This window comes from Sminthopsis crassicaudata, chromosome 4 (assembly GCF_048593235.1).
Source record: "Sminthopsis crassicaudata isolate SCR6 chromosome 4, ASM4859323v1, whole genome shotgun sequence".
NCBI classification, from domain to species: domain Eukaryota; kingdom Metazoa; phylum Chordata; class Mammalia; order Dasyuromorphia; family Dasyuridae; genus Sminthopsis; species Sminthopsis crassicaudata.
In genome coordinates, this window is record NC_133620.1 from 45,327,128 (window position 1) to 45,471,306 (window position 144,179).

The following is a 144,179-nucleotide window of genomic DNA, read 5'->3' on the forward strand; positions in this document are numbered from 1 at the left end:
GTATAAAGTCAACTATAGCACTTATAGTGAGAACAAGTAAGTGGTGCAGTGGGAGAACACTGAATTATGTATAAACCAGAAAGATTCATCTTCCTTAATTCAAGTTTGACCTCAGACACTTACTAGCTGTATGATCCTGAAAAAGTCATTTAATCCAATTCGCTTCAGTTTTCTTATCTATAGAATGGACTGGAGAAATAAATGGCAAATATTCCACCATTTCTGCCCAATAGCAACATTTTTAATGACTCAATGAAGTGGAAGGATCATTGGACCTATCCAGATAAATAATAAAATGCAGAAAGATTAATTGCCATTTTTGAAAAATCAATTGTGTCTGGTACTAATCCAGTGCTTGAGATCATGGTCAATGATTTGACTTAAAGATAGTGTATTTATAGTAACTTCTATTATATTCTTAATTTAAACACTCCAGATTATTTTGGAAGTTATTTCTACTTTCAAATCCGTTGGATCTATTTGTAAAGAATGGCAATCAAAGCCATTTGATTGGCACATAAATGAAGTAAAAAAAAGAAAAAAAAAAAGAATACAAGAACTAAATCCTTAGCTTTTTTCTATATCTGTCAGCAAACAAACCCCAGGCTTTTACCTTGCAGTTTGGACCATTCTGTCTATCTCCAAGAATTTTCTTAAATAAATAATCTAGATTGCTTACATTTTATAAAAAAAAAAAACAAAACAAAACAAACAAACAAAAAACCACAATGATTATGTCGGTTGAGTTGAAATAACATTCAAAAGTTAGTACACATTTCAAGTACTTCTCCAAATGAATTGTCTTTATTTAGGTTTCTCCATAATCAAAAAGATGAAATAGATAATACACTGTGATCAAGTAGGATTTATACCAGGAATGCAGGGCTGGTTTAATATTAGGAAAACTATTAGTATAATTGACCATATAAATAATCAAATTAATAAAAACCTTATGATCATCTCAATAGATGCAGAAAAAGCATTTGAATAAATCCAACATCCATTCCTACTAAAAACGTTTGAGAGTATAGGAATAAATGGACTATTCCTTAGAATAATCAGGAGTATATATTTAAGACCTTCAGTAAGCATAATATGCAAGAGAAATAAACTACAACCTTTCCCAGTAAGATCAGGAGTGAAACAAGGTTGCTCACTATCACCATTACTATTCAATATAGTACTAGAAACACTAGCCACGGCAATAAGAGCCGAGAAAGAGATTCAAGGAAATGAAGAAATCAAACTATCACTCTTTGCAGATGACATGATGGTATACTTAGAGAACCCCAAAGACTCTGCTAAAAAGCTATTAGAAATAATTCAGAATTTTAGCAAAGTGGCAGGATACAAAATAAATCCACATAAATCCTCAGCATTTTTATATATCACCAACAAAATGCAACAGCAAGAGATACAAAGAGAAATTCCATTCCAAACAAATGTTGAGAGTATAAAGTATTTGGGAATTCATCTACCAAAGAATAGTCAGGAATTATATGAGAAAAATTACAAGACACTTGCCACAAAAATAAAGTCAGATTTAAATAATTGGAAAGACATTCAGTGCTCTTGGATAGGCCAAGCGAATATAATAAAGATGACAATACTCACCAAACTAATCTAATTATTTAGTGCTATACCAATCAGACTCCCAAGAAACTATTTTAATGACCTAGAAAAAATAACAACAAAATTCATATGGAAGAATAAAAGGTTGAGAATTGCAAGGGAACTAATTAAAAAAAAAGTCAGATGAAGGTGGTCTAAGTGTACCTGATCTAAAGCTATATTATTTGGTATTGCCTAAGAAATAGACAGGTCGATCAGTGGAACAGATTAGATACAAAGGACAAAAAAGGGTACATCTATAGCAATCTAATGTTTGACAAACCCAAAGATACCAACATTAGGGATAAAAATTCATTATTCGGAAAAAACTGTTGGGAAAACTGGAAATTAGTATGGCAGAAATTAGATATGGATCCACACTTAACACCATATACCAAGATAAGATCAAAATGGGTCCATGACTTAGGCATAAAGATTGAGATAATAAATAGATTAGAGGAACAGAGAATAGTCTACCTCTTAGACCTGTGGAAGAGGAAGGAATTTATGACCAGAGGAGAACTAGAGATCATTATTGATCACAAAATAGAAGATTTTGATTACATCAAACTAAAAAGTTTCTGTACAAACAATATTAATGCAAACAAGATTAGAAGGGAAGTAACAAATTGGGAAAATATTTTTAAAGTTAAAGATTCTGACAAAGGCCTCATTTCCAAAATGTATAGAGAACTGACCCTAATTTATAAGAAATCAAACCATTCTCCAATTGAAAAATGGTCAAAGGATATGAACAGACAATTCTCAGATGATGAAATTGAAATTATATCCACTCATATGAAAGAGTGTTCCAAATCACTACTGATCAGAGAAATGCAAATTAAGACAACTCTGAGATACCATTACACACCTGTCAGATTGGCTAAGATGACAGGAACAAATAATGATGAATGTTGGAGGGGATGTGGGAAAACTGGGACACTAATACATTGTTGGTGGAGTTGTGAAAGAATCCAACCATTCTGGAGAGCAATTTGGAACTATGCCCAAAAAGTTATAAAACTGTGCATACCCTTTGATCCAGCATTGCTGCTATTGGGCTTATATCCCCAAGAAATACTGAGGAGGGGAAAGGGACCTGTATGTACCAAAATGTTTGTGCCAGCTCTTTTTGTTGTAGCTAGAAACTGGAAGATGAATGGATGTCCATCAATTGGAGAATGGTTGGGTAAATTATGGTATATGAAGATTATGGAATATTATTGCTCTGTAAGAAATGATCAGCAGGAGTAATACAGAGAGGCTTGGAGAGACTTACATGAACTGATGCTGAGTGAAAAGAGCAGAACCAGAAGATCACTATACACTTCAACAACAATACTGTATGAAGATATATTCTGATGGAAGTGGAAATCTTCAACATAAAGAAGATCCAACTCACTTCCAGTTGATCAATGATGGACAGAAACAACTACACCCAGAGAAGGAACACTGGGAAGTGAATGTAAATTGTTAGCACTACTGTCTATCTACCCAGGTTACTTATACCTTCGGAATCTAATACTTAACGTGCAACAAGAAAATGGTATTTACACACATATATTGTATCTAGGTTATATTGTAACATATGTAAAATGTATGGGATTGCCTGTCATCAATGGGAGGGAGTAGAAGGAGGGAGGGGATAATTTGGAAAAATGAATACAAGGGATAATATTATAAAAAAAAATTACTCATGCATATATACTGTGAAAAAATTATAAATAAAAAAGAGAAAAAAAGATGAAATATGCCTTAGGTGACTAATCAGTTGTTAATAAGCACTTATTATGTATTAACTATGTATCAGACATGGAGTGAAGTGTTAATTATACAAACTGACAAAAAAAATCCCTTGTCATCAAAGAGTTTATTTTCTTTCGGAAGAGATGTATGCATATTAGCAAATAATAAATAAATAAAAAAACAAGCAATCAAAAAAAATATGTGTGTGTGAAAATAAATATTGCATTGTGTGGAAGTGTGTGTGTGTGTGTGTGTGTGTGTGTGTGTGTGTGTGTGTGTGTGTGAAAATAAATATTGCCTTGTGTGGAAGTGATGACATACAACTTTGCTTCATTTAATCAATGAGGGTATCAGGAAGAACATGTTAATTGCCCATTTTGTGTTAAATAGAGGGATGAGTTGTCAGGAACAAGGGACATAGTACTCATTCTCTAGGAACTTATATTAAAAGAATGATACATGCATATAAAGTATATACAGTTGGGAGATTCTCTCAACCAAACAGGAAATGTATAAAATTCATCTGAGTGTGGGAAGGAGATAGAAACCAAACAGAAAGCCAAGAAATTTATCATGCTAAAAGTTGTACTCCAGAAACCCTGTTTCCCTTAAAGCCTAACAGTAGGGTCCCATGCCTTTGAGACAAACAAGCAAGGTCCCTCTTTTAGGGCAAACCACCAGACTATAACCATAGCAACACAGCAACAAGAATCCATTCTTGGGCAGACCAATAGTTAAATTCCATTTCTAGGGAGGTCAAAAGAGAGAGTCCATGTTCCAGTACAAGACAGAAGGAAGCCTACTGTTCACTGAATTTCTTGTTCACAAATCAAGCAGTAAGAACAACAACCAACCAAAAAGAAACAATTCAAGTATTGTGCATCTATAATAAGAATTACACAGGTTTTGGCTGCTTTCACAATAAAGATATCAGAAGACAAAAGAGTTAATACAACTAAGAATCACACTACCCAACAAAATTGACTATAATCTTTCTCAGAAAAAAAGGAAATTTAATGAAATAGAGATCTTTTAAATGTAATTAATTTTTTAAGTTTATTTTTTATTAATTTTTATAATTATAACATTTTTGACAGTACATATGCATAGGTAATTTTTTTTTTAACAACATTATCCCTTGTACTCCCTTCTGTTCCAAATTTTTCCCCTACTTTCCTCCACCCCCTCCCCTAGATGGCAGGCATTCCCATACATATTAAATATCTTATAGTATATCCTAGGTACAATATATATGTGCAGAACCGAATTTTGTTGTTGTTATTATTGCAAAGGAAGAATTGTATTCAGAAGGTAAAAATAATCTGGGAAGGAAATAATAATAATAATAATACTCACAGTTTACACTCATTTCCCAGTGTTCCTTTTCTGGATGTAGCTAATTCTGTCCATCACTGATCAATTGGAATTGGATTAGCTCTTCCCTATGTTGAAGATATGCACTTCCATCAGAATATATCCTCATACAGTATCATTGTTGAAGTGTATAATGATCTCCTAGTTCTGCTCGTTTCACTCAGCATCAGTTCATGTAAGTCTTTCCAAGCCTCTCTGTATTCCTCCTGTTGGTCATTTCTTACAGAACAATAATATTCCGTAACATTCATATACCATAATTTACCCAACCATTCTCCAATTGTTGGGCATCCATTCATTTTCCAGTTTCTAGCTACTACAAAAAGGGCTGCCACAAACATTTTGGCACATACAGGTCCCTTTCCCTTCTTTAGTATTTCCTTGGCATATAAGCCCAGTAGTAGCACTGCTGGGTCAAAGGGTATGCACATTTTGATAACTTTTGGGGCATAATTCCAGATCACTCTCCAGAATGGTTGGATTCTTTCACAACTCCACCAACAATGCATCAGTGTCCCAGTTTTCCCACATCCCCTCCAACATTCATCACTATTTGTTCCTGTCATCTTAGCCAATCTGACAGGTGTGTAGTGGTATCTCAGGGTTGTCTTAATTTGCATTTCTCTGATCAGTACTGATTTGGAACACTCTTTCATATGAGCGGAAATAGTTTTAATTTCATCATCTGAAAATTGTTCATATCCTTTGACCATTTTTCAATTGGAGAATGGCTTGATTTCTTATAAATTAAAGTAAATTCTCTGTATATTTTGGAGATAAGACCTTTATCAGAATCTTTAACTTTAAAAATGTTTTCCCAATCTTCCCTTCTAATCTTGTTTGCATTAGTTTTGTTTGTGCAGAAACTTTTTAATTTGGTGTAATCAAAATTTTCTATTTTGTGATCAATAATGTTCTCTAGTTCTCCTTTGGACACACATTCTTTCCTCCTCCACAAGTCTGAGAGGTAAACTATCCTGTGTTCCTCTAATTTATTTATGATTTCCTTCTTTATGCCTAAATCTTGGACTCATTTTGATCTTATCTTAGTATGTGGTGTTAAATGTGGGTCCATGACTAGTTTGTGTCATACTAATTTCCAGTTTTCCCAGCAGTTTTTGTCAAATAATGAATTCTTATCCCAAAAGTTGGGATCTTTGGGTTTGTCAAACACTAGATTGCTATTTTTATTTACTATCTTGCCCTGTCAATGTAACCTATTCCACTGATCAACTAGTTTATTTCTTAGCCAATACCAAATGGTTTTGGTGACTGTTGCTTTATAATATAGTTCTAGATCAGGTACAGCTAGACCACCTTCATTTAATTTTTTTTTTCATTACTTCCCTTGCAATTCTCTACTTTGTGTTGTTCCATATGAATTCTGTTATATTTTTTCTAGGTCATTAAAATAGTTTCTTGGGAGTCTGATTGGTATAGCACTGAATAAATAGATTAGTTTAGGGAGTATTGTCATCTTAATTATATTCACTCGGACTATCCAAGAGCACTCAATGTCTTTCCAATTATTTAAATCTGACTTTATTTTTGTGGCAAGTGTTTCGTAATTTTGCTCATATAATTCCTGACTCTCCTTATATTCCCAAATAGTTTATACTATTGACAGCTATTTTGAATGGAATTTCTTTTTGTATCTCTTGCTTTTGGATTGTGTTGGTAATGTATAAAAATGCTGAGGATTTATGTGGATTTATTTTGTATCCTGCAACTTTGCTAAAATTCTGAATTATTTCTAATAGCTTTTTAGCAGAGTCTTTGGGGTTCTCTAAGTATACCGTCATGTCATCTGCAAAGAGTGATAGTTTGATTTCATCATTAACTACTCTCCTTCTCAGCTCTTATTGCCGAGGCTAGTGTTTCTAGTATTATATTGAACAGTAATGGTGATAGTGAGCAACTTTGTTTCACTCCTGATCTTACAGGGAAAGGTTCCAGTTTATCACCATTACATATGATGTTTACTGACGGTTTTAAATATATGATCCTTATTATTTTATAGAATAGTCCATTTATTCCTATACTCTTGTTTTTAGTAGGAATGGATGTTGGATTTTATCTAATGCTTTTTCTGCATCTATTGAGATGATCATATGGCTTTTATTAATTTGATTATTAATATGGTTTTCCTAATATTAAACCAGCCCTGCATTCCTGGTATAAATCCTACTTGATCATAGTGGGGATGATTTTCTGAAGTCTTTTTGCTAATATCTTATTTAAGATTTTAGCATCAATATTCATTAAGGAGATTGGTCTATATTTTTCTTTCTTAGTTTTCAATCTACCTGGTTTAGGTATCAGTACCATGTCTGGGTCATAAAAGGAATTTGGTTAGACTCCTTCAATCCCTATTTTTTCAAATAGTTTATATAGCATTGGAGTTAGTGTTCTTTAAAAGTTTGGTAGAATTCACCTGTAAATCCATCTGGTCCTAGGGATGTTTTCTTAAGGACTTGGTTAATAGCTTGTTCTATTTATTTTTCTGAGATGGAACTATTTAGACTACTTACTTCTTCCTCTGTTAATTTGGGCAAGCTATATTTTTGAAGGTATTCTTCCATTTCATTTAAGTTATCGAATTTATTGGCATAAAGTTGAGCAAAGTAGCTCCTAACTATTGTTGTTATTTCCTCTTCATTAGTGGTGAGTTCTCCCTTTTCATTTTCAAGACTAACAATTTGCTTTTTCTCTTTCCTTTTTTTTATTTTTTTAAAATAATATTATCCCTTGTATTCATTTTTCCAAATTATCCCCCCCCCCTCTCTCTACTCTCTCCCCTTGATGACAGGCATTCCCATACATTTTACATATGTTACAATATAACCTAGATACAATATATGTGTGTAAATACCATTTTCTTGTTGCACATTAAGTATTAGCTTCCGAAGGTATAAGTAACCTGGGTATATAGACAGTAGTGCTAACAATTTACATTCACTTCCCAGTGTTCCTTCTCTGGGTGTAGTTGTTTCTGTCCATCATTGATAAACTGGAAGTGAGTTGGAATCCTTTTTATGTTGACTCTTTCCTTTTTTTAATCAGGTTTGCTAAGGGTTTGTCTATTTTGTTGTTTTTTTTCATAGAACCATTTCTTAGTTTTATTAATTAATTCAACAGTTTTTTACTTTCAATTTTATTAATATCACCTTTTATTTTTAGAATTTCAAGTTTCCTGTTTGTCTGGGTGTTTTTAATTTGTTCCTTTTCTAGCAATTTTAGTTGTAAGCCCAATTCGTTGATCCTCTCTTTCTCTATTTTATGCAAGTAGGCCTCTAGAGATATAAAACTTCCCCTTATTACTGCTTTTTCTGTATCCCACACATTTCGGTATAATGTCTCATTATTGTCATTTTCCCCCTTGGGTGAAGTTATCAATTATGTCTATGATTTGCTGTTTTACCCAATCATTCTTTAGTATAAGATTTTTTAGTTTCCAATTATTTTTCGGTCTATTTCCCCCTGGCTTTTTATTAAATGTAATTTTAATTGCATTGTGGCCTGAAGAGGATGCATTTACTATTTCTGCCTTACTGCATTTGATTTTGAGGTTTTTATGCCCCAGTATATGATCAATTTTTGTATAGGTTCCATGAACTGCTGAGAAGAAAGTATACTCCTTTCTGTCTCCATTTAGCTTTCTCCAAAGAGCTATCATATAAAACTTTTCTAGTCTTCTATTTACCTCTTTGACTTCTTTCTTATTTATTCTGAGATTTGATTTATCTAATTCTGAGAGTGCAAGGTTGAGATCTCCCACTATTATAGTTTTGCTGTCTGTTTCATCTTGCAGCTCTCTTAATTTCTCTTTTAAGAATTTAGATGCTGCACCACTTGGTGTGTATATGTTTAATATTGATACTGCTTCATTATTGATGCTGCCCTTTAGCAGGATATAATGCCCTTCCTTATCTCTTTTAATTAGATCAATTTTTGTTTTTGCTTGATCTGAGATAAGGATGGCTATCCCTGTTTTTTTGGCTTTACCTGAAGCATAGTAGGTTCTGCTCCACCCTTTTACTTTTAGTTTGAATGTATCACCCTGTTTCAGTCGTATTTCCTGTTAACAACATATAGTAGGATTCTGACTTTTAATCCAGGCTGCTAACTGCTTCCTCTTTAGGAGGGAGTTTACCCCATTGACATTTATAGTTAGAATGACTAATTCTATATTGCTTCCCATCCTGTTAACCCCTGCATATGCTTTTCTCCTTTCCTTACCTCTTACCCCCCTACCCAGTATTAAACTTGTGAACACCACTTGCTTTTCACAGCCATCCCTTTTTACTATCCCTCCCCCACCTTAAAATTCCTCCCCTTATTTTACCCCTTTTCCTCAAAATTTCTGTTTTCCCTTCCCCTTAGCTTACTCCTTCCCTCTCACTTTTCAATGAAGTGGAAGAAGTTTCACCATAAGTCGAATATGTTGATTGATATACACTATGTTCATCTCCCTCCTTTCTTTCTCTCAGATATAACAGGTTACCTTTGCCTCTTCATGAGATGTAGTACCACCACTTTACACTTTTTTATGATATAATTTCCTTTCCACTTCTAGTTTCTAGGACAAATTATACATGTGTTCTTTACATATTTTTATGGCAGAAGTATACTTCTCAAGATTTCTTTTTACCTTTTTAGAAATCTCTTGAGTTCTGTATTTGAAGATCAAACATTTTGTTTGGTCTGTTTTTTTTTTCATCAAGAATAGATGGAATTCATTTATTTCGTTAAATGTCCATCTTCTTCCCTGGAAAACAATGCTCATTCTTGCTGGGTAAGTTATTCTTGGCTGCATACCAAGTTCCTTACCCTTTCGGAATATCATGTTCTTTTAATGTGGATGCTGCTAGATCCTGGGTTATCCTTATTGTTGATCCTGCATATCTGAATTGCTTTTTTCTAGCAGCTTCCAATATCTTTTCCTTTGTCTGATGGTTCTTGAACTTGGCCACTATATTTCTTGGTGTTTTGATTTTAGGGTCCCTTTCAGTAGGTGATCGATGAATTTTTTCAATGTCTATTTTACCCTCTGTTTCTAAAATGTCTGGGCAGTTCTCTTTGATAATTTCCTTGAAAATGGTGTCCAAGCTCTTTTTTTTCCTCACATTTTTCAGGGAATCCAATTATTCTAAAATTGTCTCTCCTGGATCTGTTTTCCAGGTCTGTTGTCTTTCTTATAAGGTACTTGATATTCTTTTCAATTGTTTCATTTCTCTGGTTTTGCTTGACTACCTCTTGGTTTCTCCTTGAGTCATTCATTTCTACTTGTTCGAGTCTAATTTTCAATGATGTGTCTTCTTCACTCACTTTTTAAATATCTTTTTGTAATTGTCCAATTGAGTTTTTATTTTCTATGGAATTTTTTTCCACTTTGTCCTTTTTATCTTTTAAAGAGCTGTTTTATTTTTCCAGCTCACTAATCCTGTTTTCCTTGGAGTTATTTACCTTTTCTAATTCACTAATTTTATTTCTCAATGATTTGATCTCTTTATTCACTCTGGATAACTTCTCTAGGCTCTCTTGCCAAGCTTCCCTTTCCTTTTCCCATTTCTTTTCTAGCTCTCTTGTGAGAGCCTTTTTGATTTCCTCTATGAGAGTCTTATGTATTGAGGAGCAGCTCATATCCCCATTAGGGGATTCCTCTGGGGACAATCTGCTTTTAGTGTCCTCAGTATTTGAAGTCTGCTCTCTCTCCATTTGCAATGCCAGCAGCAAAAGAGATAGCCCGAGTGGTCACTGAATTCCTTATACAAGCTTTTGCAATTATGGGTGTGCCACAAGCAATAAAATCAGACAATGGACCTGCATATACGTCCAAACATTTTACACACTTTTGTCACAGTATAAGATTTTACATCCACGGGCATACCCTTTAATCCTCAAGGGCAGGCAATAGTAGAGAGAAGAAACAGAGATATTAAGACACTCCTCCAAAAACAAAAGAAAGGGGGAGCCACAGGTAGCCCTAGGGAACTTCTAAATTTAGTTCTCTATACCATTAATTTTCTAATTTTTGACAAAGATGCACTGGCTCCGGCAGACAGGTTTTATAACCCACCAGAAGGGCAGTGTCCAGTGCGAGCATCTCCACTGTCCTTAGATAATCGCCAGGTGATGTGGAGAGATCCAGAAAGTGGTGAATGGAAGGGACCAGATAGGTTAACTGCCTGGGGGAGAGGGTTTGCTTGTATTTCTTCAGCAGGAGAAGGAATCAGATGGGTGCCAACGAGTCATATTCGCCTTGTCCATCAGAGAGAGACAGAAAAAGAGAAAGACCTCAAAATAAAGGAGAAGATATAAGAAACATCTGACAATGAAAGAGCATGGATAATAAGAAGACTGTTAAAGAACTTTAAAAACCAGCAGGAATCATTGGACTTCCTCACACAAGATGAGACTAATGGACAATGGACTTATGGACATTTATAAATTTTCAATTTATGATTATTTGATTATGTTATTTGTCATATACTTCTAGCATGTATTATGTTACTATGTGCTTATGTAATTTATGTAATTATGTGTAATACTTCCCATATTGATGGATTTATGTTTCAAGATCATGACTGTCCTATGTTCTAAATCAAAAGAAAGGGGGAGATGTTAGGATTACTGGTGAGAACTCAGGTTGTCTGGATAGGACAAGGTGAGAATTCAGGTTGGACAATTACAAGGTGAGAACTCAGGTTGACTTGATAGAAGGAGCAAGCTCATTGGCTGAAGTGGTTCTTCCCAGAAGCCCTTGCATTATCCCACGCCCATTCTCTGGGAGAATAAAAGAGAGGACACCCAGAGATAGAAGAAGACTCTGCATTGCATCAGGCTTACGGGGCTCTCTGCAGGAAGGGAAGTCACTTCTCTGGACAAGAGTTAACAGCAAGTGCCTGGAGACAACGGTTCACTACAGGAAGAAGAATCTGTCCAAGAGATTTGAGTTGACACAGCAGATCTCTTCCCAGAGAGCGATCCAGCAGCTTCTGGAGACGACAGCTCGCTACAGCTGTCAATGGTTAGAGCTCTTTTAAATTTTTTGTTCATTTTGTCAGAGTGGGAATCGAAGAAACAAATTGACAAGAGAAACAATTGGTCTGTTTCTGGGGGGAAGGATGGGTCTGGGTGGTGTTACCAGGCTTCCTCTACAGATTGAAGGAGACAGAGGAGAGGTACTAACAGCACTGGGATGGCTTTGCTGCATCTGTGCTCTGAGGCTCTGGGAACATGTTGAGTCACTCTGGTTGGGGGTGGGGGTGGCCAGGTTCTGAGAGAGAAGCTAGCTTTCCGGGGTTTTATTCTTCTCCTCTGGTGTTTACACCCTCTCCACTGCTCCTGGCTTTTTTCTCTGGCAAATTTCAAGGATGTCTTCTGTTGGTGATTATTTGTGGGTTTCTTTTCTGGTCAAGCATTAACTCCAAGGCTTGTCATGAAGTAAGTCCTGAGAGAAAACACAGAGCTCCATACAGCCATGTTGGCCAGAAGTCCTTAAACATTCTTAATTAATAGGCCAGAGCTCAATGGGAAATTCAATGTCCAAATACAAGACACATAGGAAACATAAAATGATAAAAATGAAGCAAGAAAGAGAAAATGAAAAAAAATAAATAAGTTTAACTTTATATTTTTCTATGGCAAAATAATATTTCTAACTCCTAAGACTTTATTACTATAAAATTAATTAGAAGGAACATATGTAAATAAATAGTGTGAATATAAAGTGATTTTGATGGAATGATACCTGAAAAAAGAAAACAAAACAAAATAAAACAAAGGGGTGAAAAAGAAGATTGCACAGAAAGATTAATGGGGAAAATTAAATGGTGGTAAACTATTCCACATAAAAGAGGCAAGAAAACCTATTATAACAGAAGGGGCAGATGTAGAAGTGGGGTATCAGGCAAAGCTTATTTACTTTTATCCATATTTGCTCAAAGATGAAATAACACATTCAGTTGTACAAAGAAATATATCTTACACTATTAAGGAAGTAAAAAAGGATAGGAATGATGGAAGGGGGAGTGGCACTGGTAAAAGGGATGATGAATTAGGGGAGGCAAACACTTGTGAAGAGGAGGAAAGTTGGGATAAAAGAAAGGATGGGATATAAAAGGTGAAAATGGCATGAAAGGGAATATAAAGTTAGCTATACACAACATGTAAATGTGATGAACTTATTCAAAGACTGGAGGCAGTAATATAATATATTAAAAACAGAATCTTGCAAAGTGTTTTTTTTTTTATACAAGAATCACCTTTTTTCTGAAGAAAATTGAATAGAGACAGAAAGGAATATATATCTTTATATATATATATATATATATATATATATATATATATATATATATATATATATTTTTTTTTTTTTTTTTTCAGCAGCATATGGAACCTACACACAAACTGATCATGTATTAGGACATAAAAAGCTCATAATCAAATGCAGAAAGGCAGAAATAGTAACTGCTCCCTTTTCAGACCACAATACAATAAAAATTATATTCAATAGAGGGCCAGGGAAAGATAGACTAAAAACCAATTGGAAATAAAATAATCTATTTTTAAATAATGAGTAGGTCAACCAACTAGAAACAGTTCATAATTTCATCCAGGAGAATTATAATAATTAGAAAATACATAACAATTTATGGGATGTAACTAAAGCAGTTCTTAGTGGAAATATTATATTTCTAAAAAAGAAGATCAATTAGTTGGGCATGCAACTAAAAAAAAAAAAGCTAAAAATAATTATGTCCCCCCCAACAAAATATCAAGTTAGAAATTCTGAAACTCAAAGGGGTGGTTAACAGAATTGAGACTAAGAAAATCATTGAATTAATTAATAAAATGAAGAGTTTTATGAAAAAACCATCAAAATAGATAATCCTTTGGTTAATTTGATTGGAAAAAGGAAAAAAAAATTCTAGCATAAAAATGAAAAGCATGAACCACTAATAAAGAATTTATATTTAGGAGCTCTTTTGCCCAACTGTATACTAGCAAGTCTGACAATCTAACTGAAATGGATAAATATTTATAAAAATATAAATTGGCCAGATTAACAGAAGAGGATAGTGCTATTTTAGAAAAATAAATGGACCAAGCCATCAATGAACTCCCTAAAAAACAAAACAAAACAAAACAAAACAAAAAAAAAACAACAACAACAACAAAAACAAATTTCATAACCAGATGGATTTACAAGTGAATTCTATCAAACATTTAAAAACAATTAATTCCAATATTATGCAAACTATTTGAAAAAATAGGTAAAAAAGAAGTCCTGCCAAATTCTTTGTATGCCATAATTAAGGTACTTATGCCTAAAATATAATCAAAGAGATTAAACTTATCATCAGGATAATATATTATGGCTAAATGGAATTTATACCAGGAAGGCAGGGCAGGTCCAAGATGAAAAAAAACTATTGCGATAATTGACCATATAAATAACAAAACAACAGAACTCACATGATAATCTCAATAAATATAGATATAAATAATCAATAGAGATATAGAAAACTCTTTTGAGAAAATATAATACACATTCAATAGTAGAGATCATAGGGATAAAGGGAATTTTACTTAAAATTTCATGACCAAAGAAGAGCTAAATAACATTATGAAAGCCATAATGGACAACTTTGATTACATTAAATTAGAAAGTTTTTGCACCAAAAAACCCACACAAACAAGATTAAAAAAAGGAAGTATAAAGCTGGAAAAAAAATATAGCCAATGTTTCTTACAAAGGTCTCACTTATAAAAATATATAAAGAATCATGTCAAATTTATAAAAATACAAGTCATTCCCCAAATAATAAATGGTTAAAGGGTATGAATAGAAAATTTTCAGATGATGAAATTAAAGGTATCTCTAATCAAATTTAAAAATGCTCCAAATCACTATTGATCAGAGAAATGCAAATAGAAACAATTTTGAGGTACCACCTCACACTTCTCAGATTGCAAAAAGATAATGATAAACTTTGGAGGGCATGTGGAGTAATTGGGACACTAAAGCATTGTTGGCACAATTGTGAAATGATCCAATCATTCTGGAGAGGAATTTGGAACTGTACACAGAGGGTTATCAAATTATACATAATCCTTTGACTCAGCAGCGCCACTACTGAGTCAGTATCCCAAGGAAATCATAAAAAAAAAAAAAAAAAAAAAAAAAAACGACAAGACCATATATACAATAATGTTTGTGTTTGCAAAGAATTGGAAAATAAGTAGACGTCCATCAATTAGGGAATGGAGTAACAAATTGTGATATATAAAGGTAATCAGCTTCTTCATAATTTTAATAGAACAATAAATTTTCATTATATTGTTCTATTAAAATTATGAAGAAGCTGATTTTAGAAAGGTGTGGAAAACTTACTTGAACTGATGCTGAGTGTAATAAGCAGTACTAGAAATACATTATAAACAATTATGACAAGAATATGCAATGATCAACTATGAAAGACTTGGTTCTTCTCTGTTTCAATGATCAAAAGCAATCCCAATAGACTTTGGATAGAAATAATATCTGCATCCATAAAAAGAACTATGGATGTCGAATGGACATAAACACATGCTTTGTGCATTTCTTCTTTTTTTATTTAGAATTTTTTTTCACAGTATATATGCATGAGCAATTTTTCTCCACAACATTATCCCTTGTATGCATCCCTCCAAATTATCCCTCCCTCCCTCCACTCCCTCCCCCCGATGACAGGCAATCCCATACCTTCTACATGTGTTACAATAAAACCTAGATACAATATATGTGTGCAAATACCATTTTCTTGTTGTGCATTTCTTTTTTGTGTTCTTTTTCTCTCCCATAGTTTTTCTCTTTTGTTCTGATTTTTCCTTACAACATGATTCCTTAAATAATATTTTAAAAAATTAAATTAATTAATTTTTTAAAAAGTTAGATATTGTAGATCTCTGGAGAAAACTGAATAGAAAAAAAAAAAAACAATATATATATATATATATATATATATATATATATATATATATATATTGTTTTTTTTTTTTTCCCCCCCCCTCAGGGGTACATGATACCTACACAAAAATTGACCATGTATTAGTACATAAAAATACTTCACAATGAAATGTAGGAAAACGGAAATAGTAAAAACATTATTTTCAAGTCATAATGCATTTAAAATTACATTCAATCATGGACAATGAGATCAAAATTAAGTTTAACTTAATCAAATATTAAAAAAAAAATAATAAGTGGCTCAAAGAAGAAATCAGAGAAATAATTAGGATTTTCATTGAAGAAAATGGCAATGAGACAACAAACCAAAATTTATGGGGAACATCCAAAGTAATACTTAAGAGAAAATTTATATCATACTAGTTTACATCAATAAAATAGAGAAGAGAAAAACAGATTAATGAGTTGAGCAAGTAATTATTAAAAAAAACTAGAAAAATAACAATGAAAAATCCCTTATTAAATATCAAAATTAAACACCATAAAATCAAAAAAACAAGAAGTTAATAATTTTGAAAGTCAGAAAATTATTGTACTAATTAAAAAAAACCTAGAAGTTGGTTAATGTGAAAAGTTAAAATTAAAATAAAACAAGTGGGTAATTTGATTTAAAAAATGAAAGAGATAAACCAAATTACTAGAATCAAAAGTAAGAGACGAATTCACCACCAAGAAGAAGAAATTAAGTCAATTGTTTGGAGTTATTTTGCCCAATTACATGCCAAGAAACTTTTCAATCAAACTGCAATGGATGAATATCTATACAACAATATAAAATATCCAGATTAACAGAAGAAAAATTAAATACTTAAGTCAATTGTAGGGGAAATAAAGTTGATTAAGTCATCACTCAACTTCCCCCCCAAAAATCCTAGGATCATCAAATGGATTTATAAATACATTCTACCAAATATTTTAATATATTTTTTATTCTTCCAGGTACATGTAAAATATTTCTACCTATATTAATCTATTTATTCAGTGCTATGTAAATATTAAATATTTCCAAATATTTTGCCTACTTTGTGCTACAAATTTTTCTCCCTTTCTACTCACTCAACCTTACCCCAAGACATAAAGCAATCCAATATTGTTTAAATATGTGCAATTCTTTTAACATATTTACATATTTCCATATTCATGTTTCTCAAGAAAAATCAGCTTACTTGTCTTTTATTATGGAACAATAATATTCTATTACATTCATATACCATAATTTATTCAGTGATAGTCCAACTGATGGACATCCAGTCAGTTTCCAGTTCCTTGCCACTACAAAAAGGGCTACTACAAACATTTTTGCATGTGTTGGTCCTTTTCCCTTTTTTATGATCTCTCTGGGGTACAGATCCAATAGGGCTCTATAGGGTGGATTTTGTAGGGCTCCTCCTATTTTCCCAAATAATTTATGTAGTATTGATATTTATTGTTCTTTAACTATTTTTTATTTGTACAAACAAAACCAAAGCAGCCAAGATTAAAAGGAAAGCAGAAAACTGGAGGAACTGGGGAATTACACCTGATTTTGCTGATAAAATCCTCATTTCTAAAATGTATAGATAATTAACTTGAATTTATAGGAATACATGCCATTCCTCAATTGATAAATGGCCAATGGATATGAACAGGCAATTTTTAGATAATGAAATTAAAGTCAATTTTAGTCATATGAAAAAAAATGCTCTAAATCACTATTGATTAGGGAGATGCAAATTAAGACAACTCTGAGTTACCACTTCAAACCTCTCAGATTTACTAAAATGACAGGATAAATATAATGATAAATGTTGGAGAGGACGGAGAAAAACTGGGACACTAATACCATCCAAATTAAACTATTAAAATTGTTTTATAGAACTAGAAAATTAGGAACAAATTAATCTGAAAGAAGAAAAGTTCAGTGATATCAAGAGAATCTCTTTCTCTCTCTCTCTCTCTCTGTATATATATATATATATATATATATATATATATATATATATATGTATATATATATAATGTATATATATATATATATATATATATAAAAGCAATGGTGATTTGTCATAACAAATTTCAAAATATATTTTAAACCAATAATATCAAACTAAACTATTAATGGCTAAGAAATAGTGTGATGGAGCAGTGGAACAGTAGAAACTCGGTATAAGTGACACTATCTCACCAAGATAAGGTCAAAATAAGCACATGATTTATACCTAAAGGATGAAGCCATACGCAAATTATGATAACATGGAAAATAGTTTGTCAGATTTATGGATAAGGGAAGAATTTAGGCCCCAACAAAATATAAAGAGCACTACAAAATATAAAATAGATCACTTTTATTATATAATAAATGTGTTTTATTTCTCTTTATTTTCTATAGGTAAGCCTCTAGGTGGTTAGTGGATTTTTCTAAGACATCATGAAATTTTTGTAGTTCTTATTTTTCTTATTATCTAAAACACATTCAAGGTGTTCTTAGAGAGGATCGTACTTGTAACTGGAGCTGCTCAGAAAGACTAAGTAAAAAAAAAAAAAAAGTGGCGATTAAGGTGGTTCTTGAAGAAAACTAAGAATTCAAAGAAATGGAAGTGAAGAGAAAATGTATTCCATATTTTTTGATTCTTCATACCTGTTCATTTGGAAGCAGCCTTAAAGTGCTTCAAAATAGTTTATTTCTCAAAAATACCAGGTTGTCCATGTACCAACTGAGTAGAGCTGTCAAGCAAATTTTAGTTCAGAACTCAAAAAAAGAACAACTACATTTTAAAAGACGAATTAGATGCAGCTCATGTTGGTGTATTTTCCCAATCAAACCTACTTAGTTCATGCCTAAAACAATTTTTTAAAGTTGGCATTTATATATTAAATGAATGTTATAAAGATATTTTAAGATTACACTTGTTCTTTTTTTTTGAAGCCTTAGTTCCAAGACTACCTGTCTTATAACCACGTGCAAGCTAAGTAGGGTTGGCTTCTTTTGCTGCCAAGTACAGCATATAATGTCATAAAGATAAGACATGACACCCCCATTCATCTTTATAAATGGTTCATGAATGCCTGAAAAAAAGTCTTGCTTTCCACACAGCAAAGTACTGCTTTAAGATCACAGCACTTAATTTTCAATATCTCTACTGAAATTATGAGCAGGCATTTACTTTGTCGACTTTCAAAAATCAAATATATTTGCATTAGGGGACATCCATCACCTTGTGACATGACATAATGTCTTCATTTATATTTTTTCACAAAATGTTTATTTAAAAACACATTGTGCATCATTCTGAATTAGATTATGATGGTTACAGCATCATTTTTCATCTTGCAGAGAAAAGGAAATGTATTTTTCCCCTTCACATTTTAGACTAGACTCAATAGAAACTTGATCAGTCTGTTTGACAGTGTGTCCAGGAGACGGCCTTCAAACCTGGGAAAACCAAAGAAGCAGAGATAGAGAACAGGCACTCTCACATGCATGTGGACAAAAGAACACACAGGGATGAATAGATTCTATTTGGATTGATGTGCTATATAAATACATAGAGATTGCCAGCTTAAAAGTTGGATTCCAGTCTCAAAGCATCTGCCAGAAAAATATGGAACATAAAGTCTCTGTTTGCTGATCATTTTCTCCATCAGGTATGGTATTTCAGATTTGACTTCACTGTGGGTCCAGTTTGTCTATTCTGTCTAAAATCATTGGCTCCAATTGAAGAACTTGAGAGGAGGGTTGATCCAGAAGCCTGACATATTTCAAACCAAGTTAAGTCCATGAGGACATTAAAATCGGGAAACTTCAAGAAATGTTGCATTTGTGGACATATTGTCTCCTAAGAGTATTTGGCACTCCAGTATTTGGATGGCTTTTTGACCCCACCAGCTATGCAAGTTACAATACACTGATGCTGTCTCATTCATTCTACATGATTCTTGTTTAAATTCTTTCTTAACATTTCCACAGAGGATTCACCCAATCTTCTTGGGATCCTTCCTATGGAATAAGAGATTCTTAAACTTTTTTTTTTGTACATGTGAAACATTTTGTCAGTCTGTAAATGCCTATTGACCCCTGCAAATATTTTTAAGTTTATGAAATAAAATGTATTTAAAAGAGTATCGACTATGTTAAAATATAATTCTCAGAGTATTGAAAAAATGTTCCCAGACTGTAGATTATGAACTTGTGACATGATACAGGTACCAATAATATGCCCTCGCTATCCTCATTACCTGTTTTCATTGCCAAATGGTAAAATTCTGTATTTATTGTTTCGTAAATAAATGCAAACTATATACAACAAACAAAACTAAACCTAAATGCCCTCAAGTGTGTATATACATTTCTAAAATGCAAATGATCAAAATAAAGTGTTTGCCTGGTAAAAAGACCAAGATAAGTTGTGACATGTTAGGAATGCAAAAAGGATTTGGAAGACCTTTTTTATTCATTCCTACATTCACAGGGGAAAAATAAAATCTGGAACATATCTTCTCTTTAGAGACAAAGAAAAGAATGATTCAGTTGCTATTTTCATTTACCTACTTTAATCTGTAATCTCATCTTCTCTTTTTTGAAATCAATAATCTTTTTCATTCATTCTGCAACCCACCTTACGAATGATCATGATTTGTAAATTTTTCTATGGCTTTGGGAGAAAAGATGGCACAATAAAATGATCTTTGGATCAGTACCTGATTCTAAATCTCCTTTCTGCCTTTACTATCAGACTGTTCATCTGTCTTTGGTCTTTTCCCATTGTAAGCATACTGCATTTTTTGTTTTCTCTTCCTCTAATTGCTCAGTTCCTCCCTATGTAATAAAGTATGTATGTCTTTCTTTCTCTCTGAATTCCACTCTCTTAACAATTTATCCATTGACACCCAATGATACTTTCTCTTTCCCTTCTAAATTTTCTCAATTTTCTTTTATATATTTTATTTTGAGAAATAGATAATTGCAATTAGCAGTATTTATGTATATACATATATGTATTTGCTTATGATTATCAAATCATATGATATCAAATGCTATCATATGATAATCAAATTATAATAAACATTTGCATCACCATACATCACATTTACAGAACATATTAGTATTTACAAAACAAGTTAATGTATTATTCCACTATAGTGTTTTTAATCTAGATAAAAAAACTAAACCATAGAGATTAAGGGACCTTAGTTCATACAACTAGTAAGTATTTTAGGTGTCATTGTATCCATTTCTTCCTGCAACCAAATATGATACATATTTATAAGGATTGTAAACATGATATGTACACATCTAGGTAAAGAAGAGTTTTGTTAAAAAGTTGACAATTGTGGGGGCAGAGTCAAGATGGAGGAGAAGATACACACAAATTTGTAAGCTCCCTTCTTCCCTCATTACCAATTAGTTAAGTCAGCCTCAAAAATAATGCTGGACTGATAAAAAACACAAGGATTAGAAGCACAACTTACCAATTGAAGAGAATCTGGAATTTTAACAGAAAAGGTTGGTTTCAAGGGGAGGAAAAAAATAAAAAAGACCAGCACAGACAAGATTAGGTGCTAACACACTGTGCCCATCGGGCTGGGGAGAACTCTGGGATCAGAGCCACTGAGATAGAGGAATCTGACACAGGCTGTTAGATCTTCTCTGCTTACAAAACAACAGTTCAGAAGATAAATCAACTCTACTCCAATCCCCAATCCAGAAGTGACCTAATAGATCTCTTCATTGCTGTGCAGCCTCCTTCTGCTGCCTGGGGCTTCTCCTTCAGGTAGTTAAGACCCTGAACAGAGGAGACACAGCCCAAGGCAGCCTCTAATCCATATACTGCTGGGCTCACTCTGAGGCAGTAGAATTCTAGCAGCAGCAAAATTCCCAGAGAAGTGGAACTCCCAGAGAAGCAGACCCTCTGAAGTAGGGACCTCGGTTTCTGGGCAAACACTTCTGGTTTGAGGGCAGGGGATTTTTAATGTCAGCTGCTGATATCCATGGCCCCATGGGAGGCATTGGCTGGGTTTGTGACTTTCAGCCTTAAATCTCAGGGCAGTTGCTAGACCACACAGTGGGGTCCTTCAATGGGCAATCCTCACAGTGCAGCTGTACTAATCACCTCTGAGGCACTTCTGGGAAGTGGGGAGGGGAACTCTCTCCCAGAGCTCTCTTTTAGTCCAGTCACAGGGTTATTGCATTCGACCTCAGGTCTGGGAGGAAGCTGGTAAATAAATAAACTTCTTACCCCAAGGGCAAACCCCAACAGATTTTTAACAATGAGTAAGAAGCTGAAGAGAACAATTGGCACCTTCTAAACAGAGAATGAGCCGGTATCCAACCCCAAGGAAGCTAACACCAGACAGTCTGCAGATAGCACCCTAAAGAGGAATGATACCTGCCCCACATCACATAACTCTCTCCTAGAAGAGACTATTAAAAAGCTAAGAGAGTTTGAAGAAAAATGGGGAAAGGAAAGAGAAGCTATGATAGAGAATAACAATGTCCTGAAATTTGAGTTGTAAAAAATAAAGAATTCACAGAAGATGCAGGAAAACAAAATTTGTGAATTAGAAAAGGTTAAAAAGTCACAGGAAAGTAGGATTTCTAAATTGGAAAAGATAAGAAAATTTTCAAGAAATTAGGATTTCTGAATTGTAAAAGATAAAAAATTCTCAAGAAAGTAGGATTTCTAAATTGGAAAAGATAAGAAAATTTTCAAGAAATTAGGATTTCTGAATTGTAAAAGATAAAAAATTCTCAAGAAAGTAGGCTTTCTGAATTGGAAAAAGAAAATAACTCTCTAAAAAATTAGTGAAATGGGAAAAAATTCAACAGAGCAAAATAATTCATTTAAAAACTCAATTGGGCATATACAAAAAGAAGTGAAAAATGCAAATGAAGAAAATAACACATTAAAAATCAGGATGGAATAAATAGAAATGAATGGTTCATTGAGAAACCAAGAATCAGTCAAACAAACAAACAAAAAAAAAAAAAGCTGGAGAATAATGTCAAATACTTACTGGGAAAATCTATAGACCTGGAAAATACATCTAGGAGAGATAATCTGAGGATCATTGGACTTCCCGAAAACTATGACCAAAAAAAGAGCCTAAATTCTATTTTACAGTAAATCATCAAAGCTAACTGTCCAGAGATAATAGAAACAGAAGGGAAAATAGGCGTGGAAAGAATTCATCTAACACCTTCTGAAAAAGACCCTAAAAAAAGAACTCCATGGAACATTGTGGCTAAGCTGCAGAACTACCAAACAAAGGGAAAAAATATTGCAAGCAGTGAGGAAAAAACAATTCAAATGTGAAGGTGCCACAATAAAGATCAAGCAAGATCTAGCTGCCTCCACATTAAAGGATCAAAGGGCCTAGAACCAATATTCCGAGAACCCAAAAGAACAAGGATTGCAACCAAGAATGAGCTACCCAGCTAAGTTTAGCATTTTCTTCCATGGAAGAAGATTGTCATTTAATGAAACAGAGGAATTCCATTCGTATCTAAGAAAAAACTGGACTTAAACAAAAAAATTGATCTACATCCATAAGACTGAAGAGAAGCAGAGAAAGGTAAAATGAACTCTTGAGAACTGTATCTCTGTTGTGGATATACAGAAAGTCCACATGGATAATTTGATTTTACTGATATAATATTTTTTAAAAAGGGAAGTATAAAGAGCAGGGGATATTATCAGAAAAAGGGGAAGGAGGGTTAAAAGAGGGAAACTACATCCCAGGAAAAGGCATAGAAAATCTACCACATCTGAGGGAATTTAGAGAGGGGGAGAATCATTGTGTGAATCTTACTCTCATCAGAGTAAGCTCAAAGAGTAAATAATTGACATATTTATTTTTTAGAGAATTCTGTCTCACCTCATTAAAAGGGGGGAGAGGAAAAGGGAAAAGGAAATGGGGAATAAGGGAAGGGTACAAGAAAGAGGAAGGGACTTGGAAGGAGGGGGGAGGGACACTAAAAAGGGAGGGCTTCGTGTCACAAGTGTGGGCTATAATTTTAATATTGGGGAAGGGGTTCAGGGGGGTCAAGTGAAAAAAAACATAATTTGTGGATAATATGATGACAGGAAACACAGAATTAGTAATTTTAACTGTAAATGTGAATGGGATGAACTCTCCCATTAAACAGAGACTGATAGCAGACTGGATCAAAAGTCAGAACCCAACAATATGTTGTTTACAGGAAACACACTTAAAGCAGGAAGATACATATAAAGTAAAGGTAAAAGGTTGGAGCAGAATCTATTATGCTTCAGGTAAAGCCAAAAAAGCAGGGGTTGTCATCCTTATCCCAGATCAAGCAAAAGCAGAAATTGATCTAATTAAAAGAGATAAAGAAGGAAACTATATCTTGATAAAAGGTAGAATAAACAATGAAGCCATATCAATACTAAACATAGATGCTCCAAGTGGTATAGCATCTAACTTCCTAAAGGAAAAGTTAAAAGAGTTGCAAGAAGAAATAGACAGCAAAACCATAATAGTGGGAGATCTCAGCCTTGCACTCTCAGATTTAGACAAATCAAACCACAAAACAAGTAAGAAAGAAATTAAAAAGGTAAATAAAACATTAGAAAAACTAGGTATGATAGACCTTTGGAGAAAACTGAATGGCAATAGAAAGGAATATACTTTCTTCTCAGCAGTTCATGGAACCTATACAAAAATTGACCATATATTAGGACATAAAGATCTCAAAGTTAAATTCAGGAAGGTAGAAAAGAAATGCCTTCTGCTCAGATCACAATGCAATAAAAACTACATTCAATAAGAAATTATGGGTAAATAGATCAAAAAGTAATTGGAAACTGAATAATATCATCTTAAAGAATGACTGGGTGAAACAGCAAATTATAGAAACAATAATTTCACCCAAGATAATAACAAAGATGAGACATCATACCAAAATTTGTGGGATGCAATTAAAGAGGTAATAAGGGAAAATTTTATATCTTTAGAGGCGTATTTGAACAAATTAGAGAAAGAGAAGATTAATGAATTGGGTCTGCAACTTAAAAAGCCAGAAAAAGACCAAATTAAAACCCCCCAACCAAAAACCAAACTTGATATACTAAAATAAAAAGGAGAAATCAATAATATTGAAAGTAAAAAAATAAAAAAAAAATTAAATTAATAAATAAAAGCAAGAATTGATTTTATGAAAAAGCCAATAAAATAGATAAACCTTTGGTAAATCTGATCAGAAAAAGTAAAGAGGAAAATCAAATTGTTAGTGTTACAAATGAAAAGGGGTTCTTTCCACCAATGAAGAGGAAATTAGAGAAATAATAAGGAGTTACTTTGCCCAACTTTATGCCAATAAATTTGATAACTTAAGTGAAATGGATGAGTTCCTCCAAAAATATAGGCTTCCTAGATTAACAGAGGAGGAGATAAATTGCTTAAATAGTCCCATTACAGAAAAAGAAATAGAACAAGCTATTAATCAACTCCCCAGGAAAAAAATCCCCAGGACCAGATGGATTAACATGTGAATTCTGCCAAACATTTAAAGAACAAATAGCCCCAATGTTATATAAACTATTTGAAAAAATAGGGGATGAAGGAGTCCTACCAAACTCATTTTATGACACAGACATGGTACTGATACCTAAACCAGGTAGATCAAAACTGAGAAAAAAAAGCATAGACCAATTTCATTAATGAACATTGATGCTAAAATCTTAAATAAGATATTAGCAAAAAGACTTCAGAAAATCATTCCCAGGATAATACACTATGATCAAATAGGATTCATACCAGGAATGCAGGCCTGGTTTAATATTAGGAAAACTATTAGTATAATTGACCATATTAATAATCAAATTAATAAAAATCAGATGATCATCTCAATAGATGCAGAAAAAGCATTTGATAAAATCCAACATCCATTCCTACTAAAAATACTTGAGAGTATAGGAATAAATGGACTATTGCTTAGAATAATCAGGAGCATATATTTAATACAATCAGTAAGCATATGTAATGGAGATAACTGGAACTTTTCCCAGTAAGATCAGGAGTGAAACAAGTTTGCCCACTATCACCATTATTATTCAATATTGTATTAGAAATGCTAGCCTTGGCAATAAGAGTTGAGAAAGAGATTAAAGGAATAAGAGTAGGTAATGTGGAAATCAAACTGTTACTCTTTGCAGATGATATGATGGTATATTTAGAAAACCCCAGAGATTCTAATAAAAAGTTATTGTAAATAATTCACAACTTGAGCAATGTTGCTAGGTACAAAATAAATCTATATAAATCCTCAGCATTTTTATACATCACCAACAAAATGCCACAGCAAGAGATACAAAGAGAAATTCCATTCCAAACAAATGTTGAGAGTATAAAATATTTGGGAATCCATCTACTAAAGAAAAGTCAGAAATTATATGAGCAAAATTACAAAACACTTGCCACAAAAATAGTCAGATTTAAATAATTGGAATGACATTCAGTGCTCATGGATAGGCCGAGCAAATATAATAAAGATGACAATACTCCCCAAACTAATCTATTTATTTAGTGCTATAGCAATCAGACTCCCAAGAAACTATTTTAACGACCTAGAAAAAATAACAACAAAATTCATATGGAAGAATAGAAGGTCAATAATTTCAAGGGAATTAATGAAAAAAAAGTGAGATGAAGGTGGTCTAAGTGTACCTGATCTAAAGCTATATTATATAGCAGCAGTCACCAAAACCATTTGGTATTAGCTAAGAAATAGACCAGTCGATCAGTGGAACAGATTAGATACAAAGGACAAAAAAGGGTACATCTATAGCAATCTAGTCTTTGACAAACCCAAATATACCAACATTAGGGATAAAAATTCATTATTTGGAAAAAAAAACTGTTGGTTAAACTGGAAATTAGTATGGCAGAAATTAGCTATGGATCCACACTTAACACCATATACCAAGATAAGATCAAAATGGGTCCATGATTTAGGCATAAAGAATGAGATAATAAATAGATTAGAGGAACAGAGAATAGTCTACCTTTCAGACCTTTGGAGGAGGAATTTGTGACTAGAAGAGAACTAGAGATCATTATTGATCACAAAATAGAAGATTTTGATTACATCAAACTAAAAAGTTTCTGTACAAACAATACTAATGCAAACAAGATTAGAAGGGAAGTAACAAATTGGGAAAATATTTTTTACAGTTAAAGGTTCTGACAAAGGTCTCATTTCCAAAATGTATAGAGAACTGGCCCTAATTTATAAGAAATTAAACCATTCTCCAATTGATAAATGGTCAAAGAATATGAACAGACAATTCTCAGATGATGAAATTGAAACTATATCCACTCATATGAAAGTGTTCCAAATCACTACTGATCAGAGAAATGCAAATTAAGACAACTCTGAGATACCACTACACACCTGTCAGATTGGCTAAGATGACAGGAACAAATAGTGATGAATGTTGGAGGGGATGTGGGAAAACTGGGACACTAATACATTGTTGGTGGAGTTGTGAAAGATTACGGCTATTATGGAGAGCAATCTGGAACTATGCCCAAAAAGTTATCAAACTGTGCATACCTTTTGATCCAGCAGTGCTACTACTGGGCTTATATCCCAAAGAAATACTGAGGAATGGAAAGGGACCGGTGTGTGCCAAAATGTTTGTAGCAGCTCTTTTTGTAGTGTCTAGAAACTGGAAGATGAATAGATGTCCATCAATTGCAGAATGGTTGGGTAAATTATGGTATATGAAGGTTATGGAATATTATTGCTCTGTAAGAAATGACCAGCAGGAGGAATTTAGAAAGGTTTGGAGAGACTTACATGAACTGATGCTGAATGAAAAGAGCAGAACCAGAAGATCACTATACACTTCAACAACAATACTGTATGAGAATTTATTCTGATGGAAGTGGATATCTTCAACATAAAGAAGATCCAACTCACTTCCAGTTGATCAATGATTGACAGAAACAACTACACCTAGTGAAGGAACACTGGGAATTGTATGTAAACTGTTAGCACTACTGTCTATCTATCCAGATTATTTATACCTTCGGAATCTAATACTTAACGTGCAACAAGAAAATTGGATTTACACACATATATTGTATCTAGGTTATACTGTAACATATGTAAAATGTATGGGATTGCCTGTCATCTAGGGGAGGGAGTAGAGAGAAGGAGGGGAAAATTTGGAAAAATGAATACAGGGTATAATGTTATAAAAAAATTACTCATGCATATATACTGTCAAAAATTTATAATTATAAAATTAATTTATAAAAAAGAAGTTGACAATTGTAATAAAATATGACAGTCTTAATAATAGGAGTATGGACAATAGTCTTAGAGTGAACACCCATATTCTCTTTTGTTGAATTTGTTGTTCAATCATTTCAGTCTGCTACAACTCCTTGTGATTCCATTTTGGGTTTTCTTGACAAAGATAGTGGAGTGGTTTGCCATTTCTTTCTCCAGCTCATTTTACAAATGAGGAAACTGAAGCAAAAAAGGTTTTGTCACTTCACCAGAATCACACAAGTAAAATGTATCTGAGGTCAGCTTTGAACATGTATTCCAAATGCCAGACCCATCAGAAACCTCATCTGAAACTGAGATCATATTCTCTTTGTACATACAAAAATCCTGCAGAGATTGGGATTAAATTTAGAGAGCACATGTTACAAGAGTATATATTTATAAGTTCTTGTTACTATTTCCCCCCTTCTCTACTCAGATCTAATAGTTGTTAATCTTAAATTGTCCTTAAGCTTCCTACTCTTGGTGCATCTGTTACGTTGTAGATTTGATCATCGCCGATTAGGGTGCCCGGTTGACCAAGTTCTGCTCGGATAAGGAGGTTTAAGGCTGTTCCAATTATGCCTGCTCAAGCACCAAACAGAAGATAGAGAGTTCCAATATCTTTATGATTAGTAGAAAATAGTCATCGAGTAATGAACATAGGTAAAATGGCTGAGTATAAGCATTGGACTGTAAATCCAAAGACAGGGACTAAACATCTCTTTTTACCATTAAACTGAAGCCAAGTGTCAGGTGCTTAGCTGTTAACTAAGAGTTAGTGGGATAAATACCCTCCAGTTTAGAGGTAAAAAATCTTCTATTGAGATTCCCCCGGGGACTCCCCGCCTTTCTTTTCCTTACAAGGCGGGGAGTCTCTGGTTGTACTCAAAGGCTAGGTGGTTTAACACCTGCTTAAGGCTTTGAAGGCCTTTGGTCTAGTTTGAACCTAAGCCTTTAGGCTGGTTTTGAAGTATATACTAAGTTGAATTGCAAATTCAAAAAAGTAGCTTAAGTGCTGCCAAGGCCTGGGGTGAGAACTTAGCTTAATTTTTTTTTTTTTTTTATGTATCCACCTCTTCATAATCCCAGTTGGGGCAAAGATTTTAGAATGATGCCCTTTCCTTCTTTAATTCATTTTACAGATGAGGAAACTGAGGCAAACAGGATTAAGTAGCATGTTCAGGATCACACAGCTAGCAAGTATCAGAGGCCAGGTTTGAACTCAGGATGATGGATTTTCATGACTCCAGGTTTAACTCTATCAAGTGTTTCACCTTTCCAGCTCACTAGAGGATTTAAATCCTGATCATGGATGAGGAGTGAAGGGGTGGAATTCATGAAGATGGTCAAACAAGAGTCCATTTATTTAAAATTTTCTCAGCTTTATATGCCCTAATACAGGTACATAATTGTAACACACTGCACATGTACTTCCGGGAACACATAAATAGCTTGCTATTGTGTGCAGATATTTCTTTTCCACATTAGCATAACTCTGCTTCAAGTACAACACAGGTTGGTATACCCTCTGATTTCTCAGGAAGGCTGAGACATCCTTAGGGAAGATGGGGAGCCAAACTAGACACATCAGCAGAGTTAATTTTACTGGACTAAAGGGTCTTATACCTCTCCTAGGGTTCCCCACTATCTGCTGCTCTCTACAGCTGCCTTTTTTGTGTGTCTAGTTATCTTTCATGTGCCTTTCAAATTGAAAAGTAGATGCTGCTATCTGCCAACATTATTTTGTTGGATGCTGCTTCTAATACCAATGGAAACATGCAGACATCACAAACTTAAAAGTTTACAGGGATTTTTTCTGATGAATTGAAAGTAAAGGGAGGAGGGGAGAAACAGGACATTTTCTCCCATTTTTTCATTCTTTTTAGTTTGACTGACTTTTGATGTCTCAAAGAGTCATTAGTTTCCATTTGCCCCATTTTAATTTTTAATATGTGATTTTCTTCAGTAAGCTTTTTTTATCTCTTGTTTCCATTTGAATAATTCTACCTTTGAAGTTGTTTTCTTCAGTGCATTTTTTTTTTTTTTTTGCATTTGGTCAATTGTATTTTTTTAAGAATTTGTCTTCCTTTTCCAAGCTGTCAACTCTCTTTTATTTGCCTTTTCAAGTATTTTATGACCACTTTCCCAAAGTCTCTTTAAGTTTGAGACTGATTCATATCACATTTCCTCTGTGGACATTTTGTCCTCATCTAAGTTTGTGTTTTGGTCTTTCCTGTCACCATAGTAGATTTTCTTTTCTATTTCTTGGTCATTTTCTTTCCTTTTCTTTTTTCTTTCTTTTTTTTTTTTAACTTTTATGATTGAACTCTGCTCCTGCGGTAAAGGAGGAAGTCTCCTAACCTTTCTTTGAACACAGGGGATCCTTTTGTTTGAAGGGGGATTAATTTTACCTGCTCTTTCCAGGAAAAGCATGGTTTGCTAGAATTTTCCTTCTGAGATGATACTGGGTGCTGCTCCACTGGTTTGCTCCTCTTCTAAGTCAGCACTGAAGTCCTTAGTTGCTGATCTCCTCTGTTTAAGATCCTCTCACTGACTTTCCCAGACTTCATCTGAACTGAGCTGAACACCCCTTTCACCCCAGTGAAGCTGACCTTTCTTGAAATCCTTACAATCTCTTAAGTAGAGAGTAGTTTCAATGTCTCTGTTCAGAGGCTTGTTTCATGTGCTTTTTGAGAGAAATTGGGAGAGCTGGAGTAGCTTCCTGGTTTCACTCTGACATCTTGGCTCCACCCTACAAGGGAGGCAGAGACAGAGAGAAAAGGGGAAAGAGAGAGAGACAGAAAAAGGAAGACAGAGGGATAAACAGAGAGATTCAAAAATAATTTTTTCCCCTTACTTAAAGGAAACTTCCTTTTCAGGAGCCCATCTCTATTATATTAGACTACCTGATAATGAAATACCCAGTTCTGAAGAATATTGATTTTTTTACTTTATCCCAAATGTGTGAGTCATATCTTTTGAGCTATTTATTTCCTGGTTCCATCATCTAATTCATCTAATTTCATCATCATTCATCTAATAACATAAAACTCCTATGATCTGTTGAAATTGAGTAAAAACTTATTTGTACTTTATTGTTATAGTTGAATTATGTCAGTCATGCCCTATTCCTCATGATCTCATTTAGGGTTTTCTTGGCAAAAATACTGAAGTGGTTTGCTATTTTACAGATGAGAAACTCATGCAAATAAGGTCAAGTGATTTCCTTACAGTTACAGTGCTAATAAGTGTCTGAAGTGGAATTTATACTTGGGTCCTTATGCCTCCAGGATTTGTTCTCTATTCACTGAGTCATTTGGTTGCTCCTACCTTACTTTTGATTGATTGATTGAATCAAGATATTTGGGTCTTCTGAAATTATAGTAATATTAGGAACTATACTCTTATTCCTGTAATTACAAAATCATCAATTCAAATAATTGTGTTGCTCCTCTCTTAACTTAGACTATAAAATAAGATTTTAATTTTGAAATGAGGAGGATAGGGGTGGAGAATATATATGGTAAAATTACCCATTATCCTAATTGCAGCTTACTTTTTAAAACAGTTTTTACTGTAGGCACAAATTCAGGAAATGTAGAAAGTTTTCTTTTTCTTTTCTTTTCTTTTTTTTTTTTCTGTCTGCATGTGCTCTTGGATCACTATTCCCCGATTATGGAAATTACTTTTTTTGTAACCATAGTAGGTCACTACATCCCTCATTTGGTAGAATTACAAAGAAAGGTGAATAAAAAAGGGGAACATGAGTGCCAAGCCTAAGCAACCATTCCCAATCTTGCAAGCAATGTTATCACTTTCTTTTTGTAATATTTCCTTGCATTCAGTAAGATGACTTTCTTCTTGGCAGTACTTTTATTGCATATTTCTATAGAGTACACTTCTCTTTATCATCATCATTATAACCACCATATGCCTAATCTATATTCCACCAGAGGAGTAGTGCTGCTATAGCTACAGCTGAATTGGTGTATCCATCTATTATATGCTCTGATTTGGGGGTTTTAAATATTTCAGATCTTTCTGTCTAGGCATAGTCAGCTCATATTTCATTTCATTATATCTTCAACAAGCAACCTTTCCAAGTGAGGCATTACCACTCAGTAACAACAAGTTCTCCACACTATCTGGCTATGTCACTTTCTCATCCTTTTCCTTGAAGAGGAAGGAGCATTTCTGTCTTAGTGGATTTCTGTGTACCACCATCATGAAGCTATATTTTACTACAAAATCTCATCTCAGAAATATCAAATATGTTCAAAAAGTGGAAAATAACCAAAGGGACTTGGTTTCGACCTCTCTCATGTACTGTATTCTTTTAGGATCTAGTTCCCTATCAAAAACATATTTGATGAGGAAAAAATGATTATATAATCCCCTTTATTATTTCTGTCTCATCCAGCATTCCTGGCATAGTCTATCTAAAGAATATTACTCAGAAAAGACAAGTTCAAGACACTTATCCATTGAAAAAAAAGATAAATCTTCCTTATTATTTGTTTGCTCTTAAGAGCAGAGGATCATAGATCTAACACTGGTAGGGAGCTCAGAGACCTTTTAATATAACTACTTGATTTTATAGATGAGGCAACTGAGTCTCATGAAGGTGAGGGAACTTGTCTTCCACACAGAAATGTAGCATCATCCTTTCTCTTTGTTTTATCAAAGCATTCTGCTGTCAAAAATTGTTATAGAAATCTTAGATGTTGGCAGTCATTTAGTCCAACCCATCAGTGAAGAATGTAACAACAACAACTACAATGATGATTATCATTTACATTCAAGTTTTGCAAAGCATTTTTGGTAAATATTACATTTTGTTCCTATACATAATCCTTTATTATTTCCATTATACAGATGAAGACACTGATTAAAAAAAAGGTTAAGTGGCTTTTCTAGGGTCACATAGCCAATTACTGTATGAGGTAGAGAATTTGAACTTCGGTCATTCATTGTTCAGAGCTTCATTCTGCTATCTAATTGCATTATATTAGTTAAGATTCCCTTTATTAGAAAGTTCTGTGATAAAAATCTCCAGTAAGATAGATCTTACTATGAACCAAAGCTTCCATTTCACTTTTGAACTGGTTCATTTTGATTTAAAGTACAGTAAATTTAAAATTTTGCAAGGAACCATATAAAATTTTACTTATTCAAAACAGTAAGTGCTCCTTTAATCATAGATTCAAACTTAAAGCTGAAATAACAGGAATTTATTCCTATATATTCTATGATATACTTTTTCATAAGTAAGGACAGATATTTATTACAAGATTAAAAAAAAAGAAGTATAAAAAAAAGCTCTAATCAAGGATACATATTTAAAAGCAGCTTCCATCATACATCATAGGTTAAGAACAGATTCAACCACATTCACTTTTTCTAAATCTATATCACTAAACAATTATAATAAGGGTTCAAAATGATAATCCTGAAAGAGTAATTGCAAGATTTTAAATGACCTCTGAAATGTTGATTAGTTTCCCTTTATTTCCAGTATAGTTTTAATGTTACATTTGGTTTCATATTTCATGTGAAAAAATTAATGCATGAGTGGTTTGTATTCCTATTAGATGATATGATAACTATTGAGGTGAGTTATTCCCCCAATTGGCATAGATTACAGCAATCCTTGAAATTAGTAGACAGTAATTTAGTAGCAAGATAGTGCAATGGATAGAATGGTGAACTTAGAGTCGGTAAGATTCATTCTCCCACGTTCAAGTCTGATCTTATATGCTTACCAGCTGTGTGACTTTGGACAATTCATTTCATCCTGTTTGCCTTAGTTTATTTTCTCTGTCAAGAAAACTCCATATCGGGTCATGAAAAGTCAGATATATCTGAAAACAATTGTACCTGCATACACACACACACACACACACACACACACACACACACACACACACACACACACACACATTGATGGCCCTGAATTCAATTTGGTAAACTTAACCTTATTAGTTTTTGAGCATCCTTGGCATCTACTCAGAGTAATATTTTAGTTTTATTTAACCTGCTAAACTTTATTTCCAACTGGCCCAATTTTCAAGATCCTAAAGGAACCATTAATATGTCTTCTTAGATGTCATTGGAGTAATATTATGAGAAGGCAGCTAGGTGGCATAATAGAAATAATATTGAGCTTGCAGTCAAGAAGGTCTCATGTTAAATTCTGGTTCATCAATTTACTATCAGTGTTATTCTGGAAAATTTACTCTATTTATATAAGGTTCTGAGAATCCATTTATAAAATCAGGCTAATAATAATAACTCCTATATTATAGAGCCATTGAATGATCAAATGAGAGAACATGTATAAAGAGCTTTGAAAACCTTGAAGCACTAGATAACTGATAGCCATCTCTGTTATCACAAGATGGTTTTGGTGAAACATCTGAGGACACACACTGAACTAATTCAACATGAAATCAAATAAGACCCATTGAATAATATGCATAATTGCTGAAAAATATAAAAAATGCAAATGACAACATTGATGCTTCATTTCAATACATTATTATCAGTAATTTTGATACCTAAAACAAATGACCATAACATTTTCATCTTTTTGTTCTTTTTTGCTTGTTTTTTTTTCTTTTCTATGTTTTTTCCTTTTATTTAATTTTCGTGCATAGCATAATGGATATGGAAATATGCTTAAAAACTTGCACATGTTTATCTTACATTTAATTGATTACTGTCCTGGGGAGGGGGAGAAGGCAAACTTTATAACCAAGAGTGAATACAGCATGGACAATATGTGACATTAGTAGAAATATTATATAATCAGTATCAGATTGAAATACATTCATTTTTCATCAAATCTAATTTAAAGAATTCTTCATAAATTCAGAATTGTGTACACTTTCTTTCCTTGACTTAACTCTTCTATATTTGTTTATTTTTCAATTTCATCTAATCCCAACATACAAGATTCTAGCATAAGCTTTATGCATAAGCTTTGGTTACTTGCTAGTCAGCCAATGGAAAGACTGTTGACTCATTCTACCCTGGGAGAATTAGGGACTAACTGCAGAGAAACTGTCAGTTAAGATAGCTTTACTAGGAAAATTTCAGATCTCTTGCTAACATTGCTTATTTTTTGTAATTAACTCAGAGCTTTATCCAGGCAAATAAATCTATTTTTTATAGAGGCTCCTTTTCCACTGAATAATATTGTAAAAAATAATTTTAGATTGTGTTTTTAATGAAGGGATAATTTCATTTTTCCAGAATAAAAATATCCATAACTTTCCTTTGCCAAGAGTATTTTGACTTCATCATTTAATTCTGAATTAATTTTTAGTGATAATTCGTGGTTGACAGTTACTTGATTCTTAAACTTTTTAATTAATTATAACATCAAAAGAGATTATTTTAAGCATGGAATCAATGAAAATATAGAATGCAATCCAGTAGAAAATATTTTGATAATTTGATAATTAAACTGCTGGTATTTAAATAAAAAGTAAGGATTTTTTAAAGTTCATAAAAAAGACATTTCAGAAAATACAAGCAAAATACTCTACATTAAAGTACAGTATAGATTATACAAACATATATATATATATATATATATATATATATATAATATTGAGTATAGAATGTATCTATAAAGCTCTCAACTATGTACCATTTTCTAATATTCATTCTTCATTGCAATCACATTAGCTAGATAACTATTCTTCATACATGACAATATAATAAATGTAACTTTGATGCTTCAGGTAATGTTTATACCAATATATCTCCTCTTTCAAAAGCCTCTGACTCAAGGCTTTTAACCAGGTCTTCTTAATCTCTTGTCATGGCTCCCCTGGCCATCTGGTGAAATCTATGTACCACTTCTTAAAATTCTGCTCTTATATACCTGAAATAAAACATATTGGCTTACAAAAGAAACCAAATATTTACAAAAATATTTTTCTATTTAAATTCAATGAGTCTATTCAGGATATAATAATTAATGCCTATAGTAATCTAGTATTCAATAAACCCCCAAACTCCAGCTTCTGGAATAACAAACTCTTTATCTGACAAAAATTGCTGGGAAAATTGGAAAATAATATGCCAGAAACTTAACATAGACCTACATCTTATATCCCATATCAAAATATGATCAAAGTGGATACATAATTTGGGTGTAAAGGGTGATATCAAAAGCAAATTAGGAAAGCAAAGGATAGCTTACCTTTCAGATCTTTGGAGAAGGGAGGCATTTATGAACAAAGAAGAACTAAACATTATGAAAGACAAAATTAGAGCTACTGATATGTGGGAAAATGCTCTAAATTATTATTGGTTAGAGAAATGTAAATTTAAACAATTATGATATATCATTTTATACCTACCAAAATGATTGAAGAGCAAAGCTACAAAGATTGGAGGGGATGTGGGAAAATTGTGACACATTCATTGTTGGTGGAATTATAAACTAATCCAATCATTTTGGAGAGCAATTTGGAAGTATGCCCAGATTCTGAGACTAGGTTTTAGCTGATGTAGCCTAATTTAAGGGCTGACACTAAATTCATTAAGCTACCTAACTACTCTATCTGTAACTTCCTTTAAAGCACAGCTAAGGAGTTATTTCCTACAGGAAGTCTTTCTTGATCCTTTAAGCTATTAACATACTTTCCATGGGGGCGGAGCCAAGATGGCGGAGAAGAAACACATGACTCAGTGAACATCCTCACTCCCTCACAACCAATTAGATAAATTAAGTCTCAAAATTAGCTCAGGACTGATAGATACCACAAGGACTGGAAGCACGACTTACCAGCTGAAGAGAATCTGGAGTTTCAACAGGAAAGGTCAGTTCTCAGGGGAGGAATAAGAAAGACCAGCACAGACGGTGGGGTAGGGGCACACTGCGCCCATTGCGCTGGGAGGGGCTCTGGGATCAGAGAAGCCACTGAGGTAAAGGAATCTGGCACAGGCTGTTAGCTCTTCTCTGCTAATTATTTAGCAGTTCAGAAGAGAAAGCCAAAATATTTTAAAACTCAGATTAGATTTTCCCCGGACCCTGGGGGTGACTCAGGCACAGATCTCGGCACCAGGGGGTGTGGCCTCAGCTACCTCCTGAGAATAGTTAAGAGACTGACAAGTGGGTGGATACGGCCCAAGGCAACACACACTGCCTAGCTTAGCTGGAGGGAGTGGAACTCAGCTCCAGGAAGTCCCAGAGAAGCGGAACCTTTGAACTAGGGACCGCGGTTTCTGGCAGACACTTCCAGTTTGAGCGCAGGGGCTTCTCACGTCACCTGCTGCAGACACCCACTCCCCACCCGGACACATAGGCTGGGCTTCTTGCTGTGTTCACTATTCTACGCCCTCAAAGCACAGTAGTGCTAATCACCTCTGAGGCACTCCCAGGGAGGGGGTGGGGAACTCTCTCCCAGAGCTCTCTCTTAGCTCAAGCTCAGGAGCCGCTGCATCCATCCGGTCTGGGAGGAAGCTGGTAAAGAAGTAAATAATTTCCTACCCCAGAGACAGACCCCAAAAGATTTTTTTTAAGTATGAGCAAAAAAGCTAGAAAAACCATAGATTCCTTCTATACAGAGAAAGAGCGGGTGTCCAACCCCAAGGAAGTTGACAGCAGAGAATCAGATAACAACCTAAAGGGGAACGATTCCTGCCCCCCATCACATAACTCTCTCCTAGAAGAAGCTCTTAAAAAATTGAGGGAGATCGAAGAAAAATGGGGAAAAGAAAGGGAAGTTATGATAGAGAATAACAACGTCCTGAAATTGGAGTTGGAAAAAATAAAGAATTCACAGGAGATGCAGGGAAACAAAATTAGTGAATTAGAAAAGGTTAAAAAAACACAGGAAAGTAGGATTTCTGAATTGGAAAAGATAAAAAAGTCTCAAGAAAATAGAATTTCTGAATTGGAAAAAGAAAATAATTCTCAAAAAAAAAATTAGGGAAATGGAAAAAAACTCAATAGAGCAAAATAATTCATTTAAAAACGAAATTGGGCATTTACAAAAAGAACTAAAAACTGTGAAAGAAGAAAATAACTCCTTAAAAGTCAGGATGGAACAAATAGAAATGAATGATTCACAGAGAACCCAAGAATCAGTCAAACAAAACAAAAAAAATGAGAAGCTGGAGAACAACGTCAAATACTTACTGGGAAAATCTATAGACCTGGAAAATAGATCTAGGAGAGATAATCTGCGGATTATTGGACTTCCAGAAAACTATGACCAAAAAAAGAGCCTAGATTCTATTTTACAGGAAATTATCAAAGAGAACTGTCCAGAGATAATAGAAACAGAAGGGAAAGTAGATGTGGAAAGAATTCATCGAACTCCTTCTGAAATAGACCCTAAAAAAAGAACACCACGGAATATTGTGGCTAAGCTGCAGAATTACCACACAAAGGAGAAAATCCTGCAAGCAGCTAGAAAAAAACAATTTAAATACCAAGGTGCCACAATAAGGGTCACCCAAGATCTGGCTGCCTCCACATTAAAAGATAGAAGGGCCTGGAACCTGATATTCCGAAAGGCAAAAGATCAAGGACTGCAACCAAGAATGAACTACCCAGCTAAGTTTAGCATCTTTTTCCATGGAAGAAGATGGTCATTCAATGAAACAGAGGAATTCTATATGTTTCTAAGAAAAAAACCAGACTTAAACAAAAAAATTTGATCTACATCCACAAGACTGAAGAGAAACAGAAAAAGGTACACAGAACCCTTGAGAACTGTAACTCTGTTGTGGGTATATAAAAAATACTCAAGGATAATTTGATTTTACTGATATAAAAGAAAAAAAGGGGGGTGTAGTAAAGGGAAGGAGGTCGGTTCAGAAAAAGGGGAAGGAGTGATAAAAAGAGGGAAACTACATCCCAGGAAGAGACATAGAAAATACACCATATCTGAGGGAACTTAGTGAGGGGGAGAATCATTGTGTGAATCTTACTCTCATCAGAAGAGGCTCAAAGAGTAAATAATTAACATATTTGTTTTTCAGAGAATTTTCTCTCACCTCATTAAAAGGGGGGAGAGGAAAAGGGGAAAGGAAAAGGAGAATAAGTGAAGGGACTTGGAGGGAGGGGGGAGGGATCCTAAAAAAAAAAAAAAAAAAAAAAGAGGGAGGGTTGCGCGTCACAAGGGGGGTCTGTAAATTAAATATCGGGGAGGGGGATCGGGGGGTCAAGGGAAAAAAGCATAATCTGGGGATAATACAATGGCAGGAAATACAGAATTAGTAATTTTAACTGTAAATGTAAATGGGATGAACGATCCCATCAAACGGAGACGGATAGCAGATTGGATCAAAAAGCAGAACCCTACAATATGTTGTCTACAGGAAACACACTTAAAGCAGGGAGATACATACAGAGTAAAGGTAAAAGGTTGGAACAGAGCTTATTATGCTTCAGGTAAAGCCAAAAAAGCAGGGGTAGCTATCCTTATCTCAGATCAAGCAAAAGCAGAAGTAGATCTCGTTAAAAAAGATAAGGAAGGAAACTATATCCTGCTGAAAGGTAGCATAAATAATGAAGCCATATCAATACTAAACATATATGCACCAAGTGGTATAGCATCTAACTTTCTAAAGGAAAAGTTAAGAGAACTGCAAGAAGAAATAGACAGTAAAACTATAATAGTGGGAGATCTCAACCTTGCACTCTCAGATTTAGACAAATCAAACCACAAAACAAACAAGAAAGAAATTAAAAAAGTAAATAGAACATTAGAAAAACTAGATATGATAGACCTTTGGAGAAAACTGAATGGCAATAGGAAGGAATATACTTTCTTCTCAGCAGTTCACGGATCCTATACAAAAATTGACCATATATTAGGACATAAAGATCTCAAAATTAAATATAGGAAGGCAGAAATAATAAATGCCTTCTTCTCAGATCACAATGCAATAAAAGCTACATTCAGTAAAAAGTTAGGGGTAAATAGACCAAAAAGTAATTGGAAACTGAATAATCTCATCTTAAAGAATGACTGGGTGAAAGAGCAAATTATAGAAACAATTAACAATTTCACCCAAGATAATGATAATGATGAGACATCATATCAAAATCTTTGGGATGCAGCTAAAGCAGTAATAAGGGGAAATTTTATATCTTTAGAGGCTTATTTGAAGAAAATTGAGAAAGAGAAGATTAATGAATTGGGCTTACAACTTAAAAGGCTAGAAAAAGACCAAATTATAAACCCCCAACCAAAAATTAAACTCGAAATACAAAAATTAAAAGGAGAAATCAATAAAATTGAAAGTAAAAAAACTATTGAATTAATAAATAAAACCAAGAGTTGGTTTTATGAAAAAGCCAATAAAATAGATAAACCTTTGGTAAATTTGATCAAAAAAAAGAAAGAGGAAACTCAAATTTTTAGTCTTACAAATGAAAAGGGGGATCTTTCCACCAATGAAGAGGAAATTAGAGAAATAATAAGGAGTTACTTTGCCCAACTTTATGCCAATAAATTTGATAACTTAAGTGAAATGGATGACTTTCTCCAAAAATATAGGCTCCCTAGATTAACAGAGGAGGAGATAAATTGCTTAAATAGTCCCATTTCAGAAAAAGAAATAGAACAAGCTATTAATCAACTCCCCAGGAAAAAATCCCCAGGGCCAGATGGATTCACATGTGAATTCTACCAAACATTTAAAGAACAATTAGCCCCAATGTTATATAAATTATTTGAAAAAATAGGGGATGAAGGAGTCCTACCAAACTCCTTTTATGACACAGACATGGTACTGATACCTAAACCTGGTAGATCGAAAACTGAGAAAGAAAATTATAGACCAATCTCCTTAATGAATATTGATGCTAAAATCTTAAATAAGATATTAGCAAAAAGACTTCAGAAAATCATCTCCAAGATAATACACTATGATCAAGTAGGATTTATTCCAGGAATGCAGGGCTGGTTTAATAGTAGGAAAACTATTAATATAATTGACCATATTAATAATCAAATTAATAAGAACCATATGATCATCTCAATAGATGCAGAAAAAGCATTTGACAAAATCCAACATCCATTCCTACTAAAAACTCTTGAGAGTATAGGAATAAATGGATTATTCCTTAGAATAATCAGGAGTATATATTTAAGACCGTCAGTAAGCATAATATGCAATAGAAATAAACTGCAACCTTTCCCAGTAAGATCAGGAGTGAAACAAGGTTGCCCACTATCACCATTACTATTCAATATAGTACTAGAAACACTAGCCTCGGCAATAAGAGCCGAGAAAGAGATTCAAGGAATTAGAGTAGGAAATGAGGAAATCAAACAATCACTTTTTGCAGATGACATGATGGTATACTTAGAGAACCCCAAAGACTCTGCTAAAAAGCTACTAGAAATAATTCAAAATTTCAGCAAAGTGGCAGGATACAAAATAAATCCACATAAATCCTCGGCATTTTTATATATCACTAACAAAATGCAACAGCAAGAGATACAAAGAGAAATTCCATTCCAAACAAATGTTGAGAGTATAAAATATTTGGGAATCCATCTACCAAAGAAAAGTCAGGAATTATATGAGAAAAATTACAAAACACTTGCCACAAAAATAAAATCAGATTTAAATAATTGGAAAGACATTCAGTGCTCTTGGATAGGCCGAGCGAATATAATAAAGATGACAATACTCCCCAAACTAATCTATTTATTTAGTGCTATACCAATCAGACTCCCAAGAAACTATTTTAATGACCTAGAAAAAATAACAACAAAATTCATATGGAAGAATAAAAGGTCAAGAATTGCAAGGGAACTAATGAAAAAAAACTCAGAGGAAGGTGGTCTAAGTGTACCTGATCTAAAGCTATATTATATAGCAGCAATCACCAAAACCATTTGGTATTGGCTACGAAATAGACCGGTAGATCAGTGGAACAGATTAGATACAAAGGACAAAAAAGGGTACATCTATAGCAATCTAATCTTTGACAAACCCAAAGATTCCAACATTAGGGATAAAAATTCATTATTCGGAAAAAACTGTTGGGAAAACTGGAAATTAGTATGGCAGAAATTAGATATGGATCCACACTTAACACCATATACCAAGATAAGATCAAAATGGGTCCATGATTTAGGCATAAAGAGGGAGATAATAAATAGATTAGAGGAACAGAGGATAATCTACCTCTCAGACTTGTGGAGGAGGAAGGAATTTATGACCAGAGGAGAACTAGAGATCATTATTGATCACAAAATAGAAGATTTTGATTACATCAAACTAAAAAGTTTCTGTACAAATAATACTAATGCAAACAAGATTAGAAGGGAAGTAACAAATTGGGAAAATATTTTTAAAAACAAAGGTTCTGACAAAGGTCTCATTTCCAAAATATATAGAGAACTGACCCTAATTTATAAGAAATCGAACCATTCTCCAATTGATAAATGGTCAAAGGATATGAACAGACAATTCTCAGAGGAAGAAATTGAAACTATATCCACTCACATGAAAGAGTGTCCCAAATCACTACTGATCAGAGAAATGCAAATTAAGACCACTCTGAGATACCACTACACACCTGTCAGATTGGCTAAGATGACAGGAACAAATAATGACAAATGTTGGAGAGGATGTGGGGAAACTGGGACACTAATACATTGCTGGTGGAGTTGTGAAAGAATCCAGCCATTCTGGAGAGCAATCTGGAATTATGCCCAAAAAGTTATCAAACTGTGCATACCCTTTGACCCAGCAGCGCTACTACTCGGATTATATCCCAAAGAAATACTAAAGAGCGGAAAGAGACATATATGTGCCAAAATGTTTGTGGCAGCTCTTTTTGTTGTAGCTAGAAACTGGAGGATGAATGGATGTCCATCAGTTGGAGAATGGTTGGGTAAATTGTGGTATATGAAGGTTATGGAATATTATTGCTCGGTAAGAAATGACCAACAGGAGGAATATAGAGAGGCTTGGAGAGACTTAAATCAACTGATGCTGAGTGAAATGAGCAGAACCAGAAGATCACTGTACACTTCAACAACAATACTGTATGAGGATGTATTCTGATGGAAGTGGAAATCTTCAACATAAAGAAGATCCAACTCACTTCCAGTTGATCAATGATGGACAGAGGTAGCTGCACCCAGAGAAGAAACACTGGGAGGGAAATGAATATTGTTAGCACTAATATCTGTCTGCCCAGGTTGCATGTACCTTCGGATTCTAATGTTTATTGTGCAACAAGAAAATGATATTCGCACACATGTATTGTACCTAGACTATATTGTAACACATGTAAAATGTATGGTATTGCCTGTCGTCGGGGGGAGGGAATAGAGGGAGGGGGGGTAAATTGGAAAAATGAATACAAGGGATAATATTATAAAATATATATATATATATATAATAAAAAAAAAAAAGAAGTTTAAAATGTGAAAAAAAAAAAAAACATACTTTCCATATTGGGGAAAAACACTTTTCTTCATAGCATTTATATATTTTTTTCTTCTTTTGTCAACTTTATATCTCTCTAGAAGAATGTAAGTTCCATAAAGGCAGGAAACATTTAATGTTGTCTTTATATTTCCATCATTTAATATAGTATATTTGACATGATAAGTATTTCAAAAATATTTTGACTAATCATTTTGTATCCATCTTTTTAAAAAAAATTGTATTTCCTGAGTCCATACATCAGTGAATACTTTGAGTTCTTTGATTTCGTTTAGAAGGCTTTGTAATAGTCTGAGGATCAATGAAATCAGCACAATGTCTTCTGCAAATGGCAGTTTCTGGAGTGTCTGCCTATCTGTTCCAGTTCCAGTAAGATGGCTATAACATCTTTCCAGAATTTGAAAGATAACCATAATGAATAATAGAGAAAAATGAGGAAGCAAGAAAGGTACTTAAAGCTTTATTTAAGTATATTAACAGCAAGAGGAAGAACAGAGATTTATAAAGAAAAAAATTTTATGGAAAATTTAGTGATATTAATTATAAAGACAGAATTGCTCAGAACGTATTGTACTTGTTTTCTTTAACAAGAAGAAAAATGTTTTGACTTGTTGTTGACAATGTTGTTGACCAAGAATTGTTAATAGGAATTGAAACCATACATGTGTCCTCAATGAGTTCAAATCCAACTTTGACAATGACTCAGATTCAAATAAGAGTCTGATAATAGCATCAGTGAATAATTGACTTTGAAGGGAGAATAATTGTAAATCCAGAGAAGACACATTAAGTTTTTAAAGAAAGAAAATATATTTCTCAAATTACAGATTAAAAAATTATTCCAATTCCTCATAATATTAAGGGAAAAACTAATTAAAAGGTTGATTCTTGATCATTTAGAGAAAAAAAAAGTAATGGTCAATAAAAGCTAATATGAGTTTACAGAATTATTAAAAATAATTCCTCATTTTATTTTATTAGGATTTCTATATTTATAAATCAGGGTAATACCCAGCAATCTTATACCTGGATTTTAACCAAAGCAAGAAAATATGACATTTAATATGGCTCTCTCATACACAAGGCAGGGATGTTACAGAGAAAAGAGACATCACTGAGAAATTAACTGGTTAAGAAACTGCTGTAACATCATTATGGAAAAAGACTTGGAATTGCAAGCACAAATATACTTTCCCAAGGCTTTTTAAATTCAACATTATTATAAGTAAATATAATGAACATATAGATGATATGTTTATAAAATTGTATATGAAATAAAGACTCATAAATATAGAGATTGATAATATGTTTAGTATGCAGAATTTAGATCTGAAGAATCTTGATGGATTATGTTGAAAATCTTACCAAAAATTTGGTAAGATGACATTGAATGGAAAAACCAACGCAAGTTCAAAAGATTAACTGTACAATTACTTAATAAATTGTATTTTTTTGTTTATAGTTTGATTACTGTTCATATGAAAAAATCTAATCATTTCAGTTAAAGATAAGATTAATACAAGTTAGCTTTATTACATAAAAGTTAAAGAAGCTAACAAAAACTGATGCAGCATTTTTTGATACATATGGTCCAGAGTGAAGAGAGATATGCACTTTCTATCAAAGCTTGGTTTTTTATCACATCTAGAACATTATGTTAAATTCTGTGATTCATAATATAGGAAGAGGGTCATAGTTTGAGAATATCCAGAGGAGAGTTAACTAGACTAGTCATTCAAGATTAGGTTATATAACCTGGGTATTTTTAATGTAAAAAGACTAGACTTCAGGTAGGAGTGAATCATAAGTCTCTTTAAGAGTTTGAACAATTATGATATTAAAAAAAAAAAACCTAGAATTATTGTGGTTGGCCCCAGAGAAACTAATAATAGAATGAATTGATGAAAAGTTTGTAGGGGCAGATTTTAACTCATTTTAAAGGAAATGTTTTAGCAATTAGTGATGTCCCAAAGTGGACACCCAAAGTTGGGGTGAAAGTCTTAGCTGTAGAATTCATATAAATGATGTGACATGAAGAGAGAAGGAATACTCAGCAAATATCATCAATAATTTTGATAGTTTTGCTGAACATTTTTCTCCTTCCTAATAAAAAAATATAAAAGATCTTGAGGAGAGAGAGGAAATAGTGGAGAATGTAGGTAAAAACAAATTAGAGCAATGCAATTTTATTTAATTATAAAAACAAAATCATTAGGCTTTTTGTTTTGTGATGTGCTATATTTTTTAAAACTTTAGCCTTTTATTTTTAATCATCTAAGCCCTTTTCAGGCTTATTTATAGATGTCAAAATCTAGTAACCTACTTGGCTATTCAGAGAATTATTTAATGACCAGTAATGAAATTAGATCTCAATTCTCAGATCTCACTTTACTTCCAAATTCCCTCCTAATTCAGTACTTACTTTGAATAGTTGTTATTCCTATAGCTTTCTTTTTTTTTTAATTAATAATTTTTATTATATATATTTTTTAATATTATCCCTTGTATTCATTTTTCCAAATTATCCCCCCCTCCCTCTATTCCTTCCCCCCGATGACAGGCAATCCCATACATTTTACATGTGTTACAATATAGTCTAGATACAATACATGTGTGTGAATATCATTTTCTTGTTGCACAATAAACTTTAGATTCCGAAGGTACATGTAACCTGGGCAGACAGATATTAGTGCTAACAATTTACATTCACTTCCCAGTGTTTCTTCTCTGGGTGTAGCTACCTCTGTCCATCATTGATCAACTGGAAGTGAGTTGGATCTTCTTTATGTTGAAGATTTCCACTTCCATCAGAATACATCCTCATACAGTATTGTTGTTGAAGTGTACAGTGATCTTCTGGTTCTGCTCATTTCACTGAGCATCAGTTGATTTAAGTCTCTCCAGGGCTCTCTGTATTCCTCCTGCTGGTCATTTCTCACAGAGCAATAATATTCCATAACCTTCATATACCATAATTTACCCAACCATTCTCCAACTGATGGACATCCATTCATCTTCCAGTTTCTAGCTACTACAAAAAGAGCTGCCACAAACATTTTGGCACATATAGGTCTCTTTCCGCTTTTTAGTATTTCTTGGGGATATAAGCCCAATAGCAGCAATGCTGGATCAAAGGGTATGCACAGTTTGATAAGTTTTTGGGCATAATTCCAGATTGCTCTACAGAATGGCTGGATTCTTTCGCAACTCCACCAACAATGTATTAGTGTCCCAGTTTCCCCACATCCCCTCCAACATTCATCATTATTTGTTCCTGTCATCTTAGCCAATCTGACAGGTGTGTAGTGGTATCTCAGAGTTGTCTTAATTTGCATTTCTCTGATCAGTAGTGATTTGGAACACTCTTTCATGTGAGTGGATATAGTTTCAATTTCTTCCTCTGAGAATTGTCTGTTCATATCCCTTGACCATTTATCAATTGGAGAATGGTTCGGTTTCTTATAAATTAGGGTCAGTTCTCTATATATTTTGGAAATGAGACCTTTGTCAGAACCTTTGTTTTTTAAAAATATTTTCCCAATTTGTTACTTCCCTTCTAATCTTGTTTGCATTAGTATTATTTGTACAGATACTTTTTAGTTTGATGTAATCAAAATCTTCTATTTTGTGATCAATAATGATCTCTAGTTCTCCTCTGGTCATAAATTCCTTCCTCCTCCACAAGTCTGAGAGGTAGATTATCCTCTGTTCCTCTAATCTATTTATTATCTCCCTCTTTTATCTTGGTATATGGTGTTAAGTGTGGATCCATATCTAATTTCTGCCATACTAATTTCCAGTTTTCCCAACAGTTTTTTCCAAATAATGAATTTTTATCCCTAATGTTGGTATCTTCGGGTTTGTCAAAGATTAGATTGCTATAGATGTACCCTTTTTTGTCCTTTGTATCTAATCTGTTCCACTGATCTATCGGTCTATTTCTTAGCCAATACCAAATGGTTTTGGTGACTGCTGCTATATAATATAGCTTTAGATCAGGTACACTTAGACCACCTTCATCTCACTTTTTTTTCATTAATTCCCTTGCAATTCTCGACTTTTTATTCTTCCATATGAATTTTGTTGTTATTTTTTCTAGGTCATTGAAATAGTTTCTTGGGAATCTGATTGGTATAGCACTAAATAAATAGATTAGTTTGGGGAGTATTGTCATCTTTATTATATTCGCTTGGCCTATCCAAGAGTACTGAATGTCTTTCCAATTATTTAAATCTGATTTTATTTTTGTGGCAAGTGTTTTGTAATTTTTCTCATATAATTCCTGACTTTTCTTTGGTAGATGGATTCCCAAATACTTTATACTCTCAACATTTGTTTGTATCTCTTGCTGTTGCATTTTGTTAGTGATATATAAAAATGCTGAGGATTTATGGGGATTTATTTTGTATCCTGCCACTTTGCTGAAATTTTGAATTATTTGTAGTAGCTTTTTAGCAGAGTCTTTGGGGTTCTCTAAGTATACCATCATGTCATCTGCAAAAAGTGATAGTTTAATTTCCTCATTTCCTACTCTAATTCCTTGAATCTCTTTCCCGGCTCTTATTGCCGAGGCTAGTGTTTCTAGTACTATATTGAATAGTAATGGTGATAGTGGGCAACCTTGTTTCACTCCTGATCTTACTGAGAAAGGTTGCAGTTTATTTCTATTGCATATTATGCTTACTGAAGATCTTAAATATATGCTCCTGATTATTCTAAGGAATAGTCCATTTATTCCTCTGAACCTCTCATATCCTCTAGAGCCTTAAAGCCATTCTGAGATCATCTCATCAATCATTCTAACAAGTATTTGTTGATAATAGGCACCTAAAATCAATCAATCAATCAACACATATTTATTAGAAATCAATCATAGGGGATTGAAGTAAAGCATTATCTTGGTGTTATGAAGCTTAAACTTTACTTGAAAGGATATTGTATAAACATTTGAAAAGCTAAATAACAATACATAAGTCATAAGAGTTATCAATAAGAAATATATGGCAATGAACAGTATAGACAACTGATATCAAAACAATTTAAATAATAGAGAAATCATTGTCAACTCTTAATTTGTATTAAACCAACAGAGGGAAGGAAAAAATGAGTAAATTCATGAAAAAGTGTATTTGCCCTTAAAGAGTTCAAAGTTTCATCATGGAACAGAGCAAACTATACCACTGTGCACATTGTGTATGTGTGTGTGTATGCATGTGTGAACTCACTCTTGTAGTAGAGTATGCAGTACTGATTCTGCAAAATCACCTTGGAATCCATGTTTTGCCAAGTCTTGGACTAGCTACTTTTTGAGAGAGTCTTCTCTGAGTCTTCTGTAACTTGAACTTCTTCCACTCTCTCTCCAAGATGATTTTGCAGAATCAGTACTGCATACTTTACTATTAGAGTGAGTTCACACAAAATGAACATCCTTATTAGTTTTCTTTTTTGAAAATATGTTTTTACAATAAATTTGCTTTGGTTCTCTATATATTTTAGAAATGAGACCATTACCAGAAACACTACCTGTGAAACTTGTTTTGCAACTTTCTACTTTTCTTATAATCTTGGTTGCATTGGTGCAAAAACTTTTAAATTTACTGTAATAAAATTAATCTATTTTGCATTTTTAATGACTTCTATTTCTTGTTTGCTCACAAATCATTTTCTTTTCCAAAAATCTGGCAGGAAAATAATTCTTTACTCACCTAATTCATCACCCTTTAGCTCTAAATAATATATTCACAGCAACCTTATTTTTATATGGAGTGTGAGTTGTTTGTCTATATCTAGTTTATACCACAGTATTTTCCAGTTTTCCCAGCAGTTTTGGTTAAGTAGTAAGTTTTTATCTCAGAAAATGGAGCATGAGTTTGTCAAATATTAAATTACTGTAGTCATTTCACACTGTGTCTTGTGTATCAAACCTATTCTATTGACCCACAACTCTACTTCTTGGCCAGTACCAAGTAGTTTTGATTATTCTCACTTTATAATATAGTTTTTAGATCAGGAACAGCTAAGCACCTCTTGCATTTTCCTTATTAATTCTTTGGATAAAGCTTGACTTTGTTCTTATAGATGAAATTTGTTATTATTTTTTAGCTTTGTAAATTTTTGATAGTTTGATTGGTATGATGCTGAATAAGTGGGTTAATTTATGGAAAATTGACATTTTTATAATAGTATTTTGGTCTACCCATGAACAATTATATTTGATCTTTTTTTAGATCTGATTAATTTATGTGCAAAGTATTTTGTGACTTTTCATAGAGTTTTGGAGGTTGTTTTGACAGATAAACTCCCAAATATTTTATATTAGTTACAATTATTATATTCTTTAAGATGATATATAATTTTCCTCCAGTGACATGTAATTTTATTGCATAATGATCTGAAATGAATAATTTAATATTTCTATGTTTTTACATGTGATTTTGAGGGTTTTATGTCCTATTATATAGTATATTTTCTGTTGGTGCTATATAATTGCTGAGAAAATAAACTTTCTGTTCCCATTCAGTTGTCTCCAAAGGTCTGTCATTTCTAATTTTTCTAGTATTCTAATATTCTATTTCCTTTGTTTCTTTTTTGGTTGGATAAATCACATTCTGACAGGGCAAAAGTGAAGTACCTCACTAGTATAATTTTTTGTTGTCTATTTCTGTGATTCACCTTTTTTAAGGATTTGGATGTTATAGTATTTGGCACATATATGTTTAGGATTGGTATTCCTTCATTCTCTATAGTAGTTTTTAGCAAGATGTAGTTTCCTTCCTTTTCTTAGGTCTATTTTTCTTTTGCTTTGTTCTAGATCTGAATCACCATCATTACTCTTATTTATTTATTTTTTTAAATTTTAGCTAAAGTATAATAGATTCTTCTCTAGTCCTTCATTTTTACTCTGAATGTGCCTCTCTTTTTCAAGTGTGTTTATTGTTAATAACATATTGTGAGATTCTGGTTTTTGATCCACTCTGCTATCTGTTTTTCTTTTATTGAAGCTTATTCCATTTTCATTCACCATTATAATTACTACTACTATAAATACTAAGAATGTATTTCCCTATATCCTATTCTTATTCCTGTTTGTCCTCTCTTTCTTTTAAATGTTTCACTCCTTAGGGGTAGCTAGATAGCACAGTGGATAGAGCACTAGTTCTAAAGTCAAGAGGACCTGAGTTCAAATCTGGCCTCAGATACTTAAAACTTCCTAGCTGAGTAACCCTGGGCAAATCACTTGACCCCATTTGCCTCAGCAAAACAAACAAAAAAAAACAAAAAACAAAAAACAAAAACCAACAAACAATGAAAAACAAAATCAATTTTTCCCTCCTTATTAATGTTTTACTTCTGCCTGCCAGAAGTCCCCTGATCATCTCTTTATTCTATCAGTCTCCACCCTGTGCTTCACTTAATGTCCTTCCTTTCTACATCCCCCTCTGGTAAGATTTATGTCTATATTAAAGTGATTGTGCATATTATTCCATTTTTGAGCCAATACAGATGAAAGAAAGGTTTAGGTGATGCTCATCACCTACTGGCCAACTTTCCCCACTTTTGTAATAGATCTTTTCTGCCTTTTCATGTTAAATAATTTACACTGTACTACCTGTCCCTTCCTTCTGCATGCACTGTAGTTCTCTTTCTTATCCCTTAATTTTTTTTTTTTGTTATTACCTCTATTTCATTATATACTCATGCTCTCTGATTATGTATATTCTTTTTAGCTATACTATTGATACAATTATCAAGAAATAAACACATTGTTTCTCCTAACAAGGGTGTTTAGCTCTATTAAGTTTATATTTTCTTTTCTCTTTTTACCTATTTATGCTTCTCTTGGGTCTTGATATTGGAAGTCAAATTTTTGATTTAGTTTTTGTATTTTTTTATGAAAGCTTGAAACCTTTCTATTCTGTTAAATGACCATTTTTCCCCTTAAAGTGTTATGCTTAATTTTGCTGGGTAGGTGACCCTTGGTTGTAGAGCTAACACCTTTGCCTTTGGGAATATTATGTTCCATGACTTCCAGTTGTTTATTGTTGCATCAGCCAAGTCCTGTTTAATCCTTATTGTGACTCCTTGATATTTTGAATTATTTTTCTCTAGCCACTTGTAAATTTTCCTTTGTTTCTAAAATTTGATAATAAGGTTCTTTGAAGTTTTTATTTTGGGCTTTCTTTTCTGAGAGGATCAGTGGATTCTTTCAATGCTTATCTTGCCCTCTGTTTCCAGGATATTAGGGAAGTTTTCCTTGATACTTTCATGGGATATGCTTGGAAAACATGCCTTTTTTGTTTACAGTTTTCAATGATTCTGATATTGCCTTTTTCATCTTTTTTTTTTCAAATCAATTGTTTTTCCTGTGATTCATTTGAAATTTTCTTCATTTTTTTCATTTTGGAATTTGTTTGATTTTTGATGTTTTATAGTATTTAGCTTCTGTTTGTCCCATTCTAATGTTTAAGATGTTGTTTTCCTCAATTAGCTTTTGAATTTTCTTTTCTATTTGGCCAATTGTACTCTTTATGGAGCTGCTTTCTTCAGTGGCTTTGTGTATCTCTTTTCCCACTTGGATAATTATACTTTATAAGCAGTTTTCTAAGCTTTTTCTTTTCTTTTTTTTTTTTTTTTTCATAAAATCACTTGTACCACTCTCATTTATTTTCCTTACATGCATTTCCTTACATACATTTTCCTTACATCTATTTGCCTTACATGATTTTAAGTGTCTTTTTGAGCTCTTCTATGAGTTCTTTCATGGTCTGTTTATCTTTATGTGTCTGTCATAAATGTTTTGATATTATTGCCTCTTCTAAGTTTGTGTCCTGGTCTTCCCTGTCACCATATTAACTGAGTGGGTAATCCATTTAACTCCAAGTGACTTGAAAAATTTTAAAAAATAGATAAAAAAATTAATAAGAGAATCTTAGAGACTTAACTAAAAATTCATTGAGAGTTACAACTTTAGCACAGTTCCAAGATATAAAATAAATACACACCAATCACTGGCATTTTTATATGTTACCAATAAAACCAAACACTAAGAGAAATAAAGAGAAATATAATTTAGAATAAATGTAGACAACATAAAACATCTGGGACTTTATCTACCAAAACAAAACTAGGAACAATTTGAATAGAATTCCAAAACACTTCATAAAATAAAATTAGATATAAACATAGAAAAAGAAGTCCATAAATAAGAAGACTGAATTCATATTGAAGCATATAATATTTATGCCTTTTAATATTTTTTTTCAAATTGTTTCCTTTAAGTCTTAGTTTTCTTGTATAACAAAAAATATGGAAATATGTTTAAAAGAATTGTACATGTAGCCTATATTAGATTATTTTCTGTCTTGGGGAAGAGGGATAAAGAAAGGAAGGAGACAATTTTGAAAACAAAATCTTACAAAAATGAATATTGTGAGCTTAAATTTGATTTAGAAAAGTAAAATACTCTTCACAAGAAAAAATGAAAATTAAATGGAAAAACAGAGAAAATAGTTTTGTTTCTTCATTGTCTATTTTAATTGCTTCTTTTTTCCCTTCTCTCATTGCTTAAGCTAACATTTCTACCACAATATTGAATAATAGTGGTGATAATGGACATTACCATTTCACCTATGATTTTTTTGGGAATGCTTTTGCCTTATTCCTATTACACATAATGATTGCTGATGATTTAGTTAGGTACTGCTTATGATGTCAAGAAAGAATATTACCTATTCCTGTCTTCTCCAGTGTTTTTAATATTTATGGGTGCTGTATCTTCTGGAAAGCTTTTTGTACATCTATTTGGATTATTATATAGTTTCTGTTAGGGTTACTATTGATATAGTCAATTATACTGATAGTTTTCTTAATATTGAATCAGTCCTGCATTCCTGTCATAGATCCCACCTAGCATGGTATATTATTCTCATGATAAATTTCTATAATTTTGATAATATTTAATTCCAATTATTGCAACAATTATCCATTAGGGAATTTAGTCTGTAATTTTCTTTCTTTCTTTTTGTTTGTTTGTTTGCTTGTTTTGCTTTTCTTGCTTTAAGTATCAGCAATATTATTGTGTCACAACATGAATTTGGTAGGATGGCCTTTTTGTTATTTAAATGATTGGTAAAATAAACTTATGAATTGATATAGCTCTGGAAATATTTTCCCTTAGGGAGTTCATTGATGACTTGTTTAATTTCTTTTTTCTGAAAGGAGTTAAGTATTTTAAATATTCTTCTAATCTGGGCAATTTTTATTTTTGTTCTTAAGAATCCATTCCATTTAGATTGTTAGATTTATTGGCATACAATTGGACAAAACATAAAAGCTACTAATTCTTGCTTTAATTCCTCTACATTGATGTTAAATTCACCTTTTTCATTTTTGATACTTGTTAATCTGTTTTTCTTTCTTTTTTTAAAAATGAAATTAAGTGAAATTTTATCTACTTTATTGGTTATTTTCTATGAACTCTTAGGTTTTTTTTTTCCCCTGAGTAACTCATTTCTTTTTTGACTTTGAAAATAATTTTCAACTCTTCCAAGTAAACTTTTTGGGTTCCAGACCAATGCATGTGTAGGCATTTTGACATTGTTGTTTTCTTCTTAATATGTGGTTTTATCTTCCCTGTTACCATAGTAACTTTCTTGGTCAGGCCTGCTGTAAGAAGGCCTCAGATAGTGGGGGAACTCTGGGTAAGGTATAAGACCCTTCAGCCCAGGGGGAACCTGCTGAAAATGTCTGGTTTGGCTCCCCTCTTCCCTTTGATGCTCTCACTTTTCCTGAGAAGTCAAGGAAGTTTCTACTTGAACTGTGTTCTACTTGAAACAAGGGATATTTACAGTAAAGAGAGGCATTTACATATCAGTAGCAGGGTGCTTATAGTTAGCACTTATACTGTGTGCTGTGGTGATGTAATGCTACTATAGTTATAGTAATGTATATAATAGTTCTCTAGTTGGCACATATTTAGTCTGCTGTAATGATGTAATCATACCAAGATATTTAAGGGATGAGAGGACTTGGAATAAGACATTCCATCTTTGACCTCTCTCCTCTTCCCTCTTGCCTCCAATTTATTTCATTCCCATTTCACAAGGAACATCTAAAAGGTTGCTTTGAAACTCCTTCAAGTGTTATGATTCACAGCTTGGGAGGCTCTCAGAGAATTGACCTGCTTCTTCACTTAGTCATGGTCCTTAACAGCCTCTTTTTGAGTTTTTGCTCATTTAAAAAAAATGAGATTTCTTTGCAGGTCACTTTGGTCACTGTCTTAAGCTTCTTGTTATTGGTTTTCCACACCAGGGCTTGAGGTGCTAGTAGCTTGTCCACTAAACTCCATGGCCTAGCCTAGTCATATCTATCGTGCTGCTGTTCTGGAGCTAGCAATTTACCTTCTTTTCTAGGGCTAGAGTCCTCATAGCTGGTATGCTGTGCCACTAGCCTGTATAGCAAGTTTCAAAGAGCTTCTGTGCTGTAGCTGTGTCTTCCTACCCACATTGGTTTATAATTCCCTTTTACCTGAGGTAGACCTTTACTGAAGTTCTTCTAACTTAGGTTAAGTTGAAAAATTATTTCACTCTTTATGAGTTCTGTACTCAAAAATCCATTTAGAAGCTTGATTTAATGTTGTTTCTGGGGATAACTAGGGAGAATTCAGGCATCTTCCTGGTTTCTCTCTGCCATTTTGACTCCCCTCACAGATTCTAGGGAAGGAAGATTCCACATAACAATAACTTAAAAGAACTGATAAGAAAGGAATATCAAAATTAGAGTCTATAGAGAAATGAAGTAATTATGCTAGGTCAGAGACATTTATTTAAAATGGAAGTTCTGAGAGAAACTGACCAGAGGAATGGTATACAGAATAGAAAAAAAAAAAAAAAAAGAGTGAGAATAATGTCAAATTACTATGGAGAATGAGGTCTAAAGAGTCAGTATTGAAACCTGAAATATAATGAAAGACTAAATGGTGAAACAGAAAGTTATGTTTTTCACATTGGTGAGATTGTGTTTAATCATATCATCAGGTATGATGATCTTTCTTTGTAGCTTTTGGATGATTTATTTTCAAATATTCATATGTCTAAAATTTTATATTGTTAATGATAATTTACTAAGTATTTAATATTATTAATACAATTATTTTGTGAAGTCTTTACAGAGATGGTCCCATTCCTGCTTATCCCCCATAACCCTCTCCATATATCCTGCCCTTCTCTATGAGGTAAAAAATTTCTTGGAAACTGGGTGTTGGGACAAAAAAAAATCAATGCATATTTAACTTTAAGATACTTGATTTCTATACAGCATTCAGTGCTTGGTGAAATTTAACACTGATTTTAAAGACATTAATGGAACAACTGCAATGCAAGGTGAATGGTTGAATAGAAATTGATTATTTATTTTATATGGTACCATGGGCAGATATTTAGAAGTGATTATATTCAGTTTCCAGACACATTTGTAAAACCTCTTTTAAAGTATCATAAAGTATACTATATATATATATATATATATATGTATGTGTATATATATGTATGTATATATATATATGTATGTATATATATGTATGTGTATATATATATGTATGTATATATATGTATGTATATATGTATGTATATAGATATATGTATATATATGTATATATATATATATATATATATAATACACACACATACCACACACATATATATATATATATATATATATATAATTCCACTGAGATGTTCTGTTCTGTTTGCCAAACCTATAGTTTTGAATAACTTTAAAGACTTTAGCCAGGTTGTTCATACAGGGTTTCAGAGGAGGGAGAATTATTCAAGCAACCTAACATAAACCATCATATGATTGAAGATTAATTCTCTAAGGGAAGCATAGTTGCCTAGGAATAAAAATTTTAAAGGAAAGAAAATGCCCAAAAGTATTTGCATTTGAAATCTGAGAAATACAAAGTAAAAAATGAAACTTTGAGGTCTATATTTTTTTAGAAATGGGGTTATATTTGATTATTATTTTAGTAAAATATATATATATATAGAGAGAAAATAATCTGGTTTAATTCTCTGAGGAAAACTAATAACAATTACATGAAAAATTTAAAGAGGAAGATAGAAATTAATTTATTTACAATCACTTAGGGAAGGAATGAGAAAAGATAAATATATACATATGCATTGTTTCTGTTACTATTTCCAAATTTTTTACAAAACTATTAATAATACATTCTTATATAGCACTTTAAATTTCTCCAAAACACTTTTTTTTTTACTGGATCTTAAAAGAACCTCTTATCAGCTTTGTAATGTAATACTATTACTATTTCCTTCTTACAGATTAGGAAATTGAGGCCAAGAGAGATGAAGTGAACCATTCTGGATCCCAAGTGGCAGGATTTGAACTGAGATCTTTTTGCCTCCAAATCCTCCAACTTTGTCTAGTCTATGATATTGCACTATAAGAATATCTACATTGTGGGATTTTGCATATTTTAGAGCAAATTTTATTCTATCTAGGATACAGAACTCTGTTCATTTTTAAAGTACAAAATGCATTGATCAAAAGACTGTTATGAGGAATTATAAACTTATATCATTCATTGTTGCTCTGATTTAATTATATTCCAATGATATTACTCAAATGTTTAGATATGTATATAGATGTAAATATATATGTATATATTTATATATTAAATCTGTTTGCAAAGTAAGGGTGAATCCAAGGAAAATAGCAGTGAATAAATGTCACTTTGTGTAATTCAAATTTTATGTTTCATATAATAATAACTTATACTATATTTTTTCTGAAGTCTTTGGACAAGGACATCAGTATGCACTTTGCTCTTAGAATTAAGGGAATCATCTCTCATCCTTGCTGCCACTTAACAACTTTGGTTTTTTTCAACCACCTGTCAATATATGCTTTTTTTTTTTTTTTTTTTTTTTTTTTTTTTTTCAGTTTCTGATCTTTCTTCTGAATCTTCAGCTGGAGCTTATGACTATTCTCCTAATAAGTTTATAAAAGATGTGTTGACAGTTCTGAACAAAACTCCATTGTAGCAAGAGAAAAATGAAAATGAAGAAAAAAATATACTTCTTTGTTCTGACAGAACAAACCAGATGCTTTCACAAACTCCAGTAGCTTAATTGTATATCCTGGATTCCAGTGGGAATAATTGTGTTTAAGGAACCTTCTCTTGCATAAATACATTTTGACTTTTCTATATCCAACAATCTGAACATTTGCCATAATAATTATAACTTCATGGGGTTAAAAAACCACTTCAAAGCAAAGAAGCATGGTAATGGACATTAAAAAACAAACAAACGGTTCATGGATTTTAACAAACATTTAATTTCATGCCTTACTTTATTCATTTCTAGACAGATCATATTGTTCTTAACATCATAATTAAATTTTTCTACACATTTTGGTTTTCAATATATTGAGTTTTGTTTTTTTTTTTTTTTCTAACACTGCTCTTTCATATGAATGCCCAGTTAATTGGTTGGATGGGCACGGAAAAATAAATAAATATTAAGTAATGGCTTAAGCAACATATTTACCTCATTTGGGCCAAGTTGAACATTTGGGTTATTCTCAAATAATCTAAACCCTAGATAATAAAAATTTTAAAAAAGAACCTGAACTTCTTTTCTGATTTTTAACACAACTTTTTATTTTATTTTTTATTATAGCTTTTTATTTACAAATACATATATATGTATATGTATATGTATATGTATATGTATATGTATAAATATATATATAAATATATATATATATATATATGTATATATATATATATATATATATATATATATATATATATATATATATATATATATATATATATATATATATATATATATATATATATATAGATGTATATGCATGCATGCATGGGTAATTTTTCAACATTGACCCTTGCCAAACCTTCTGTTTCAACTTTTTCCATTCCTTTCTCCTGCTCCTTCCCCTAGATAGTAGGTAGTCCAATACATGTTAAATATGTTAAAGTATATGTTAAATCCAATATATGTATGCATATTTATATAGTTATCTTGCTGAATAAGGAACATCAGATCTAGAAAGGAAAAAAAAAACCTGAGAAGGAATAAAAAATGCAAACAATCAATAACAGAAAGAGTAGAAATGCTATGTTGTGGTCCATACTCATTTCCCAGAGGTCTCTCTCTGAGTGTAGCTGAATCTCTTCTTTACTGAACAGTTGGAACTGATTTGAATCATCTTATTGTTGAAAAGAGCCATATTCATCAGAGTTGATCATCGTATAATCTTGGTGTTTCCATGTATAATGATCTGGTTCTGCTTATTTCACTTAGCATCAATTCATGTAAGTCTCTCTAGGCCTTTTTGAAATCATCCTGCTGGTCGTTTCTTCCAGAACAATAATATTCTATAACATTCATATACCACAATTTATTCAGCCATTCTCCAATTGTTAGGCATCCATTCAATTTCTAGTTTATAGGCACTTTGCACATGTGGGACCCTTTCCCTTCTTTAAGATCTCTTTGAGATATAAGCCCAGTAGTAACATTGCTGGATCTAATGGTATATGCAATTTGATAACATTTTGAGCATAGTTCCAAATTGCTCTCCAGAATGGTTGGATTCATTAACAATTCCACCAACAATGTAGCAGTGTCTCAGTTTTCCCACATCCCTCCAACATTCATCATTATATTTTCCTGTCACCTTAGCCAATCTGACAGGTGGAACACAACTATTTTAAAAGAAAAAAAAAATAGAATGGTGTAATGAGTAGATTGTTGGACTTGCAAGGAAGACATTTGGCACTAGCTACTTTGCAACACAAAAAACAAAAGGTAAAATACATTCTCTTCCCCTAAGGAATTTATAATCTAGTGGACTCTAATTCAGATACAGAAGACCAAAAGTTCAATCACAAGAGTAATTAAATTGAAATTTGTATCCTCAACTGTCATCACCAGTTAGTTATTACCTAAGAACAAACAAATTTGAGTAATCAATGAGATTTCTTCAAAAATGAGTTAAATGAAGAACTCAAGAGGAGTGTTTATATACTTAAAAACCTTGAGATCCATTAAGGTAAAAGAGTGAATAACCTTGAGTCAGGAAAAGATGATTTCAAATTTAGTCTCATGCACTTACTACCTATGTGACTCTGGATAAGTAATTTCACTTATCTCTGTGTAATTTCCTCAAATGTGTAAAATGGGAATGGTCCTGGTATCTTCCTCACAGAGTTATATGGAAATGAAATGAACTAAAATTTTGTAAAGCGCTAAGCACAGAACCTGGCATAAATGTTAATAAAAACTTGTTCTTTACTTCTATTTCGTTCCAGTCCTCTGTTAAATTTTATATTTTCTTACATCTTTTCTCATTCTCACTAAGTGGTAATAAATTAATTTATGTCTTCCTCTTTAAAATTTAAGTAGGGGGGACAGAGCCAAGATGGCAGAGAAGATACACGCTAATGTGTAAGCTCCTTTCTTCCCTCACAACCAACTAGATTTAATCAGCCTCAGAAAAAGCGCTGGACTGATAGAATCCACAAAGACTGAAAGCACAACTTACCAGCTGAAGAGAATCTGGAGTTTCAACAGGAAAGGTCAGCTCCCAAGGGAGGAAGAAGAGAGGCCAGTGCAGACGATGGGGTAGTGGCACACTGTGCCGGTCGCGCTGGGGAGGGCTCTGGGATCAGAGAAGCCACTGAGATAGAAGAATATGGCACAGGCTGTTCGCTCTTCTCTGCTTATAATACAGCAGTTCAGAAGAGAAATCAAGCCAACTTAATTTAAAACCAGATTGGATCTTCCCTGATCCCAGGGGTGACTCAGCAGATCTCAGCACTGTGGGTGTGGCTGACATAGGCAATCTAGGCTTTCACATGGGGGTAGTTAAGAGATTGAAAAGTGGGCGGGGGCGGTAACTCATAGTGCCTGGCTGGGCTGAAGGCTGTGGAACTCAGACCCGGAAGTCCCAGAGAAGCGGAACCTTTGAACTAGGGACCGCGGTTTCTGGAAGACACTTCCAGTTTGAGCGCAGAGGCTTTTCACGTCACCTGCTGCTGACATCCACTCCCCACCAGGACACATAGGCTGGGCTTTGAGTCGCCTTTACTGTTCAGTCTCAAACCTCAGGGAAGCCACTAGTACACAGCGCCCTCAAAACACAGCAGTGTTGATCACCTGAGGCACTTCCAGGGAGGGGGTGGGGAACTCTCTCCCAGAGCTCTCTCTTAGCTCAGGCGCTAGAGTGGCTGCATCCATCCGGTCTGGGAGGAAGCTGGTAAAGAAATAAATAAATAATTTCCTACCCCAGGGACAGACCCCAAAAGATTTTTGAAGTATGAATAAAAAGCCAAAAAAAAACTATAGATTCCTTCTACACAGAGAAAGAGCGGTTTCCAACCCCGAGGAAGTTAACAGCAGAGAGTCAGCAGATAACAACCTAAAGGGGAATGATTCCTGCCCTTTATCACATAACTCTCTCCTTGAAGAGACTATTAAAAAGTTAAGAGAGTTTGAAGAAAAATGGGGAAAGGAAAGAGAAGCTATGAAATTGGAGTTGGAAAAAATAAAGAATTCACAGGAGATGCAGGGAAACAAAATTAGTGAATTAGAAAAGGTAAAAAAAATCACAGGAAAGTAGGATTTCTGAATTGGAGAAGATAAAAAAGTCTCAAGAAAATAGGATTTCTGAATTGGAGAAGATAAAAAAGTCTCAAGAATAGAATTTCTGAATTGGAAAAAGAAAATAATTCTCAAAAAAAATTAGGGAAATGGAAAAAAATTCAATAGAGCAAAATAACTCATTTAAAAAACGAAATTGGGCATTTACAAAAAGAACTAAAAACTGTGAATGAAGAAAATAACTCCTTAAAAGTCAGGATGGAACAAATAGAAATGAATGATTCATTGAGAACCCAAGAATCAGTCAAACAAAACAAAAAAAAAAAAAAAAAAATGAAAAGCTAGAGAATAAAGTCAAATACTTACTGGGAAAATCTATAGACCTGGAAAATAGATCTAGGAGAGATAATCTGCAGATCATTGGACTTCCCGAAAACTATGACCAAAAAAAGAGCCTAGATTCTATTTTGCAGGAAATTATCAAAGAGAACTGTCCAGAGATAATAGAAACAGAGGGGAAAGTAGATGTGGAAAGAATTCATCGAACTCCTTCTGAAATAGACCCTAAAAAAAGAACACCACGGAATATTGTGGCTAAGCTGCAGAATTACCACACAAAGGAGAAAATCCTGCAAGCAGCTAGAAAAAAAAACAATTTAAATACCAAGATGCCACAATAAGGGTCACCCAAGATCTGGCTGCCTCCACATTAAAAGATAGAAGGGCCTGGAACCTGATATTCTGAAAGGCAAAAGATCAAGGATTGCAACCAAGAATGAACTACCCAGCTAAGTTTAGCATCTTTTTCCATGGAAGAAGATGGTCATTCAATGAAATAGAGGAATTCCATATGTTTATAAGAAAAAAAAAAACAGACTTAAACAAAAAATTTGATCTACATCCACAAAACTGAAGAGAAACAGAAAAAGGTACACAGAGCCCTTGAGAACTGTAACTCTGTTGTGGGTATATAGAAAGTATGCATGGATAATTTGATTTTACCGATATAAAAGAAAAAAAAGGAGGGGGAGTAGTAAAGGGAAGGGGTAGTATCAGAAAAAGGGGAGGGAGTGATAAAAAGAGGGAAACTACATCCCGGGAAGAGGCATACAAAATACACCATATCTGAGGGAATTTAGAGAGGGGGAGGATCATTGTGTAAATCTTACTCTCATCAGAAGAGGCTCAAAGAGTAAATAATTGTCATATTTGTTTTTCAGAGAATTCTCTATCACCTCATTAAAAGGGGGGAGACGAAAAGGGAAAAGGAAAAGGAGAATAAGGGAAGGGACGTGGAGGGAGGGGGGAGGGATACTAAAAAAAAAAGGGAGGGTTGTGTGTCACAAGGGGGGTTTATAAATTAAATATTGGGGAAGGGGTTCAGGGGGGTCAAGGAAAAAAGTATAATCTGGGGATAATATGATGGCAGGAAATACAGAATTACTCATTTTAACTGTAAATGTGAATGGGATGAAGGCTCCCATCAAACGGAGACGGATAGCAGACTGGATCAAAAATAAGAACCCTACAATATGTTGTTTACAGGAAACACACTTAAAGCAGGGAGATACATATAGAGTAAAGGTAAAAGGTTGGAGCAGAATCTATTATGCTTCAGGTAAAGCCAAAAAAGCAGGGTTAGCTATCTTTATCTCAGATCAAGCAAAAGCAGAAGTTGATCTAGTTAAAAGAGATAAGGAAGGAAACTATATCCTGCTAAAAGGTAGCATAAATAATGAAGCCATATCGATACTAAACATATATGCACCAAGTGGTATAGCATCTAACTTTCTAAAGGAAAAGTTAAGAGAGTTGCAAGAAGAAATAGACAGTAAAACTATAATAGTGGGAGATCTCAACCTTGCACTCTCAGATTTAGACAAATCAAACCACAAAACAAATAAGAAAGAAATTAAAAAAGTAAATAGAACATTAGAAAAACTAGGTATGATAGACATTTGGAGAAAACTGAATGGCAATAGAAAGGAATATACTTTCTTCTCAGCAGTTCATGGCTCCTATACAAAAATTGACCATATATTAGGACATAAAGATCTCAAAATTAAATGTAGGAGGGCAGAAATAATAAATGCCTTCTTCTAAGACCACAATGCAATAAAAGCTACATTCAGTAAAAAGTTAGGGGTAAATAGACCAAAAAGTAATTGGAAACTGAATAATCTCATCTTAAAGAATGACTGGGTGAAACAGCAAATTATAGAAACAATTAATAATGATAATGACAATGATGAGACATCATACCAAAATCTGTGGGATGCAGCTAAAGCAGTAATAAGGGGAAATTTTATATCTTTAGAGGCTTATTTGAAGAAAATAGAGAAAGAGAAGATTAATGAATTGGGCTTGCAGCTTAAAAGGCTAGAAAAAGACCAAATTAAAAACCCCCAACCAAAAATTAAACTTGAAATACAAAAATTAAAAGGAGAAATCAATAATATTGAAAGTAAAAAAAACTATTGAATTAATAAATAAAACCAAGAGTTGGTTTTATGAAAAAGCCAATAAAATAGATAAACCTTTGGTAAATCTGATCAGAAAAAAGAAAGAGGAAACTCAAATTGTTAGTCTTACAAATGAAAGGGGGGATCTTTCCACCAATGAAGAGGAAATTAGAGAAATAATAAGGAGTTACTTTGCCCAACTTTATGCCAATAAATTTGATAACTTAAGTGAAATGGATGACTTCCTCTAAAAATATAGGCTTCCTAGATTAACAGAGGAGGAAATAAATTGCTTAAATAGTCCCATTTCAGAAAAAGTAATAGAACAAGCTATTAATCAACTCCCCAGGAAAAAATCCCCAGGACCAGATGGATTTACATGTGAATTCTACCAAACATTTAAAGAACAATTAGCCCCAATGCTATATAAACTATTTGAAAAAATAGGGGATGAAGGAGTCCTACCAAACTCCTTTTATGACACAGACATGGTACTGATACCTAAACCAGGTCGACTGAAAACTGAGAAAGAAAATTATAGACCAATTTCCTTAATGAATATTGATGCTAAAATCTTAAATAAGATACTAGCAAAAAGACTTCAGAAAATCATCCCCAGGATAATACACTATGATCAAGTAGGATTCATACTAGGAATGCAGGCCTGGTTTAATATTAGGAAAACTATTAGTATAATTGACCATATTAATAATCAAATTAATAAAAACCATATGATCATCTCAATAGATGCAGAAAAAACATTTGACAAAATCCAACATCCATTCCTACTAAAAACTCTTGAGAGTATAGGAATAAATGGATTATTCCTTAGAATAATCAGGAGCATATATTTAAGACCGTCAGTAAGCATAATATGCAATAGAAATAAACTGCAACCTTTCCCAGTAAGATCAGGAGTGAAACAAGGTTAGCCACTATCACCATTACTATTCAATATAGTACTAGAAACACTAGCCTCGGCAATAAGAGCCGAGAAAGAGATTCAAGGAATTAGAGTAGGAAATGAGGAAATTAAACTATCAGTTTTTGCAGATGACATGATGGTATACTTAAAGAACCCCAAAGACTCTGCTAAACAGCTCCTAGAAATAATTCAAAATTTTAGCAAAGTGGCAGGATACAAAATAAATCTATATAAATCCTCAGCATTCTTATACATCACCAACAAAATGCCACAGGAAGAGATACAAAGGGAAATTCCATTCCAAACAAATGTTGAGAGCATAAAGTATTTGGGAATCCATCTACCAAAGAATAGTCAGGAATTATATGAGAAAAATTACAAAACACTTGCCAAAAAAATTAAGTCAGATTAAAATAATTGGAAAGACATTCAGTGCTCTTGGATAGGCCGAGCGAATATAATAAAGATGAAAATACTCCCCAAACTAATCTATTTATTTAGTGCTATACCAATCAGACTCCCAAGAAACTATTTTAATGACCTAGAAAAAATAACAGAAAATTCATATGGAAGAATAAAAGGTCGAGAATTGCAAGGGAACTAATGAAAAAAAAAGTCAGAGGAAGGTGGTCTAAGTGTACCTGATCTAAAGCTATATTATATAGCAGCAGTCACCAAAACCATTTGGTACTGGCTAAGAAATAGAACGGTAGATCAGTGGAACAGATTAGATACAAAGGACAAAAAAGGGTACATCTATAGCAAGCTAATTTTTGACAAACCCAAAGATATCAACATTAGGGACAAAAATTCATTATTTGGAAAAAACTGTTGGGAAAACTGGAAATTAGTATGGCAGAAATTAGATATGGATCCACACTTAACACCATATACCAAGATAAAAGAGGGAGATAATAAATAGATTAGAGGAACAGAGAATAGTCTACCTCTCAGACCTGTGGAGGAGGAAGGAATTTATGACCAGAGGAGAACTAGAGATCATTATTGATCACAAAATAGAAGATTTTGATTACATCAAACTAAAAAGTTTCTGTACAAAAAATACTGATGCAAACAAGATTAGAAGGGAAGTAACAAATTGGGAAAATATTTTTAAAAGAAAAGGTTCTGACAAAGGTCTCATTTCCAAAATATATAGAGAACTAACCCTGATTTATAGGAAACCAAACCATTCTCCAATTGATAAATAGTCAAGGGATATGAACAGACAATTCTCAGATGATGAAATTGAAACTATTTCCACTCATATGAAAGAGTGTTCCAAATCACTACTGATCAGAGAAATGCAAATTAAGACAACTCTGAGATACCATTACACACCTGTCAGATTGGCTAAGATGACAGGAACAAATAATGATGAATGTTGGAGGGGATATGGGAAAACTGGGACACTGATACATTTTTGGTGGAGTTGTGAAAGAATCCAGCCATTCTGGAGAACAATTTGGAACTATGCCCAAAAAGTTATCAAACTGTGCATACCCTTTGACCCAGCATTGCTGTTATTGGGATTATATCCCAAAGAAATACTAAAGATCTGAAAGGGACCTGTATGTGCCAAAATGTTTGTGGCAGCTCTTTTTGTTGTAGCTAGAAACTGGAAGTTGAATGGATGTCCATCAATTGGAGAATGGTTGGGTAAATTGTGGTATATGAAGGTTATGGAATATTATTGCTCTGTAAGAAATGACCAGCAGGAGGAATACAGAGAGGCTTGGAGAGACTTAAAGCAACTGTTGCTGAGTGAAATGAGCAGAACCAGAAGATCACTGTATACTTCAACAACACTGTATGAGGATGTATTCTGATGGAAGTGGAAATCTTCAACATAAAGAAGATCCAACTCACTTCCAGTTGATCAATGATGGACAGAAACAACTACACCTCGTGAAGGAACACTGGGAATTGTATGTAAACTGTTAGCACTACTGTCTATCTATCCGGATTATTTATACCTTCGGAATCTAATACTTAAAGTGCAACAAGAAAATTGTATTTACACACATATATTGTATCTAGGTTATATTGTAACATATGTAAAATGTATGGGATTACCTGTCATCGGGGGGAGGGAGTGGAGGGAGGGAGGGGATAATTTGGAAAAATGAATAAAAAAAAAGAAAAAAAAGAAAAAAAAAGAAAATTTAAGTAATTGTTATTAGTTTTCCTCAGAGAGTTAGAGAAGATTGTTTTCTCTATATAATTTTACTAAATAATAATAAAATATAACCCCATTTCTAGACAATATAGACATCAATGTTTCATTTTTTACTTTGTATGTCTCATATTTCAAATGTAAATACCCTTAGGAATTTTCTCTCTTTTAAAATGTTTATTCCTGGGCATCTATGTGTGTGTGTTTGTGTGTGTGTGTGTATGTGTGTGTGTGTGTGTGTGTGTGTGTGTGTGTGTGTGTGTTTATATGTGACAGTGTATAATATTGGGTTTAGAGTCAGGCATGTCTAAATTTTAATTTTGTCTGACATATTAAATATCTGGATAACCAAAGGCAAGAAATTCACTCTTTCAGTCACAGTTCACTCATGTATAAAATGGCGAGAATAATAATATTTAGCTTGCAGGGTTAATGTGAACATGAAATAATATAGTTCTTCCAATGGACTTTGTAAACCTTTAAGTACTACATACATACTTGTATTATGTCTATGTGTTTATATACTTGAAGGGTGTCTAAAACTCTAGAAGTTTGATTTCTTTAATGAAAAGAAAATCGTTGTATAGTAATTTGTCTCACTGATATAAGAAAGTGCCTTCTATGCTTTCTAGTATTGGTGATTAGAATATTGAATAAAATGTTAAATTCAGGCTTATGATGACAATATTCTTTCATAAATATGAATAAAATCGTTGTTGTTATCGAATGATGTTTTTCTTTGCATCAGGTACTTCTCTTGAATCTTTGCAACTGTTGAATTAATCATATCCTAATGTAATGCCAATATAATTCAAACTAGTCATTTTTTAAAGAATAGAATCAATCAATCAATAATGTTTACTAAATGCCTACCATGTTCCAGGTATTTTGTTAAGAACTTGGTTCTCCTCTAAATCATTAATTTAATTTTTTAAAATATTATTTTCTTTAAATTGTAGAATTTAAAAACTCCAGAATAAGCCATAGTATAAAATAAAAATAGGACATTCTCCAAAACAATTCTTAACAATCTTAAAAAGCTCTCCCTCTTAACATTTTCTAAGTGATTTAATGTTTCCATATCATTTCCTTCATTATGATTCTGAGATAATAATTCAATTATTATTATTCCATTTTAAAGATGAGCATAAAGGCACATTGAGTATAAAAGACTAGTAAGAGAGCCATGACTCAACTTCAGTCTCTATGAACATTTTCTCATTAGATCATACAATATTCTGGAATATTGTGTCAGTAGAAGTGCATTGTAGAATCCATATGCTATTCCTAATGCAATTGTCAATTGTGTTTCTTTTAAAATACTATTTAAAGATAACTATCCATTTATGATGAGTTATGAATACACACTGTGGTTGGATTTTTATCTTCAAATATCCTTACTTTAGTTTAGATTTCTTTACATTCTAGTTTTATTGCATAGATAAAATCAGAATTACATATTGTAAAGAAAAGGAATTATGAGAATGTTTGGACTAGGGTAATTCTAATATAAGAATTTAGCCAAGGTTGTGACAAAATATGTTAGAGTTTCCCTAACCCATGTTTTCCTGGTTGGATTTTCCACAGTGCAAAAAAGGGTCTGGAACTTTTAAAAGCCACATAATAAAATAGGAATTAACATTGACTAAAAGGAAGGACCCTTGAGTGAATTAGGAATCATTGGAATCAGACATAGTGATAGGACTTGTCTACCTTTCAAAAGACACTTCCAGTAAGCTAGAAAAGATAAGGCAGAAGTCATGAAAGTAATATAGAGTAGATACTTGAGGGAAAGATAAGCCAATATTTAGAAAAACAAAGCTCCAGCAATAAAGGTGGAGAAACCTACTTAATTAAATTTGAGTTGATTTTGTTAAACTTTATGTTAAAATATTTTTAAAATAAAATGTGAAGATGATTAATTTATTCAGGATCTCTATGTGTTATATGTATATACTCCTAGCATATTGAAGATATATGATAATTAGTTGTTGATAGCATGGCATAGTTTGCGTCATAATTCATCATATGCTAAATTGAATTGAATCCACAAATCCTTGACCATGGCAAATTTTTATTGCACAATATAATTAGTATTCCTTGGTACAAAGAAAAAATATAATGAGTACATTAAGACATTGGTAATTCTTATGTGTGTGTATATATATATATATATATGTCCATATATATACATAAATATACATATATATGTATATAATGTGTATTTATACAATCTACATATTTCATATATTTGTATTCAAAAATAGCTCCACCATTCACAAGCTCTGTAATCTTGAGAAAGCCATTCAATCATCTTCTTCTGTTTTTTTTTGTTTGTTTGTTTGTTTGTTTTAATTTTTATTTTTCTCTCTTTTTATAATTAAAGCTTTTTATTCTCAAAAATATGTACATATAATTTTCCAACATCGAAACTTGCATAGCTTTGTGTTCCAAATTTTCTTCTCCTTCCTCCACCCCCCCCAGAAGGCAAGCAATCCAACTATAAGTTATACACACACACACACACACACACACACACACACACACACACACACACATATATGTAAAATACAAAATGCAAGTAAACAACAACAAAAAGAGTAAGAATGCTATGTTGTCAACCACACTCAGTTCCCACAGTCCAATTTCCAGATGAAATTAAAGTTATTTTTAATTATATGAAAAAAATGCTCTAAATTACTATTGATTAGAGAAATGCAAATTAAGAACTGTGAGGTACCAACTCACACCTCTCAGATTGGCTAAAATGACAGAAAAAGATCATGATAAATGCTCAAAGCAAGGTGGGAAAACTAGTACATTAATGCATTGTTAGTTGAGTTGTGAAACTTTCCAACCATTCTGGAGAGCAATCTGGAATCATGGCCAAAGCGCTATCAAACTGTGCATATCCTTTGACCCAGTAGTGCCATTACTGGGTCTGTATCCCAAGGAAATCATAAAGAAGGGAAAAGGATCCCCATGTGTAAAGGGCTGAAACTCTTAAAAGGTGTGGTTGAATCAGACAACCAAGCACTTAAGGCTAATTACCTATTGGACAATAGGTAATAAGGGACAATAACTCTATTAGAATATGTTTGGAATTTCTCTTCTGTCAGCTGGCTCAATGTTTGGGGTTAAGAGAATTATAGGTAAGGATTAGGACATGGAGTGAGAGAGGAGAGAGAACTTCACTTGGCCTCAGGATGAGGAGGAGAAAAGTGTGTGGATCTCGACTCTAGAATCAAGGAAGGGTCCTTGGCAAAACTCCTGGCAGTTTGTCCATCTCCTTCACTTCTGCCCCTGAAGACCAAGGACTTTTGCTTATTCTGACTCTGGCTGATCCTGAGGCCACCAAGAAGATAGCTCTTTTTGTGGTAGCAAATAATGGGAAAAGGAGTGGATGCCCATCACTTTGGGAATGGCTGAATAAGCTGTGGTACATGAAGATAATGGAATATTATTGTTGCATAGAAAATTAACAAGATGATTATAGAAAAGCCTGGAAAGATTTATATGAATTGATGCTGAGCAGAACAAGCAGAATTAGGAACACATTGTACACAATAACAGCAAGAATGTGTGATGATCAACTATGAAAGGCTTGGTTCTTTTCAGTGGTTCATTGATCCTACGCAATCCCAATGGACTTTGCACAGAAAAATCTACGTCTGGAATAATATTTAAGGAGACTGAATGTAGATCAAACATGCTATGCTCACTTTTTCTATTTCTTTAATCTTTTCTATTGTTCTTCCCTTTTATTCTGATTTTTTTCTCCCAACATGATTCACAAAATAATGTGTTTTAAAAATAAATATACTTATTACAGTAACAAAAAAAAAAAAAAACACAATAAAATAAAATAATGCAGTCCACAGTAGAAGGAAATTGAGGGATGGAAAATTTTCAGTGTTCTTATAATGAAGATCTTAATTCTCAATTATGTAGAAAATTGAATCAAACATTTGAGAGTATGAATTATTCTTCAATTGATAAATAATCAAAGAATATTAATGGACAATTTTTAGAAGAATCAATCAAAACTCTAAATTGAATAGAGAAATGCAAATTGTAATAACTCTGAGGTACAAAAGGAAAATGACAAATGTAAGAGATAATGTGAAAAAAATTGTGACGCTAATATATTGTTGGTGGAATTATGAACTGAAACTATTATTCTGGAGAATTATTTGGAACTATTCCCAAATGGTCCTAAAACTGTGCATACTCTTTGACCCAGCAATACCATTATTAGGTCTGTATCCAAAAGAGATAACAAAAAAGGGGAAAGGACCAATACATACAAAAATGTACATAACAACTGCTTTGTCATGGCAAAGAATTAGAAATTTAGGAATTGATTGAGGAATGACATGACAAGTTGTGCAATTGATCGTGGTGGAATATGATTTTGCTATAAAAAAATATTTCAGAAAAATTGGGAAGACTTATTTGAACTCATTAAAGGTGAAGTAAGCAAAATAAGAAGAATAGAAATAGCCTTATTCTACAGTAATTATCTGTGAATGATTGACCTATTCTTAGTAATACAATAATTCATAACAATTCAGAAGGACTCATAATGAAAACTTCTATATACTTCTAGAGAAAGAACTGGTGGAGTCTTTTTTTTATTAAAGCTTTTTATTTTCAAAACATATGCATGAATAATTGTTCAACATTAACCCTGTAAAGCCTTATGTTACCATTTTCTCTCCCCTTTCCCCATCCTTCCCCAGATGGCAAGTAATCCGATATTTGTTAAACATGATAGAAATATGTTAAATCCAATATATTCATACATATTTACACAATTTACACAATTATGCACAAGAAAAATCAAATCAAACAAAAATAAATGAGAAAGAAAATGAAATGCAAGCAAACAATAACAAAAACAATGAAAATGCTGTTGTCAACTACACTCAGTTCCCACAGTCCTCTCTTTGGCTGTAGATGGCTCTTTTCATCACAAGAGCATTGGAATTGTTGGAAAGAGTTATGTCCATCAGTATTGATGGTCATATAATATTCGTGTACAATGATCTCCTGGTTCTGCTCATTTCACTTAGCATCAGTTCATGTAAGTCTCTCCAAGCCTCTCTGAAAACCTCCTACTGGTCAGAACAATAATATTTTGTAACCTTCACATACCATAATTTATTCATCCATTCTCCAACTTGATAGGTAGCCATTCAATTTCCAGTGTCTTGCCATTACAAAAAAGAGCTGCCACAAACATTTTTGCACATGTGGGTCTCTTTCCGTCCTTTAATATCTTTTTTGGGATATAGACCTAGTAGAAACATTGCTGGATCAAAGGGTATGCACAGTTTGAAAACTTTTTGAGCATAATTCCTAATTGCTGTCATCTTAGCCAATCTGAGAGGTGTGTAGTGGTATCTCAGAGTTATCTTAATTTTCATTTCTTTGATCAATAGTGATTTAAAACACCTTTTCATATGACTAGAAATAGTTTTAATTTCTTCATCTGAAAATTATGTGTTCATATCCTTTTACCATTTATCAGTTGGAGAAAGGTCATTCAATCTTCATTTCTTTTAATCCACTATAGAATGAAATGTCAAATTACTCCAGTTTCTTGGTCAAGAAATCTCCATAAACTGTATAGTTTTTGGAGACATGAAGAATAGAACATTATAGGAATAAATGAACAATCATATTTACTGATTTTACTAAATATAAAAATGTGACATAAAGGGAATTATAATTTTTAAAGCACATGATTATTTCAAATGAATAAGTTATAATTAGAAGAAAGAGAGAATTAATTGTAATAAATATTATTGAATGGGAAAATAATTGTAATATAAAAGAAAAAGAGGAGATCTCAGTTTAAGGTACCCCTGAACAACTTTTTAAAAATGGTGGTATTGTTATCCATGGGAAAGGTGATTAAAATTTTTGAATTATGGAAAGAAGAGAATGACTTTTCCAATTCAAGTTTGTGGTGACAATAAGTTGTTCAAAAAAGAAATGTCTAGTAGGTGAAAGTATATTTAGAAATGGATAATATATGAAGAAAGGTCATTAGAGACAAAGATTAGGGAGTTATTTTCATATAATATATTTTTAATCATGATCTCAAATATTTTATTTATAGTGAATTGCTTACAGCCTAGGGGAAAGAGAAGGAGAAAAAATTGGAATACAAAGTTTTGCAAAGGTGAATGTTAAAACTGACTTTGCATGTATTTGGAAAAATGCAAAGCTATTATAAAAAAAAAGAACGTTCAAATAATTCTTAGAATAAATGGCTACATCAAGAGATTCATGTCTCACAATACATCCATATTTCTGCACGTTTTCTCTTGTTTTCTCTTTTACATACAGAAAGAGAAAGTTCCCACTTTCTCCAAAATAGAATCTTGGTTTGGGTTCTCTGTTCAGTAAAAGAGTATTATGTGATAGAATTAACCACTCTTAAGGTAGGTTATAAATGCCTTGGTTCCAAAAAGAAGCTGAAGCAAATGTCAGTTCAATAATAGCAAAAGCAAATGAAAAGTAGGCATTGATCTATGCCTAACAGCAATAATAAAATAAGATTTAAATGGGTTCATGATTTAAAAAAAAAAAAGTAATATTATAAGCAAATTAGAAGAACACAGGGTAGTTTACCTCTCAGATCTATTTGGGAAGGAAAGGATTTGTGGCCAAAGAAAAACTTGAGTACATTATTAAATGCAAAATGGATAATTTTAATTTTATTAAGTTAAAAAGAATTTGTACAAACAAAACCAATGCAGACAAAATCAGAAGGGCAATAATAAATTGGGATTTTTTTTCACATTTGCATAATGGTCTTGATAAAGGCCTCATTTCTAAAATATATAAAGAATTGACTCAAATGTATACGAATTCAAACCATTCTTCAATTGATAAATGATCACAGGATATGAAAAGGCAGTTTTCAGATGAAGAAATTAAAACCATTTCTACTCATGTGAAAAGATACTTTAAATCATTATTAATCAGAGAAAAAAATTAAGACAACACCTCACACCTCTCTGATTTGCAAAGATGACAGCAAAAGATACTGACAAATATATGAAGGATGTGGGAAAACTGGGACACATACATTATTGGTGGAGTTGTGAACTGATTCAACCATTCGGGAGAACAATTTGGAAATATGTCCAAAGGACTATCAAAATGTGCATACCCTTTGATACAGCAAAATTTCTACTGGATTTGAATCTTAAAGAGATCATAAAGGAGTAAAAGGGACACACTAAGGCAAAAATGTTTGTAGCAGCCCTTTTTGTAGTGGCAAAAAAATGCAAACTGGGTGAATACTCATCAGTTGGAGAAAGGCTGAACATGTTATAGTATGTGAATGTCATGGAATATTATTTTTCTATGAGAACAGACCCTCAGGCTGCTTTCAAAAAGGTCTGAAGAGACTTATATGAACTAATGCTAAATGAAATGAGCAGAACTAGGAGATCATTATATTTATCAACATCAAGATAATAGGATGATCAATTCTAATTGACATGGCTCTGGTAAACAATGAGGTGATTCAGTCCAGTTACAATGGTTTTGTGATGAAGAAAGCCATCTGCACCTAGAAAGAAGACAATGGAAACTGAATATGGACCATGGCATAGTATTTTCACTCTTTTTGATGCAGTTTGCTTGCATTTTGTTTTCTTTTTAAATTTTTGGGTTTTGATAATTTTTCTTATATAGCATGATATTTGTGGAAATATATATATAGAAGAATTGTACATGTATATTGTATCGTTTGCCAACTGTGGGGGGGGAGAGAAAAATTAGAAAACAGGGTTTTGTAGGGATGAATCTCAAAAATTATCTATGCATATATTTTGAAAATGAAAGACTTTAAAACAATGGTAAATGGACAGTTGTTATTTTCAGCTTTTCATAAGTTATTTTAGAGAATTTAAATAAATATACTAATGAAAAATTGGGAAAATGTTATAATGTAATGGAAACACAATTTCCTTTATCCTAGAAAAAAACATTGAAATCAAAGCTAGGCTTGTCCATTGTCTTGTGATACTCAAAAAAAAAAAAAAGTTAATATTTTTGGTCTCGGTTTTCTTATTGTTAAAATGAAAAGCTTTGATGATCATCTCCAAGTTTCTTTTCAACTCTAAAATTTGATGTCATTTGAATCTTCTTTTTCCTAAGCATACTGCCTCACCAAAGATATTCATTTCCAATAGAAAAATTAGAGAGGATATCTATTCTAATTAGGCTAAAATTTAATTTTGTATAGTGTGATGAGCAAAAAATGATTTGCCAAGTGAAATAACAATAAAAGTAGATTGCAATGAAAATAAAAAGAAAAGAAAATAAGTAAATTTATCTTAAAAGAACAAACTTTATATTCAATTTATTGAAAATTACTTATTATTTTAACTAAATAATATTCTAATATATTTTTTAAATTATCATGCAGTTCTGTTAAGCACTTTTGCTATAGAATCTTTGAATTTTCTATTTTCAGTTATGAACTATATATGAAACATTATATTAATTTTAATATAATCAATATATTATATTCATTTTAATGAATAATTTATCATATATTGAATACATTTAAAATATACAAAATATATCTCTACTGATTATATATTTTGTGTATATCTTTTTAGATACTATATATTTTATATTTTAATACTTTAGTGTTGATATTCCCTTTCTAATTACCAATTTTGATCCATGAATATGTTCTTTTACTAAAATATAGGCTTAGATCTATGAATTTAAATATTTATCAATTTCCTCCCCAAAATTACATGTTACATTTTTACATTTTTTAATCTTTTTTTTTTCCTGAGGCGATTGGAGATAAGTGCTTTGACCATGGTCACACTGCCAGCAAGTATTGTCTGAGACCAGATTTGAAGTCAGGTATTCCTAACTTCAGTACTGGTACTCTATCCATCATGCCACCTAGATGCCACTATTTTTTATCTTTTTAAAAATAAATTTATGTTCTAAATTCTCTTCCTCCTTTCCTCTTTCTCTTTCCCCTTGGTTGCCAAATAATCATATATAAGTAAAATGTGCAATAATGTTAAACATTTCCATTTTTTGGTCACATTAAAAAAGATTCAAATAAAAGAAAAAAGAATTAAAGAGAGAGAGGGAAAACAGTACTTCAGTCTGCATTCAAACAATTTCAGTTATTTCTCTGACGGAAGATAATATGTTTCATCATTAGTCCTTTGGGATTGTCTTGGATCATTATATTACTGAGACTAGCTAAATAATTTACATTTTTTTTATCATGCAATATTGCCATTCCTGTGTACAATATCTTCCTAGTTCTCACTTCATTTTGTGTCAATTCATATAAGCCTTTTCAAGTTTTTTTCTTAGATTATCCTGCTTGTTATTTTATATCATAACAATATTCTAACATAACCATATTATATAGTATATGGCTTAACCATTCCCCAATTAATTGGGATGACTTTGGTTTTAAATTCTTAGCCACTACAAAAATAGATGATATGAATATTTTTGTATAGAGTCTTTCCCCCTTTTTGGATACCTTTGTAATGAAGACCTAGAAGGAGATCCTATATTTATGTATGACATTGGTCACTTTCCTCTAACATCTTAAAATATAGCATTTGAACACAAAAGGTCTCCACCTAACATCACTCATATTTACCAGGTGACCACTCAATGGTCTTTTTCTTTCATAATATTTATCCCTTTTATTCCTAGGGCTCTCTCTTATCCATTGTATATTGAAACACACTGTCAGAAATCACAGTATTTTCCAAGACCCTTTATGTGGTGCTCATAGAAGTTAGCACCACTTCTGTTTATTGTGCATATGCTCTACATTTCATGGTCAGTAGAGTACTAACATTAAAAGTAAAACCTTTGTTTCTTTTTTTTAATGTGTGTATTTTTTATGAATTTTATAATTATAACATTTTTGACAGTACATATGCATAGGTAATTTTTTACAACATTATCCCTTGTACTCCCTTCTGTTCCGAATTTTTCCCCTCCTTCCCTCCACCCATCCCCTAGATGGCAGGCATTCCCATACATATTAAATATGTTATAGTATATCCTAGGTTCAATATATATGTGCAGAACCGAATTTTGTTGTTGTTGTTGTTGTTGCAAAGGAAGAATTGGATTCGGAAGGTAAAAATAATCTGGGGAGAAAAACAAAAAATGCTAACAGTTTACACTCATTTCCCAGTATTCCTTTTCTGGGTATAGCTGATTCTGTCCATCATTGATCAATTGGAATTGGATTAGCTCTTCTCTATGTTGAAGATATCCATTTCCATCAGAATACATCTTCATACAGTATCATTGTTGAAGTGTATAATGAACTCCTAATTCTGCTCATTTCACTCAGCATCAATTGATGTAAGTCTTTCCAAGCCTCTCTGTATTTATTCTAAAAGCTTTGTTTCTAAGAGGAACTTAAAAAAAAAAAAAGATGGTTGGAATTGTGCAAGGCAGTTTAGTCCATTCTTCTCCTTTTGTCACCAAATTTGGGCCCAACCTATTGTCTTTATCTATTCTCTGTCTCAATGACACATATTGGTAGGCAACTTCCATAGGTTGTCCATCCAACAATATCTCAGATTCTGAGCAAGATAAATCACTGAGTGATTTTGTTTTTCCTATATTGATGGCCAGAACAAACACTTTTGATTATTACAGATCTTCTCTGGGATATTCTGTAATATTCTGTAGCTTCATTCACTGAGCATGAAGTCATTTCTAAATTGTACTGTAGAAAAAATAGCCCCTGCTCTTAAGAAGGTTAAGTTTATCTTTCCCTAGTAGTTAATATACCAACTGGTCTGATATATATTGAAACAATGAAAAGGGACAACTAACAACAAATAAGGAGGTACTAAAGACACTAAAGATATTAAGCACAAAGTAAATAGCCCTATACTGCTCAATAGCACCTAAGGGCACCATTGAATTACAGTACAATGCAATAACTGACATAATTTCACATCATAATGATTTTGACTTAACAATAAGAGGTTAAATCATGTTAAATATGCTCTAAGGAGGCTCCATATTTTAAGAAGGTTGTAGAACCAATTATTGGGAATATTCATGTATTGAACACCTGATTCCCTGGTGATGTCAGATAAATGATGTATTTCATAATTAAAGATAAAAACCAATTTGGAAAATAAGTATTAAAGGAGCTTAGGGAAAATAAAGAAATCCTTGAGGAGGAAATAGAACTGCAACAGGGCCCTAATGAATAGGAAATAATAGAAACGTGTGATAGGATATGCAGATATAAATGAATATGGTGTGTTCAGGGAATGAAGGGTGGATTGATTTATCTAAAATTCCAGATTGACTTGAGGTCATGTTAATTCAATTCAGAAATATTATTAAATATATTGTATTCGTCAAGTGTGCTAAGCTCTGGGGATACAAAAGGAGACAAAAAAAAGATAGTTCCTATCTTCAAAGGGTTTATAATTTAATGGGGGTGGGTGATAGAAAACATACAAAGAAATATATACCAAGCAAGATACATACAAGATATATAGGAAATAATAAAAAGGGAAAGCACTGGAATCAATTAAGAGTTAAATTGGGGAGCAGAGAAGTAGGGACTGTGTTGTTTAGAAGTTTCTGAATGCCACATTAAGGAAATTGGAAAGTCTGTGATGAGGATTGTTGTGGTTGAAAGACAGTGATGTAGAGAATTTAGTCCTCCTTACTATGAAGCAAAGGAATAGAGTTAACTGAGTATTGAGTGCTGGGCCTGGAGTCAGAAAAAAACTGAATTCAAATCTCTTTCCCTTTCCATAATTTGTGAATTAGGGCAAGTCACTTAAGGTTTGTATGCCTCAATTTTCTTACTTGTAAAATGGACATAGTAATAATAGTACCAGGGCAGAGCCAAGTTGGCAGAGAGGACACACATTTATTTCTACCTTCTCTTACAACCCTCAGACTAATTAGCAAATCCAGTCTCTAAATTAGTTCTGGACTGGCAGAATCCATGAATATTGGGAGTGCAACAAATTACCAAGAAAAGATAATTTTGAAGATTGCCAGAAAAAAGGTCTGTTTCAATTGGAAATGGAGGGAAGTGGGCCAAGTATAAGCAGACTTAGCTCAGACGCCAAGTACAGCACAGAATCTGGGGAAAGTGGGAGTTCTGTATGGCAGAAAATCTACAGGGAGGAATCTACAGCAGTGTTGGTTACTCTGCCCTGGGTTGCAGTAGATCAGTAGATCAGCAGAGAAGTTAGAAAATATCCTGCGCAAATACAAAATGTAAATAGGAAACCCTGAAATGCCAGAATTTCATGGGACTTGGCCACGCCCATGCAGCACACGGAGTAAGTCAGCATTGATCTAGCACAGCTACTGCCACTTGTAGAGAAAGCTGCCACTTATAAAGGAAGTTTGGAAAACCTCCCCTGCCTTAAAAGCAGACCTTAACACTTTAAAAAAATTAGTAAAAAGCAAAGAGAACTCATAATATTCAGCTTCTATGGTGAAAGAGAAGAACAGATTTCAAACCCTTGAGGAGACTAAAAGCAGATCATCTCCAGATGAAGCCTCAAAAGGTGATATAACCTGATCCCCGTCACACAAGGTTCTATTAGAATAAATTAAAAAGGATCTTAAAAGAGAGCTAGAAGAAAAATGGGGAAAGGAAATGAAAATTTTGCTAGAGGATTTGGAAAAGGCATATAACTCATTAAAAGATAGATTTTGACAAAATGGAAAAAGAAAACAACTCCTAGAAAAACCAAATTTGTGAAACAGAAAAAGAAAATAATCCCTTAATAATAGTACCTATCTCCCAGAATTGTTACAGGAATGAAATGAGATTATATTTATGTTATTCTTTACAAATGTCAAAGGGATATATAAATGCCAATTATTCTTCTCTTTTTCATTCTCCTTGTCCTTATCATCCTCATCCTATTACTACTATACTACTACAGCTACTATTACTATAAATAATTTATTATTATTATTATTATTATTATTATTATTATGTATTATAACTTCAAGACTAAAGAAATGAGTTGATGGAAGAGATACACTTCTAAGGATTCCATTAAAAAAATCTAGCAAAGCTTCTGAGAAGAAACAATTTTTTAGGGAAAGAATGAAAAAAATTTCTTTATTTCTTCCTCCATTCCACTTCTCTACAATGACCATGTCATCTGTAGTAGAGAAAGATATCAAAAACAAACACAGAGAAATTCATACTACTACTACAGTAAGATACTCATTCATAGGAGGAAGCACATTAAAGATTTATCCAGAAAAGTACACTAACTTGGGTCATAAAAAGTATTTTCCGTATCTATTAGTTTTGATTTTGCCCATAGTCTTTTTAAATATTTTAACTTCCTTCTGGAATATAAACAATAATATGTTGACTCGAATTTGTTTTCCTTTTAAAATATGTTATGGACATCATCTATATAATATGCTAATGACTGTATCCTACATGAATCCTATATTTGTACCTTATTACCATTATATTTTGAGTTTAAGTCAACTTTTCTCAGGAATTTTGTGCCCATCCATAGAAAAAAAAAATGCAGCCAAGGTTAAGGATAGGTTTTTGTGTCTATTCTTATTATACTACCTTAATGAAAAATCCTTTTCTAAAGGTTGAAGGAGTCACCTGGTTGGTGGTTAATGAGGAGGACATTTTCATATGGACTCTTGTTTGGTATATAATAAAACTATAGTAAAATCTTCTTATTCAGTAAAGTAGAAAATACAGTAATAAATCTAAAACTCTTTTCTAACTAGTTCATAGTTTTTCTACCATTTTCTGCCATATCTGATCAAATTCACCCCCAAGAAACATAACAACTAACATGAAACATGACCTTGTACATGTACTTTATTTTTCATTAAGGTCTGGTCTGCAACATATAGAGACTCAGCCTTCATGTATTCGTGTTTGCACTTGATTTTTTCTCTAATAAATATCTTTGTGACTCAGAAAGAAAACCCAAAGGGCAAATTGTTCTCGATCAATTCTAAAGAAAATAGGGTCAACAGTTTTGTTTTAAATAAACTAGTTATTGGCAGGAGGATAAGAGATTTATATAGCTGTGGGAAGTTCTTTAAGGACTCAATATACTTATTATCTTCATGCAAAGAATTTTTTAAAGTATTAACAATGGAGAGGAAGTTAAGAAAGGCATTTAATGTTCTTCCTTTCTCTCACTTTCCCATCAACCCTCATACACAAAGAAACCAATGAACGGTTTATAGCATCTGCCCATTACATATTCTGTGGGAATTTTAGTTTTTTGCCTATGTCCGACAGACTTTTTTTGGTAAAAATAGTAAAATGAACACTTTTTTTTTGAATCCCCTTCCTTGTATACCACACAATGAGGAAATATTTAAACAAACATTTAGTTTTGCCCAAATGGTTTGTTGACTTAGGGGTTCTGACAGTTTAATGATTTTATTAATGGCCTCATTTTAGACCAACTTTCAAAAAATTTTACAGCTTCCATTAAATGGTTTTTATGGGGCTATTGTGAATACCAAGGGGCATTACATTTTATAAGAGATTTGATACAGAAATTTTCCAGTTTCTAAGAATTTCTCCAGGTATTTTATCTCAATTGAAATATGGCTAAGAAAAAATTTAAAATTTTAATGAAACAAACAAACCAAGGAGTTTTAGATTCTTGACTAGAAGTGTTTTCAAATCATATTATAAAAATTCATGTATCCTTCATAAAGCAGTAAAATAACATCATTGTCTTCATGTTAAACATTTTATTTAATTTAACAACAAATGTTTATCCTCAGTGATCTCATAATATAAGAAGGTGATGTAATGTTAAAGTATTGCATATAGTTGTAATGAGTAAGTATACACATATATACCCACACACTTTATATCTCTTGGCATAATCATTTTGGAACTAACCCATTGGCATAGTGGCAAAAGTTTTAGAATTTACATCTAGAACACCTATATAATATGTAATATAATAACCTACAAAATATATAATGCATCTAGAGTATAAATCAGTCTTACAACTAATTTTTATGACATGAAATAATTTAACCTCCCTGTGCCACAATTTCCTCAATTGTAAAAGCAAGGAGTTGGACTAGGTAAGTTTCAAGGTGTCTTCAACCTCTCAGTATGATCTTGTTATTTCTGTATGAAACTTCTATTTAAGCCCAGCTATATTAAGGAGGAATCATAAATGTCTTTTAAGAAAGTATATTGAAGGTACTAGAATGTCTGAAAGGAGATTATAATAAATTAAGTAAGTCCATGAACTTCTAAAATATTTTGATAATTTTATGTTAGCATAATTAGTTTTCTTGTAATTCTATGGATATTATTTTTATGCATTTAATGGTATTAGGTTAACATTTTTTATCTGACGTTCAAAGGGATTCATGACACACACAAAAAGAATTAGAGACTTTGATTGAAATAGTTGTCATGACAAGACATTTTCCTGACATCAGTCTTGAACTTGGTCTCAAGAAAATATCTACATTTATTTGTAAATCAGAAATATAATCAAGGGAATGATAACCTCCTCATACACTAACCATTTTATTAACAGTAAGTCCTCCTCTATTTATGAGTTCTCCCTTTATCCATATTGTGAGGGGCAGGTAACAGACAACAGGCTTTCTTTCAAAAAGGTAAGATGCCAGGATAAGAATTCTGTGGGTGGTAGAAATGGTACTACCTTGTAGTACACTTTTAAGCCATGCAACATGGTTCTCCAACCCCCCAAATAACAGCAGCAGAGCGATCAATCTGGCAGGTAAGAATAAGACATCAGGAGACTCTGTTTGAGTTAAGGCATCATGCAGCTTGGAGATGAAGAGTCTGCAACACTAATTGTGACGTCTCTTGACAACCAGTGGCTCCAGCTGCTTACTAGGGAGACAATACAGCCTCTATTTGGTGGCTTCTAACATTTTTTAAGCCTCACATTTACAAATGGATCACAATGCTATGCATGACATTTAGAAAAAATGTTATGAAAGACTGAGTATGTTTGTCCCTTATTAATTGTTAACATGGGATGCCTAGTTAATGGCTCATCAGAATCATTGGCACAGGACCTTAATAGGCTTATGCTGTCACTTTGATTCACACAGAAACTTATTTGCAGAATGTGGCAAAGTTATGTCATTAAGTTATCCCTTTAGCATGTTTATTTTTTTAGCTTTTTATAAAGAAATGGGTAAGTGGTTTGTTTGTTGGAGTGGGATAGATAATCTGTTGTTTCTTTTAAAAAATATATAATGCATCTGTAGGTTTGATTAAATTTTTAAAAAATGATTTCTTGGTTTTTAGTAAGTTTCTGAATCCCAAATGAACCAAGAGCTATCTGGAGATATATTGTGTGGAGAGGGAGATATATGTTTTTTTGGAATTCTTTAAGAACTTTGATTTTATTGTTGTATTATTATCTTTCCCAAAACAGATACCAATCCTTAAATAGTTGTTTGAGAACGAAATAAATCAACCTGAAGCCAGAATTGCTTTTTTTTTTAAGTTTTGAAGTTCAATTCAATTTAATAGTCATTTATTAAATACCAAATTACCTAAAATGTTCATGCTCTGAAATACACCCTGAGGAATACACATAGAGATATGAAAGTAAAATATATCTTGCCCTCAAGGAACTTATTTTTTTTCCCCTCAAGTCAAGGCTGATCATTAAACATCAAACCAAAAGTCAGTATTTCAAAATGACCTTTGTTTATAGGATAAAAGATTTAGAGCTGGAATAAAATCATATAGGTAATTGAATTCAAGCAAATCATTTTAATTCAGAGACATATAAAGATTAAGTGACTTCTCCAGAGTCCTCATTCCTATTTCAGTGCTCTCTTGCCTCCATTTAGATAATATTTTTCCAGTTTGCTAGAATCTGCTACAGTTTATGTTTCATGAACATAGACTCCAAGAAGCCCAACTCATCTCTACAACAAAATGAGGCATCAGAGGATGACATGAGTAGAGGATACAATTTTTCAACATAACAGTCATAATGAAACAAAATAATATCACCATTTCACTATATCTTAATTCATTTGAATTTCTGTACTAAAAAAATAATAATTTATGGGTTAAGTAATTTTTGCCCCTTTTCTCTTTATGATTTTAAAATATCAATATTATACTATTCCAATTGTTTATTCTGTCCCTGCCTTAAATAATCTATCATATCTCTTTTTTATTTGTTTGTTTGTTTTAAACCCATGTCCAGGTTTTTCTTTATTAAATATTCTTTACATTCACATGCCTGCCAAATTTGCCATTACCAAATGCCAACAAATTTTCACAAGAATTGATATAACCCTTTCAGATCCTGCCATGTCTATGGTTCCTGCAGGAAACTCAACAGAAATATAAGAAGTATAAGTTACAGTTAGTAAGACTGGTAGCTAATAGATAACACACCTGTGCCTGCAGGCAGGGATCTACACCTGACTGGCTTCAGGTATTTGCCTGCAGGTACTCATTGAAAATCAATGTAAATGAGGACACTTTACCTAGCAGAAGAAATTAACCTGCGGGAACCTTGTAGGCACAGGTGTATTTTAGGACAGTTATAATATACTTCTTAACAGTATATAGAGTATTATACATTAATCATGAATATACTAGGTCAATGAAGTTTGATTGACTTAGAAAAGTAAGCAGAGGAAGAATAGTAAAGGTAGTGGTGAAACACTCCTAAAGCACTTCATTACTAAGTATTAATGAAACACAGAGAGAAAGAGAGAAGGAGAGAAAGACAGAGACACAGAGGAAGACAAGAGAGAAAGATGAGAGAGACAGGCAGAAAGAGGTACAGAAGGAGACAGAGAGAGTAAATTGTAAAATTAGTGGTCAATGGAAAAAATACAAACATATATCTCCATGTATGTATATTAAATGTTATTCATTTTAAATTTTTGTTTCCCAAAATAAATAGAAGAAGGACTTTTCTCTAACTTTTTCCAATTGCTAATAGCTCCTGTGTGATTGAAAAAAAAAAGAATAAGCTCTAAGTTCACAGAATCATAGAATCTCCAAGTAGAAGGCACTCCAAAGTCCATATAATCTAATCCGTATCTAAAGAAAATTCATTCTCCATCCTGGAAAGTGGATCATTACTACTTTTTAAAAATGTGGACAATTATTATAAATTAGGTTTTATCTTTGTTCATCTCCTCCAGATTCCTGACATTCCCTGAGGATGAAGCTGCCCTTTGGCAAAGATACTTTAGATGAATACTTAAGCCCACTGTCTCTTGCCTAGGACTTTGTATTTCCAAACTTTTCTCTTCCTTTTTACTTCATTTTGAGAAATTATTCATTTGGAACCCTATTCTGTTCAATGACTATTCCAATAATCAATTTGATAGAATCACATTAAAATTCTCTATATTAGGTCCCAGAACTGTGAGCTTCAGATTTTAAATTCACTGTGTGAATTTACTTTGTGTACTCTACTTTCTATAGAAAGTAAACTAAATGCTCTTCACCCATGTTTTTCCTTGTCTTGGTGACTATGTCCAGTGTGCTGAAGATGTCTCAATGGAGAAGTCCCCTATACTTCTGGACTATTTTCTCTTGTACAATATGAATAAGAGACTATATTATAACCACTTAATGACCACTTAGATCATTGACAGTGATATCTTGTACTATTTCCTTCTGCCTAATCTAAGGAGAAACTTTGTTCTGTCTTGGGTGGAGATATTCCTTGCTTCACCTAACTCACTACCCTGTTCACATATTATATTATTTATTTTACCATATGTATCATATGTCAATTGATGGAATTATTCTGTATTTGGTATACCTATTTTTGAATGTCTGGATTTCTAGCCCTAAAAAATAGGCCCCTGGAAAAATGGGGAATCTCAGATCATAAAGAGCTGAGGTCTATTTCATTAAAGAGGACCATGGACAATTTAATAAAGTGTCATTGGCTCAGAGTTCTTCTTAAGTTTCTTTTATTGTACATAGAAAAATTTTAATCTCACAGCATCTAAGATCAACCCACATTATTGGATTTCTTCATAAAATGTATTATCTAAAAATTAACATTATCCTCCTAATGTACCCTGGTCAGGATAGCTTATAGAATAACTCTTATCTTTCATTAACTTCTGGAATCAAAGAATCTCATGTTTGGAAGAGATCTCTGAAGTTAACTAATCTAACTTCTTCCATAAAAGAAATTTGTTCCACAATATATACAAGTATTGATCATCCAGTTTATGCTTGAATATCTCTAGAAATGGCAACAACCTATTCCTATTTCCTAAGGCATCCCATATCTCTACAAAATAACTATAATTAGAAAATCTTTAATTAAGACTAAATTTTGTACCTTTGAATTTTCACTTAATTTTCCTATTTCATCTCTAGATGAAAAAAAAACCATTAAGCAGAAAAATAACAATCTTTCTTTTAAATTATAACTGCTGGCAGGCGGAGCTAAGATGGCAGAGAAGATACACAGAAATTTGTAAGCTCCCTTCTTCCCTCATTACCAATTAGTTAAATCGGCTTCAAAAATAATGCTGGACTGATAAAAAGCACAAGGATTAGAAGCACAAATTGCCAGCTGAAGAGAATCTGGAATTTCAACAGAAAAGGTCAGTTCTGAAGGGAGGAAAAAAAAAAGACCAGCACATACAAGGTTAGGTGCTAACACACTATGCCCATTGGGCTGGGGAGAACTCTGGGATCAGAGAAGCCATTGAGATAGAGGAATATGATACAGAATGTTAACTCTTTTCTGCTTATAAAACAGCAGATCAGAAGAGAAATAAAGCCACTTTAAAATACAAAGCCAGATCCTAAATCCACCCCAATCCAGAAGTGACCTATCAGATCTAGGCAAGGCTGTGCAGGCTCTTTTTGCTGCCTGGGGCTTCTCCTTGGGGTAGCGGGGACACAGCCCAAGGAAGCCTCTAATCCACATAGTGCCAGGCTTAGCCTGAGACAGTGGAATTCTAGCAGCCTCTGAATTCCCAGAGAAGCAGAACTCCCAGAGAAGAAGAACCTTTGTGGTAGGGACCACGGTTTCCGGGCAGATACTTCCGGTTTGAGCATAGGGGCTTTTCACATCAGCTGCTGATATCCATGGCCCCACAGGAGGCATTGGCTGGGGTTTGTGACTTCCAGCCTTAAACCTCAGGGCAGTCGCTATGCCACACAGTGGGGTCCTTCAATGGGCACTCCTCACAGTGCAGCCTTACTAATCACCTCTGAGGCATTTCCGGGGAGGATGGAAGGGAACTCTTTCCCAGAGCTCTCTGTTATCCCAGTCACAGGGTTGTTGCATTTTATCTCTGGTCTGATAAATAAATAAATAAACTTCTTACCCCAAGGGCAAACCCCAACAGATTTTTAACAATGAGTAAGAAGCTGAAGAGAATGATTGATACCTTCTACACAGAGAAAGAGAGGGTATCCAACCCCGAGGAAGCTAACAGCAAAGAGTCTGCAGATAACACCCTAAAGGGGAATGATACCTGCCTCCTATCACATAACTCTCTCCTAGAAGAGACTATTTAAAAGTTAAGAGACTTTGAAGAAAAATGGGAAAAGGAAGGAGAAGCTATGATAGAGAATAACACTGTCCTGAAATTTGAGTTGGAAAAAATAAATAATTCACAAGAGGTATAGGGAAACAAAATTTGTGAATTAGAAAAGGTTAAAAAAAATCACAGGAAAGTAGGATTTCTGAATTGGAAAAGATAAAAAAAATTCTCAAGAAAGTAGGATTTCTGAATTGGAAAAAGAAAATAACTCACTAAAAAAAACATTAGTGAAATGGAAAAAAAAATCAACTGAGCAAAATAATTAATTCAAAAACTCAATTGGACATATACAAAAAGAACTAAAAAATGTGCATGAAGAAAATAACTCATTAAAAATCATGACTGAACAAATAGAAATGAATGATTCATTGAGAAACCAAGAATCAGTCAAACAAAAAAAAAAAATGAAAAGCTGGAGAATAACATCAAATACTTATGGGGAAAATCTATAGACCTGGAAAATAGATCAAGGAGAGATAATCTGAGGATCATTGGACTTCCCAAAAACTATGATCAAAAAAGGAGCCTAGATTCTATTTTACAGGAAATCATCAAAGAAAACTGTCCAGAGATAATAGAAACAGAAGGGAAAATGGGCATTAAAAGAATTCATCAAACACCTTCTGAAAAAGAACCTAAAAAAAGAACTCCACAGAACATTGTGGCTATGCTGCAGAACTACCAAGCTAAGGAAAAAATATTGCAAGTAGTGAGGAAAAAAAATTCAAATAGCAAAGTGCCACAATAAGGATCAAGCAAGATCTGGCTGCCTCCACATTAAAGGATCGAAGGGCCTGGAACATGATATTCTGAAAGGCAAAAGAACAAGGATTGCCAGCAAGAATAAACTACCCAGCTAAGTTTAGCATTTTCTTCCATGGAAGAAGGTCATTTAATGAAACAGAGGAATTCCATTTCTTTTTAAGAAAAACACCAGACTTAAACAAAAAATTTGATGAACATCCACAAGACTGAAGAGAAGCAGAAAAAGGTAAAAAGAACTCTTGAGAACTGTATCTCTATTGTGGATATACAGAAAGTCCACATGGATAATTTGATTTTACTGATATAATATTAAAAAAAAAGTAGTAAAGAGAAGGGTATAGTATCAGAAAAAGGGGAAGGAGTGATAAAAAGAGGGAAACTACATCCCAGCAAGAGGCATAGAAAATCTACATCTGAGGGAATTTAGAGAGGGAGAGAATCATTGTGTGAATTTTACTCTTATCAGAGTAGGCTCAAAGAGTAAATAATTGGCATATTTGTTTTTCAGAAAATTCTCTCTTACCTCATTAAAAGGGGGAGAGGAAAAGATAAAAAGAAAAGGGGAATAAGGGAAGGGACTTGGAAGGAGGGGGGAGGGATACTAAAAAGAGAGGGCTGAGCATCACAAGTGGGAGCTATACATTAAATATTGGGGAAGGAGTTCAGGAGGGTAAAGGGAAAAAAAAGCATAATCTGGGGATAATATGATGGCAGGAAATACAGAATTAGTCATTTTAACTGTAAATGTGAATGGGATGAACTCTCCCATTAAACAGAGTCGGATAGCAGACTGGATCAAAAGTCAGAACTCTACAATATGCTGTTTACAGGAAACACACTTAAAACAGGGGTATACATACAGAGTAAAAGTAAAAGCTTGGAGCAGAATCTATTATGCTTCAGGTAAATCCAAAAAAGCAGGGGTAGCCATCCTTATCTCAGATCAAGCAAAAGCAGAAGTTGATGTAATTAAAAGAGATAAGGAAGAAGAAACTATATCCTGCTAAAAGGTAGCATAAACAATGAAGCCATACCCAATACTAAACATATATGCACCAAGTGGTATAGCATCTAACTTGTTTGGAGACTGTCTACTACTATTCTCCTTGGGGTTGAAAAACCCTGCTCTCTTTCTGTATAGAAGCTATCAATTGTCCTTTTAATTTTTTTTACTCATTTTTTAAAGCCTTGTAGGGTCTGCCTTCAGGGCCAGAAGGTTACCAGCTTCTTTTGTAGAACAGGGATAGGTGTATGGATGGCCTATCAATCAGCTACAAGGAGTGGTCTGGTAAGGGAATGCTCTGGGAAATAATTCCCCAAGGGAAGTGACTCAGGTCTGCAAGGCCTGGCTGAGGGGGATGCCCTGCTAAGAACCCCTCTGTGAGGATTATCGACATCCCTGAGGCAAGAATCTGAGCAGTGAAAGTGTCACTAACCCAATTCAAAGCCTGCAGTGGGGCTGTGGGTATTAGCAGCTGACCAGCTGAATAGCCCTGCAGGAACCAGAAGTGTCTCTGCCCGAGACCTGGAAGTGTCTCTGCCCCAAAGCACAGTAGCTTGCAAAAGTTTTGTTGCTCCAGGATAAGCCCCCAATGTGCAGATTAGAGGCTGCCCTGAGTTGCACCCCCCTGCTGTGTAGATTTGCAGCTGGCCTTGCTGTGCTTCAGAGTGTAGCTGCTCAGTTGTGCTGGTCTATGATGAGTCACTTCTGGTTTGGGGTGGAGTACAGTTCTGGTGTTTTTAGAGTACCCTGAACCTCTGGTTCTAATCTCTGTTCTGGTCCATTGCTTTACAATCAAGGCAAAACAGTCAACCTGTGGCAGGGTCATTTCCACTGATCTTCTAGCTACAGAGGCTATCCCTGTCCCTTGTCCACTCAGGACTCCAGACTTCCCTATCTCCCTGCCTGCTGCTGGTCTGTTTCTGCCCCTCAGGATAAACCTGTTCTGGTGGTCTTCCAGATTATCTTTGACTGGTAAGTCGTTGCACCTTTAATCTTCATGAATTTCACCAGTAAAGCACTATTTTTGTCTCTAAATTCAAAGATTAGTAATGAGGGCATGAGAGAAGCTTAAAGAGCATGTGCCTTCTTTACCATCTTGACTCTGACCCCTGAATTTATTCCAACTGATGGAATCAGATCAAAGTTTAACTTTTAAATTGTTTTCACTTGTTTTCCCTTCACATCTAGCTAATATGTAATAGTTCTTATCATCTTTTGTCTTATTATTCTGTGTGAATGTGTGTATAGTTGTGTGTGTGTGTGTGTGTGTGTGTGTGTGCAAGTGTATTTATTTGCTGGAGTAGAGGAACTGAATTTTATTCATTTCTATATATTTTCTAGTAAATAAAATGCTGAAAATAAACCACTATTGGGACTACTCTTATTGTATATTAATAAACAAAGATTGTTAGACTTTTAGAAAGCTGATCCAGTGCTTCAAGACTGGGCTTCTTTTACCTCAAAAGGTTATATCTCTCTGTTGTTATCTTTCTCATGAGATTCCAAGTAGTGATCTGGAATTGTTCTTCTTTATTGAACCCTTTGCAACAAGCAGCCATTTCAATCTTATTAATACAGCTTTTTTGGAGAAACAATTCAAAAACTCCTCTATTGCTCTGCAGGATTACAGTTCACCAGGAAGAGAATAGAGAAAAGTTGAGTAAAGTTCCTGTTATAACTATAGCAGACCTACTCTTATTGTCACAGACCTCATATTCTATAACATATCATAAGCTCCTCTATAGAGAATTATGCATCCTCAGCAACCTATATTATACAAGAATCACAGGATTTTAGAGATGGTAGGGTCCTTAATGATTATAAAATCACCAAACACCTGAAAAAAAATTCCCTCTATACATTAAAATAAAAATGGTTATGGTTAGATTCTTACTAGGTGGTAAGTCAGTACTTGACAATTCTCTAGCTCAAATCTTTAGTTCAAATCTTTGAGGGAGTTTAAACCTTTGAAGGAATACTTTAAAGGAGTTTGCTCATTGGTCAGTAAGGAGTACCCACAAGCCCCTGGGAGTACCCACAAGCCCATTCTCTGGGAGGATAAAAGGAAGTAGCACTGAGTCTTAACAACAACAGTCGGGATTGGGGAAGGACAAGACTTCTTGAGAGAACTTCAGGGAAGCTGGAGGAGATTCAAAGCCAAGATTCAGGAAGAAGAGGATTCAAGATTCTACCTTTGCTCTGGCTGGAGGCTCCTGAAGCCTCCCAAGAAACTTGCTCACAGAGGAAAAGATTTTACAGAAAAGAAACCTCCTCTCAGAGAAGGATTACATTTGAGAGAAGACAGGACATTATATTTTGGCGCCCAACATGGGGCAAGGACTTTTGCTTGTCTTGACTCTGGCTAATTCTGAGCTCTTCAGGGAGCTAGCCCAGACTTCACAGATTATGAAATATTTTCTCAGACTTCCAGTGAAGAGAACCCACTATTTAATATTTTGGTCCATTAAATTTTGAATGCCTCAAGTTTTTTTAGGAAAAAAAAAATTGGAACCAAGGCTACATTTTTCTCCTTGCTACTTTGAAATATTACTATTATATTTACCCTCTGGGACCAAGAAGAATGAATCTAATTGCTCTTTTACAGAACAACTTTTAAAATAATAGGAAATAGCTAACACCCCATTCTCTTAAACCAGCTCATCTCTAGGCTAAATACAATTGAATTTTTGTTGTTTGTTTGTTTTGTTTTGTTTTGTTTTGGTCTTGCCAAGCCTTACTTTTCTTTTTTCTTTTTCTTTTTTTTTTTAACAGACTTAAAAGTTCACTAATACAAATACTAATAGAAAAAATGATATTTACTTGGTGTTAATTTTTTTCTTAAAAAGAAACATGTACAGACAAGGAAATCATAAAATTTAAGGCAAAGCTATTAACTCTATATAATCATATTTACTACTACTATTAATACAGAAAGAAATGACAAGCCATTGAAACATTTTGCCAGGAAAACCTCAAATGTGATGTGAAAATTTGGAAATGATTAAATGCCTCAATAACAACGAAATTATAAAAATATATGTACTGTCATTTATAAAAGCAGAATATTGTAGAATTGACAAATATGAGTTTCAGACAAATCTAAAGATGTTATCTCTATGTGCAGAAATTAGTCTTTTTAATTATCAAAACAGGCTAACCTGAATGGTCCTATTTCACTCATGTGCATTTTAACAACTCATTTTGGTGATCATGGGATCATAGATTTGGGCCTGGGTAACAATGTTACAATTACATCTCCTTCATATTCCAACTAAGGATAAGGATAAGAGAGATTAACCAGGTTCACGCAATTAGTAAGTTTTTAAGGGATCAGGAAGATTTTAATCTAGGTCTTTCTAATCCAAATCCTTTACTCTTTTCACTGAATCATTTAAAATGTATCAAATTATATTTCCAACTTTTGAACTATTTTATAATGTGACCTGGAAGACAGAAAACTAGCCTCAAAATGATATAGACCTGGATTAAAATTCCACTGCTAACATACACTATTACCCTGGGCAAGGCATACATTTTCTTATTCTCTAGGGAGACCTCTAATACTGTAAGTTGTAGAGTACTTGCTAATGTATATTGGTATAGAGTGTTTAAATACTAGAATTACTTACCTCAGTGAAACTATAAGTCTAATCCAAAAAAGAAAAATAAAATGTAATAAGGCAGAAGGACAAAAAAAATTCACAATTACCATGGCGTGTTTCTCACTCTGTTTCTATGTCTCTGTCTCTATTTCTCTCTGTTTCTCTCTATCTGTCTCTCTCTTTTATATGTCTTTATAAAACTACATCACTTTAAATCATTGGAGGATTATATAATGCAAATATTATGTATTTAATAATTTGTTACATAGATATATTCTCTTCATCTTTGAATTAGCATGCAAATTAGAATAAAAGGGACAGATATCTGTTTTGTTACAATCATTTGGACTGCACAGTTTTCTGTGAATATGTCTTCCATGTAATGATGAATGGTGAATATAATAGAGAAGGTAAAGTACCAAAGAAGTTATAATATTTTATTTCCATTCGTCCTCTTTGCCTCTGCTACATCTAGCAAGTCATTATACTTCTAGAAACAATTTTGACTGTCATTGCTCCTAATAACTTCCTCTAAATGCCCTTTTTGAAAAATTTCACTGGAGATGATTTCTAAAAATCCTTGCAGAAATTAACACTATCGTTTTACTCACAATATTGCCAGATCTCTTGAATGAAAGCAGTCTTGGTGGCTATTGCTTTTTATTGGATATAGCCTGGAATGATGACAACTAATAATCTTTCTCTTGTAGTTTTAAAATATCTTCTATAGGGTGGGAAGAGCAAAACTGAGATATACACTACCTTAGAAGCATACTTTTTAATTTCTTAACCTTGCTATACATATCTATTTATTTTAACACATATGTATATATATGTATATACACATACATACATAACTACATGCATACATACATATATATTCTGTATTCTATATGGGATATAGAAAGAACAACAAACTTCTAGTCAGAAGATCTGAATTTGACTGCTACTAACTTCCTGCATGATTTTGTAAAATATAATTTAAATTCATTGAGCCTCAGTTTATCATCTGTAAAAGGAAAGAATTGTACTGATATCCAGCTCTGAATGGAAAATTCTCTCCAAGTTCTAAAATTGTGTTCTTTTAATCTTTGATATTATGGACTTACTATATTTGGTCATTTAAATATTTGGATTAACTATATTACCTTAAAAGAGAAGGAAATGGCTTTATATCCCATGTTCTTATAAAAATGTTAATTATCCTTCCAAGTGATTCTGTCAGGTAGGTAATTTTAACCTTTTTTTCATTTTTCAAGTAATATATTGTCATAGTTGGACACCTAGTCAAAGAAAGATTTTTGAAGATATTTGTGCTAGACCAGAGGTGTTAAATACACGATGCTCCTGAATACTGCTTTAATCACTTTAAATGTATCTGAGAAATATTTCACAAAAGAATTAAACTATAAGAGAAGAATAACATTGCTAATATGTGGCTTTCTAAGTCAATATGTATCCAGGAATCTTTATCTGTCATTTAGTTACCTATTTCAAATTTAATTTGATACCTCTTGGCTAGTAAATAATACAATTTAATGGATAGAGTAATGATCGAATGACAAGATCCAAGTAGCACATTGTTAAGGTAATAGATTTTATCAAAATAGCGAAAAATATCCCATGCATTTTTTTAAAATAAGTAAATATTTTGGTTAGATAATAAAACAATCCAATGAGTTCAGAATCATTTAAATGTTTAGCCTGAAAGAATAGCCACTTATTGACAAGAAGCCTTTAGTATGTTCCCTGGGAATTTCTCCTTCATTAACATGGAAAGCAATAGCTTGTTGAAAGGTAGAGATGATAGCCTGATCTCACTTGCAGATAAAAAAAAAATGGATCTCAAAATAATCTGATGGACTAGACCATTGGATAAAAATGAAGTAGTCTCTGAATAAGAGAAAAAGATTCTGTAATGTGAAGATTAAGAGGGAACACTTTTTAGATTGTGAGAAAAGGCATCATAAACACCCAGAAACAGGAGGAGAAATATTTTTGAATAACAGAGGAATAAATAGGATGGGATACAGTGAAAAAGGGAGATAGTGATTAATGCCTGGAAAGATAGGTTAAGGAACAGTTGTGCTTGAGAAAATTCAGTGGTTACTGGAACTTACTGAAAAGGGCATTATCAAAATTAACAATCATTTATTAAGGACCTACTATGTATCAGGAGGAGTACTAAAATGGAGGTACAAAAAAAGAAAAAGTTAAAACAATCCCTATTTTTGACTTCACAGTCTATTTGGAGGGATAGCATACAAAAATGTAAAAACAAGAGAAATATATCAAAAATTTGAAATATATCAAAAGATCAGAGGAATGACACAAAGATTATGGAAAAATGGGAAAAAAGCTTCTTATAGGTAAAACACTAGCTTTATCAAGATACAGTTGAAATGGGTAAATTAATTAGACATAAAGGGTGATAACACAAACATATGCAAATTAGAAAAGCAAGGAATAGTTTACTGTCAGATCTATGGAAAACAGAAGAATTTATAAACAAAATATATAAAACATTACAAAATGTAAAATGGATATTTTTGATTACATTATTTTTTAATCGCACAGATTAAACCAATATAACTAAGAAAGAAGGAAAGCATAAAGCTGGGAAACAATTTTTACAGTGGATGCTTTAGATAAAAACCTTATTTCTTAAATATATAGAGAACTGAATCAGATTTATAAGAAAGCAAATCATTCCACAGTTGTTAAATGGTAAAATGAACAGACAGTATTCAGATAAAGACATCAAACTTAACTATAGTCATATAAAATATTCTAAATCAGTATTGATTAGAAAAATGTAAATTAAAATAATTTTGTGATATCACCTCACCAGATTAGCTACAGAAAAATGATAAGTGTTGCAGAAGACATAAGAAAATTGGAACACTAATGAATTGTTGGTAGTTTGTGAACTCAGAAGTATTCTGGAGAGTAGTTTGTAACTGTATCAAAAGGGTTATAAAAGTATACATACCTTTTGAGTCAATGGTACCACTGCCAAATCAGTATCCCACAAAGATTATAAAAGAGGGACAAGGACCGCATGCACAAGAATATTTATGTTCTCTTTTTGTAGTAAAAAAAAAAAAAAAAAAAAAAAAAAAAAAAAGTATTTTAAATTGAGGGAATGCTCATCAATTTGGGAATGACTAAACAACTTGTATATATGAGTAATGGAATACTATTGTGCTAAAAGGCATGATAAGCAGGGATATTTCAGGGAAAAAAAAACACAGGAAAGGCCTACATGAATTGATGCTGAATCAAGTGAGAAGAATCAAGGCAACATTATACACAGTAACAGCAATATTATTTGATCATCAGCTATGATAGGCTTAGTTCTTTTCAGCAATGTAATGTTCCAAGAAAATTCCAAAGGACTCATTATTGAAAATACTGACCACATCCAGAGAAGAACTATGGATTAAATGCTATTTTCAATTCTTTAATTTTTTATTCATATTTTTCTTTTGTTTTGAGCCTTCCTTCATAACACAACTTCCTTTACAACATAACTAATCTGGAAATATTTTAGCATCAACATACATGTCTATACATATACAGACACACACAATCATGCATATACATATATATACATATACATTTACACATACATGTGGATGTGTGTGTATAAACACATAACAGGTTTGTTAAAATCTTGTGGAGGTGAAAGGTAAGGAGAAAAATTTAGAGCTCAAAATCTTACAAAGAAGAATATTAAAAGCTATCTTTACATATAATTGGAAAAAAATGAAATACTATTAAATTTTTAAAAAAGAAGAAAAAATAAATCAAGACTATCTTTGAAGTATAAGGAGATGAGGAAAGATAATGTCTTCCAGACATGGGAGACATCTAAGAAAAATGCTTGGTATAGAGATGGAATATAATGTTTGAAGAGCAAAAAGAAGCAAGCTCACTCTATCATATATAACATAGAAAGACATAAAGTATAAAAAAATGAAAAAAATGAAGGGAAAATTATTAAAATGGTTGAAAGTCAAACAAAGAATAGTATATTTGATATCATAAGAAATATGGAAGGTATATATGAGAGATGTTAGAAGATAAGAGAATAAAAATTATGAGAATGCAATTATGATATAAAGTATAATCTATTGGAAACAATATGATGGATCACTTGTAAATGCAGAATCTTGACCTTTGCAAGGAAAAAAGATGCTGTCTTGTGAAATAAGGGTGATGAAAGAAATAGTAGTAAAAGTAAAAATTAAAAAATATTACTTATATTATAAGTAATATAAGAAAAGGAGCTGGGAAGAAGAGAGAGCTTTGCAATTTTTTTAGTAATATATGAGCTAAAATTCTAAGCTGAAACCATGGTGATGTGGATGCTATGGACTAAATGAAAAAAGTTTGAAAAGCAACTGTGGTAAACAGGATAGGAAATCAACTGAGAAAATATAAAAACATCTTGTTGTATCAGTGAAGACCCTTTTGACATCATCATGTTACATAATGTTTTAGTGGACAAAATCATCATGGTTTGATGATTTTATACACCATTATTCAGCACCAGATGATTAGGAGTGACAGCAGCATATAATGGGAATATTCAAAGGTTAACATCTGTAAAGGCCAGATTTTGGTAAAATAAAGGAACAAAGGACTTGAAACATGAGTATAGTAAAGAGTCAAGCCAGTTTTCTAGCTTACCAAGGTGGAAAAATGAAAATGATGTAGTCAGCATGCAATAGTGTAGAGATCAGACTGAAGTTAGGAAAGACTTGGGACAGAGATACCAATTAGTTTTCTATACCTCCACTGATCTAGGTAACAGATGACTAAGGCCTAAATAAAATAAAATCTGTAAGTAGAGAGAAGGTATCACATGTGAAAGACTATGGAGACTGAAAAAGTTAGATTTTTAAACAACTTATATTTTGGATATGGGAACTACAGTCAGATTATGCCAAATTTAACAATTTTTTGAGAAATTTGAAGAATAATGCCTTCTAAAATAGGAATATTTGAAAAATGAAAAAGTTTTGGGGAAAGATGGTGGGACATATTTTGGACAAATTGAGTTTAAAATATCTCTGGGACATCCTGACTAAAAGAGGAAATTTGTGATGACATTAAGCATTGGAAAGGACTGATGCTAGACAGATAGATATTGTATAGACAATATATAGATCTATAGATATAAATAATCTGGGTGGCTTCTGCAGAAAAATTTGAAACTAAAAGAAATTGATGTGATCAAGAGAAAATAGAAAAAAAAAAGAGTAGAGGTCCTAGATGAAAATTTCCCAAAATTTTGAAGAGAAATGCATTGAAAAGTCTTATAAAACATGGTCAATGCAAAAAATAACCCAAATTTATGCATATATACACACACACATATATATATATATACACACACACACACACACACACACACACACACACATATATATATATATATATATATATATATATATATATATATATATATAGTCAGAGACAGACACAGAGAGAGACAGACATAGACAGAACTGAGTGCAAATCTGTTACAGGCTCTTTCTAGCTTTTTGAACATGGACAAGTAATTTAATCTGCATCAATCTTTATCTATAGAAGTAATAAGATAGAATGGGATATTATTTTAAAGTATTTCACAAAACTTAAAATGATATATGAATACTCACTATTATTTTTGGTTTTGCTATTGCTATTGCTATTGAAATATGGCAATTCCTCCTATGTTTTATATGAATTATTGGGATATAAGAGTAATGTTTGGGCTAGCTTTCTGGAGGTCCTTTGGACAGGCATGGTCTCAGCAGAATAGACACCATGAGAATGGTCAAAAATAGAGGCAAAATGTTTTATTCCGGCCCAGTCTTGATATTAGTGCAGGAAGCATGAGAACCACCATGAAGTTAGTCAAAGATAGAATGTCTGTGGCTGACTTTGTCCTCAGTTTAAATATTCTATTACAATTACAACAACTGCATAAGTATTATATCATCATGCTAAGTACTAAGTATATGTAAACTAGATAACCATTGTCTCATCAATTCCATTGAGTCATCATCTATTTCAAGTATACTTCTGCAAAGTTCTGCCCTCTACATAAGAGGAGTTGTTATCTTACCTCCACATTTCCACATATTCAATATTGTCTCCTACTTATATATTTCTCATGGACTAATCTCCATGAGAGATAGATATGAGAGAAAACCAAATGTATAGATTATATATCTATACAAATATGTATGTGTATGTATATATATATATATATATATATATATATATGTGTGTGTGTGTGTGTGTGTGTGTGTATTTTTTTCCTAAGTATATATGTATATTAATGGGATCTAGATGGCCTACATGAATGGTACTTCCATTGCTTCTTTGATCTGTGTTGTTCATAAAATATCTCTTTGCTAGATAATTATTTTTTCAGATTATGACTTTATTCAAATTATTAATGACTCCCTGCTAACCACGTGTCTTCCTTATCACTATGAACTTGCTAAAACAATATTTACAAACTTCCCAAAGCCTTGCAGTTTTCTTGAGAAAGAAATCATTACTTTTCTTCCTCACTATAAGGTTAGACAGATGTATTGCAAGGTTCCAGCCTCTGCAGGAGGCCCAGGGGGCTGAGCAGGAAGAATAGGGTCGCTGTAAAAGGAAGACAGGAGTCATGGTGTACTTTGAGTGAGTAACTCATGGAAATGATGCTCCCACTTCTCTCAGGCTCCTTCAGGCTTCATTTTTTATACTATATCATGATCATATACTTTTATTTACGTCAACATAGTCTTCAGACATGTGTCTGACTTATTGACCTTTATATGTTACTACATTTGACATTTAATATTTGAGTAAATTTTTTATGGTTAAGTGTTAATTATTGATTACATTACACAGAGCCAATAAGGAAAGGTAAAATGTTATACAAGGTTAAATGTCAGTGAATTTTGTTAGTTTACTTATGTCTTCTTTGTCAATTCTATGGATTGTTTGATTCCTCTATTTCCCTGACTTGGAACCATGTACATAGGTATTTAGGGCAATTCTTAGTTATATCTTAACCATCTTTTGGTTCCTAGACATACTAATCTTTTCTGAGTTTAAGCTGGTAAACAACATTATTTCCTAGGCCTTTGGATTCTCTCCAATAGTGACAATGATTTCCATGGAATTCTCTCCTTTATCATTTGTCTAAGTGAGAGATTCTTTTATTAGGACAGAATATGTATGTGTAATCATTTCTAGTTAACTTGCCCAAATCCCCATTGACACCAGATTTTTTAAAGACGGGGCAGCTAGGTGGCGCAGTGGATAGAATACCAGCCCTGAATTCAGGAGGACTCGAGTTCAAATCTGGTCTCAGACACTTGCTGTAATCAAACCAATTATAAATAATATAGGAAATAGTAGTCCACTAATGAGAATTATAGAAGGAAATGTTCCTACATGAGTGCTGTGCACATTTGATCTCAGTGCTGGGTTTTGCCAAGCAGTTTAGAGATTGGGGCTCCCAACAATGTATCTTCTGCTTTTATACAGATTAACCTTCCCTAAATCCACAATGATAACATTAGCATTCAATTCACAATAAGAATCAATATCCATTAATCTCTTTTTCTAACAATAGCAATAAACAGCATTAAAGGAAAGAACAAAAATGAAGAGAGAAGAGGGAAGACATGTACAAACATTTAAATGCTTCAAAAGTGAGGCACTGTATCACTACATTAAACTTTGTCGAATCAGAATCAGAAGGATTCAGTCACTGTAAGTAAAACTGTTCTTACTTGTCTCAGTCTTTCTCTGGGATTGGACATTGGTGAATAGAATACCCAGAAGCAAAATACTACACTCATGGTCCTGAGCTAGTCATGAACTCTGAAGTCTCACCCTAAAACTAATTTTTCCTAACTTTTCCTAGCTTTTTTCAAAAAATATCCTATAAAACTTGTATAGACCATAGTAGAATGAAGTAAGCATCTCTCCTCAAGACAATGTCTAGCCATAATACCAAAGGACAGAACATGAAGCTGAGCATGGAATGGAGAATGAGATGTGCAATTTTTGAACATGGCTTAAGTAAGAATTTGTTTTACTTGTTTTTACATATTTGTTACAAGGGTTTTTATTATTTTTGTTTCAATGGCAGAGATAAAAAGAGAGACAGAGAGAGACAGAGTCAGACACAGAGAGAGAAAAACAGAAACAGAGAGAAATCTATTTTTAAATGAAAAAAATCTTTAAAAAATAAAGCTTTCCCATCATTTTTCAATTCGATAGTGCAGTGCAAGTAGAATCTGGGGAAATACCTCCATTTTCATGTGATGGAAATGCAGCATAACAATATGTGTGCACATGTTCATATGTGTGACAAAACATATGTACTGTGCATGTGGGTAACATGTATGACATGTGGATCCATATATTTATATGTTTTTATAACAGAGAAACTACTAAGAAATATCACCTGATTCAAGTGATATTTACATCTGACAGTAAATGCAACGTTTCATACATGTATTCTATATATACTCAATCTCCCTATTAAAAAAAAAAGATTTATTTAATCATCTGATTTGTAGCATTCAGTTGCATTTATTTCATTTTTTTTTACATTAACTTGCTCATAATAATATCATTGTTTTCATGGATCTACTTCACTTGCAATCAATCACAAAATTCTTCCAATGATCTTTAAATACCATAATTACTTTTATTTTGTGGAATAAAATTTAGCATAATAATATTTTTAATTATTTTAGTAATTTCTTAATTAGGGGATATCTATTTTGAATAATTACTATTGAATAATACTTTGTATTATGCTTTCAAATCTAGCCTCAAGTAAAGCAATGTTAAACATCTTTGAATGGTCTAAGCAAAATGGGGAACATTGGCACTAGTAGCTAATAGTTAACTCTAAGTCTTTCCTGTATGAAGGACACCTGGGCCTTGGCCTGACATTCCTTGACAGCAATTCCATAGACAGTCTCAGACATAAATTTTGAAAATTATAATGGGACTTCTGGCCAAGATGGCAGAAAGGAGGCACACATCTGCTTAAGCTCCACATTTTCTCTCAGAATTTATTTCATGACAAGCCTCAGAATTAATGCTTGACCAGAAAAAAAAAAAAAAAAAAGCTCACAAATAATTACCAACAGAAGACATCCTTGAAATTCACCAGAAAATGTCTGTTTTTGCTCAGAGGTGGGGATGAACAAATCAGGGGCAGGCTGAGGGCAAGAAAGAGAGCTTGGAAGGCAGCTCATACTGTGAAGAACTGAGGGGAGAGTGGTGCCCTTCTCTGCCATTTTTGCAGAAAGAACTTTACCATAGTGTGGATATTCTGTCTTGGCAGCAAGCCAGGATCAGCAGAGAATCTGTAAACACATGAGGTAAAGAATAAAATCCCAAAAGCTAGTGTCTCTCAGGACCTGGCTACCCCCACCCCCACTGGGAATGATTCACGGCATTCTTAGAGCCTCAGAGTCTCAGAGCATAGACACAGTGCAACCATTACTATCCTGCTAGTGACTCACTGTTGTCCCCCAAAGTCTGTAGAGGAAGCCTGGTAACACCATCCAGCCCCAATCCCCAACCCAAAAGCAGATCATTTGTTTTTCTTGTTAATTTGTTTTCTTTGATTCTTCTCTGAAAAAATGAACAAAACATTTAAAAGGACTCTAACCACTGATAGCTTCTATATGGAAAAGGAGCAGACTTTAACCCTGATGAGACTAAAAACAGACTGTCTCCAGAGGAATCCCCAAAGGGGGATATGAACTGCTCCTCAATACAAAACAGGAATAGAAAAAATCAAGAAGGCTCTCACAAGAGAGCTAGAAGAGAAATGGGAAAAGCAAAGGGAAGCTTGGGAAAAGGAAAAGGAAGCTTGGAAAAGAGTCTGGAGAAGTCATCCCACACATTTAAAGGCATAGTGGATAAAGAAATCAAATCTTTGAAAAACAAAATTAGTGAGTTGGAAAAGGTAAATAACTCTAAGGAAAACAGAATTAGTGAGTTAGAAAAAGAAAACTGCTCTCTAAAAATAAAATTGGCAAAATGGAAATAATTAAATAGAAAAAAACAACTCACTTAAAAACTCAGTTGGACAATTACAAAAAGACATTAAAAAATGAGTGAAGAAAATAATAAAAAAATCAGAATCCAACAAATAGAAGTTAATGACTCGCAGAGACACCAATAATCAGTCAAGCAAAACAAAAAAAAAAAAAAAAAAAAAAAAAGAAAAGAAAAGAAACAAGGGAAAAAATGTCAAGTACCTTCTTGGGAGACAACAGACCTGGAAAATAGATTCAGGAGAGGCAATCTGAGAATAATTGGACTCCCTGAAAAATATGATGAAAAAAAAGAGCCTGGACACTATTTCCAAGGAAATCATCAAAGAGAACTGCCCAGATGTTATAGAAATAAAGGGTAAAATAGACATTGAAAGACTTCACTGATCACCTACTTAAAGAGACCCTAAAATCAAAATTCCAAGAAATATAGTGGCCAAGTTCAAGAACCATCAGATGAAAGAAAAAATATTGCAAGCTGCTAGAAAAATAATTCAAATAAGGAGGAACCACAATAAGGATTACCTAGGATCTAGTAGCATCCACATTAAAGGATCAAAGGGTGTGGAATATAATATTTCAAAAGGCTAAGGAACTTGGTATGCAGCCAAGAATAACTTACCCAGAAAAAATAAGCATCTTTTTTTTTTCCAGGAACATTCAATGAAACAAAAGAATTCCATGTCTTCTTGATGAAAAAAACAGATTTAAACAAAAAGTTTGATCTCCAAATAGAGAACTCAAAAGATTTCTAAAAAGTTAAAAAGAAATCTTAAGAACTATATTTCTGCCATAAAGATATATAGCAAGGATATGTATAATTTGTTCTGGAAACTAGAGGTAGAAAAGAAATTGTACCAGAAAAAAAGGGTAAAGTGGTGGTACAACATCTCACAAAGAGGCAAAAGTAACCTATTATATCTGAGAGAAAGAATGGAGGGGGATAAACATTGTCTGTATCATATTCTCATCCAAATTGGCTTAAAGAGAAAAATATAAACATATTTGATTTATGGTGAAACTCCTTCCACTTCATTGAAAAGTGGGAGGGAAAAAGTGAAAAGGGAAGAAGTGAAAAGGGAAGAAGTAAGCTAAGAGAACCCCAGAGATTCTACTAAAAAGCAAATATAATTAATTCACAATTTTAGCAAATTTGCAGGATACAAAATAAATCCAGATAAATCCTCAGCATTTTTATACATCACTAACAAAAACTAACAGCAAAAGATACAAAAAGAAATTTCATTCAAAATAACTGTCCATAGTCGAAAATACTTGGGAATCTATCTAACAAAGAAAGTCAGGAATTATATGAGCAAAATTACAAAACACTTGCCAATAAAATCAGATTTAAATAATTGGAAAAACATTAAGTGCTCTTGGATAGGCTGAGCAACTATAATAAAGATGACAATACTCCCTAAACTAATCTATTTATTTAGTGCTATACCAATCAGACTTCCAAGAAACTATTTTAATGACCTAGAAAAAATAACAAGAAAATTCATATGGAAGAACAAAAGTTTGAGAATTTCAAGAGAATTAATGAAAAAACAAAATCAAATGAAGGTGGCCTAGTTGTACTTGATCTAAAACTATATTATAAAGCAACAGTCACCAAAATAATTTGGTATTGGCTAAGAAACAGATTAATTGATCAATGGAATGGTTAGGTTCTCAAGACAAAATAGTCAATAACTAGTCAATAAATATTGCAATCTAGTGTTTCACAAAGCCAAAGATCCCAACTTTTGGGATAAGAATTCATTATTTGACAAAAACTGCTGGGAAAACTGGAAAATAGTATGGCAGAAATTAGGCATTTACCCACACTTAACACCACATACCAAGATAAGATCAAAATGAGTACATGATTTAGGCATAAAGAACGGAATTTGTGACCAAAGGACATCTAGAGATCATTATTAATCACAAAATAGAAAATTTTGATTACACGAAATTAAAAGGCTTTTCTACAAATAAAACTAATGCAAACAAGATTAGAAAGGAAGTAAAAAATTGGGAAAACATTTTTATAGTTAAAGGTTCTGATAAATTTAAGAAATCAAGCCATTTTCCAACTGATAAATTGTCAAAGGATATTAACAGATAGTTTTCAGATGATGAAATTGAAACTATTTCCATTCATATGAAAGAGTATTCCAAATCACTATTGATGAGAGAAATGAAAATTAAGACAATACTGAGATAGCACTACACACCTGTCAGATTGGCTAAGAAGACAGGAAAAAATAATGATGAATGTTGGAAGGGATGTAGGAAAATTGGGGCACTGAGGTATTGTTGGTGGAGTTGTGAAAGAATCCAACCATTCTGGAGACCAATCTGGAATTATGCCCCAAAATGTATCAAACTACGTATACCCTTTGATCCAGCCATACTACTACTGGGATTATATCCCAAAGAAATGGTAAAGATTGGAAAGGGTCCTGTCTGTGCCAAAATATTTGTAGCAGTCCTTTTTGTAGTGACTAGAAACTGGAAAATGAATGGATGCCCAACAATTGGAGAATGGTTGGGTAAATTATGGTATATGAATATTATGGAATATTATTGTTCTGTAAGAAATGACTAGCAGGATGAATACAGAGAGGCTTGGAGAGACGTACATGAACTGATGTTGAGTGAAATGAGCAGAACCAGGAGATCATTATACACTTCAACATCAATACTGTATGAAGATGTATTCTGATTGAAGTAGTTATCTTCAACAAAGAGAAGATCTAATTCAGATCCAGTTGATCAATGATGAACAGAATCAGCTACTCCCAGAGAAGGAACACTGGGAAATGAGTGTAAACTGTTTGCATTTTTGTTTTTCTTCCCAGGTTATTTTTACCTTCTGAATCCAATTCTTCCTATGCAACAAAAAAATTCGGTTGTGCACAGATATATTGTATCTAGGACATACTATAATATATTTAACATGTATAGGAATGCCTGCTATCTATGGGAAGGGGTGGAGGGAAGGAGGGGAAAATTCAGAAGAGAAGGGAGTGCTAAAAATTACCCATGCATATGTACTGTCAAAAATATTATAATTATAAAATTAATTTAAAAAAATAAAATTATAATGATCTGAGATACATCTTGATGGCTTCCTAGATATGGGGCTCTGTCAACACTACCTTATTATGTTGACCCAGTTTTACAATATGTAAGTTGCGAATAAAAATGATGTAGAATGTAGCATTTTTAGAGACTGAAGATATTTTATCATTTTTTAAAATTTATTCATTGTTTTTCAACATTTCCTTTTATAAATGTTGTTTTCTATCTTTTTACCTCCTTTTCTTTTCTTCTTTCTCTCCAAGACAACAAGCAATCTGATATAGATTATATATATGCAGTCATATTGAACATATTTCCACATTAGTCATGTAATGAAAAAAATTAATTAGAATAAAGGGAAAAATTACAAAAAAGAAAGCAAAAAGAAACAAAAAAAATGAAAATAGTATGCTTTAATCTGAATTAAGATATCATCATTCTTTCTGTAAATGTAGGTAGCATTTTCCATGCTGAGTCTTTGGAAATTTGTTAGATCATTGTATAGCTCAGAAGAGAACAGCCTATCAAAGTTAATCATCTAATAGTGTTGTTGTTTCTGTGAACAGTGTTCAACTGTTTCTGCTCACTTGATCAGCATCAGTTCATGGAAATCTTTCCAATTTTTTCTGAAACTTGTCTCTTCATCATTTCTTATAGAACAAAGGTTTTCAATTACATTCATAGATCACAATTTGTTCAGCCATATTGATGTTCTATTGATGGGTATCCCTTCAATTTCCAATTCTTTGCCAAAATAAAAAGAGCTACTATAAACATTTGTGTACATATAAGTCATTTCCCCCTTAAGATCTCTTTGAAAACGGCGGAGCCAAGATGGCGGAGAAGAAACACACGACTCTGTGAACGTCCTTACTCCCTCACAACCAATTAGATAAATCAGCCTCAGAAATAGCGCTGGACTGATAGATACCACAAGGACTGGAAGCACGACTTACCAGCTGAAGAGAATCAGGAGTTTCAACAGAAAAGGTCAGTTCCCAGGGGAGGAAGAAGAGAGGCCAGCACAGACGGCTGGGTGCTAGCATACTGCGCCGATTGTACTGGGAAGGTCTCTGGGATCAGAGAAGCCACTGAGATAAAGGAATCTGGCACAGGCTGTTAGATCTTCTCTGCTTATAATATAGCAGTTCAGAAGAGAAATCTAAACTACTTTTAAAAATTCAGATAGATTAGATTTTCCCAGATCCTGGGCATGACTCAGCAGATCTCAACACCAGGGGGTGTGGCTTCAACCCCCACCTGAGACTAGTTAAAGAGATTGAAAAGTGGGTGGATACGGCCCAAGGCAAGATACACTGCCTAACTTAGCTGGAGGGTGTGGAACTCAGCTCCAGAAGTCCCAGAGAAGCAGAACCTTTGAACTAGGGACCACGTTTTCTGGCAGACACTTCCAGTTTGAGCGCAGAGGCTTTTCACGTCACCTGTTACAGACATCCACACCCCACCAGGAAACATAGGCTGGGCTTTGTGCCTTCTTTACTGTTCAATCTCAAACCTCAGGGAAGCAGCTAGAACACAACGCCCTCAAGGCACAGCAGTGCTAGTCACCTCTGAGGCACTTCCAGGGAGGGGGTGGGGAACTATCTCCAAGAGCTCTATCTTAGCTCAGGCCCAAGAACCGCTGCATCCATCCAGGCTGGGAGGAAGCTGGTAAAGAAGTAAATACATAATTTCCTACCCCAGGGACAGACACCAAAAGATTTTTTAAGTATGAACAAAAAAGCCAGAAAAATATGACCAGAGGAGAATTAGAGGTCATTATTGATCACAAAATAAAAGATTTTGATTACATCAAACTAAAAAGTTTCTGTACAAATAATACTAATGCAAACAAGATTAGAAGGGAAGTAACAAATTGGGAAAATATTTTTAAAAACAAAGGTTCTGACAAAGGTCTCATTTCCAAAATATATAGAGAACTGACCCTAATTTATAAGAAACCGAACCATTCTCCAATTGATAAATGGTCAAAGGATATGAACAGACAATTCTCAGAGGAAGAAATTGAAACTATATCCACTCACATGAAAGAGTGTTCCAAATCACTATTGATCAGAGAATTGCAAATTAAGACAACTCTGAGATACCACTACACACCTGTCAGATTGGCTAAGATGACAGGAACAAATAATGATGAATGTTGGAGGGGATGTGGGGAAACTGGGACACTAATACATTGCTGGTGGAGTTGCGAAAGAATCCAGCCATTCTGGAGAGCAATCTGGAATTATGCCCAAAAAGTTATCAAACTGTGCATACCCTTTGACCCAGCAGCGCTACTACTGGGCTTATATCCCAAAGAAATACTAAAGAGCAGAAAGAGACATATGTGTGCCAAAATGTTTGTGGCAGCTCTTTTTGTAGTAGCTAGAAATTGGAAGATGAATGGATGTCCATCAGTTGGAGAATGGTTGGGTAAATTATGGTATATGAAGGTTATGGAATATTATTGCTCTGTAAGAAATGACCAGCAGGAGGAATACAGAGAGGCCTGGAGAGACTTAAATCAACTGATGCTGAGTGAAATGAGCAGAACCAGAAGATCACTGTACACTTCAACAACAATACTGTATGAGGATGTATTTTGATGGAAGTGGAAATCTTCAACATAAAGAAGAGCCAACTCACTTCCAGTTGATCAATAATGGACAGAGGTAGCTACACCCAGAGAAGAAACACTGGGAAGTGAATGTAAATTGTTAGCACTAATATCTGTCTGCCCAGGTTACATGTACCTTCGGAATCTAAAGTTTATTGTGCAACAAGAAAATGATATTCACACACATGTATTGTATCTAGACTATATTGTAACACATGTAAAATGTATGGGATTGCCTTCATCGGGGGGAGGGAATAGAGAGGGGGGGGATAATTTGGAAAAATTAATACAAGGGATAATATTATATGACCCCACCTGCGGGTCTAGAACTAGGGGGGTCTGAAGCCCCGTGCCAACCTGTAAGCAAAATGCTAGGTAAGGCTACAACCTGGGAATGGGTGAAGAAAAGAAAGAAGCGGAGACGATTCTGTGTTAGGGCAGAAACGCTCGTTTATTAGAGGGAAATACAAGGTTTTTATATGTTTCCAGAGTATAGGTTTGAAAAAACAATTCTGTGACTACGTGACTAGGGGAGTTTTTGCTAGTTAGGAAACATCTGTGGCGGATCTTATAATATCCTATGGCAGGATATTTAAGAAAGAATGGTTTATTGTTAGTATCTGGGTCTTTATGACCGTTGAGGTAGGATGTTCCCATGCTTTGTTGAGTAAGCAGGATGTTTGTTTAGGGTATAGGGCTTCAGCATGGGGCCCCAGCAATTATAAAATGTATATATATATATATATATATATATATATATATATATATATATATATATATATATAATTATTAATAAAAAAAATACCTTAAAAAAAAAAGCCAGAAAAACTATAGATTCCTTCTACACAGAGAAAGAGCAGGTATCCAACCCCGAGGAAGTTAACAGCAGAGAGTGAGCAGATAACAACCTAAAGGGGAACGATTCCTGCCCCCCATCACATAACTCTCTCCTAGAAGACACTATAAAAAGTTAAGAGAGTTTGAAGAAAAATGGGGAAAGGAAAGGGAAGCTATGATAGAGAATAACAATGTCCTGAAATTGGAGTTGGAAAAAATAAAGAATTCACAGGAGATGCAGGGAAACAAAATTTGTGAATTAGAAAAGGTTAAAAAATCACAGGAAAGTAGGATTTCTGAATTGGAAAAGATAAAAAAGTCTCAAGAAAATAGAATTTCTGAATTGGAAAAAGAAAATAATTCTAAAAAAAATTAGGGAAATGGAAAAAAAAATCAATAGAGCAAAAGAATTCATTTAAAAACGAAATTGAGCATTTACAAAAAGAACTAAAAACTGTTAAAGAAGAAAATAACTCCTTAAAAGTCAGGATGGAACAAATAGAAATGAATGATTCACAGAGACCCCAAGAATCAGTCAAACAAAACAAAAAAAATGAGAAGTTGGAGAACAACGTCAAATACTTACTGGGAAAAACTATAGACCTGGAAAATATATCTAGGAGAGATAATCTGCGGATCATTGGACTTCCAGAAAACTATGACCAAAAAAAGAGACTAGATTCTATTTTACAGGAAATTATTAAAGAGAACTGTCCAGAGATAATAGAAACAGAAGGGAAAGTAGATATCGAAGGAATTCATCGAACTCCTTCTGAAATAGACCCTAAAAAAAGAACACCACGGAATATTGTGGCTAAGCTGCAGAATTACCACACAAAGGAGAAAATCCTGCAAGCAGCTAGAAAAAAAAAAAAAAAATTAAATATCAAAGTGCCACAATAAGGGTCACACAAGATCTGGCTGCCTCCACATTAAAAGATAGAAGGGCCTGGAACCTGATATTCCATAAGGCAAAAGATCAAGGACTGCAACCAAGAATGAACTACCCAGCTAAGTTTAGCATCTTTTTCCATGGAAGAAGATGGTTATTCAATGAAATCGAGGAATTCTATATGTTTCTAAGACAAAAACCAGACTTAAACAAAAAATGTGTTCTACATCCACAAGACTGAAGAGAAACAGAAAAAGGTACACAGAACCCTTGAGAACTGTAACTCTGTTGTGGGTTTATAAAAAGTACTCAAGGATAATTTGATTTTACTGATATAAAAGAAAAAAGGGGGGGTGTAGTAAAGGGAAGGACGTCGTTTCAGAAAATGGGGAAGGAATGATAAAAAGAGGGAAACTACATCCCAGGAAGAGGCATAGAAAATACACCATATCTGAGGGAATTTAGTGAGGGGGAGAATCATTGTGTGAATCTTACTCTCATCAGGAGAGGCTCAAAGAGTAAATAATTAACATATTTGTTTTTCAGAGAATTTTCTCTCACCTCATTAAAAGGGGGGAGAGGAAAAGGGAAAAGGAAAAGGAGAATAAGTGAAGGGACTTGGAGGGAGGGAGGAGGGATGCTAAAAAAAAGGGAGGGTTGCGTGTCACAAGGGGGGTCTGTAAATTAAATATCGGGGATGGGAATCATGGGGGTCAAGGGAAAAACATAATCTGGGGATAATATGATGGCAGGAAATACAGAACTAGTAATTTTAATTGTAAATGTGAATGGGATGAACGATCCCATCAAACTGAGACGGATAGCAGATTGGATCAAAAATCAGAACCCTACAATATGTTGTCTGCAGGAAACACACTTAAAGCAGGGAGATACATACAGAGTAAAGGTAAAAGGTTGGAACAGAGCCTATTATGCTTTAGGAAAAGCCAAAAAACAGGGGTAGCTATCCTTATCTCAGATCAAGCAAAAGCAGAAGTAGATCTAGTTAAAAAAGATAAGGAAAGAAACTATATCCTGCTTAAAGGTAGCATAAATAATGAAGCCATATCAACACTAAACATATATGCACCAAGTGGTATAGCATCTAACATTCTAAAGGAAAAGTTAAGAGAATTGCAAGAAGAAATAGACAGTAAAACTATAATAGTGGGTGATCTCAACCTTGCACTCTCAGATTTAGACAAATCAAACCACAAAACAAATAAGAAAGAAATTTAAAAAGTAAATAGAATATTAGAAAAACTAGGTATGATAGACATTTGGAGAAAACTGAATGGCAATACAAAGGAATATACTTTCTTCTCAGCAGTTCATGGATCCTATACAAAAATAGACCATATATTAGGACATAAAGATCTCAGAATTAAATGTAGGAAGGCAGAAATAATAAATGCCTTCTTCTCAGATCACAATGCAAAAAAAGCTACATTCAGTAAAATGTTAGGGGTAAATAGACCAAAAAGTAATTGGAAAATGAACAATCTCATCTTAAAGAATGACTGGGTGAAACAGCAAATTATAGAAACAATTAATAATTTCACCCAAGATAATGACAATGATGAGACATCATACCAAAATCTGTGGGATGCAGCTAAAGCAGTAATAAGGGGACATTTTATATCTTTAGAGGCTTATTTGAAGAAAATAGAGAAAGAGAAGATTAACGAATTGGGCTTACAACTTAAAAGGCTAGAAAAAGACCAAATTATAAACCCCCAAACAAAAATTAAACTTGAAATACAAAAATTAAAAGGAGAAATCAATAATATTGAAAGTAAAAAAAAAACAAAACTATTGAATTAATAAATAAAACCAAGAGTTGGTTTTATGAAAAAGCCAATAAAATAGATAAACCTTTGGTAAATCTGATCAGAAAAAAGAAAGAGGAAAATCAAATTGTTAGTCTTACAAATGAAAAGGGGGATCTTTCCACCAATGAAGAGGAAATTAGAGAAATAATAAGGAGTTACTTTGCCCAACTTTATGCCAATAAATTTGATAACTTAAGTGAAATGGATGACTTCCTCCAAAAATATAGGCTCCCTAGATTAACAGAGGAGGAAATAAATTGCTTAAATAGTCCCATTTCAGAAAAAGAAATAGAACAAGCTACTAATCAACTCCCCAGGAAAAAATCCCCTGGACCAAATGGATTCACATGTGAATTCTACCAAACATTTAAAGAACAATTAGCCCCAATGCTATATAAATTATTTGAAAAAATAGGGGATGAAGGAGTCCTACCAAACTCCTTTTATGACACAGACATAGTACTGATACCTAAACCAGGTCAATCGAAAACTGAGAAAGAAAATTATAGACCAATTTCCTTAATGAATATTGATGCTAAAATCTTAAATAAGGTATTAGCAAAAACACTTCAGAAAATCATCTCCAGCATAATACAATATGATCAAGTAGGATTTATTCCAGGATTGCAGGGCTGGTTTAATATTAGGAAAACTATTAATATAATTGACCATATTAATAACCAAATTAATAAGAACCATATGATCATCTCAATAGATGCAGAAAAAGCATTTGACAAAATCCATCATCCATTCCTACTAAAAACTCTTGAGAGTATAGGAATAAATGGACTATTCCTTAGAATAATCAGGAGCATATATTTAAGACCGTCAGTAAGCATAATATGCAATAGAAATAAACTGCAACCTTTCCCAGTAAGATCAGGAGTGAAACAAGTTTAGCCACTATCACCATTACTATTCAATATAGTACTAGAAACACTAGCCTCGGCAATAAGAGCCGAGAAAGAGATTCAAGGAATTAGAGTAGGAAATGAGGAAATCAAACTATCATTCTTTGCAGATGACATGATGGTATACTTAGAGAACCCCAAAGACTCTGCTAAAAAGCTATTAGAAATAATTCAGAATTTTAGCAAAGTGGCAGGATACAAAATAAATCTATATAAATCCTCAGCATTCTTATACATCACCAACAAAATGCCACAGCAAGAGATACAAAGAGAAATTCCATTCCAAACAAATTTTGAGAGTATAAAGTATTTGGGAATCCATCTACCAAAGAATAGTCAGGAATTATATGAGAAAAATTACAAAACACTTGCCAAAAAAATTAAGTCAGATTTAAATAATTGGAAAGACATTCAGTGCTCTTGGATAGGCCAAGCGAATATAATAAAGATGACAATACTCCCCAAACTAATCTATTTATTTAGTGCTATACCAATCAGACTCCCAAGAAACTATTTCAATGACCTAGAAAAAATAACAACAAAATTCATATGGAAGAATAAAAGGTCGAGAATTGCAAGGGAACTAATGAAAAAAAAAGTCAGAGGAATGTGGTCTAAGTGTACCTGATCTAAAGCTATATTATATAGCAGCAGTCACCAAAACCATTTGGTATTGGCTAAGAAATAGACCGGTAGATCAGTGGAACAGATTAGATACAAAGGACAAAAAAGGGTACATCTAGAGCAATCTAATCTTTGACAAACCCAAAGATACCAACAATAGGGATAAAAATTCATTATTTGGAAAAAAATGTTGGGAAAACTGGAAATTAATATGGCAGAAATTAGATATGGATCCACACTTAACACCATATACCAAGATAAGATCAAAATGGGTCCATGATTTAGGCATAAAGAATGAAATCATAAACAGATTAGAGGAACAGAGGATAGTCTTCCTCTCAGACCTGTGAAGGAGGAAGGAATTTATGACCAGAGGAGAACTAGAGATCATTATTGATCACAAAATAGAAGATTTTGATTACATCAAACTAAAAAGTTTCTGTACAAATAATACTAATGCAAACAAGATTAGAAGGAAAGAAACAAATTGGGAAAATATTTTTAGAAGCAAAGGTTCTGATAAGGGTGTCATTTCCAAAATATAAAGAGAACTGACCCTAATTTATAAGAAACCGAACCATTGTCCAATTGACAAATGGTCAAAGGATATGAATAGACAATTCTCAGAGGAAGAAATTGAAACTATATTCACTCACATGAAAGAGTGTTCCAAATCACTACTGATCAGAGAAATGCAAATTAAGACAACTCTGAGATACCACTACACACCTGTCAGATTGGCTAAGATGACAGGAACAAATAATGATGAATGTTGGAGGGGATGTGGGAAAACTGGGACACTAATACATTGCTGGTGGATTTGTGAAAGAATCCAGCCATTCTGGAGAGCAATTTGGAACTATGCCCAAAAAGTTATCAAACTGTGCATACCCTTTGACCCAGCAGTGCTACTACTGGGCTTATATCCCAAAGAAATATTAAAGAGCGGAAAGAGACATATATGTGCCAAAATTTTTGTGGCAGCTCTTTTTGTTATAGCTAGAAACTGGAAGATGGATGGATGTCCATCAGTTGGAGAATGGTTGGGTAAATTATGGTATATGAAGGTTATGGAATATTATTGCTCTGTAAGAAATGACCAGCAGGAGGAATGCAGAGAGGCCTAGAGAGACTTACATCAACTGATGCTGAGTGAAATGAGCAGAACCAGAAGATCACTGTACACTTCAACAACAATACTGTATGAGGATATATTCTGATGGTATTGGAAATCTTCAACATAAAGAAGAGCCAACTCACTTCCAGTTGATCAATGATGGACAGAGGTAGCTACACCCAGAGAAAAAACACTGGGAAGTGAATGTAAATTGTTAGCACTAATATCTGTCTGCCCAGGTTACATGTACCTTTAGAATCTAATGCTTATTATGCAACAAGAAAATGGTATTTACACACATGTATTGTATCTAGGTTATATTGTAACACATGCAAAATGTATGGGATTGCCTGTCATCTGGGGGAGGGAATCGAGGGAGGGGGGGCATAATTTTGAAAAATGAATAATAAAAAGTTATTTAATAAAAAAAAAGATCTCTTTGAAATATAGACCGAATAGTGGTATTTATTTATCAAAGGGTATTTCTAGGCTTTAGCTCTTTGGACATAATCCCAAATTGTTCTCCAGAATAGTTGAATCCGTCCACAAAACCATCAGTAATACATTAATGTTCCAATTTTGTCACATATAATCCAACTTTTTTTTCCATTTCTGTCATATTAGCTAATTTGATATATATGAGATGGTACTTCAGAGTGTTTTTTTTTAAATTGCATTTCTCAAATCAATAGTGATCTAGAATATTTTCAGATGACCACAGTTTGTTTAAATATATTCATCTGAAAACTTCCTATTCATATTTTTGACCATTTATCAATTTGGTAATGACATGTATTTTTATATATTTTACACAATTCACTCTATATTTTATAAATTAAACCTTTATTAAAATAACTGGCAGTAAATATTATTTCCAACTTTCTGCTTTCCTTCTAATTTTGCCTGCATTTGTCTTGTAATTGTTCTTATATAATTCTTGAATTCATCTTGGCAAATAGATTTCAAATATTTTATATTATCTACATTTATTTTAATTGATTTATCTTTGTATATTTTGATTTATTTGTTAATAAATTTTTTTTGTTAATGGTTATTTTGTCAACTGTTGTTTATTAATAAAATTATATCAGAATGTAGATGATTTATGTGGTTTTATTTTATGTCCTGCAACTTTATTAAATTTGTGTATTTGTTTCAAGTAGTTGTTTTTTTTGTTGTTGATTTTCTAGGATTCTCTAAATATACTATCAAAGCATCTAGAAAGGATAATACTATTTATCGCCTTTTCTAATTCCTTTAATTTCTTTTTCTTCTCTTATTATTATAGTTAACATTTCTAGTACTGTATTAAATAATAGCAGTGATAATGGACATTCTTGCTTCACTGCTGCTTGTCTTTTTAAGTCCTAAGAATTTTAAAGTGTTCTTTTCCCCATTCCCAAATTAGAAAATATGGGTTTGTTTGGACAGAGAATTTATTCATTATGCAGCATGTGCCAAAAACAAAATAAAAGAAAAACAAATGACATAAACATATGAAGTAAAAGGAGATCACACATTGGAGCAAAAAATCAAGCACTACAAATTCATCATTTTTAAACATTAAAGATGTTATATTATCTTACAATATAACATCATGTCACTGTTGAAAAAAAGCCACGTCCATCAGAATTAATGTCTTGTAGAAACATGAATATATTAGTTAGAACATTGATTAACACAAATCAGAAATCTCTTAGAGTTTTTAAATCTTATCCAAAGTTTAATTCCTCATCAGACTTCCTGAACTGGGGTGTCATGAGGACTTAAGAAGTTATTTTAAAAATTTCATTGCTATAGGGATCTCCTTGTATGGTAATTTCTGCTAGCACACAAATTTCAGCTTAGAAATTTTCCTGTTGCCATTGTTGTTCAATCATTTCAGTTTTGACTGAATTTTCATGAAACTATTTGGTGTTTTCTTGGCAAAAATATTGAAATGGTTTGCCACTTTCTCCTTCAGTTCATTTTACCAATAAGAAATTCAGGCAAATAAGATTAAAAGATTTGCCCAGAGACACACAGCTAGTGGGTATCTGAGTTCAAATAAGGAACTGAGGAAATGTAAATATTCTGTTGTCTCTCAATTGCAATCTTTCTCTGGGAGGAGGTCTCTTTTCTGTAAATCTTTTTATCTGTGACCAGATTTTTTGTGAAGCTTCTGGAGCCTCCAGCCAGAGAGAAGGTAGAATCTGTAAACCTCTTTTTCTCCTCCAAAAGTGTAAGATTTTTGGACTTGCGAATCCACAGGACGTCTTCTCCTTGACCCAATCCAGACCTGACTCCTCAGACTCAATGTTCCTCTTTTTATGCTCCCAGAGAATGGGCTTGTGGGTACTCCCAGGGGCTTGTGGGAACTCCTTACTGACCAATGAACTTGCTCCTTTTTAAAGGTGTGTAAACTCCTTTTCAGAACTTCTTTTAAAAGTGTGAACTAAAAGTGTGAACCCTGAGCTACAGAATTGTTAAGTACCAACTTAGCACCTAATAAGAACCTAACATCTCCCCCTTTCTTTTGATTTAGAACCTAGGTATAGGTTCTTTGAAACAGGTATACATAAATCCATCAATATGGGAGATATTACACATAATTACATAAATTACATAAACACACTGTTAGGATTACCAGGTGAGAACTCAGGTTGTCTGGACAGTGACAAGGTGAACTCAGGTTGTCTGGACAATTGCAAGGTGAGAACTCAGGTTGACTTGACAGCGATCTGGCTTAGACCTTTGGTTTGGGCCTTTAAAGGGAATTTACACCTTAGGAATTCTAGGAGGAGTAAGTTCATTGGTGAAAGTATTTCTCCATGCCCCACTGAGTCCTTACACGCCTATTCTCTGGGAGGATGAAAGAAGGGCAGCATTGGGTCTGAGAGAATCAACTCTGGGATAGAGTTTCAGCCAGTCAGGCTGAAAGGAGACCAGTCTGATTTGAAAAAGGACAAGAGCTGGAGGAGATTCAGAGCTCCCAAGAAGACTGAGCACAGAGGAAAAGATTTTACAGATCTCCTCCCAGAGATTATAAGGATTATAATTGAGCAGACAGACCATCACAATTCAAGAACATTATATCTACATTTGTGAGATTGTCCATTGTCCATTAGTTCATGTGCCAGAAATCCAATAATTCCTGCACGTTTTAAAGTCCTACAATAGTCTCATCTTGTTTTAGGGAATCTTTAACAGTCTTCTTATTAACCATGCTCTTTCAATGTCAGATGTTTCTTAGATTTTCTTCTTTGTTTTTAGGTTTTTCTCTTTTTCTGTCTCTCTCCAAGTGCTTCTTGCCACCTATCTGTTTACTTCTCCATCTGTTTCCTTCTGTCTGTTAAAATACAAGCAAACCCTCTCTCCCAGGCAGTTAATCTATCTCATTCCCTTCTATTTACCACTTTCTAAACCTTTTCTCATCATCTGGCAATTACATTGAAGCTATTTGCACCGGACACTGCCCTGTTGGTTTAAAAGTCCTTTATTCTCCCCAATTGTAATCCATTTCTTCTATCTGATTGCTTTTTGGCTGACTTATCAGGTAATCCCTTTCTGCCATGTGATAGCTTTTCTGCTAGTTGATCAAATCAGAGTCCTGACCTTCTAAAGGCTCTTTGTGTATAACCTCAGTTGCCATCATGCCTCACCTATTTTTTGATTGATATCTTGAAGCTGGGTTCCACTTCTCATTTCCTTGGGTCAATATGCATTCTAAGGCCTAGTGGAAGCCCTTGTGACATTTTGGACTTGGAGTTTTAGGTCTTCTCTCACCCTGTCTTCTCACTCTATCTCCATATCTACACAGAGCTCTTAGATGTCCAATTTTTCCACATTGAAAACATTGATGGGTTTCTCTAGAAGTTCTTTGCCAAAAGAGACCCCATATTTCCATGTTCATCATAGTCTGTGTGTAAAAAGTATTTGTTCCTACTGTAGCACTGTGTCTTACAATCTCATCTAAAGAAGCATCTTTGTCTAGTCCCCCTCTTGCAAACCTCATTGGCATTTTCCATAGCCAAATGTCTGTTCATTAGGCCTTGGGATCCCACCTCGGCCAGTGGAAGCCGGCCTTCACCTTCATTGTGCCACAGTTGGCTTTCATGCGAGCCCCTGACTCGAGTGAGTATTAGACTCCTTGGTCCATTAGAGAATTAGAGTATTTTTAAGTACTGACTTAGCACCTAATAAGAACCTAACACTCAGGAAGATGAGTCTTGTTGATTTCAGGTCTAGTACTCAATCTACTGCCTTATTTAGTTGCCCAGAGATTGAATTATACTACAAGTCATTGACTTTGATAGGATTAGACAGGCAGTATACATTAGTGAAAGGACTTGAAACTCAATTATTCTGATTCTGTCTTTCTTTCCATTTAACACATCACATTGACTTTTATGAAGAAACACATCAAATAAACATTTGTTTTAGTCTCTTCTCTGAAAAGCAATTGGCTGATAGGTAATTAGGCAATTTAAAATAAATAATTTAAAACTACTTTTTAATTAACTTTTTCTAATGTAATTTCAATTGACATTTCCCTCCCTAAAAATGATAGTTTATAGTTATTGTGGCAAAAGAGAAAGAAATTTTGACATGAAGTCAGGGGACACCATTTGCTGTGACTTTTGGCAAGTCATCTGCAAACTACGAACATAGGATTTTTCAATCTACCTAATCAAAAGACATGTCATAAACCTATAGATACATTATAAACCTATAGATATAATAAAATAATTATAAAATACAGAAAAACTTCTACCAAGTGCTTTAATTAATCAAATGCACACATATACTTTGAATGACCTGAGAACAGAAAAGGTACACATTTAAATAGACATTCTTTCAACACAATTTGGTAGCATCACAAAACTATAAACCAAATATGAGCTTGAAAATTTTTCCTTAAGAAAATCAATTTTTGGGATATGATATTCTTCATTTTTGATGCTTAACAATAGTTTAGTATATATTTTAAAGTGCAGCAAAAGCTAAGTCTTGAAAGTGAATTCAAAAGACATGTAGTCATATGTATAAGAATTTTCCTTTATTTTTATAGTTTCAATAATAGTGTAGTCCACATTTTTAAACTTTCAAATGAAAGTTCCACTTTCTCAAGTTTGTAAATTGCTAATAACATTTAGATTTTAGGCATGAAGAGAGAGAGAAGAAAAGAGTGAACATACAAAATGTCTGTCCAAAGTCCCTCCACAGCAACACACAGAAATTGCCCAAATTCTAAGTTGATTGAAGACTTTAAATGCATGATATGCTCCACTAAATTTATTGATAAACTCTAAAATAAAATACCAAATGATCGAGTTTGTTCTTGTAGTACTTGACAGTGCTGGTATGGCAAAACCTGGATTTGTATACTGATTAATCAAAAAAGAAATGAATTTCGAAAGAAATATAGTACTGGAGATGGAAGTGCTTAGGTATAAAAAAGAAAAAAGAATTAAGACATTGTTTAGATACTATAACACTAACTCCAAATGGATATGAATTTTTTTTTAAGAAGCATAGAAAAAAAATCATAAGTTTGTGGCTCAGAGACTAAGTACACTAGAGGGATTCTAAATTGGTGGGTCCATAAATTTCCAAACAGTCTCTGGATAATTTTCATGGTGGTCTCTGGATTAGAGGAGAAATATTCAAATGTATTTCGAGGTCATTAATTTCTTTTGTAAACATCTTTTTATGTACTTAAATAAACATTATCTAGAGGCTTCATCAGGCTGCCAAATAAGTTTTACTTAAATAATAATGATGATAATAATAATTTTTAAATGTTAAGAGACCCTTATCTGTTTTAACATTTTCATTTCATACATAAGAGAACTGAGTCCAATAGAAGTTATTTTCCAAGGTCATATATGTCAGAATAAAGAAAGGATTTATTATAATAATAATAAATAGCACTAAATAGATGTAGATATTAGTTAATATCTAATATCTGCTTATATATATACACATACAATAATTAGTAGTTTATATTGAATAAGAATTAAAACTGATTTTTTCCATCTTTTCTTCATCATTTCAAGAACTTGTGGTCTCCTTGATCTCATTATTGTCTTTCCCAAGACAATATGTTAGTTATCTTCAATAGCTTAACCCCCAATCTACCACCTAATGATAATTCTTCAGGACAAAAATTCTCCAAATTAAGTTAGATGGTTCTCCTGTAATAGATTATAGTCTTGTTACTGGGTCCATACTTGAAATTTTTCTGTATGGATAAGCACTCAATAGAATGGAATCTAGAAAACCACCTAACAGAGGACTAGTTTTGCCTTTGAAGAATTTGTGTTGACTTATTATCAGGAGGCCATGTGACTAACATATCTGTATCCAATGGATGGTGCACTAGATTTGGGGCAAGAAAACCTGGGCTAATTCTTCCCTGGATCCTTACTAGCTATTAGATCCTGTGATTTGGGATCCATTCAAGTAATTCCCTAGCAGTTAACTATTCCCACTTCTACTTTTCTGTTTTCTTTTATCCTTACTCTACCACTCAGATTAGAAAGAAAATTACTTAACTTTTCTTAGCTTCAGTTTTCTTATGTGAAAAATGGGATTATCAAAAGCATCTATCTTCCAAAATTGTGAGGAAAAGCTGAGACAATAATTATATCTTTCCAATCTTTAATTTGCTATTTATTGGCTTATACTATCATTACTAAATGCTCTAAGCCTCAGTTTCCTTCTAACTGTGACAATTGCCAAACCTTTTGCTCCAACTTTTCCCCTCCTTGTCCCCCCCCCCAGATGGCAGGCCGACCAATACATGCTAAATATGTTAAAGTATAAATTAAATACAATATATGTATACATATCCAGACAGTTGTTTTGTGGTACAAAAAGAATCGGACTTTGAAATAATGTACAATTAGCCTGTGAAGGAAATCCAAAATGCAGGTGGACAAAATTAGAGGGATTGGGAATTCTATGTCGTGGTCCATAGTCAACTCCCAGAGGTCTTTCGCTGGGTGTAGCTGCTTCAGTTCATTACTGCTCTATTGGAACTGATTTGGTTCATGTCATTGTTGAAAATGGCCACATCCATCAGAATTGATCATCATATAGTATTGTTGAAATATACAATGATCTCCTGTTCCTGCTCATTTCACTCAGCATCAGTTTATGTAAGTCTCCCAAGGCCTTTCTGAAATCATCCTGTTGATCATTGCTTACAGAATAATAATATTCCATAATATTCATATACCACAATTTATTCAGCCATTCTCCAATTGATGGGCATCCGCTTAGTTTAAGGGAAAACATTATTAACAGAAGAGAATATGGCTTCCATATTATCTAAATGAATTAATCATTCTTGAATAAATATTTCAAAAGAAAGAAAATTAATAAATAATTAATGAGGATCCTGTAAATTCCCAAGAGAGAAAAGTATGACTATAGTATGTTCCCAAAGAGTTCAAGAGAGAACAAAGACTCAGAAAAGTATAATATTGGGCCTACATAACAGAATTAATCAGCAGAATATAATACATATGCACACACACAAACCTATGAATTTAACAAATCACATCAAAGAAATAAATGATTGAAACACAAATTCAAAGAAGTGGAAGAGAATCTGGAAGAAGAAATGTTAAGAAAATATAACATAATCTTGATATAAACAATATATATGAATGTCAAAGAAAGGATGCTTAGGGATAATTAAAATATAATAGCTCTCCCAGAAGACATGGCAAGTAAAAGAAAAAGCCTCAAAATTATAATGCCACAATGATACTAAAAACTAAAACAAAGCATAAAGACAGCACTTTTTCTTGAACTTTAAAACACATAAAATAAAATGCCAGCTGAAAAAAAGTCACAGATGGTGTTGAGAAAATAAAACCAGGCAATATTATCTTCAAAATTAAGAAAACTACACATACTTCTATTGTACATTGCAAGATCAACTGTTAAATTTAAATAATTTCAAGGAGAAACACCAAATTCTGCAAGTGATCAGAAGTAAGACCTTCAGATATAAAAAATGAAATTCAAGTAATGAAAGAATATTTTCTATCCAAGATTAAATTGCTGAAGCAAATAGAATGATGTATTTTGAATGCCAAAAGAGCTCAAGATATAATTGGGGAGAATATTGCAAGATATGAGCTTAATAATCAATTATCTTTTTTCTTCTCTTGATTTTTAAGCTTTTTATTTTCAAAACATATGCACAGATATTTTGTCAACACTGACCATTGCATAGCTCTGTGTTTCAGATTTTTCCCTCCTTACCCCCAACCAATACCCTAGATGGTAAGCAATCCAATATATGTTAAGTCTAATTTGTGTAAACATATTTATACAATTATCTTGCTGCACAAGAAAAATAAGATCAAAAAAGAAAATAAATGAGTAAAAAATAAAATGCAAGAGAATAACAACAAAAAAAGGGAGAATGGTATACTGTTATCCACATTCAGTTGTCATTGTCCTCTCTCTGGGTATAGATGGCTCTCTTCATCACAAGATCATTGGAATTGGCATTAGTCAATTCACGGAAAGAGTCACATTCATCAGAATTGATTGTCATATAATAGTGATGTTGCCATATACAATGATCTCCTGGTTCTGCTCATTTCACTTAGTATCAGTTTATGTAAGTCTCTCCAGGCCTTTCTGAAATCATCCTGCTCATAATTTCTTATAGAACAACATGCCATAACTTATTCAGCCATTCTCCCACTGATAGGCATCCACTCAGTTTCCAGTTTCTTGCAACTACAAAAAAGGGCTGACACAAACATTTTTGCACATGTGGGTCCCTTTCCCTTCTTTAAGATTTCTATGGGATATAAGTCCAGTAATAACACTGCTGAATCAAAGGGTATACACAGTTTGATAACTTTTTGAACATAATTCCAAATTGCTCTCCAGAAGCAATGAAATAATAACAGGTACATCAAAAGTTTTCTTTCTAAAAGTACACAGAAAAGGATTGAAGTGGATCTTAGCTGAAAAAATTGATAATGGAGGATAGTACTGACACAACTTTGTAACATTTTCCTTTGGTTTTCTGGAGGTCTTGGGAGCAGTCTTCATTTCAGTAGAATAATTACCACAAGAATAGCCAGATTTTAAAGTCCCAAAAGTCTTCATTGTCTCCTTCGCCTGGTGCTCAGCTAACTTTCTTATGGCCTTCAGAGGGTACTTGATTTCAGTGGAGAAAATGCAGGAGGCCAGGACAGCCAACACAAGACTGATGAAGATGGAAATGACTCTCTCTCTCTCCTTGGCTCCAAGAGCTTGAGCTCCCATCTCCAGTCCTTGTCTTCTCTGGCTCTCTGGAACTGGCTGAGGTTCCCAGCTTATATGCTCTACACTGAATATAAACCAACTATTATATCACTAGGAAACCATTATTTGTTGTAAGATTAAATCAATCATACTGAACTTAGAGCACTATTAATCATCATGCTAAACTGGATAACCATTGCATTTATCAATTTCACTGACTAAACACCTTGTAAGAATCCTTGTTTCAGAGTTTTGGTCCATAACACATCTTAAAGAAATATCCCCCCAATTCAGCGTACAGGTAAATCAGTGATTATTTTGGGTTTACATTGTAGAATGGAAAAGTACATTTAAAAAAGAAGGATGGAAGTGGAAATCTTCAACATAAAGAAAAACCAACTCACTTCCAGTTGATCAATGATGGACAGAGGTAGCTACACCCAGAGAAGAAACACTGGGAAGTGAATGTAAATTGTTAGCACTAATATCTGTCTGCCCAGGTTGCATGTACCTTCGGAATCTAATGCTTATTGTGCAACAAGAAAATGATATTCACACACATGTATTGTATCTAGACTATATTGTAACACATGTAAAATGTATGGGATTGCCTGTCATCGGGGGGAGGGAATAGAGGGAGGGGGGATAATTTGGAAAAATGAATACAAGGGATAATATTATAAATATATATATATATATATATATATATATATATATATATAATAAAAATTATTAAGTAAAAAAAATAAAAAATAAAAAAAAGAAGGGAATGGAAGAAGAGGAAAAAGGGAAATGTGTGTTGAATTCACAATAAGATAAAGATAATAAAGAGAAAACTACCACAGGTTCTTCATAAGCATAAGGCCTATAAAAAGGGGGTAAAGGTACAAAAGGAGGGAATAGAAAAAAAGTGAAACAAAAAAAGGGAAATCTTAACTCAATGATGGGAGTAAGTTGTTTGGTCAAATGCATTGATGGTAGAATATATATATAGCTATAATCAAAGATGATGGACTTATAAAAATTCAATATGAATTGATTTACTATTTAGAGGAACCACAGTTTCTGAGAGCCTCTTATGTCTCTATAAAAGGTATTTTGCCTTATAAAAGGAAACAAAATTCTAAGAGGCAACTGATGGACTATATACCATAGCAAAATAAACATAATAATTTGTTTAGGCAACTCAAACAAAAAATACCGAGTTATTTGAAAACTTAATGAAATTCTGAGCAATGACTGAGTTAAGTACAAATCATTGAAACTAATTGTTATGTAAAAATTAACTAATTATAATGAAAAAACACATCAAAATATCTGGAAAACATCTAAATAAATTCTTAAGGGAATACATACATGCACACAGACATATATGTGTTTATATATCACACACATATATCATTGAAAACAACAAACCAAAAGTGGGTGGGCTTAGTGAACTGAATATATATTTTTTTAAAAATTAAAATTTTAATGAAGTAACAGCCTCAAAAAAGCATAAAAAGCATCTTATTAAATAAACACATAGAAATAATTTAAAAAATGAAAAACTTTCTTATGAAAAGAAAAACTGGTTGACCTTCATGTCAGGATGAAGAAAACTTAAAGATATATATTTTTTCACAACCTAATAATAACTGTCATTATAAAAATTACTGATACTAGAATTTTCTAAGTACTTTACATACAATATTTCATTTAGTCCTTCCAAGAGCCCAATGTGTAGATACTAAAGGTATTAATATCTCCATTGAGCAGATGAGAAAATAAAATGCTAGAAATATAAATGATATTAACAATAGCTATCATTTATAAAGTGTTTTAAAGTTTACAATGAATTTGACAAATGTCTCATTTTGTCCTCATAACAACATGGGGCAGTAAAGTTTATGTGATTTTTCTAGGGTTGCATAGCTAGGAAACATCTGACCGTAGAACTGAAATAAGATTTTTGGACTGCAAGTCTTGTTCTGTCCATTGAACCACCTAACATCCAAAGAATTTACATGATTGTTCCAGGTCCTGCAGCTAAGTAATCCTGTCTTTGAACCCAGATTTTCTTTTTCTTTTTTCATTTTTGCTCTTTTTGTTTTCAAAATATATGCACATTTTTCAACATTCACCCTTGCAAAACCTTGTGCTCCAAATTTTTTCTCCCTTCCTTCTTCCCATCCCTCCCCTATATGGCAAGTAACTCAATATATGTTAAACATGTGCAATTCTTCTATACATTTTTCCACAATTATCATGCTGCACAAGAAAAATCATATCAAGAAGGAAAAAAATGAGAAAGAAAAAAAAAACCAAGCAATATGTGAAAATACTATCTTGTGATCCACACTCAATCCCAACAGTCCTTTCTCTGACTGCAAATGGCTTTCTTCATCACAAAACCTTTGGAACTGGCCTGAATCACCTTGCTGTTGAAAAGAGCCATGTCCATCAGAATTTATTATTGCTTAATCTTGCTGTTGCAGTGTCAAATGTTCTGGTTTTACTCACTTCACATAGTATCAATTCATGTAAATCTCTCCAGGCCTCTCCGAAATCATCTTGTTGATCATTTCTTATAGAACAATATTTCATGACATTTATATACCATAACTTATTCGACTATTATCCAAATGATGGGTGTCCACTCAGTTTCCAGTTACTTGCCACTACTCAAAGGGTTGGCACAAATAATTTGGATCCTTTTCCCTTTTTTATGATCTCTTTGAGATACAGATCCAATAGAAATACTGATGGAGAAATATCTATGCACAGTTTGATAGCCTTTTGAGCACATGAATCCCCATTTTCTTAAACCCAAGTCTTTTGTGTTTTTGCCTGATTTGTTTCCCTCCTATCCTGTATTCTCTCTTCCCTCCCATCTCCCTTCTCTTTTTTTTCCTTTCCTTGACTTTCCTTCCTGTCACCTCTTTATTATTACATATTTATAAAGTATGACAATGCAAATCATTCATTCTAAACCAAATCTCAGGCTAATTCCACTTTTTAGCAAGAAATAAAGGCACAACTTTGGATCTTTTCACATAGAAAAGATAGCTTGTGGTGATGTGGTCCACAAAGCATCTATAACACAGAAATAATATCCTAAATTGTAAAGAATTTTGCAGCAACTATCTGACTGTGAAAAGAAACTGTACAAATTGAAATCCTTCTCTGATTCTTTGTTCCCTCTTTTCTAAGAAATGATTGGCAGCTAGAATTCCAATTTCATGTATTCCAGAAGGAGATTAAATTATTATTATTTTTTCAAAACCATGCACTTTGCATGTGTTTTTGTCTGTTTTACCATTTTTCTGAGGCCTGGATTGTAGAAGGCTGAAGCTCTGAATCAGAGAGCACTTAAGACTACCTATTCAATATGAGACAATAGCTCTATTAGCATATATTGGATGATGGCTCTCCTCACCATTGGTGCTTGCTGAATGTTTGGTAGTAAGATAAGTGTAGGCAAGAATAGGAGGGCAGAGGGAGAGAAGTGAGAGGCACTTGGTTGCTGGAGACTCTGGACTCCAGATACAGGATACATCTTTGGGAAGCTGAATGGCAGCTTGGCTGTCTCCTTCATTTCTTCCCCTAAGAACCAAGGACTTTGATTTATCCTGACTCTGACTGATCATGAGGCCCTCCAGGGAGCTAGCCCATAGTTTTCATTTGATGTATTTTCCTCCTCCCTTATCTTCCTTCAATCAGCCAATAAATAGAGGCCATCTTGGATATTATTTTCAAATGACACAACTGAGTCCTATTATAATTATGTCAGTTGCTGAAGGTCAAGAAGTTGGTAAATATTAAAATTAAGGATTTGAACCTAAATTTTCTGATTATACTACCCTTATTCACTTTAGATGCCATGTTGTCTTCTTTTAGAGAATATAAACCACTTTGGTAGTTTGAAACTATAGAGGCAAATTGTACACCGATGTGATTCTCATTTTTGTTCACAATTTTTCTGGCTTATCTTTCTGGTTCATTTTCCTAGTGATCCTCTTTACAAATATAATGTTCTAGTTAAGGGGCTCTGTTTGCTGTTTTCCAAATAGTTTTCTCTTTCCACCTCTGGACCTTTGAATAAGCTATCCCTTGACTGGACATCATTTCTTCATCAAACTTTAGAATGCTAAATTACCTTTAAGATGGAGATTATTAGCAAATTCTTACACAAAGCCTTACCTAATTTTTTTTTCCTTCTACACTCACATTCCCCACCTCCAATCAATTAGTAGTCTTTCCTTCCTCAAATTAGTAAGTATATAATTTCTTTGAGTACATGTTGTACTCTTCTTCCTTAGGACTCAGACTCTTACATATTATAAAAAGTTAATAAATGATTTTGGATTGTATTATTGCTCCTAGATCATTGAGTACTTTGTATGATCTTGGGTAACCAGTAAAGAAAAGAGCTTCTGTCCTTGATTCAGAAGCCAAGGTATTTCAGGGATTCTTTTGCAGGTTTTCCCCCTTGTAAGGCCCAGGACATGAGCTATCTAAACAGTACTCAGCCAAAATCTTGATTTATACGTAAATTCCATAAAGGCTAAATCAGTGCTAAATAAGGGCTTTTAATGACTAACTGTGAGTTTAATCCAAATCAGGTAATACGTAGTTTGCAAAAACTTAATTCAAATGTAATTTATATTGGTTCACTAAAAAAAAAAAAAAATTATGGAGCGTATTTTTGGGGGAGTGTTCTTTTAGCTGTCTTAGCAGAATAATTAAATTACCCTGGAAAACAAGTGAGAAGCTCTCACAAAAAGGCATCAGAGTAAGGAGGAACTGCCTCTCATATTATTAAAATCAAAGTACATCTCTGTTAATTTTCCTTCTTCTTACTTAATCCTTGGACATATAGTAACATCAAAATTGCTTTGTTACAGCATTAATTATTTATAAATGAATCCTGTAACAGTACCCTTTCTGCAATAAGTAACTAAACATCTAGGGGAAAATGTATCCTAGGATTAAATTGACAAAGAGATGCTAAAAGTATCACTGAATCAGCTAAAACATGAATATTGTTTAAAATAAGCATTAAGATGAGAGAGACAGACAGACAGACAGAAAGAGATCGTCAGAGACATAGAGAGAAAGAGTTAGAGAGATATGAGAGACATAGAGATTGAGGGAGAGAGACAGAAAGGGAGGGAGGGAGGGAGGAAAAGACGAAGAGAGGGATGGAGGGAAGGAAATGTAGAGTGAGAGAGGGAAGGAGAGGGAGAGGGACAGATAGACAGACAAAAATAGACACACACACACACACACACACACACACACACACACACACACACACAGAGTTCCTTTTCCAAAATAACTTCAGCTTTTTTTAAATGGCATGTTTACGGAATTTCCACTCCTGCCTTAGAATATTTGTCTTGACTTGATTGAGTACTGTCAATTAAATTCATTCCACAAACAGACTAGCTTGGGAAGAAGCTGCGTTGGTGTGTTAATTAGTTTCTAACATTTTGGAACCTTAGACAATCCTTTGTATTTTAAGCTGATATTGATGACAGGTGATGGTTATAAATGTGTACAGGTGTAGCTGAAAGAACCAAGAGGCCACTGTCAGTGGGCTTGTGCATCATACTGACCTGCCCCAGGTGCCACATACAGCTACTGGATCAATTTCAGCAGAGTCCCTTGTTAGAAGTAATTAGCATTGCCTAAATTTTGTGTCTGCTGTTGTTCACAATTCTTGCTCTTAGCCTAAGAGGGCTGAAGGTGCCACATTAAACAAAATAGTATTGGATTTCTCCTGCTATGATTTCTAGCAACATAACTAATAATAATAATAATAATAATAATAATAATAATAATAATAATAATAATAACACACATACACACATATATATATGCATATATATATATATATATATATATATATATATATATATATATATATAAATCAAAGCTGGAATTTCATTGATATAGAGAGCTCATAGAAACAAAACTCCCTATACCAAATAACAGCTGATGTACACAATGTATAGGTTTATTAAAAAAGCCTGAGGCACTGAAACTTGAAATGAGTTGGCCTCCACCTATACTTTTCAGTCAGGTTATTTGAACTCAGGTTTTCTGACACTGACCTCTCAAGCTTCCACCCAACATTTCTGAATCTCTTACTGACCTAGTAGGAGTCTCTTATTGATTCCATTATCTCCCTCCTCCCCATGATGCCCCCATTACATAAATACATGCTAATTCAATAGAAAAACACACATTTATTGTTTAAACCATGTTTATTGTCATTCTTCTCAAATTAATGTTCTGCCTTAAACATTATTGCTTTTGAATTTCAATCTTTGTCCATATTTTTTCTGCTCTCTGATGCCACTTAACATCTTTAAGGTGCATGTAGCCCTGGATATAATATCCATCTCAAATTTATTTAATAGACTATATCATTCTTCTAGGAATGGTTCCCCATTTCACAAATGCAGTCTAGTCCCATGCACATTGATTGTGCATCCTTCATTTTTGAAGAAGACAAATGACATTGGCTTGCATATGATTTATATTTAAGTAAAGCAGTGTTGTACAGTCTTCAGCTTCACTCTCTTCCAGTGTCATCAAAGTTCAGTGTCAAAACAAAAATCAAGAAGACTGGTGATGGACCAGGATGCATTGAATGACTTTGGCATTTTCAATGTTGGCCCAAGCTCTATAAACTTCAGCTTTCTTTATAGTTATTGAGAAAATATATTGTCATCCACTCATTTCTCTGGGAGAAGTTTTCCCATGTTGGAAGGAGACATCTATCTAAATTACTGAAGGGTTTGAGGCTAGCTGATTACCCTCAACTTGGATTAGCTAATGTGTCTTACACACACTGAACATTTTAATGTTTGTTGTATTCAGTTTAACTGTAGCTTAATGATTTTTCAGATTTGCCACCAAATTCTGAAATCTGTTCCTCTCATTTTATATTAATGATGTTTTCATTTTTATAATGACAATTGTGATGCATCAAGTTGGACTAATGCTTCCCAGAAGTCTAATAAATCAATCATTGACTCAATAAGCATTTATTAAATACCTGCCATATTCCAAGTAAATCATATTGTGTTTCCTCCTACAACAAATGAGACAAATACTACTCTCAATGAGCTTACGTTCTACTGAGGAAGACTAAAAGATTATATCTGTAGTGTGCATGCACATACACACTCATACGTATGCTGGTACATTAATACTCATATATCATTATATGAGACTTGATAGATATAGACCAACTGAAGTTGAACATATATATGTAAAAATGAAAGACTGATTATTGTTAGATATCACATAACATATATTTGTTTATATATATATATATATATATATATATATATATATATATATATATATATATATATATATATATATATATATATGTGTGTGTGTGTGTGTGTGTGTGTGTGTGTGTGTGTGTGTATTTGTGTATAGTCCCTCAGTCTTTCTGTCTTTCCCTAATGTATATGTTGGTGGAAGCTTGGAGAAAGAGACACAGGCTTAGATACATAAAAACGGAGAAATAGAGAAAAAAAAAAAACAATAGGGAAGAGATGATAACATCTGTGCAGAAGGAGGTATAGGAATTTAATCTGGAAAGAAGAAAGTTATTCTATCAGATGGAATTGAAAAGAAGGAAAATATTCTAGGCTCTGGAGAAGCCACTGTAACATAGAGTGAAGGGGTTTAGTGGAAGGTTGTATTATTGTTGTTTAGTCATTTAAGTCATGTCCAACTTTTTATGACTTCTTTTGAGGTTTTCTTGGCAAAGATACTGGAGTGGTTTACTATTTCCTTCTCCATCTCAATTTACAAATGAGAAAACATAGGCAAACAGCGCTAAATGAGTTGACCAGGGTCACACAGCTAAAATAAGTTTCTGAAGCTATATTTAAACTCAGGAATATGAATCTGTCTGATTCCAGGCCAGGTTCTTTAATACTTTGGTTGGATTGTAGTTTACAGCAAGTGCCTGATAAGTAGTAAGCATTATAAAAATAGTAGTTAATATTATATACATATTATTATCTTTCTATGGAATGGTGTCTTAGGTTAAACTCCAGCAATTCTATATGTTCCTCCAGAGTGGAATATAAGGAAGAGGAAGAGCCTGTTCCACATCATCCACATTGAATGTAAATGAGGCAAGAAGTCATCAGATTAAGTTCCTTTCCCAGAATAATACAAATCTAATGACAAGACAAAAATCAAGATAATTGGCAATGGCCTGGGATACAGTGGATGATCTTAGTATCTTATTTTTTTTTAAATATTGTTTATTTTATAATTATAATTTTTGATAGTACATTGCAGGAGTAATTTCTTTTTTATACAACATTATCCCTTGCACTCACTTCTGTTCTGATTTTTCTCTTCCTTCCCTCCACCCCTTCCCTTAGATGGCAGGCAGTGTTACACATGTTAAATATGTTATACTATATCTTAGATACAGTATATGTGTGCAGAACCGAAATTCTTGTTGCACAGCAAGAACTGGATTCAGGAGGTAAAAATAACCTGGGAAGAAAAACAAAAATTCAAACAGTTTACACTAATTTCCCAGTGTTTCTTCTGTGGGTGTAGCTGATTCTGTCCATCATTAATCAATTGGAACTGAATTCCATCTTCTCTTTTTCAGAGTATCCACTTCCATCAGAATACATCCTCATACAGTATCATTGTTGAAGTGTATAATGATCTCCTAGTTCTGCTGGTTTCACTCAACATCAGGTGATGTAAGTCTCTCCAAGCCTCTCTGTATTCCTACTGCTGGTCATTTCTTACAGAAAAATAATATTCCATAACATTTATGTACCACAATTTACCCAATCATTCTCCAATTGATGGGTATCCATTCATTTTCCAGTTTCTAGCCACTACAAAAAGGGCTGCCACAAACATTTTGGCACATACAGGTCCCTTTACCTTCTTTAGTATTTCTTTGGGATATAAGCCCAGTAGTAGCACTGGTGAATCAAAGAGTATGCACAGTTTGATAACTTTTGGGGCATAATTCCAGATTTCTCTCCAGAATGTGTGGATTCTTTCACAACTCCACAAACAATGCATCAGTGCCCCAGTTTTCCCACATCCCCTCCAACATTCATCATTATTTGTTCTTGTCATCTTAGCCAATCTGACAGGTGTGTATCTCAGAGTTGTCTTAATTTTCATTTCTCTGATCAATAGTGATTTGGAACACTCTTTTATATGAGTGGAAATAGTTTTAATTTCATCATCTGAAAATTGTCTATTCATATCTTTTGACCATTTATCAATTGGAGAATGGCTTGATTTCTTATAAATTAGAGTCAATTCTCTATATATTTTGGAGATTAAGCCTTTATCAGAACCTTTAACTGTAAAAATATTTTCTCAATTTGTTACTTCCCTTTTAATCTTGTTTGCATTAATTTTGTTTGTACAAAAGCTTCTTAATTTGATGTAATCAAAATTTTCTATTTTGTGATCAATAATGATCTCTAGTTCTTCTTTGGTCATGAATTCCTTCCTCCTCCACAAGTCTGAGAGGTAAACTATCCCATATTCCTCCAATTTATTTATGATTTCGATCTTTATGCCTAAATCATGGACCATTTTGATCTTATCTTGGTATGTGGTGTTAAATGTGGGTCCATGCCTAATTTCTGCCATGTTAATTTGTCAAATAATGAATTTTTATCCCAAAAGTTGGGATCTTTAGGTTTGTCAAACACTAGATTGCTTTAGTTATTGACTAGTTATTGACTATTTTGTCTTGGGAATCTAACCATTCCAGTGATCAATTAATCTATTTCTTAGCCAATACCAAATGATTTTGGTAACTGTTGCTTTATAATATAGCTTTAGATCAGGTACAGTCAGGCCACCTTCATTTGATTTTTTTTTTCATTAATTCCCTTGAAATTATCAATTTTTCATTCTTCCATATGAATTTTGTTGTTATTTTTTCTAGGTCATTGAAATAGGTTTTTGGGAGTCTGATTGGTATAGTACTAAATAAATAGATTAGTTTAGGGAGTATTGTCATCTTTATTATATTTGCTCGGCCTATCCAAGAGCACTTAATTTTTTTCCAATTATTTAAATCTGACTTTATTTTTGTGGCAAGTGTTTTGTAATTTTGCTAATATAATTCCTCACTTTCCTTTGGTAGATATATTCCTAAATATTTTATACTATTGACAATTATTTTGAATGGAATTTCTCTTTGCATTTCTTGCTGTTGGATTTTGTTGGCGATGTATAAAAATGCTGAGGATTTATCTGGATTTATTTTGTATCCTGCAAATTTGCTAAAGTTGTGAATTATTTTTAATAGCTTTTTAGTACAATCTCTGGGGTTCTCTAAGTATAGAATCATATCATTTGCTAAGAGTGATCGTTTGGTTTCCTCATTACCTACTCTAATTCCTTTAATCTCTTTGTCAAATCTTATTGCCTAAGCTAGTGTTTCTAATATGATATTGAATAGTAATGGTGATAGTGGGCAACCTTGTTTTACTCCTGATCTTACTGGGAAAGGTTCCAGTTTATCCCCATTACATATCATGCTAACTGATGGTTTTCAATGTATGTTCCTGACTATTTTAAGGAAAAGTCTATTTATTCCTATACTCTCAAGTGTTTTTATTAGGAATGGATGTTGGATTTTATCAAATGCTTTTTCTGCATCTATTGAGATGATCATATGTTTTTTGTTAATTTGGTTATTGATATAGTCGATTATGTTAATATATTCATAATTTTGAACCAGCCCTGCATTCCTGGCATAAATTCTATTTGGTCATAGTGTATTATTCTGGGGATGATTTTCTGTAATCTTTTGGCTAATAATGTATTTCAGATTTTAGCATCAATATTCATTAGGGTGATCTCAGTATCTTCAGTACTGGACCATGCCCCAGTCACTGCACAGCATTTGCTTCAGCACTCTTTGTGGGTGATGGAACAAATTGTTCTTATTTGTATTTTCTGTTGCAGGAACTCTTCACATGTTTGAGATAAACATCTCCCTAACTCATGGATGAGTGTGAAACTTGCCAAGTATCCTCAGTTTTAGGCATTCATTAGGTGCCCACTCTGTCCTAGGCATTGAGGGTAAAAAGAAATAAACTGTTCCTTGATTCAATGTGTCAACATTTGATCTTCATCTTGATAATTTTTAATGTTATTAACATATAAAACTAACTTAAAGCAAAGAGTTTTGCATTGTTATTTTTCAGTTGTTTTAATTTTAAACTCTGTGAATCCAAGGGATTGCTTGCTATTTCCTTTTAGCTCAATTTATAATGGGGAACCTGAGGCAATCAGGATTAAATGATTGTTCAGCTTCACATAGTTAGGCTAAATTTAAGTTTCGGTTTTCTTAATTCTAGATCTGGTACTCCATATACTCTATCAGGCCTAGCTCCTGAGGGTTTCATACAGAAAGTACTGAATATATGCTTTTCAAATGAAAGAAGGAATAAATGAATAAACATAGAGTTTCTTTTGTGGGAGCTTTTTGTCTTTTGACTTAAATTACATATAGCCAGAAAAATAAACAAAATTGCTCAAGGAACTATATAGCAAGAAATCCAGCTCTTAGATATACCACTGATTTTTTATTGTATAGTATTAGGGATATTATTCATTCACTCAGCAAACACTTATCCTGTTGCATGCAGAGCAATGAACTATGTCACATCAATAGAAGAAAGCAACAACAAAAAACAAAGAGGCAATAGAGCTCTGTGTTGAGAATCAGGAACACATAATCTTACATAGATAAGCATATACACACATACACACACACACACGCACACACACACATACACACTTTGATTAATGATGTGAAAGGGAAATTGAGGCAGGTGACTTTTTACAGCCCTCCCTCCTTAAACTCAATTCCCTTGTATGTTATGGCATCATCTCTCTGATTTCATAGTTTTCTTAAAAAATAAAGTGCAAACAACCATAATAACAAATAACAACATACATGCATACAACAACTGTATATTCAATTTGCATCAAAAATATTTAAGAATAATAATAAAAAAAAAGTTGTGAGATCAACTATTGAAGAGGACACTCACAGGTTAGGGATCTACCCTTCATCTTAAAGGCAAGGAAACAGAGAAAGGAAATTAATTGTTTGAGGTCCCCCAAGCAATTATTGTCAGAACTAGCATCCAATTATGGTTATAGCTGATGCCAAATGCAGCACTCTTCTAGTACAGACAAGTATTGAAATCTCTAGAGTATGCTTCTAGAGTCAGGAAACCTCAAGTTCAAAGGTAACCTAAGACATATATTAGCTGTGTGACAGGGCAAACAATGAACTTATATCTGCCTCAATTTCCTTAAATATAGATACAAATAAGAATCTCACCTATCTTCTGGGGTTGTGACAAGGATCAAATAAAAAAAATAATAAATAATATTTATTTAGCACAATGCCTGGAATGAAGCGAATGCTTAAACAATAATTGTTTGTTATGCTCTTCCTCTCAGGTCATGGGGTGATATAAATTCTTATAAATTGTTTCTAATGTTCTGAAAGGTTTTTTTGCATACAAACTTTACACTGTGTAAACATGAATTTTCATCTTTTGCTATTATTTATGCCTAGAAAACAGAAAAAGAAAAAAAAAAAAAACTAGATTAAAGCCTGTCAAAGGAGGGCAATTTATATGAGCAATTTTCTCAAATGCCTGTTTTACCATCAGCACATAATATATACACATTTTCATTCTAGTCATGCTAGCCAGTACACACACACACACACACACACACACACACACACACACACATCTGCTAACTCTCTAAAGATATCTTTCACTCTGACCCTGAACAAATAACTAAACTAAATAGTCACCTTATAGGAAAGTGTTAATTCCAAATTAATAAATAAAAAAATAGAAAAAATAAAGAAAATATTTTTAGTAACAAAAAATTAATGAGCCAATAAATTTTGGGTAGGTAGAGAACACAAGGTAATACATTGAGGAGAGTATACACATATATACATACATGATTATATGTTTATGTGTATATATATATATATATATATATATATATATATATATATATATATATATGGAGAGGTATAGAAATAGCCTGGTGGCATAATATATAGTGTGCCAGGATCAGAGTAAGTCAATTCAAATTTTACTTCAGACAATTGCTAACTATGAGATTCTAGCCATCAATTAACTCTGTTTGCTTCAGTTTTCTCATTTGTAAAATTAGCTGAAGAAAGAAATGGCAAGCCACTCCAGTGTCTTTGCAAAGAAAACCCCAAATAGGGTCACAATGAGTTGGACATAATTCAACAGATAAAATAACATCTATACAGATATCAGTATACATATGTGTGTATTATCACATACATTTTGTATATTTATAACTGTATATATATATATATGAGTGCATGTATTATCACATACATTTTGTATATTTATAACTGTATATATATATATATGAGTGCATATATATTGTATATACGCTTATTATATACATATACATGCTATGCATATATAATTGTATGTATTGCATGTGCACATACATGTGTGTTGAATGATTTTTAAACTATACAGAAGAAAAGGGGAGGATGCTATGGAAAAAATAATAATTCATAGTGGAAGGTTAATCTCATTTGTACATACTAATATGCAGAAACATTTCAGCTAATAATGCTATAACACAAATTGAACAGTATTTTAGTGCATAGAAATTTCCTGTTCTTCACTATTTGAATACTAAAGCATCTACTTTACTTATGAAAAAGCATATAAAATAATGTTTTAAATTATTCTAGGTTTCAAAACAGAAGTCTTCTAAAGATTCATTGATAACATAGAGAATGATATCTACTGTGTAACATAGTGTATCAGTTAATTTTTTATGGTTATCACAAAGTCTTCTGCAGAATTAGGCTGATTTATAATGCAGGAATATTTAAAGCTCTAAACTTGAATTGTTCATTTGTGTCTCTTGGGCTAATAGGCCTACGGGATTACTGTGCTGCTATAGGCAGTTTTAGGGTAAGGGTCACCCAGGATAATGAAGATAGGTATAAACCTGAACTATTAAGGTCCATTTTACAGTGGCTTAACTTAATGATAGTCAATTTATGATATAAATCACTGAAGAGTTTCAAGTGGCAAAAATGATCCAAGAGTGGGAGAAATAAAATTATGTCAACTGTTAAGAGTTTTATGAATCACAGATTTTTAAAATCAGAAGAGATAAGTGGAAAATCTACAGTAATTTAAAGTTTATAAAGTCCTTTATATGTTATCTTCTTTGTTCCTTATCTTACAAGGTAGGTGGTACTGTTAAACCCAAATTGCAACTGGGGTAAGAAAAGCTGAGAGAATTTAACTGATTGCTCAGCATCTCATAGCTTTCACTATATGTGGTAGAAGTCTAACTCAGTTCTCCCCCACTCCAAAGTGAGAAGTCACTCAACTTTATCACCAGAAAAAGATCTGATTTATATATCAGAGGTGGGCACATATCCTTTCACTATATCATGTTTCTCCCCTACTCTGACTTTCATATTTCAGCCTCTAGTCAGAACTAGTCCAATCCATGCTTGAACAACAATCTTCTCTATCACTTTCCTAGGGACAGATTATCCAGTCTTTGCTTAAAGACTTCCAATAAGGAAGGATGTTGTATTGCGGGAGCCACATGACAGTGGCTGCTGGAGATCCAACCCAGACCTGCAGAATGGATCTCCTTGTGAGAGGATGATACAAGGAGACTAAGAGGCTATTGTGTTGTCTGGCCTCTCTCCTCTACTTTTCTGAAAGCTTCCATTTATAGAAGGTAGAACTCTGCACCTTCTATTATTTTCCCTCATTTCACAAAAAGTTACTCTGCTTGGTTTCAATGGGTACCATTCTTTACCTGATCTTTTTCAGTGAGGTATATCTTTTCTTAATAGATTTTAAGTTCCTAAGGATCAAGGACTATTTTCTTTTTCGTATTTGTGCCCCAAGCATTTAGAACAGCATTTGGAACATAATAATTACTCAATAAATTTTTGTTGAATTAAAGTGAAACATTTTGATTTTTTAACTACTATTTATATAGAGCTTTTGGGAAGGTTTTCTTCCAAAGTCTCCTTCATCCAGGTGAGATCTATAGATGAATCACAGTGAATGAATCAAGTAGATAGAAGATGTGAGATTTGAATCATTAGACTAATAGATTGTGGGAATGATTAAATGATTAAATGGTATAGTAAAGTAGGCTGTTTTTTTTTTTTTTAACAAAAATGTTGTTCATTTTCTAAAGAACTAATGCCATCTTAGGATGATATATTGATGTGCAAGGGAATTGGATTCAAGTGAGGCATTGTTGCACAAAATCACAGCCCTCACTTTCTTTCAGTCATTAAAGTCAAGTCAAGGGTAAACCATTCTTATGGAAAGGATAGAGAATGTTGTCATACATATTAACCTAGATGCATGCATTATTAGTGGTGAAAGGTTTAAAGAAGGCTTTTAATACAAGTAATTCTTGATCCTCCAGTCTTTTACCACAACATCTCTAAAGAATTACAACTACATTAATTTGCTACTTTCACAAAGAAGGCACTTGAATGGTCCCAACTTGAGCACACAATGTTAACTTACCTTCAGTAATGGTAAGGGGAAAATGAATATATATGGCATCTTGTAGGTACTTAAAACATGTCTACTTCTTTCTACAAGAACAAAGATCCTCAAGGACAGGGATTGTATTTGTTTTATGTCTTTGTGTCCTAAGGATTTAGCAGTGTCTCTATCACTGAGTAACTGCTTAATAAACACTTGCCATTTTGTTTTATTGATGAGGGCAAGTATGTTGTAGGGGACGACTTGAACTTGAACTCAGAAAAAGTTGAATTCAAATCCTACCTTTATGTGGCAGTGATTTCCAAACATATTTCAATTGTTTTCCTTAACATTTTTATAAAACAAAACAAACAAAAAAAAGCAAAATAATCGAATCAACCCACATGTTAATTATATTTAACAAAAAATTCCCTGTATTATACTCTCCTATATCTCCAATGAAGTGGTACACAGAACATTTCCTTCTTTTTTCTATAGTGACAGTCAAACTGAGATCAAATGACAGTGGAATTTTAGTCTACATACTGTTCAGATTATATATTTCAAAACATTTTATTAAAATTCTTTTTTACCTCTATTTTTTTAATAGCATCCTATTTCCTCTTCCAGCAGTTCTTATAAAATGAGTAAATTCCTAAGTATTTCATATTTTGGAAATTAACAAACATTATTGATTTTTTTCTTCTATGTTTTTGCTAATCCACCCTTTTTATGCTTTTCTATTTTACTATAAAAACTGAATGATAATTTTTCATATTGTAGTTTTAAAACTTGAAAGGATATTTGCTCTTTATTCTTCCTATTTTCTCATTAGTTTTATAAATATAATTTATTTTTTGCTTTCCTAAATGGATATTCTTATTTTCAGTTTTATAAAGTGATTTTTGGTACTTTCAGACAACACTAAATCTGCACATTAGCTTATGTAGTATTATTAAGGATTTGTTTTCATAGCACAACTATGAAAAAGACTAATTATTTGTCTTTATTTTCTTAGATTCTTTTAAATTGTATTTGTATAATTTTGATTATCTTGAGAATATTTTCCAGATGTTTTATGAATCTTGAAATAATTTTGAATGAGCTCTCCTTCAATCATTAATTCCAGGTTCCCTCCTTTTATTTCAATACAGATATATTTTGTGATACATAATTTTTAAAGAAATGTCTTATATTACAATTTTAGTAAAGTTATTGTTAAAGTGCTATTTGTTTTTCTGAACATCTGGGAATTTCTAGGGAAAATAAGCTATCTACAATTGTAAGAATTATGTTTCTTTATGATTAAATGTATGACTTAATTTTTCAACTGATTTTTGTTGCTAAGATTTTTAGAAGTATATTTCATTACAATGAGGAAAATAGAAAACTTTATATTATCCTTAAACTTATTGTGAAAGGTACGATCATTTTCACATTGTAAATTATAGGTTTTATTCTCTCTCTCTTTCTCTCTCTCTCTTTTACTCCCTCCCTCTCTTTCTTTCTTTCTTCCTCCCTCCCTCTCTCCCTCTTTCTATTGTTTTTCCTCTATAGATATTTATTCTCTCTCTTTCTCTCTTCCATAGATATTTATAAATACAGATTTTTATAATGGAGAGATGGATATAGACATATTTAGGTAGAAACAAGCAAAGTCCAAAAACTGGTAGTATTACAATGGAAAAATGATGGAGGTTTAGATAGAAATCTATCTATAATTAACTTTATATTCATTATAAGTAAACAGGCTTATATATAAATCTATAAATAACCATAAAAAAGATAAATTGAAAAAAAAAGAATTCTTCTCCCCTTGGTCATGAAAGTTGCTTCCCATTTTTCCATTTTTCTAGATACTTTGTTAACTTATTCTCAAGGTGATCTTTCTTTCCCTTTATGTATATCAGAAGGAATAATTTCCACCATTTGGAAGTTTTGCAAAAATCCTATAGTTTAATGTTTCTCTGAGAGAGAAGGCAAAAACTTCCAAAATTTCAGTTTGATGTTCAAATTGAGAAAATTCTTTGTACTTCTTACATCTCACCCCTCTCTCTAAGATGAAAGGAAAGTGACAGACCTTTTAATATCTACAATCATATGACATTATTCTGTAAAACTATTATGGTATGAGGCAGTTGATGGGCCTAGTGAATAGAACACTGGTCTTTGAATAAGGAAGACCTGAATTTTGTATCTATAGCTTGCTTATAATTTTGGATAATTCATCACTATTTGCTATCCTTTTGAAAAGCTCTCTTGATTAGTTCTAGCTTCTGAGGTCAAATAAAAATAATTCAATAAAGCAAATACTTATTTTCTGGACATATTCAAAGAATTGAGCTGTATTCAGGGAAATAGAACTTAACACCATCCAAGTTAGTCCATCTTATTTCCATATAATTTCAAGTGTCAGGAAGGGATTGTTTAGTTTTTTTTTTCCCTACTGATGTCAAGCCCATCACCTATTCATAACCACCACCCATTGCTTCTAGTATAATGCCTAGAATGGAACAGGCTTTTAATGAATAGTTATTATCTGTTAAAAAATAAAATGCAATTTGAAGAGGAAGGAAATAGTGTCAATTTACAGGGTCAGAATAAGCTTCATAATGGAAAAAAGAGAATCTCATTATTATTTCTTCAGCCAATAAAGAAAAAGGAAGATAGATGTCTCTAAGTGTCTGTGCTAGCAGGTAGCAAAGTTCCATGTCCCCAAAACACCTAAAACTTGATGAGGAATGTCTATTCAGAATAAAATATCTTCCCTCCCATGAATCTCCAGAGCAGTATTATGGAAGCCAGAAGTATAACTAATAAGCACAGATGACTCATTCAGAATAAAGATCCTGTGTGCAAGAACTCCATCTGTCATCATGGGATAGTTACTAAAAAATTCTTCCAAAATATTCATAAAGCATTTTTTTACTGAGAATAATATAATACAATCTGTCTCTTGACTTTTGACTGAAGGGGTCTTTTTTTTTCTTCCTTATTTGTTAATTTTGGAGGCTCTGTGACAACTTGCTCATAATGAGCAATGCTGAATGGGACCAGGGAGACTAAGACTAACCATTTTCCTTGGCTTGGTTCATGGCAGGTCATCTTATTATCATGCAGGTAGCATTGTCAGTGCTTCCAACTAGTTGATCTGTGTGAGGAAGCTGTGACAATGAAAACATCTGTCACATAGTGTTTATTTTTAAAAATAACATAATAACAACTCACATTTCCATAACACTTTAAGGATTGCAAAATGCCTACCTCATAACAACTCTGTGAGATGGACAGTTTATCTATTTCAGTCAGTGATGGAGTATATTTATTTTTTCTAAGGGAATATTGGAATTGAGTAGTCTTTGGAAGATAAAATTTAATGGCAACAAAATCAAAGCATATAAGATATATGAAAGCACTATGGAAATAGAACACATAATAAAAATAAAAAAAATAAAAGTTTTCTTGCCTTATTTTGAAATGATAAGTAGGATAAAATGATGAACCATAATGTATTTGCAAAATACCTTCAACAAAAGATGCATAATTTTAACAAAACAATGTCCATCATCATAAAATAGCATAGAAGTCAATTTCTTCCTTACTTAATAATTAAATACATGAAAAGGAAAGATATTAATAAACTATACAGAACATAGACTAAAAGATTAAAAATCTATAGAAACATTTCTTAAGCCAGCAGATTTTCATTCACAAACAAAAGACTCATAATAGATATATACTAACAAATATGTCAAATGGAACTAAAAGTGGATTACCTTTTGATCAATCCTATAAAATACTAAGGTCTAAATATGGGATTAAAAAATATGTCACAGGTAACATCTGCATGAATTTGCCAACAATAGATTAATAAAGAAATATAGAACAGATGAGTGTTTTGCTGTTTTGTTTGAAATGGAAAAGTTTTAATGGTAATTTAAGATTAGAATTTAATAATCAATGTAGAATATGCATGGCAATGGTAAAAATTGTTAAAAAGCTGTTTAAAACATCATTGATGGTTATATAATCAGAAACTTATTATGTTTTATGTTGTAACAGGTAAAAAAATAATCTATCAGTATAGATATCAACCAACCAGAATAAAATCTTTATCACAGACTGAACTGTTGCCCATAGGTTGGCTAGACATAACCTTAATATATTATGGGGAAAAAAAAAAAAAAAACTTTAGAAAATATTTAATTCCCTTCACAAATAATCCCTATCTCTAAACTGATATGGAAGAAAAAACTTTCACAATATAGAAATGTCAGAGTAATGATAAAAATCATGTGGAGATAGGACAAAATGCCTCCTATTGTCCTGCGTATTCTTGAAATAGTTTTCAGGATGATGTCAGTGAATCTATAGGAAGTAGAAACAGGTTTACTTTTCTATGAATTCTCAGTGTTTACCATAAGTCTTGCATGCAGTAATTGTGTAGATATATCATTAAAAAATTCATTTTAATATTAGACTCATACAACTTATAATAGATGGTATCTATATCACTAGTCACTATTTTTATCTAGCATATTGTACATTATAATTATAGCTATATATTAATAGATGACAGAGAGAGAGTGAGAAAGAAAGAAAGAAAGAAAGAAAGAAAGAAAGAAAGAAAGAAAGAAAGAAAGAAAGAAAGAAAGAAAGAAGAGAAAGAAAGAAA